At 41.1% G+C, this 144,179-nt stretch overlaps 3 protein-coding genes across 5 annotated transcripts; 2 read left to right on the top strand and 1 right to left on the bottom strand.

Moving 5' to 3' along the window:
• Positions 1–25,998: 25,998 nt before the first annotated feature.
• On the bottom strand, positions 25,999–76,454 carry NAA16 (N-alpha-acetyltransferase 16, NatA auxiliary subunit). Its single transcript, XM_063425964.1, has 20 exons — positions 76,305–76,454; positions 73,651–73,735; positions 71,687–71,791; positions 70,250–70,407; positions 54,758–54,892; positions 53,561–53,714; positions 51,912–52,031; positions 51,586–51,681; positions 46,926–47,032; positions 45,451–45,523; positions 44,442–44,611; positions 44,104–44,256; positions 43,112–43,240; positions 37,314–37,527; positions 36,757–36,950; positions 33,989–34,097; positions 33,620–33,718; positions 33,249–33,392; positions 31,269–31,366; positions 25,999–27,418 (listed from the first exon to the last, which is right to left on the bottom strand). The coding sequence occupies exons 1-20, from the start codon at positions 76,356–76,358 to the stop codon at positions 27,218–27,220; spliced, it is 2,598 nt and encodes an 865-aa protein (XP_063282034.1). The 5' UTR covers positions 76,359–76,454; the 3' UTR covers positions 25,999–27,217.
• A 103-nt stretch (positions 76,455–76,557) lies between these two features.
• MTRF1 (mitochondrial translation release factor 1) lies at positions 76,558–100,535 on the top strand. Of its 3 annotated transcripts, XM_063425965.1 has the most exons (10): positions 76,558–76,769; positions 77,575–78,006; positions 78,877–78,968; positions 87,395–87,476; positions 91,251–91,358; positions 91,909–92,081; positions 94,581–94,698; positions 95,966–96,102; positions 96,634–96,732; positions 98,749–100,535. In XM_063425965.1, the coding sequence occupies exons 2-10, from the start codon at positions 77,595–77,597 to the stop codon at positions 98,863–98,865; spliced, it is 1,338 nt and encodes a 445-aa protein (XP_063282035.1). In that variant the 5' UTR covers positions 76,558–76,769; positions 77,575–77,594; the 3' UTR covers positions 98,866–100,535. The 3 variants fall into 3 exon arrangements, with proteins under 3 accessions (XP_063282035.1, XP_063282037.1, XP_063282036.1); XM_063425967.1 differs by lacking the exon at positions 91,251–91,358; XM_063425966.1 differs by lacking the exon at positions 76,558–76,769 and having other exon boundaries at positions 77,004–78,006.
• Positions 100,536–128,485: 27,950 nt separating this feature from the next.
• KBTBD7 (kelch repeat and BTB domain containing 7) lies at positions 128,486–131,158 on the top strand. Its single transcript, XM_063425963.1, has one exon. The coding sequence runs from the start codon at positions 128,611–128,613 to the stop codon at positions 130,543–130,545; it is 1,935 nt and encodes a 644-aa protein (XP_063282033.1). The 5' UTR covers positions 128,486–128,610; the 3' UTR covers positions 130,546–131,158.
• The last annotated feature ends 13,021 nt before the right edge of the window (positions 131,159–144,179 follow it).

Genomic DNA, 144,179 nt, shown 5'->3' with positions numbered 1-144,179 from the left:
ACGCAGAATAATGAGATGCACAGATGGGTGGCATTTCTTTATTAAATTTAATGAATGAGCGAATACAGTTGTCCGTCTTTTGATGTTTTTACTTTGCATTTCATGGTGTCATTTGAGAACTCCCCTGCTTTAAGGATATGGTTACAGCAGCGAACGGCTTTTCTAATCATACACGTCTTGCACGCTATTTGTACATAAACTTCTATATAATGTATGCTGGTGTGTTTTGGGTTGGGTTTATTTTTTCTGGTTTTGTGGACTATGTCTTAGGAAAAATCATCCTAGTCTGGAAACGCATTGCCAGTTCTATTGTTTATAAAAATGTAAAATATAACTTTACAGGAAAATGGTTATTAATTGCCTGTCCATTGAGACCTATATAACATATTCAGCTTCTGTCTGTGAAAACAGAAGTAACCTAGCTAAAAGCTATCTATGGCGTACAAATGCTAGATCAAATCCCAGTGCGTTTCAGAGTGTCAGCACACCTTCGTCAGTATACTGCTCCTGACGACGGCGAGCTGACACACCGAAACGCGCATCAAGCTATTTGTTGTTTTTATCACCTTTTCACCTGGTAGCACTAATATGCACTAGTTAGTTTAAGATTTATGTATTTATTTATTTTTTTTATTTAGGCAGGGAGACTGGTTCAGGTAGGCACTAGTGGTTAGTCCACGGTGCCGAGGTAATTATAGGGACAGACTCAATTAAGTAACCGTGCTTTGTGTGGTTTCTTGAGGGGCATTGCCCCCTCTACATTTCTCCTGGTACTTTTTACCTCTTGATATACCTGCTATGTGTATATATGCCGGGGTAGCACCTGGCTAAGGCTTGGATTATTCTAACTATTTAGTCGGTTTCCTTGCTTTGGGGAGTTGTTTATATATACCCAGACCACCCCAGCAATATATGTCTTTTGGTCTCTCCCTGCCATTCCCCCTCCCCCCCCCCCCCCCCCCACACCTTATGTTACCTATAATCCCTAGAATCATTAAAGGAAGGGCTTCCTTTCCTTATTACTGTCACTCTCCCATTTAGGACTTCCTAGTGTCTATTTCCAGATTTTTGTATTAGTTTACTATTTCTGAGGGGGGTTCTTATTATGTATATTTTTTTTTAGCTGAGGCAGAACTTGAATGTACATTCCAATACATTATATGACATATTCCTATATTCAAATGCTTTATGATTTTACTAGGCATCAAGCAAATGAATCTGTGCTGATATCTAATAATACATTGCTATGATCTGCTCCATATTTAAGCCCAATATAAATCCGGCTTAGATTATTACCTTTTTTACTTTGTTTGCATGGAATTTCTAAATATGACTATGCCCGATCAAGCATGCTTTCAGAAAATAACTGATAAAATATCTTGCATATTTGAAATTTCAGCGCTTAGTAGATAATCCCCCTATTCATAAAGAGGGTCTTAAAATAAGAAACAGTGAAAGAAAAATATATGTAACACTGTGAACCGTATAAAACTAGGAATAAAACATAGATAACAAATAAACTGAAAAAAATAAAAAAATAAAATAAAAAGAGTATGAACTAAAGTGGAAAAAATCCAACAAATAAAAATCCAGAATCAAAAGTGGAAAGATACCACTGAAAAATCCAAAGTACGGTAAAAAGGGAGATGTAAGTCCTGCACCAAAATCCTAATGTAGAATGGAAAGTAGGGGTCCAGATATACGAAAATACCTTAGATAAAAGGGAAACAGAAACGGTATATGGTGTAAAACCGTAACACAATTTATTTCAGTATAAAATCCCCCCCTACATAAATACTCTTACACGAGAAAAAGAGATACTCATCATGTAGCAGACTGCTTCCCTGCCCAATAGTTCGTTCGAATGAAGCTGTGATTCCTCCAAGAAGACAGGAACTGCCCGGTGCACTCGGGAAAAAAAATGTGTGTCTAGGATGTTGGTCGGGGAAAAACAGCGAACTAGCGGCAAATGCGGCTCGAGTTGGAAGCCGGTGGAGCAGAAAATGCTGCAGATGAAGTCTCAGTAGACACCTGATCAACGCGTTTCGCCCCTACTACGGGGGCTTTTTCAAGATAGGTGTCTCATGCCTAGCTTGGCAGTTATATACCTTTGCCGGGCAAAATTTCATTTAAAACTTTAAAGGTGTAGCTACAAGCAAATAAAAACTTTATCAACCAACCAAAAATTTCGTATTCATTAAAAGACTGTAACTTGGATTATGTGAATCTCTGAAATGGGAGTGCATGTGCATCTAAACCCATAAAATCTAAAGTGTATCATAACAAAATTTGAAAAAAATATGAAAAAAATACATACACATATGACTTTTGTGTGCCATACTCTCTATGTAACAACATCTTAGTGCATTTTTCTATATAGTAGCAACTAATGTATATTTCTTGTTTCTGAAGAGCCACAATTTTGATATAGCGCTCCAATAATACCAACACTATAGAGTGTCCTATCTAACATTGGAACAAATGAAAATATAATACATACATAAAGTAGGAATAAAAATAAATAAAAATAAAAATAAAAATAATAATAATAAAAAGATAGATATAAATGTAAATGTTGATTAAGACCTGAGGGTAAGTACATAGCAAGGACAGTGGCGACAGTATCTGTTAGGCCATATTTAGGTCTCGACATAAGTAGGGGTATATCTCCTAAACCCTTTAAGGACCAAAATCATAGAAAACATTCTAATAGTAATATACAGATTACTATAGTATATTCATTAGTTCCAGCTCTGCATTCAGACCCCAGGGGACAAGGGTCTTCAAATTATAGATCCAGAACATTTCTCGATAAGTTAGTATCCTACTGAGCTCTCCTCCCCTCCATGGCACCTCTAGTTTTTCAATGCCACAATATGATAGGAGTGTGGGATCACGATTGTGATGTGTATTGAAGTGGTTAGAGAGTGTGTGTTTGTCAAACCCTCTTTTTATATTATACACATGTTCCCTGAGCCTAGTTTTTAATGTTCTTTTGGTTTGACCTATATACTGGAGGCCACATGGGCACTCCAACTTATATATGACTTGTTTTGTGTTGCACGTGATACAGTTCTTAATCTGGAATATTTGTTTGGTTGTTGAAGACTGAAAGGTAGTACAGTTTTTTCCTATTGTGCTTAATTTGCATATGTGGCAACTGCCACATTTATAGTATCCCTTTTGGCCATTTAAAAAATGGTGGGGTCTAGATGGTTTACTGTAACTGTGAACCAATCTATTACGTAACGTGGGAGCCCCCCTAAAAATGACTCTAGGTTTCGCTGGTAAAAGCGTAGCCAAAGCTGCGTCTTGGCGAAGTAGGTGCCAATGTTTCTGTATGCTGTTTTTGATCTTATACGCCTGGGCACTATAATTAAAGACCAGGGGGCATAGATCTTCTTTGTTCTTGTTTGACTCTGCACTTATTGGTTTCTTATGCAGGATATTTCCACGTTTTATATTTGTCACTTTTTCCAGAGCTGTATCCAGTGTTTTCTCGTCATATCTTTTTTCTATGAACTGATGTTTCACTTTTTGGAGTTGTTGGGTACATACCTCAGGGTCCGAACAATTTTTCTTGACCCTTAAAAATTGTCCAAAAGGGACACCTGAGAGCCAAGTTGGATAATGGCAACTGGACGTTAGAATGTAACTGTTGACGTCTACACTCTTGAAGAAGGTTTTCGACTTGAGGGTACTATGTTGATCCATATATAGGACCAAGTCCAGGAAATCAATGCTGCTGGAACTGTACTTATACGTAAAGGATAAGTTGTATTCGTTCCTGTTGATATATGCCAAAAACTCCAATAGTTCTGTTTCTCCCCCTCTCCAGACGAAAAAACAGTCATCAATGTACCGTCTATAGAAAACCAGGTTCGCCCCCCACTGGTGTCCTTGCCAGATAGACAAGTTTTCCCAGTATGCCATAAAGATGTTCGCATAGCTTGGGGCGAACCTGGTCCCCATAGCGGTACCATTGATCTGCAAATAGATGTCATCACCGTGCCAAAAGAAATTGTTGTTGAGTATAAAATCAATACATTCTATCAAGAATTCTACTTGTTCAACCAACATGGTGGGGTCCTCATATAGAGTTTTTCTCACTGCTTTTAATCCCTGATCGTGTCTGATAACAGTATATAGTGACGTAACGTCGCATGTAACCATTATGTAATTCTGCTCCCATTGCAAGCTTTCAATATTTGTAAGCAGATCCCCACTATCTTTTAGATATGATTTGGCCTTTTTCACAAAAGGTTGCAATATGACATCTATATACTGGGATAGGTTACATGTTAAAGACCCTATCCCAGAAATAATAGGTCTCCCTGGGGGCTTTTCGAGGCTCTTATGGATTTTTGGTAGTTGGTAAAACACTGTTTTTTTGGGATGAACCACCATAACAAATTCCAGTTCTTTTTTATCCAATATATTCAGATAGCTACCTCTCTCCAATATACTGAACAGATGTTTTTTGGTGTCTAACGTGGGGTCTCCTCTTATCTGCTTATACGTGAGGGAATCATCCAAAATTCTCTTACATTCTCTATTGTAGTCCTCAGTGTTCAGGACCACAATTCCCCCCCCCCTTGTCCGCTGGCTTTATAGTGATATCTTTATTGGCACTAAGCTCTTTAAGTGCTTTGTTTTCCCATACACTTAAATTATGTTGGTGTTGGGCTACATATGGAAAGAGGGGACCATAGACAGAGATATCATACACCTCAGTCTCAGAGAGTACACAACAAGGAGTGGACTAGGGTCACTCACAAAAGAAGGAACCCCAACACACCTCAGAACAACGGACAGTTAGAATCACCAAGGGTAAATCAACTAACCCGGAATTGGCGTTCTCATAACAGGTTCGATGTACTCAACCGAGAGGAGACCAACCACGAGGCTGAACCTAAGAATCAAACATATCACAAAGACAGTGAGGATTTTTTAGGACCAAGAGGGAAATACCTCAGTCGGTACCGAACAGAGCCCCAACAATCAAACATCAAAAAAAGACCCCTGCTAGAGGATGCAGGGGGGGGGAAAGATACCGTAGGAGAAAAGAAAATGAGAAGGTAGACCTAATGGGAATTTTCAATCTATCTAATGTTAATTTATCCAAGCATCAAATTAAAGTTCTCAACAGAGGCTTAAAATATGCCCCTACAACCACATCAGACCCTTTTCTAGCATATCTAGATGTACAAAAATATATCAGAAAACTAACTTTAAAGAAATTTTTTCTAAACAATCCGATCCCGGCGATAGAAAAACCGGAGAAAACTATCTTCCAACACACAACCCTGAGAAACAGGTCTTCCTTCTGTCCAACCAATCAAATAAGTTGACCTATGACAGCTTTTAACCTGGCAGTAGCGGCAGATATAGAGAAGCTCCCCAAAAAAGTAGCCCAACACCAACATAATTTAAGTGTATGGGAAAACAAAGCACTTAAAGAGCTTAGTGCCAATAAAGATATCACTATAAAGCCAGCGGACAAGGGGGGGGGAATTGTGGTCCTGAACACTGAGGACTACAATAGAGAATGTAAGAGAATTTTGGATGATTCCCTCACGTATAAGCAGATAAGAGGAGACCCCACGTTAGACACCAAAAAACATCTGTTCAGTATATTGGAGAGAGGTAGCTATCTGAATATATTGGATAAAAAAGAACTGGAATTTGTTATGGTGGTTCATCCCAAAAAAACAGTGTTTTACCAACTACCAAAAATCCATAAGAGCCTCGAAAAGCCCCCAGGGAGACCTATTATTTCTGGGATAGGGTCTTTAACATGTAACCTATCCCAGTATATAGATGTCATATTGCAACCTTTTGTGAAAAAGGCCAAATCATATCTAAAAGATAGTGGGGATCTGCTTACAAATATTGAAAGCTTGCAATGGGAGCAGAATTACATAATGGTTACATGCGACGTTACGTCACTATATACTGTTATCAGACACGATCAGGGATTAAAAGCAGTGAGAAAAACTCTATATGAGGACCCCACCATGTTGGTTGAACAAGTAGAATTCTTGATAGAATGTATTGATTTTATACTCAACAACAATTTCTTTTGGCACGGTGATGACATCTATTTGCAGATCAATGGTACCGCTATGGGGACCAGGTTCGCCCCAAGCTATGCGAACATCTTTATGGCATACTGGGAAAACTTGTCTATCTGGCAAGGACACCAGTGGGGGGCGAACCTGGTTTTCTATAGACGGTACTGGAGAGGGGGAGAAACAGAACTATTGGAGTTTTTGGCATATATCAACAGGAACGAATACAACTTATCCTTTACGTATAAGTACAGTTCCAGCAGCATTGATTTCCTGGACTTGGTCCTATATATGGATCAACATAGTACCCTCAAGTCGAAAACCTTCTTCAAGAGTGTAGACGTCAACAGTTACATTCTAACGTCCAGTTGCCATTATCCAACTTGGCTCTCAGGTGTCCCTTTTGGACAATTTTTAAGGGTCAAGAAAAATTGTTCGGACCCTGAGGTATGTACCCAACAACTCCAAAAAGTGAAACATCAGTTCATAGAAAAAAGATATGACGAGAAAACACTGGATACAGCTCTGGAAAAAGTGACAAATATAGAACGTGGAAATATCCTGCATAAGAAACCAATAAGTGCAGAGTCAAACAAGAACAAAGAAGATCTATGCCCCCTGGTCTTTAATTATAGTGCCCAGGCGTATAAGATCAAAAACAGCATACAGAAACATTGGCACCTACTTCGCCAAGACGCAGCTTTGGCTACGCTTTTACCAGCGAAACCTAGAGTCATTTTTAGGGGGGCTCCCACGTTACGTAATAGATTGGTTCACAGTTACAGTAAACCATCTAGACCCCACCATTTTTTAAATGGCCAAAAGGGATACTATAAATGTGGCAGTTGCCACATATGCAAATTAAGCACAATAGGAAAAAACTGTACTACCTTTCAGTCTTCAACAACCAAACAAATATTCCAGATTAAGAACTGTATCACGTGCAACACAAAACAAGTCATATATAAGTTGGAGTGCCCATGTGGCCTCCAGTATATAGGTCAAACCAAAAGAACATTAAAAACTAGGCTCAGGGAACATGTGTATAATATAAAAAGAGGGTTTGACAAACACACACTCTCTAACCACTTCAATACACATCACAATCGTGATCCCACACTCCTATCATATTGTGGCATTGAAAAACTAGAGGTGCCATGGAGGGGAGGAGAGCTCAGTAGGATACTAACTTATCGAGAAATGTTCTGGATCTATAATTTGAAGACCCTTGTCCCCTGGGGTCTGAATGCAGAGCTGGAACTAATGAATATACTATAGTAATCTGTATATTACTATTAGAATGTTTTCTATGATTTTGGTCCTTAAAGGGTTTAGGAGATATACCCCTACTTATGTCGAGACCTAAATATGGCCTAACAGATACTGTCGCCACTGTCCTTGCTATGTACTTACCCTCAGGTCTTAATCAACATTTACATTTATATCTATCTTTTTATTATTATTATTTTTATTTTTATTTTTATTTTTATTTATTTTTATTCCTACTTTATGTATGTATTATATTTTCATTTGTTCCAATGTTAGATAGGACACTCTATAGTGTTGGTATTATTGGAGCGCTATATCAAAATTGTGGCTCTTCAGAAACAAGAAATATACATTAGTTGCTACTATATAGAAAAATGCACTAAGATGTTGTTACATAGAGAGTATGGCACACAAAAGTCATATGTGTATGTATTTTTTTCATATTTTTTTCAAATTTTGTTATGATACACTTTAGATTTTATGGGTTTAGATGCACATGCACTCCCATTTCAGAGATTCACATAATCCAAGTTACAGTCTTTTAATGAATACGAAATGTTTTGGTTGGTTGATAAAGTTTTTATTTGCTTGTAGCTACACCTTTAAAGTTTTAAATGAAATTTTGCCCGGCAAAGGTATATAACTGCCAAGCTAGGCATGAGACACCTATCTTGAAAAAGCCCCCGTAGTAGGGGCGAAACGCTCAACGCGTCTCAGGTGTCTACTGAGACTTCATCTGCAGCATTTTCTGCTCCACCGGCTTCCAACTCGAGCCGCATTTGCTGCTAGTTCGCTGTTTTTCCCCGACCAACATCCTAGACACACATTTTTTTTCCCGAGTGCACCGGGCAGTTCCTGTCTTCTTGGAGGAATCACAGCTTCATTCGAACGAACTATTGGGCAGGGAAGCAGTCTGCTACATGATGAGTATCTCTTTTTCTCGTGTAAGAGTATTTATGTAGGGGGGGATTTTATACTGAAATAAATTGTGTTACGGTTTTACACCATATACCGTTTCTGTTTCCCTTTTATCTAAGGTATTTTCGTATATCTGGACCCCTACTTTCCATTCTACATTAGGATTTTGGTGCAGGACTTACATCTCCCTTTTTACCGTACTTTGGATTTTTCAGTGGTATCTTTCCACTTTTGATTCTGGATTTTTATTTGTTGGATTTTTTCCACTTTAGTTCATACTCTTTTTATTTTATTTTTTTATTTTTTTCAGTTTATTTGTTATCTATGTTTTATTCCTAGTTTTATACGGTTCACAGTGTTACATATATTTTTCTTTCACTGTTTCTTATTTTAAGACCCTCTTTATGAATAGGGGGATTATCTACTAAGCGCTGAAATTTCAAATATGCATGTCTTTTAGAAATTGGGATTTTCTTTTATTTTGGCAGCTTACTTATATTTGGTATTTATTTATATACTGTCTAGACATCTTTTTGGCTGTTATAGCCATTTATCCAGTACTAGCACTCTCTGTTTCTTGTTTTTTGATAAAATATCTTGTTTATGAACCTGAATATTGTGTAAAAAATAAATAAATTAATTTAAAAAAATAAAAAAAATAAAACGGTCACAAATTGCTCCTTAAATAATGAATACGATGCGGGAAAGCAGGGACCGGATTTCACAATACATAATGCCTGGGGTGTGCCTTTTATGTACTTCTGCTGCTAGAGTTACCTCTCAGATGCCATTTACATTGTATCAGTACTATTCTAAATGTCCCAGTGTATTATACTGAGAAAGAGGTGACTAATATGGAAAGTACCTGAACCAGTGCATCCCATCCCTCTTATATATTTATTATAGAACGCAATTTAAAGCGGCACTGTCATGGCCAAATCCCGTTTTTTTTTTAACCCCCCTCCCGACCTCCACTACATCCAATTGACCCCCTAGTCACCCCCAAATGCCCCTAAGCCCCCCATATTACCTCTTTTTTAATCTTTATTTTCTGCCCCGATCTTTATTCAGGGCGCCGCCATCTTTGTGTGGGTAGGTGAAGTCCCTGTGGGACACGTCATCTGCCCACACTAGATATCCTGTGAGATTCCCGCACATACCCAGTGAAACACTTGGACATGCGAACGGGAATTTCATCTATTCATTCATTCATCAGACAGACGAATGAATGAATAGAAAAAATCAGATGAACAAACAAACACTGAGTATCAGTGTTCGTTTGTTCGTTCAGTTTATTACAAGGAGGGAGCTACCGGCACGCAGCTCCCTCCTTGTAATATGTAAAGATAGAGGCGGCAGGGAGCAGTGCTCCCCGCCACTTCCTAAGCCCCCCAGGTCCCCCCTCACTCTATGGGGGTCAATATGACCCCCATAATAGCATAAGGGAGATTAAAATCTCCCCAATGCCCCTACTTGCTATACCGAGAGTAGGGGCATGTCCACTAAACAGTGAGTAGCCTGTGGCTGCTCACTGTAAAAAAACAAAACCTATTATCCGGCCCCCACCCCTGCGCGGTGGGTGGGGGCCATAAATCACAATGGGGGGGACCTACTGTCCTCCCCCCCCCCACCCCCACCCGTGAGCGTTGGGTGGGGGCCATAAAAATAATGAGGAAGGGGACCTACTGTCCTCCCCCCCGGCCCCCACCCGTGAGCGTTGGGTGGGGGCCATAAAAAAATGACGGGGGAGGACCTAATGACCTCCCCCCCTGGCCCCCACCCCTGCGCTGTGGGTGGGGGCCATAAATCACAATGGGGGGGACCTACTGTCCTCCCCCCCCCACCCCCACCCGTGAGCGTTGGGTGGGGGCCATAAAAATAATGAGGGGGTGACCTACTGTCCTCCCCCTCCCTAACCACCACAACCACTTACACATATAGATTTAGGGGTAGGGTTAGATTCCTGTCATCATTCCCGTAGTCACCTCTAAAGTATCAAAGTTGTTCTATTTCATGTTTAAAATATTTATTTCTTAATTTGGGGTTTAAAAATTAGGGGTCGTCTTATACATGGAAAAATATGGTATTATGTAAAAAATAGTAGATAAATATACACATAGAATTTCGCAGCATCCTTATAATGTATGCATGTTCAGATGAGTGCAGCTCTCTTTGCTCTAGGTTTCATATATATATATTCAGGGTCGGCCTTGGGCGGTTAGGCGCTCTGTACGAAAAGTCTTCACAGCACCCCTCCCCGGTCATACCCCTTTATCCATATGTGTGGTGTTTGTATAGGGGATTTATGAAATTAATAATTATTCAGAAGCAAATACTCATTCCTCCTTTTTGTTACTTTGCAGGGAACTGCGTTACTGTCTCACAAGCTCAGGCACTTGCAATGTCAGATAATTTAACACAGGCTTTGATGTTGCATCCAAGCAGGGGTTACTGCCATAATGAATAAAGTTTAATTTATTGACAGCTAGTTCTCGAGTAGTTATTTCCTGTTTGCCATTACATACCACCTTCTAAGTGGGAAAACTACACCAGAGCACATTGGATGTGTCTCAGCTATGATAAGTTATTTTATGCTCAAACCCTACTGTGGCGGTACCATCCTTTCCCATTCACCATTCTATTTTTATTTTTGTTTTGTTTTAATATTTTTTTTTTCAGTTGCATTTTCCTACATATCTTAATGAACTTTCATGGTGAAGATGATTTTTTTTCACCGGTTAATGTTACTACATGATTTGAGCAGTTTGTTGCTGCCTTACGACTTGGCACCCCATATACAACATCATTTTCTCACAGCTAATAGGGTTTCTATCTTCCAATTTACATGGTCGATATGGATAAGCTGAAACTTGGTTTTATTTCTCTTTATTGTATGTTAATTATGTTTTAGAAAATTGGACAGGATGTACTTCTATGTATAAGCAATGCAATCCGCATTGTATAGTGTTCTTCATTTCCAGTATCATTAATAAAGAATTTATAAAAAATTGTTAAAAATTTTTTTGGGAGAGAGAGAGAATAGTTTGGCATTTACATTTTAAGCTGGACCTCTCATCAATGAATGTGTACTTTGTGCAAAATAAAGACTGTAGACGGCTGTCCACATTTTCCTAATTACAGCCTGAGGATATGTTTTTTCGAAATGTGCTAACCTTGTGTACATTAAAAAGCACAGACAATGTAGGGACACCTTTCATTCACTGAAAAGGTTTAGAGGGCAGGGATTAACCATTCTACTTACTTAACCCTTGGCAGGGTAAAACTTGGACTCAAATCTGTGGAAAGTCATTTCATTTCATTTGTGTCTGGTACAGTTCATCTTCATGCATTATTCGAAAGAATTAAAATTATTAAATTAAATTTATGCTCATCACCATGATGGTAGTTATAGAGTCCTCTGAGGGAGTAGGGGTCCATAGGCTTCACCATACTGCTCCATAGACCAAGGGTTCCTGACCTGTAATTGTGATAACCTCTCCAGGAGCAGTAGTGACTGTTTAATTTAGGCCTCCCGTGAACACATTGTCCACTGGCCAATCAGATGTTAATTGAAAAAAATGATGGACCCCCAAGCTCACTTAGTGCGGTGCCACTCTGATTGACAACAATACCAGATCTGTTATGATGGCTGACACCATTGTTAGGAAATTGCCATCGGTACCCAGTGATAACAGGAGCTGAGTGATTAGTTAAAGAAACACTCCAAACATCATAACTGAAGCTTGCTATAGTGGTTATGTACCAGGAGTGCCCTTGGTTTGATTTCTCACCTGGGGTCACACCCCACTGCTACTACTGATGATGGAGAGCCTGTGCTCCTAAGCGAGAACTTTGGTTAGCTGTCCTAAGCAGTGCAGGCACTATTTCATTGGCTGAGAACATCAGCTAATTGCGCTTAGCCAATTACCTAAGTTCTACAAAGCAGGGCTTAGCTCAGACAGAAAGCTTGCAGCTCTCTGTGGTTGGTAGTGAAGGTACGGAGTGGCATCGGGCAGACTCAAGGTAAGCTGCCAAAGCATTCTCTACAAATTTGGGGGCAGGAGATTCCTTGCACTATAAGCACTACAGCAAGCGGCAGGAGTTATGGTGCTTGGAGTGTTCTTTAAATTTTATGTCACGGTGGAAAATGGCAAAATGAAATGGGAACTGGTCATTTTTTTTGCTTTTATTTATTTAAGACCAGTTTTCTTAGCTGTATTTATTCCCATTTATATTGAGATGATCTTAACATGGATTAAATGTCTATTGATCTATTAATATGTTAACGAATATTGTCTTGTATCCTTGTCTTCTCATTTGTTAATGTATGTAGATAAGCAGGACTGGGCACATCTAGTTTGCCTCCACCCTGTCTGTAAAGCCTGTTTGTGATTATTTGGAATCAGACAAAGAGTTTTAAATAATAATGTCATAGGCAGGAAGAACACTAATGTGGCTACTGATTGAAGTAATGCTGTTTTAACCCACTGAGATTGAGCTGCAGAGTCAATTAGCAAAATGATTTGCATTTTACATTTGTAGCCTTCAGGGTTTGTAAAAAGTGTGCCTTCAGGGCACTTCAGGAGAGGGTGCTGGGTGCCAGCATGTCTGCTATAGTCCAGGTCACAATGAAAATAGTCAATTTAAACCACAGTCTTTTGGTGTGATTTCCACTGGAACCTATACAGATCTGACGTTTGCATTTTTAAGATTCCCAGAATGAACAGATTTGACCACTTTAATTCTGCTTTACAATAATGCCTGTACTCTCACACTGATACATACCATTAGTATGACAATTAAGGAGCTAATCTGGGGCAGAAGTGGATGTCAATGCATTATCAGTTCAAGATTGTTAATTGGGAGATTAACCAATTATGGCAGAGGACTGGAACTGATGAATATAGAAGTGGCGCGCAAAAGTGGCAATATTCTCTAAAATAATTGAAAAGAAATATATGCATCTACTTATGTGGGTGTCTTTACTCCAAGCTGAAGTACTCCATACATATAAAAACGGGAGAAAAAAACAGCAATGGTGTAATCCTGGTAAATCTACTGATTATGCAATATATATGTGAGGAGTATCACTCCTATCACTCTCATGCAACTTCACACTTGGGTGATTATAAGCCAATCAAAAGGTATGCATTTAATACAATTTATTATTAACAAAACAATTAAAATCAGTGGCATAAAATGTCCATAAATATGTTCTGTATGGAAGGCTGGGGAATAAGAACGACTGCCCCTTACTTGAAAGAAGTTAGTGAGTATATGCAGCACATCCGCTGCTACTCACGAAAGCTTAGACAGTTGGGTTTACAGATGATCTGCAGTCTCTAATCCAACAGCTTCCCCAAAACTCTATGCTTTCAAATTAGTGTTTCGGGGAGGCTGTTGTATTAAAGACTGCAGATCATCATCTGTAAACCCAACTGACCAGGGCAGGCCCAAGACATTGTGCTGCCTGGGTCCAACGATGAAATGCTACCTCTCCCCCCCGCCTTGCACCAAAAGCTCGCCAAAATCCAATATGTTATGCAGTGTGTGTACTAAATGCAATGTCTGTTTGTGTAGTGGATGTAGTGTTTATAGCATATTCAGTATGTAGTGAATGCAGTGTGTGTTCATTCGATGCAATGTCTGTGTGTCGTGGATGCAGCATCTGTGTGTCGTGGATGCTGCGTCTGTGTCGTGGATGCTGCGTCTGTTATTGTGTCATGGATGTAGTGTATATTGTATGCAGTGTGTGTATTCAATATATTGTCTGTGTGTGTATGCTGGAGGCAGTGTGTGTTTGTTAAGTGGATGCAGTGTCTGTGTGTCAGATGCTGCGTCTGTAATTGTGTCATGGATGTAGTGTGTATTGTATGCAGTTTGTGTATTGAATATATGGTCTGTGTGTGTAGTGTGTGTGGTGGATGCAGTGTCTGTGTGGTGGATGCAGTGTCTGTGTATGTAGTAGTTTCTGTGTAGTGCATGTAGTGTTTGTGTGTAGAGTTGGATAAAAGCTAGTGGGGGTGAGCAGTTTAAATTAAATTGGGGTTATCACCCCTTCTGGCCTCTTACCTGTGGGCTGGAATGGCGGAAGAGTGTGTAGGAAGGTGACAGTAGAGGTGTTATGGTGACAGTGGGGGGCAGAGTATGAAGGTGACAGTGGAGGGGCAGGGTGTAAGGGTGACAGTGGGGGGGCAGAGTATAAGGGTGACAGTGAGGGGGACAGTGGAGGGGCAGGGTATGAGGGTGACAGTGGGGGGGGGAGGCAGGGTATGAGGGTGACATATATATATAAAATGCCGCCCGTGTTAAAGTGCCGCCTGGGACCGTTGCCCCAGTCCATTCTATGGATGGGCCGGCCATGCAACTGACTAAGCTTTCGTGAGTAGCGGCGGATGTGCTGCATTTACTCACTAACTTCTTTCCAGAAGGGGCAGCCATTCTTATTCCCCAGCCTTCCATACAGAACATATTTATGCACATTTTGTGCCACTGATTTTAATTGTTTTGTTAATAATAAATTGCATGAAATGCATACCTTTTGATTGGCTTAAGTGTGAAGTTGCATGAGAGTGATAGGAGTGATATTCCTCCTATATATATTGCATGATCAGTAGATTTAACAGAATTACACTTTTGCTGTTTTTTTCTCCCTTTTTATATGTATGGAGTATCAGGATCATCATCCTGATGACAGTCCTTAGAGAAGATTGAAATGTTGATCCTGTTTTTAAGATGCTTCAATAAAAGCAAAATTTTATTTAAAAGACCGTGAGTGCAGCCATCTACTTTTGCAAGTATATATATATATATATATATATATATATATAGGTACTAAGGCTCTCTCTCTCGGGCCTCAAATTTCCCGGTATCTTGGGTTAGTCCGGCCCTGTCTGTCTGTTTTTCATGCCATGAAACCCATTCCCCATTACCTGCAACTTTTTAATTTTTTTAAACCCCTCAACAGCCTCACACATGTTGAAAATAAAATTATGTGACATGTATAGATAGCCCTTTTAGCCAATATGACGTTTATCGCAACCCCGGTTCAATCCCCGCTTGGGCACATAGACAACACTTTAAAAAAACAAACAAAAAAACTGTACGGGGGGAAGGCTCCCGCGACATCAGCGTCCTCCTGCAGCCGCGGCCTAGGTGCAAAATGGCGGGGCAGCTGGGCCCACACTATTTCTCCTCCAAGGAAGAAACCCTTGATGCCCCTGGCGATATACCCCACACGGAGGGCCTCACAAAAGGATTAAGATCTGACAGCCCCAGCCACCAAGGGAGACATCAAGGCACTTACGAACATAATCCGTGCCTTTTTTCAATGCTGACTGAGACATAATACGGAAAGATATCACTGTGGTCACTGCCAGAGTGCAGGTTACAGAGGACAATATCTCTTCCATCACACAACAGCAGACAAGTACTAAAGAGCTGATACAACAACTCCTGGCATCAAACAAAGCCATGCAGGTCAGAATCGACACCTTAGATGATGCACGGAGGCTCAAAAACCTAAAAATTTGAGGTATAGCTGAAATAATTGATGAGCATGAACTGCCACATCTCATTAGGCGAGTCCTGTCTACTCTGCTGCCCTAACGTTCCGCAAAGGGAATCTAAATAGATGGCTGCTTCCGCCTCGCAAAGTCTAGTAGGGCTCCGGTTGGGGCTCCACGAGACGTCCTGGTACGCTACCTCGCACTTCGGGACAAGCTAGCAATCCAAGAAGTTGTGAAAAACAGAACACCACTTCAATTCGAAACAATACCTTTCCAGTTTCTGCAAGATCTATGCCGATCCACCTTAGACCTTAGATCCTTTTAACCAGTCACAAGGGCCCTACGAACGGCGAACATCTACTATAAATGGAGTCAGTTTCGCACCCTCATGGCTATCAGAAAGGGCCGCTCTTACCAGCTTCCTTCCGTGGAGACGTCCACGACCTTCCTAAGGGACTTAGGCCTTGCCTCACCGCCAGACGGCACTGTCGGGCTGAACCGCACCTGGGACGTGAACAGGATGGTACCCTTTACTCCTCGCCCCGCTGCAGATACCGGCTGAAGAAGGGATGGACTCACGGTGACTCCTACTGTATACAGAAGAATCCCCTGTGGCCATGCAGGGACGGTCTGACACCTTAACCAGTCGCATTTGCTTGATACTTATGTTTTTATTATTTTAGAGTATCGCTTAGCACTGTTTAAGTTTCAGTTTTTAGTTTACTCTGTTGTCTCCAGATGCCTGCTCACGTCTTTGGATCTGTCTTCATAAGAGGACATTGTAACAGCCGACATCCCCTCACCCCTCTCAACGAGGGGTTACTGAGTGTAATAATTTAATAGTTAGCACCCCCGACTGACCAGAGTCACTATTACTATTTATGTCTAGGACACGACCACTGTTTCTTCACCTAAGACCCATAGGGCTATGTCTCCCTCCTATTTTCGTGGTCTCAGCAAAATTAATAAGCCCCACATTTTTTCGTTCACTATGTAGATATAGTATGTCTCACTACATCTACCTTTTTCTTCGTCCCACACTGCATACCAGGAACCATCTTCTGTCTGATAGTAAGAACGGAAAGAGAGAAGTGGACAAAAGAGTTCTAGGAGACAGTCGCCAGTCGCATCATTAGACATGTTTGCACCAAGCTCAGGGTACTGAAACAATGCTGTCTGCCCTTAGTTAGCTGGCCTGAATGATTGGCAGACAGCCATGCATGCATTCACACCATGCTGACCTTCCAATTCTTTGGGCAGACCAACCCCCTTTCTGGACAGGTCCATACTATTGGGCGGGGCCACTGACATGATTGCATCACCAGACCAACTTCTTTTACCCTGTTGATATGATTCTGTAATTAAGCCCATAATAACTGTCAGTACCAGGCCCAGTAGACTCATAATCATGCAGTCGGCACGGGTAGGATTAAAATATATGGGAAAGGGGGAGTGGTGGACTAGCATATTTCAAAGTTCTATGTGCACAGCCTCATTTCTGCTCATAACCGTAAATGCATAGCTGGACTGAAAGTCATAGAAACCACTCATTGTAAAAGGGAGAATAATGCAAGTACAAGAACCAGCAAGAAAGAAACACCTTTGGTTTACGGGAAAAGACTATAAGATCAGTTGAAGACTAATTTTAAAGGGCTGCTCCATACTAACAGTTTGGATTGAACACTCTAAAGTCATTTGGATTGACACACATTCAGAAAGAGCTCAAATTGATCACTAAAATATTTAAACTCTAATAGCAACTGTCTATATTTTTACTTACTGTCTCATATTGAGATTTTTCTACATAAATTAATCCGCTCAGTTATTTTGCAAACAGGCTATGCAACAATAAAACATAAAATGTATTCAAGGACAGCATATGTAAATAGAACATGACTGGGACAGAATGTACCTTAGACATCCCGGAAACATTCTATCTAACCCAACAAAAATAGCCGTGTGCAGGCAGAGCTTGATCGAGGACCTGAGCAGAAGTCATAGTTCACTGCTCTCATACGTTTCGTGTTAATAATCAAACTAACAGAGAAATATTCAGTTACCACCTACAACATATTGGGCATCAATTGCTGGAGTGGCCAACTCTACCCTGATACCCTTCTTTCATTGCTTGGCTCTTAATTCAATGAACTGTAGATCTGGGGCCTATACACCACTTCAACCGTGACAAAAACGGGCGAACATGTGAGCCTTTGAGTTTGAGGATTTGCTTGGCCAGTCATTTGAAGGCAAATAAAGAGTGCATGTATCCAATATGTCATACAACAGTACTCCAAAAGAAATTTGAATTGAACACTAGAGAACCGAATGCCCAGTAATCTTTGGCTAGTAAAAAGCCCAGGATTATGAGCATTCAGCGAGTATTCACATATTGTAATATCCTCTACATCAGTGGTTCCCAAACCAGTCCAGGATTTATGTATTTCCTAATTTTATTCCAATGGGGATACTAACAAAACCTGGACTGTTGGTGGATCTTGAGGACTAGTTTGGGAAACGCTGCTTTAGATACCTTGTTTTCTGGAATAATGGCTGCTCCAAGCCAAGACCCCACAACAGTGGAGGGCTGCAGGATGTATAAAAACAATGTATATAATTTAATGGACTTCTAAAACAAAAAAAACCTTGTTGCCCTGGAGCCTTTTCCACTAAAGAATAGCTGATGTGTATTTTGTGTGGTTGTAAATAAACCTTTATCAGGATCTGTGAAGGCATATGCAAAAGGATTACAGTGGTACTGTGTTATGGCTAAATACAGTATGGCTTCCCTTCCTGTCTGTAGATAAGGATAGCCAGTCTTGGGCCACCCTGTAGCTGCTAGATGATGTTTCTCCAAAGTCCAGAAATGGTTTCTTTAGAATCTAGGATCTCAGTCCAGGTCTGGGCCACCAGGATTAGTATTTGGTTTTCTTTCCTTCTAGGTTTAAGCCTTATTAAAGGATTCCTTCTCTGGTCTTGTTAGTTGAGTATATTTGTTCATATTTTTGGGGGATTTATATGCACAAACCCTGGGGATTTTCAGCAAGTGTTTTTATTTCGAGGTGTTATTTTGAAAGGTTTTTTAACACAGATATGGAAGCAGAATATATTATTTGCTTGCCCTGTTTCACAGAATATTATCTGTCGTTAAATTGTTTATTATCGCATGTTAATATATATGTGTAGTGTACCGCTAGCAGATTTAAGAACACCTCTGAACTAAAATCAAATTCTACTTTGTCAAAAGAAGTTGTTTAAATTGTGATTAATAAAGCAACTTCTTTTAATTGAAGAATTTCTGAGTAAATTTGGGGAGAACAGCAAAATCTACATCGTGACTACCAATATTCTAAGAATAGAATTCAAAATGAAACCACAAGAAAACTGATCTGAACATAAGAAAGAGGAAACTGTAACTGTGTAAAGCATGCATTGTTGATGACAGTCCTTTCATCACAGTCATATTGCTTAGCTACAAAATATTATGTTAAAGATGCGCTATCATGGTTTTTTTCTTCTCTCTGTTTTGTTCTTTGTATTAGTTCTTCCCTAGATCTTACTTTGATCTGTGACAAGATGTAATAAAATCATTGTATAGTCCCTTTTTTTTTTTTAAGAAGACAGAAAATAAATGTGTCTTATGACAACCTTCTCATATTATTGAAATGATTCAACCTACTGGAATTATAGGTTAGAAAAATTAAAACCTTACACAATGAAAAGAAGGGATTATACGGATCAGGGGTGCGCAGGTAAATGCCCAGGCATAGAGCATTACCCATGATACCTTCTCAGACTTTAAAATGGCAAGGCATCATGGAAGGTGCAGTTCAAACACATTTTGGGGGTTAGCTTTTGGGCACTGCTGGCATGACTATTTTAGCCTGCAAGAAGTGGGGGAAATAAAACTTTTTATTTGGCTTTGAATGATGAGATTTGGAAGTTAACACTTGAAAGCCAGAGGTTTTATAGTGTTTCTTCACACTGGCTTGAGATCATTTGTAGATCATATTACCTCCGATGTAGAAGTGAGGAAAGTAGAATCCTTCAGACTGAGATCTGTAATTCTTAAAAGAACTAATGTACAGATAGTTAAATAAAACAAGCATTCTTAGTTGTCTTGGCTTCTACTTGTAAGAAAGGAATAGAATGAAACAAAAGCCCCTTGCATAAGGAGATTTAGCATTTAAATCCGCATCACATGAATGAATTGGATCCACTGTGATGTAACACAAGAATTCAGCTTTATTCTTATGCAATAGTTTTCCAGAGTAATCACATAGGCCTATCAGAAATCGCAACGCTGGCAATATTGCATTATTTAGATTGTTCTTTGTGAAATACTTTACAGGATTTGCGACCCTTAATTTTAGATTAGCAAAATGTTCAAATCCTATAATGGAGGAGATGGAAGCTTTCCTGTTTTATGATGCTGTGAAATATTTATCAACGCACAAATATTGATATTACAAGATGCAAAATAGTATATTTAGGTTTCAACACTTTTTACCAACAAAGTCTATTTATACAGCGCAGTCCATAATTACTTGCACTGGAACACCTAAAGCACTTTTTTTTTTAGTTTGCTGAAGTGCTTTATGTGTGAAGAGTGTCCCTTCTTTTTTCATTTTACAAAAAGTGCAGATTTCAATAGAAATTGGCACTTTTTAAAATTCCCCTGGTTACACCCCCTGCCTGTCAACCAGACAGCCTGTGCTGTAACTTCCTGGTTTGGTTAGCTCAGTGGAGCTACACTCATGGGACAGACAACCAATCAAAGCACCTGCCTTGCAAAGACTTCACATTGAGCTGCATTGGGAAGTCTGTGTTTGGACAGACACAGAAAAACGGGTCTAGAGAAGGAGGGAGGGATATTACAGAAAAGAGACCTGCAAGATATACCCTCACTCAAAGAAAATAAAATTAAATGCATGCATTTTTCATGAGGTTTATTTACCTAATAATGACCCAAAAAAAAAAAAAAAAAAAAAAAGGCATTGGAGTATCATTTTGTTAGGACTTGTTTATATATTTTTATTTGTTGCAATTTCTATTTTTCTCATTTATTGCAACAACATATTGTATTCAGTTTGAAAGGACTAAAATGACTTTAATTTGCAATGACATATACATATATAAGTTCTTATATATTTAAAAAAAATAATGCAACATCCACAAAAAAAAATTCAGTTTTGGCAACCATAATGTGTGCATAATTAATGAAACTAAAGAAAGGTATTTCTCTTCTAGAGACATTATTCTCAGACTCAATCCTATGATAAGAAACAGCTGCTGAATGTCTAAAGAGATAATGCACCCCTGTTCTTTGAATCACATCGCCTGACCTATCAAGACCTTACCCACTCCCCTCTACGATGGCAACAATTTATGCAGTCCGCCTGCTGTCCCCACTGGTTAAGGGTACTTTTGCATGTTGGCAGCTCTACAGCTAGTAAATATTAGTAATGAACAGGATAATTTTCTGTACCTTTACATCATTTAGTTGCTAGCCTATAGATTATGCACTTAACCCCTTAAGGACACATGAAATGTGTGACATGTCATAATTCCCTTTTATTCCAGAAGTTTGATCCTTAATCAAAAGGGTATCCGGCGCGGCCTTAGCCTTGGGTAGTGTTCCCTTGAAGCCCTCAGACTGCTGCCAGTTGATAATATCACCGAACTGCACTTTGATAGACAGGATTAGTCTTATCTGTCTAGGAGTGTTTCCAATATTTACTATGCGTGTTACCACTAACTAGGGATTGTACCTTTAGATCTGATTCAGTGCATCACTATCCGTGTTTAGTTTAAGTTTGTTCTCGATTTTAAAATAGTGTGACCCTGCAGTTTATATCTTACATTATGTGTAACACTACGATCACCTGCTATGTCGTTATTCATTGATATGATTGTCATGTGTATTTTTCGACAACTGCAGTGCTCAAAAATTTACACACACACACACACACAAAAAAAAATTGTCTAGGATTTTATTTATCCTAGGTCACAAAACACATGGAGTAAAATACAATTTCAATGTGGAACTACTATTTTATTAAATGGTATGATTGTCATCCAACTTTAATAGCCACCACAAAAAAGAAATAAAAAGCCAGACAAGTATATATGCATTTCAAGTAACAACACTTTCTTTAAAAGGTATTTTGACATTTTTTAAATAGGCATTTGATCAACACATTTTTTTACGTTTATTTAGTAAACCTGATGTGACACTTCTGTACAAACCCTCAGTGTTTATCTACATCTGAGTATAACACTACCACAAATAAATGCCTTTATCACTATCCTGAAGCTAGATAGGCCAATCAAATTAATCTATGTGTCATTTTGGGACATTATAGCCGTTTGACTTTTCAAATTACCCCACAAAGGTCCACCACTTGTGAAAATAGACACCACCTGGTATATTATAAATCTTGTTGAATGACTACTTTGTGTATCTTTTCGTAAAGTTATCTTGTTTTTTTTTTTTAATTCAGGGTTGAATAATCTCTCCACTGCAGTTTGTGGTTTTTTTTTTTTTTTTTTTTTTTTTTTTTTAAATTCTTTATTTTTGTTCGTGTATGAGAAAAAGAACATTTAGGTCTACTATGCCACAACAGCTGCAGAGGACCAGTTAACAACAATTAGTAACATGACATATAGAGTACAGTACACAATTTTTTAAGTATAATACAGGATTTGACCCTGCTTGTCCAATAATGAGTACACATATGTAGGGCTGATATCTTGCTCGAGCTCAAAAATCGGTCTATTGTATCGTGATAAGTTACATGCAGTGAGTATGCGAGTAGCGATCTGTTGGAAAAACAACGTATAAAAAATATAAAAATGTAGATATTATGCCTATTAAGTTAAGTGATGCGTTGTGCTTGGTTCTATAGATTCAGGCAGAGGCATCGTATAAGTTGAGGGATCAATGTATTGTGCACGGGTTTGAACTAGGCTAGACACGGATATGTGTAGCTAATGGGCGTGTGATCTCGAGTGATACTATGCTATAGGGGGGCTGTGAGCTCCTATAGGAGCCGGCAGAAGGGGCTTGTAAGGTCACTTGCATGCAAACATTTGGTGGGCAAAACGAATTATGTGAAAGTAACATGAAATAAGGGAAAGAACAGAAATACAGTTAACATCAAAAGTAATGTAGTACCACTAGAGGGGCAGTGGTTACTTCGTGTCTTAACGTCAGGCAGGATGGTATTGGAGCGTGTGTGGTATGTTCCGATAGTCCTGCCTCAGAATGCCTGTCAGTGGGGTCTGCGCTGCACACAACATTATATCTCATCATATAACAAGTTTAGAGTTCAAAGTATAATAAAGTATAACCATAACATAGGGTATGTAGTGCCCGTGGCAATTGGCACTAGGAGCGATGAGGTCTAGACGGATCGCCGTCTCTTTAAGGGTATTATCGGGTAGGTACAGTTCAGTCATTATATCTGTGGTTGTGCAGTAACTGTCCTGAGCGTGTCTTCATGAAAGATGGGTTGCGTTCTGTTTTGAGCAGCCGGTAACTGGTGTCTCACCGTCCTTATGTTGTGGCCGTGGCATAGGCTGTCTCCTGGTTTCTCCGGGGTACAAAGGCTGTGACATTCACCGGGTCCCAATTGTGCTGTGTGTTCGTCGGTTGCTGCACGGCTTTGAGGATGGAGTCAGGTGGGAGGCCCAGGTTTCCTAGGATTGCTGCCGCATCCTCCAGTGTGTGAACCGGGTAAGAGTTCCCCTCGTGGGTTATCACCAAAGTTTGAGCTGCTCGCCACCGGTAGCTGATGGTGCGTGAGCGAAGCAGCGTTGTAAGGGGCTGCAAAGACCTACGCCACTTCAGCGTTTCCCCGGTTAGGTCAGCATAGAAAGTGAGGGAAGAGGTTTCAAATATGTAAGGTGAGTGTCCTCGTAAGGCAGTCATTACCGCCGCTTTGTCCTGTTTGGTCTGGAAGCAGACTATCAGATCCCTGGGAGCTTCTTTAGGAGCTTTCTGGGGTTTGGGTATTCTGAACATGCTTTCCAAAGTTATTAGTTTTGCCTGTTTCAGGGGCAATATTGAGCACAGGAGGCGTCTCACGAAGTGCGGTAACTCCGCGTCCGGCACCGTCTCTACCACTCCTCTGATCTTGAGGTTCATGGATCGCCTTGCGTCCTCCATGGACGTGACTTTCCGTTCCAGGGCGGTATGTTGTTCTTGCATGGACCTCAACTCAGACTGTAAGTGAGTTGTCTGTTGTTTGATGTTGTGGGAGTCTGTTTCCAGAACTCCCATGCGGCCTGTCAGGCCTTGAAGGTCGGCGCGGAGTGCGGCCACGTCCGCCTGTATGTCTCGCCGAAGGCCCGCCAGCAGCTCTTGCATGTCGGCCTTGGTTACCGGCGATGAGTCGTTTGTTATCGGGGGTGGCGCTTGGGTCACCTTAGTTCGTGGAGGGGCTTGTAGGAGGTGGACTCCAGACTCCAGAGTGTGATCATCCGAGAAGTCGGAGCTGTCATCGGGGTAAAGACGCCATCTTGGCTTGTGCGTCTCCATGTGCCTGCCGCCATAAGTCCCCAATGTTCATGCCGAAGTTAGGGTTTGTCAGCTTTTTGCTTTTTAGTTTTGCGCCCCATGATGTCGTGTGTGTGATCGGGGGTCCCGTAGGGTTGCTGTCGCAAGTTTCTGCCGGGTTTATTGCTTATTTCTGGCCGAGTTTGTCGGAGCTCCGAGGAGATGCGACCGTTCAGGTTGGATGCTAGGCTCCGCCCTCAGTTTGTGGTTTTTAATTGCTTTTTTATAATTAATTGAAGATTTTATTTATAATGTGCGTATTTGGAAAGCTGATAAGATTCCCTTTGGTTTGAACACCCCGCCACTCCACTCCTGCTGCTCCTTCAGTAGTAACAATTTGTGGGTGTTACTTTTGCGTAACATCCATCTCTCCTTTAGTGATTTGCCCTGCTTGGGGACACATGCCTGTCACTCACTCTATTCCTATACTCCCTAGTAGCATTGGCTTTTAGGGATTTTCCATAACAACCGCAGCGCATGCTATGCTTGGGAGAGCAGGAGGACCGCCTGTAAGGTATTTTCTGCACTCCCTTGTCACTCAAATTGTCAGACCCTTAGAAAGCATTTGGCCAGGCTTTCCAAGTCACTCTCCAAGACACATGCACGAATACAACAATATGCATCCTGCATGACATCTAGCGTCAGTCAAACCTCATAGGAAAGCATTACAGCAATTAGCCCCATCCCCAAACCCATTTCAATACCAGGGAGATGAGGGAACTATAGTGTAGTAAAGGTATATAACATAGTGTAGTAAAGGTATACAACAATCATCTGACCTCATCTTATTGTGCAATTTTCCATAAAAGTCATCAATATAAAAACAGATTACTAACCTTTGAAGTACCGGTAGTTTTATCTGCCATTACACAGAAGTACATAAACAGCTGCCCTCTCTTGATACAGACTGCCAAAAAACAGATAGCAAGATGTCTGTAACCTGTAGACCTCTGACAAGGCCATTTTCCCCCAGATAAAGTTCTGTATCAGATGAAAAATTACGGACCTTCTAAAGACATCCTTTCAGCAGAATAAATTTTATAAAACGACAATTTACGATAAGATAAAGGAACGAGTCAGTTTAACAAACATTTTATCTATTCTCTTATATCATTAGAAAACAACTTTAAAATTAAATGAATAAAAAAACAAAAACAAAAAAAACACGTGTTCGGCTTACTTAGGTGGGAACAGTTTTATGTCGTCACGTTGAAAAAGCAAGTGTTACAGATATTGTGGTTAGCTCTCCAGTGGTTGGAGGATTCTTTGTACAGCTCAGTAGAGGCTTATACAGCAAGACTGAAGGAAACACAAATGAGCCATTGCTTTTAGAGAGAATTTATTTATAAATCCAGATCACATTGCAAGCCATTACAAAGGATGTTGCACAAAACGTAAAGCTGTAACAATTATACAAGAGCTTTACTGTCCGATAAACACTGTATTTTTCCTTATTCGTGAATGGGAAAGTATGCAAAATGACAGAACTGGATAACATTAAGAACTTGTTAACCAGATTGAAAAATCTTAAGAGCTAGAAATGAGATCTGTATTAAATACCTGTAAAGATTCAGGGCCAGCAGTAAAAAGTGGAGCCATGGGATGACGACCAATTAAAGAATATTGTAAATTTTCACTTGACTGCATTATGGAAATGGCAAGAACAAAAAAAAAATAAAAAAAAATAACAAACAAAACCCAAAACTATTTTTTGACCGCATCTGCTTGGGCCTGTCATGGCTACACAGCAATCTATAGAGGTTCATAGTACCAAGTAGAATCTTTCTACCAGGGCAAAACATGCTGAATCGCTCTCAGAAATGTACATAAGCATCTGTTTGCACAGGAAGGTGAAATCTTTGTCTGTAGATGGCTATGTCATATTAACAATTTGTAACCAATTGATCAGCATGACATACTTTGGGTAGTTATTTCAGCCATGATTTGTTTGCCAAAGTGTAAAAAAAGGGAAAAGAAAAATGAGGTACAGTAATATCGCTGTGCCCATTCAAGTGACTGAGGATAGGTAAATAAAATGTCATGGTTAAAAGGCATGTGGTGCTAATTAATGCTACGTGAATGTAACCTGCAGAACGGGGGGGGGGGGGGGGGGGGGGGGGTTATTTATTGTTTGCACTTAATAAAATTAAAACCATTCTGTCCAAACAGGATTGCCAGACACAAGACAGACACAGAACGTTAAATACAAGAGCCACCAATACTCCTATTTGGTGGAACAATTCCAAACTCACCCTCACCTGTGTAAGATGATGGTTCTACTACAAGACAAGACACTAGCTTTACCATATTGCTTCCTTGAGATCTAGATTCCTTGTAAAGAGTTGAAATGTGCTTGGTTCTTGCACTGCCATTCAAGAACATGTAAAACCAGCAGGTAATGCAGTAATGTGTTCCCTGTGTGGGTAACCGCCATTCATGTACATCAACAAATATTACATTTTAAACCCTGAATACTTTTAAAATCAAACCCCTGCCAAAAGCAAAACTAAACAAAAACCCTGTCAACTAAGCAAAGAGTGCTCTTTTTGTTTCTACTAGATTTGCTACATTAGATATTATCGACATGTCTTCAGTTGCAACTTTCTAGGAAAGCATATGCCTCATTTAAATGAGTTCATATTGAAAAAATTAAAAATAAAATAATTGTTTGTTTAATAGCTCCTTCAGTAAAGAGGATAAAAGACCTAGACTGTACAGGTACAACATGACAGATGCTGATTTTTAATGTGATCAGCTGGCCTTTCTCTGGGAGGCTCAGAAAGAAAGGATGGAAGGCCAAAGGGCTCTGGCCAGCGTGCAAGCCACCTTCTGTTCTGCATTATATCAATGCGTGGGAACCCTGATCATTTAAGTCTTTCAACGTTTTCACTGTGCTATATTTCATTGCACAACACATCGTGGTTAAGAACAGAATGGTTTATCGGTGTGGTGCGACAGTCCTCCTCGTTTGCTGACAACATAAACGCAGGTGTAAATGGGAACAGTTTGTGGCAGGCTGTCCTGTACTCCTCGTGCTGCGTGTTGCAGCTGCCAAAGCTCCCATCCAAGAGCGCTTCCAAGACTTTAGTCAGACTCTAAATGGGTAAGAAGAGAACAGTCATTGTCCAACAGACAACAATCAATCAACTACTATTGTTTGGTTATAAAGCAATGACAGTTTTAAATAAAATGATCTCCCCTCCTCCGCTATTATCCATAAAGAGGTCTCAAGGGGGGGGGGAGGGATTTCAAACCGTGTTTTTTTTATTTTAATCTTACCTCGAACAAACACTTTCTGATTTTGTATGTGTATTATTTTAAGTAATAAAAAATAAATAAATGTACAAACAAAAACATTAAACTCCTATTTACACGACTAGATATAAAGAAACAGAGTGATCCAAGGAGATGTGTCAGACTGTATTTTCCAGAATTTTCAGACAATTGATTCCTAATTGGCAGTGTTAAATCACTAAAGTATGAACTGTTAGGAATTCAAAATAAGATTAAAATCTTGGGCCTATATAGCTACATGGAATACACAGAGAATTTTCACCCACACTTCCAAATTTACCATTTCACTTTGAACTTTCACCAAGTCATGGTTTAGTGAATAATCGTGTAAATATAGGAACACAAACACAAGAGCAGAGACTGAAGTAAATGAAATTAAAGTGTATTCTCTTGAAGTGTGATATGAAAAGAATCCTACATTCTGCATGAAGGTTAAACAAGTAAATCAACTTCAACTAAGCGGATAAAAAGATGTTACAAACCCAGTTTGGTATCCAAATTCATTAAAAGCAGCCAGATAATAGAATAGCCCGAGAATAGGATAAAGAATTTATGCACCCTGTTAAATGTTACAATTCAAACAAATTACCCATGTATACATATAGGAAAATGATTCCAGATAAGACATATACCTTTCTAGCAATTGTCACCACACATAGAATAGCGTGTCCATGTGGATCTAGTTATAAGGGGGAGACATTTCTCTCTGCCTGATGGTATTTGAGTTACTAAAGGGCAATTGATCCTGCATAGCAGGAATGTGCAGAATACACTCTACATGGAAAAGAAAACTCCCAACACGATATTCTTGGTGTTTAACCATAATCATGCTCAAAAATATACTGATTAATGTTTTAGCAGGTTGGGTGTATGAATTAATATTGTTTTGCACATAGCTCCTAAAATAGCATTCATCTACCAAACTGAGGATTCTGGTCTGTTATATAGGACAAATACGAAAATAACAAATACTTTAATCTATTGTGACGGATACAATACCATCACTGCAGGGAGAGCAGAGTCCCACACCAACTACCCCTGTAAAGCATTCAGGATTCACACTGCAGACATATTGTCTCCAAATAGACCATGTTTTTTTTTTCAGTAAGCTCCAAATTGTTGCAATTTGACAAAAACAAAAACAACAACTTTAAAGCTGTGTTAAGTGCTACTTGTAAACTAGATAAATAAAAACATTGTATTATTAAGATGCAATCTTAATCTTATTTAATGGATAATAACCCAAAGAACAATAAAATATGTTAGGGGGATTCTGGATCTATAACAAACCTATTCACAAGAAATTGTGATTTCATGGTTTTTTTTCCCCCTCTTGCAAATTTGTCATCTAGAGAAAGCTCAAATGATTTAGATTATTGGTACGTTGCCTGTAGTGTATAGCTACTGGATTTAGAAAACAAAGATACAAGGTACACTTTAACTCTGAAATAATGTTTAAAGGACCACTCTAGGCACCCAGACCACTTCAGCTTAATGAAGTGGTCTGGATGCCAGGTCCAGCAAGGGTTAACCCATTATTTTTTATAAACATAGCAGTTTCAGAGAAACTGCTATGTTTATAAATGTGTTAATCCAGCCCTCAAATCCTCTATTGGCTGTCTCACTGACAGCCGCTAGCGTGATTCTCACTGTGAAAATCACAGTGAGCGCACGCAAGCGTCCATAGGAAAGCATTGATAATGCTTTCCCATGAGACCGGCTGAATGCGCGCGCAGCTCTTGCCGCGCGTGCGCATTCAGCCGAATGGGAGGAGAGGAGGATGATCGGAGGAGGAGAGCTCCCCGCCCGGCGCTGGAGAAAGGTAAGTTTTAACCCCTTTCCTCTCCCCAGAGCCAGGCGGGAGGGGGACCCTGAGGGTGGGGGCACCCTCAGGGCACTATAGTGCCAGGAAAACAAGTATGTTTCCTGGCACGATAGTGGTCCTTTAACCCCTTAAGGACACATGACGTGTGTGACATGTCATGATTCCCTTTTATTCCAGAAGTTTGGTCCTTAAGGGGTTAATGATTTAGATCAGAGTTTAAAATGTCAAGTCCTATACCACTGCAAGACACACACTCCAAGATGAATTTCTACTTTCCAGTGAAAAGTTTTAGCCATGCCTTTAAATATAGACCTTTTAAAATAAAGATTTTACACCTTTTTTATCCAGTGCCAGGCTGCTCCTCCTCTTCTGAGCACATCCTTCTGGATGTTCTCTGGTCCAAACCAATGTTTCTCAGAGAGATGCATTGGATTGCTCAGCCAATCAGAAGCTTCTCTGAAATGACAATGTTTTACATTGCCAAACAAAATGGGAAAGGCACTACTGGTATACAACATTTGGAAAAAAGTCTAATAGAGGTGTGTTGTAGAACTGATTTTAGCACACATCAGGGTTCAGAATTTCCATTTGACCTCTCACTAGTGGTCAGTGAAAAATAAGCGCTGGCAAGCAGTCAAAAAAAATATATAAAATAAACAACCTTGCATTAAAAAAACCACCAAAAAACAACACTACACAAAAATGCATGCTTGCATTCAAAACACCAATACTACATACAAAAACATACCCCTACATTCAGACACACTTCATATAGAAACATGCTAAATACAACTCAGCTGGGGTTCTACCATTTACATACTTGCAGTCAAAGCATTGTGGGAGATGTATGACAGATGGGGATCTACCTTTTGGCCACCGTTGTGATAGGGTGTGCTGCCCAAATAATTCTTGCACCAGGGCCCCCTCTACATTAGTTCTGACATTGACTTCAAGATTAATAAGAAAACTTTTTCTTCAGTTAATTGAAGAGCCTGTTGACACCTAAGCTCATTCTGGAAAGAATTTAATCAAATTCAGCGTATACTTAATGTACAGAGCTACGGAATTTGATGACGCTATATAAATAATAACTTAAAAAAATAAAATAAACACACACACACACACCAAAAAACTAAAAGAGCGAACTCAAAGTTTTTGTTAATGTGAAGAGTGACCCCTAGTGTCGGTAATTAAAACTGAACAACTGCTTTAGATGTAAAATATTTTTTTTAATTAAAAATTTAATTTTTTTTTTTTTAAACTAGAAAAACTATTTAGAATAAGCATGATATACATACATGTTACTTTTATGGTAAATTTATGGTAAATGACCATAAAGTGCAAGGTCTGGTTATCTTTAGGACTATTTCTTTTCACCTACAGTACAGTTGGCGCTTCACAATTAAAGCTTTAAACTACATTTATCGTAGTACTGCAGAGAGGTAGTAGGGGCCGCCATTGCTTTTATTTTTTGAAAACTGCAAATATTTACAATCAATGATCTTCTTCTATGTGTAGGCAGCGTACAGCTGTTAGAAGAACATTTTGGCAAGACATCACAAGTTGGATAATTTGGCCTATAACATGTCATATATTTGTGGATTCTCTGATTTTCTGTTAAGCAAGTCAACTACAGTGTTCCACTATTTTTAAATGGAAGATAGAGCTGAATGAAAAAACTCCTGAAATTATAAGAGAACAAAGACATAAAAACAGCAACGTTAACTTTGTCCGAAATAAGAAAATATCCCTGGTGTAAAGCAGGTAAACCCCAGTATCAGTCTGTGGCACTCACCCCGTGGAAATGTTACTTAGTCTTGGCTTACCTGAACATTTCTATCAGTTAATGAATCATCCAACCTTGTTGCAATGGCAATTGCTTTCTCTTGTCTGGACTTGTCCAAATAATACATCATTTTTGCACCTATGAAAAAATTAGATGTAAAGGCAATCAATTCAATGCATGTTATAAATATATATTTTTTTTATATTGATTTATAGCCAGATGTAAAACCACGAAATAATGATACAGATAAGCAACACATGGATGTCAGAGTATTCAGTCAGTGCATAACTCCTTTGTTAGGACAAAACTTACAATTCTGACAGCCACGGCCAGCGCAAGGATTTTGGCCCCTCACCCGCGCATCACCTCACTCATTGGCCAACAGCACTCAGCGGACGCTCTTAACCACTGAGCTAAGTATGGCCGCGCATCACCTCACTCATTGGCCAACAGCACTCAACTGATGCTCTTAACCACTGAGCAAGGTCTTACATGGCTAGGCTTGGCTGAGTGTCAGGAGTTTCTGGTAAAAACCTAAAATATAAGCTAATCAATATAGGTACTCACAACAGTCTACAATTATCCCATTGCCTCGCAAAAATAGGTAGCCCTCATTTCTTTGCAATTAAACCCTCCCAAACTAGAATCCCTTATTTTTCTGCAACATACCCTTCACTCCCCAATTCACATCTTGACATATCTTCCCATAGCAATCATCAACTAACTTCTTTCAAGTTCCCAATGTTTTTACTGCTACTTCTGCCCTACACACCTTCAGATGGAAAGTCACAAAACTCTCTCACAGATAGGGCAAACAGTCATACATACACTGACTTTATGTCCCTGTGTGACTGTATGTTATTGTTATGTATAGGTCTGCCCTAAAAAAAATCAGTTGTATATTCTTAGTCAAACACAAATCACAAATCAGAAATACTCTTATACACATTCACAATGATACTTACACTCACAGTTACACACTTAGATGCACGCACGCACACACACACTGTTATGCATTCAGGACACACTCAGTTACACATTTACACTCTGACACACAGAGAACAAACTCACACACACAGTCACAACATAGGTGGTCCACCCTCAGTCCTTGTAGCTCCTCAGCAGATAATGTACATTGAGCTACTGATGCAGAGTGCTACCAATTCCATGTTGCCCCATACCATTCCTCGTTATTACCTAGATATGTGTGTGTTGTGGCAGCTAGAGCCTCCTGCCTTCATAGTGGAAGCTCCTTTCCCACTCCCTCACAAGTCTGATAGCACGTGGTACAGTGTCTATGTAATGTGAGGACTGATTGAAGGCAACTAGTGGGACTTTGCAGACGGCAGACGATTAAACTGCTGCAGGGTGGTACAAAGCTTCAGTGAGGTCCTGCAGCATCCAGGCTTCAGTAGAGTGCTGCAGAACCAGCACTGCTATTCAAAACCACCAGGGTAGGAGTTGTCAGGAGCGGCTTCTGTGGGCATGGGGCAGCAGCCCCGTTAGCCTATTCGTGCCCATAGGAACCCTCTAACCGTGTTCTACCAGAGAAATTTAAATATCCAAGTCTCTGGCCAGGGATTTTGATTTTTTGCACACCCCCTAGGCAACTGCCTGTGCTTCCTTAAGGTAGCACCAGTCCTGCTGACAGTGAGGAGGACCACATATGAATATTTTAGTTTTCCCTGACATTTTTTGTTTGCACTTTTGCAAATAAAATAACAAAAAACACAGGTGTTCATTTTATGAGCTATTCAGAAATGAGCTTTACAGCAACTAAGCCTGTCCACTGCTAAAGTCAAAGTTTGCAAAGGCAGAAGTTGGTGGGACATGGCAAACTTATTACACACATCATTGCATATATTAGTTATAGTTCAACATTTCTCTTTTGCAGACAGGTCTACAGCCATATACAAGAACAAAGAATGAGACATACACGAAAATTACAACTGCATATAGTCTACATAATTTTTAGAGCAATAACTGAGGCTCACTATGAAATATAGAGAGAAGAACATACCTGAAAGGAAATGTTGAATGGAGGTAGAATTGTTCTTGAGGAACTCTTCGTTAAAACTTTTCATATTCTTGTTAACAAAGATGCTTTTCATTTCTTGTTCCAGTACTTTATTAACTATTTCTGGGAGATTACTATGATCTGAAACTGAAAACATAAACAAACAAATAAAAAAACAAAACCAAAAAAAACCCTCTAAGAAATGCAAATAGTAATTACGTACACTGAAGTGATCCAGTAAAAGCACCAATCTCCTCCCCAGAACATGTGGGTGACCAGTTTACTTTAAATACTAGTTTTACTCATGCATCCACCCTAGCATGTATTATACGCTCACTCAATACACATTCAGTAATCACTTGAGATGCACTTACCTGATTTTGAAAACCGTATTAAACACTCGTGCAGCCATGGGTTATTGCAATCAATCAAGAAAGCTCTTTTAATGGACTGTAACATCAAGAGAAATTTCCCTGCATTAAAGTAGAAGGAAAACGGTCCAAGTTATTATACTGTAGTTATATTCACTTAATGAGTGGAATAAGCTGCCTCTAAAAGACAAAAAAAAAGAAAAAAAACTGAAAATTTAAAACAAAAAAAGTTTCTTTTTTTTCTCTTTAAGACTGTTCAATCTACTTTAACATGCAATGTGTGGTGAAAGGCATTACAGACTGGTACACTAAATCTTCAACCTGTGAGTCAAAAGATTAAAACCTGCGAAAATTAATAAAAGCAGATTTTACCTTTTCTAAAATAGATCTCGAATGCCAGTAAATGTGTTTGTATGTTGTTAGCTGCAAGGCTCTTCAGGGGGGTGAGGAATTTGATAGCTTCTTCCAGGGGGCTTTCCACCTGTATGGTAAAATCACACATGCTTAAAAATAAGAAAGAAAAACTAGAATTACACAGAGAAAGTCATAGTCTTAAATTTAAAAGGGAAAACACATCAATCATCTCTACAATAAAATCTCATGAATCTTGGTCACTGATCGGTACTAGTGGGTTAGCACTAGCTGCACTTGGCATGCACGTGGTGGATATTCACAGATCATGTGTACCACCTACTCTGGAGCAGTTAAGATAAGGCAATATTAAAAGTGATAGAACTCCTCATCACTTATAACTTTGCTAAAGGTCTCAAATTATTTATGTATATTTCTTCAATGGTCATTACAATAAATCCAACCATTCCGATTAGAACACCCTTATTAAAACCATGTGATATTTGCTGTAGGTCTGTCTTTGTAATTGTTTTATATTATATTGAACAGGTGCAGACAACAACACTATGTAAAGTATAGTAATGGGTAAAGATAACCTGTCTATAAAGAGACTTCAACATGGTTTGAGTTTCGTGCTTGTTAGCGCACTTATACAAATTCATATACAGGTCAGAGAATAATTACCTTAACAGGCACAAAACGAACAACTGGCTTACTGATTTCCTATCAGTACTGTGCACTACTCCGCTTTGCTGTGCCTTGTTTTAACGTAATAAAGCAGCTAGGTTTGGAACACTAACTGCATCCCACTTGAATGGTGTTAATTTGAACACCATTCCACTCAGTGAGACCTAAAGGATCCTTTTTTTGCGCTCATCCTTTCCTTGTCCAACCTTTGAGAAACTGCAATATTTACATTGCAAGGTTAACTCCACATCTAGTGGCTGCCATATTGAAAGAGTAGAGGCACTTCCGCAGCACAGACTGCGTAAAACTGTCACATGATGCGGAAGCCCCACAGGAAAGCATTGGCTCAAGAAGTTATAGGATTGAAACCTGCTGGACTAATCAGAACCTCCTATGTGAAGTCAGGGTGGCGGAGGTAAATAGCACAGAGGGAGTCTATGTGCTGGAATAAGGCAAGTAAATCTTCATTTATCCATTTATTTTTTGCTCAGGTAGGGACACTATAGCGTTACAGATTGTTTTCCGAATGCTATAGTGTTTCTTTAAAGTCATCTGCATTTTAACCTAAAGCATTCTATGTATTGAGATACGTATAAAAGAAAGAAATGAAGCACATAAAAAATTAATTAAAAACAGATAATTAAAGGGACACTATAGTCACCTGAACAACTTTAGCTTAATGAAGCAGTTTTGGTGTATAGAACATGCCCCTGCATCCTCACTGCTCATTCCTCTGCCATTTAGGAGTTAAATCCCTTTGTTTATGAACCCTAGTCACACCTCCCTGCATGTGACTCCTGCATGTGACTTGCACAGCCTTCCATAAACACTTCCTGTAAAGAGAGCCCTATTTAGGCTTTCTTTATTGCAAGTTCTGTTTAAGTAAGATTTTCTTGTCCCCTGCTATGTTAATAGCTTGCTAGACCCCGTAAGAGCCTCCTGTATGTTCAATTTAGAGATTGAGATACAATTATTTAAGGCAAATTACATCTGTTTAAAAGTGAAACCAGTTTTTTTTTTTCATGCAGGCTCTGTCAATCATAGCCAGGGGAGGTGTGGCTAAGGCTTCATAAACAGAAACAAAGTGATTTAACTCCTAAATGGCAGTGAATTGAGCAGTGAAATTGCAGGGGAATGATCTATACACTAAAACTGCTTTATTTAGCTAAAGTAATTTAGGTGACTATAGTGTTCCTTTAACAACTGCTAAAGTACACTAGATTTACACAAATGACTTTTCATAACATATACGACTTATAACTTCAGTGCATAATTTATTATAGGGATAATTGAAACATTTTCAATAGATCATTAATGTCAGGCAACAATTCAGCTTAAACATAACAAAATCAGTTGTTTCATGGTTATATTCCCACCATAACAAAGACCTGCCCAATAAAGTGATAAGTATGCTGCATGGTGGTGTGATGGAGTAGAGGAAATGGAGAGAATACTTACCTCAAGTTTTACCTCCTCAGTGAAGCCATTTTCCACTCATCGTCACTCAACGTCTGCCACATAAAGCTACTTTAAGCTGCACTTTTATGCATAAGCAGGAATACCACGTTGAAGCTATGGAAGATCCAGTATGCATGCAGGATCATCTAACTTCTCTTGCGTGCAAAGGCATGAACCACTGATTGAAGTACACAACTTATGTTGTCATTTCAGTAAATATACTGGCAGTTTTTTATAAAAATGGTATCTCAATACAAAAAAGTGAGAAGTAACAGTGCCCCAAGATTAATTCCTTTGTAGGCTGAAACTATAAAGGCTGGCATAGAATCTATGCCATTTGTCAAAGTGACAGGAAGGGTGTAATTTTAATAGCAATTTATCTAATAATCTATACATTGCTAGCATTTTCATATGCACGATGTATAGGTAGTTTACATTGAGGAACTGACTGATAAAAAGAGTAGAAAGTACCATGACAGGTACCCTATAAGGGAGAGGGATGGAGGAATTATCCCCCACAACCATTTTTAAACTTAATTCATGACATTTGACGCAAAACCTGGAATGTGACTAATGCCCATGATAGGAAACCTCAAACAGGAAATAAATCAGGCAGTAACCACTCTGCTTATACGTCTGCTTACCCTTTCCAGTTTGTCAGGAATCAGTTCTTCCTTCGGTCCACTTGTTTCCTCTTCCTCCTCATCTCTTTTCTTCTTTTGGTTTTTCTGCTGACGCTCTCTCTCTGCATGTTTCCTTTCCTCCTCTAGCTTTGCCTTTTTCTGAGCCCTCCTTTGTTTGCTTAACATCTTCTTTAATTCTTTCGCCGAGAGGTTTTCTAAACATCCAAATACAAAGTTTACCCTGCAACTATCTGGATGGACTTGGTTTTCCCAAAGGATACACATATTCATTCACATGATTTCAGGTACATGGGGCAACCTTATTCAGGTACAGGTATTTCTCCTCTATAGGACTAAAAGGATATTAGCACACACGTTTGTAACATCATGGGAAATGTAGTTTATAAACATGTGATGCCAGGGTTGATATCACTGCCCTCAAGAAAATTTACAATAAATCTCTTACTTACATTTTTTACTTCCACCAAAAGCAATATCACCACAAGTGGATTTTGGGGATTCCATTTCCAAGAATGTTTTAATTCCCCTCAATAAGACACTTATTTGATGGTTTTTACCTGAATTAACCTCTTGCTCCTTGCTTTCACTGGTCAACGGATTTTCATGCAGTTTCAAGTAGATTCCAATGGCAGACTGAGCAGCTTTAAAATAAAAGGCATGTTGGCGGAGAATGTCCTCCAGTCGCAGAAGATCTACGTAGGCACGCAGTGTCATTTTCCTCATACAATAGGTGTGAAAATCAAATTGGTCATCTGTGATTTCAAAAAAATGCTGACAAAGAGATGGAAATGTTAGTTGTGTGGCCAAACATATATATCCAATTTACAATAGCAGTTTGGGAATCTAAAGCTCAACATTTTAAACTTAAAAATAAACTAGCAAAATGATCAGTAAAACAGTCATTGGTGTATGACTAGTGTTGCCAAATACAATATGTTTCTCTAGACATAGATCACAATAACATGCTGAATGGTAATGCATGTACAGACCTATCCTGTAGTAGAGGTATCAAAATGTCTAGGTTTTGACATTTTAATCCCTGCTGTATTTTATAGATTTTACATGCTGCAAGAACTGAATAAATCATTCAAGAAAGCAAGGATTTACTTTAATTAGTAAATTGTTTACTATTGATGCAGCCAGGACCGGTGCTAGGATTTTTAGTTACACAGGCGAAGATGCATTTTGGTGCCCCCCACCCTCGTTTAAAATAAGGTTCATACAAACACAGAAATAATCATACAGAGACATACAGACACAGACAGAGACATACATGCATACAGAGACATGCAGGCATATAAAGACATACATACAGAGGCATACCGTCATACAGACACATACATACATACATACAGAAACATACATACAGAGACATCCAGGCATACAGACACATACATACAGGCATACAAAGACATACACGCATACAGAGACATACCGTCATACAGACACATACATATATACAGGTATACAGACATACAGACACATACGTACAAAGACATACAGGCATACAGACACATACATTTGTACATACAGAGACATACAGGCATACGGACACATACATTTGTACATACAGAGACATACAGGCATACAGAAACATACAGACACATACATTTTGTACAGACATACAGGCATACAGAGACCTACATACATACATACATACATACATACAGAGACATACACAATTACATACTTACATCAGTTCAATCTTGTCCCCTGGATGCATGCTGTCTGGCTCCTTGGAGTCCTGTCCTGCAGCCCAGCCCCATCACAGGGCGCCAGCCACGCTGTGTGGTACACAGGGAGCAGGGATATGATGTCATTCATATCCTCGCCCCCTCCACACAGCCTGCGGCAGACACCAGGGTAGGTGCAGTGGCGTACACATGACCCATGGGGCCCCAGTGCGCAAATTGATCCGTGCCCCCCCCCCTCTCGCGCTTACTCTGCGCGGGCCGGGGCCGCAACACATGGCGGCGGGCACCTGGTCGCAGGGGTTGCAGGGCTGTGACCCCTGCGACCGCGGTATGTACGCCAGTGCATGCAGATGCACACACACTTAAAGGACCACTACAGACACCCAGATCACATCAGCTCAATGAAGTGGTCTGGGTGTCAGGTCCCTCTAGTTTTAACCCTGCAGCTGAAAACATAGCAGTTTCAGAGAAACTGCTATGTTTCACCGAGGGTTAATTCAGCCTCTAGTGGATGTCTCACTGACAGCCTCTAGAGGAGCTTCCGCTATTCTAAAACACTGAACGTCCATAGGAAAGCATTGAGTAATGCTTTCCTATGAGCGGTTTGAATGCGTGCGCGGCAAGAGCATTCGGAGCCGAGAGGCGGAGGAATCCCCAGCGCCAAGGGAGAAAGGTAAGTGCTGAAGACACACACACACTCTCACGAACAGATGCATACACACCAGCTAACGGACACACATTTACTGACAGACACACATTTACTGACAGACACACTCAGCGACAGACATACATACACACTCACAAAACATACACTCTCACTGACAAACACACACTCACTAACAGACAAACAGACTCACTAATACACACACAAACACACTCAGTAAGAGACTCACTAGCAGACACACTCACTGACACACACTGACACTCACTAGCAGACACACACACTGACACTCACTAGCAGACACACACACTGACACTAGCAGACACACTCACTGACACTAGCAGACACACTCACTGACACTAGCAGACACACTCACTGACACTCACTAGCAGATACTCACTAGCAGACACACTCACTGACACTCACTAGCAGACACACTCACTGACACTCACTAGCAGACACACTCACTGACACTCACTAGCAGACACACTCACTGACTCTCACTAGCAGACACACTCACTGACGCTCACTAGCAGACACACTCACTGACGCTCACTAGCAGACACACTCACTGACGCTCACTAGCAGACACACTCAATGACGCTCACTAGCAGACACACACACTGACGCTCACTAGCAGACACACACACTGACGCTCACTAGCAGACACACACAATGACACTCACTAGCAGACACACACAATGACACTCACTAGCAGACACACTCACTGACGCTCACTAGCAGACACACTCACTGACGCTCACTAGCAGACACACTCACTGACGCTGACTAGCAGACACACACAATGACGCTCACTAGCAGACACACTCACTGACGCTCACTAGCAGACACACTCACTGACGCTCACTAGCAGACACAAACAATGACGCTCACTAGCAGACACACACACTGACGCTCACTAGCAGACACACACACTGACGCTCACTAGCAGACACACACAATGACGCTCACTAGCAGACACACACAATGACGCTCACTAGCAGACACACTCACTGACGCTCACTAGCAGACACACTCACTGACGCTCACTAGCAGACACACTCACTGACGCTCACTAGCAGACACACTCACTGACGCTCACTAGCAGACACACACAATGACGCTCACTAGCAGACACACACAATGACGCTCACTAGCAGACACACACTGACGCTCACTAGCAGACACACACACTGACACTCACTAGCAGACACACTCACTGACGCTCACTAGCAGACACACTCAATGACGCTCACTAGCAGACACACACACTGACGCTCACTAGCAGACACACACACTGACGCTCACTAGCAGACACACACAATGACGCTCACTAGCAGACACACACACTGACACTCACTAGCAGACACACTCACTGACGCTCACTAGCAGACACACACAATGACGCTCACTAGCAGACACACACAATGACGCTCACTAGCAGACACACACACTGACACTCACTAGCAGACACTCACTGACGCTCACTAGCAGACACACTCACTGACGCTCACTAGCAGACACACTCAATGACGCTCACTAGCAGACACACACACTGACGCTCACTAGCAGACACACACAATGACGCTCACTAGCAGACACACACACTGACACTCACTAGCAGACACACTCACTGACGCTCACTAGCAGACACACACAATGACGCTCACTAGCAGACACACACACTGACGCTCACTAGCAGACACACACACTGACGCTCACTAGCAGACACACACAATGACGCTCACTAGCAGACACACACAATGACACTCACTAGCAGACACACTCGCTGACGCTCACTAGCAGACACACTCGCTGACGCTCACTAGCAGACACACTCACTGACGCTCACTAGCAGACACACTCACTGACGCTCACTAGCAGACACACTCACTGACGCTCACTAGCAGACACACTCACTGACGCTCACTAGCAGACACACACAATGACGCTCACTAGCAGACACACACAATGACGCTGACTAGCAGACACACACAATGACGCTCACTAGCAGACACACTCACTGACGCTCACTAGCAGACACACTCACTGACGCTCACTAGCAGACACAGACAATGACGCTCACTAGCAGACACACACACTGACGCTCACTAGCAGACACACACACTGACACTCACTAGCAGACACACACAATGACGCTCACTAGCAGACACACTCACTGACGCTCACTAGCAGACACACTCACTGACGCTCACTAGCAGACACACACAATGACGCTCACTAGCAGACACACACAATGACGCTCACTAGCAGACACACTCATTGACGCTCACTAGCAGACACACTCACTGACGCTCACTAGCAGACACACTCACTGACGCTCACTAGCAGTCACACTCACTGACGCTCACTAGCAGACACACTCACTGACGCTCACTAGCAGACACACACAATGACGCTCACTAGCAGACACACACAATGACGCTCACTAGCAGACACACACACTGACACTCACTAGCAGACACACTCACTGACGCTCACTAGCAGACACACTCACTGACGCTCACTAGCAGACACACTCACTGACGCTCACTAGCAGACACACACAATGACGCTCACTAGCAGACACACACACTGACACTCACTAGCAGACACACACACTGACACTCACTAGCAGACACACACACACACTAACACATGTTTTTTTTTTTAATTTAATCCCCCAGCCTCCTTACCTTTTGGAGTGCTGAAGGGATTCCCTGGGGTCCAGTGGTGCTGCTGGGCTCCTGGGCGGGTAGGCAGGCTGGCGGGCGGGTAGGCAAGCTGGCTGGCTGGCGGACAGGCGGGCGGGCGCGAGGGAGCACTCTCCCATGTGTGCTTCCTCTTCAGCTCCCTCGCGCACCGCGTAGGGATGCCGGAGCCGGAAGATGACGTCATTTTCCGGCTCCGGTATCAGTATGCGGCGCGCGAGGGAGCTGAAGAGGAAGCACACATGGGAGAGTGCTCCCTCGCGCGCCCGCAGAACCGGGCGCTCGGCCACGCTACAATAGGTCGTCGGTTGGAGGGGAGCGCAGTGCGCTTCCCTCCTTCCGGTCACCCTGATTTTGCGCCCCCAGGGCCGGTGCGCCCTAAGGCGGCCGCCTTGGCCGCCTTATGGTAGCGCCGGCCCTGGATGCAGCACATTCTATATGGAATCTCTTTCATAACCTGTCCATCAGCATGAAGAAACAAGTGTTCAGGAAATTCCAGAAGAAGCTAACAACCCTAGCACATTTATTGCCATCCAGGAAGTAGCCAAAACACTGGCCAAAAGGGAAAGTATTAATTCAACCATCATAACCACTACAGAAGGCTGTAGTTGTTATGTTGACAGGAGTAACCGGGCACCGTTCCCCGGTAATGGGGTAAGCAGTTTTGCCCATTACCTGCATTGTGCCAGGCTCAAAGGCTGCCAGAATGGCAGCTTAACCACATCCAATTGGCAGGATGCTAATCGTGCCACTACTTAAATGGCCAAAAGTGTCAGCTGAGGGAGCTCAGTCAATAAGTGTGGAAAGAAATATTCACAGAAATGTACATTGGCCGTGGCGGTACGCTCATTCTGTGCGGTCTAATGACCCTGCCTCCGTCAGGTTAGAAAAAAGAGTCTCTGTGTATGTTCAGGGTTTCAGACTACAAACCATGCACATATAGACTAGAAGCACCTCAACCACTCCAAACACTGAAGTGGTCATGGTGCTTGGAGTAAACCTTTCAAGATATTTTTTGATACCAGTGGATTTAGAACAGTACATGGCAAGTTGAAAAATGGACATCAACGGTGAAAACGGATGAAGGGCCTTTGAAAGAAATGTACTTGTTAAGAGGGGTTGAGAATGTTGATATCTAATGTTTCTGTTCGGCATAGGAGAAGCAAACAAGGTGCAAACGCAACAACATTAATAGTAGATATTTGCCATAAGATAGTTACATTTACAAAGGTAAAATTATGGAGACACCCTAACAACAAGAGAGCCTGTTCGGTTATGTGAACTAGTACCCTTTCAATCTCATGGCACTTTTTCAGAGCTTCTCCATATTTTCCTTGTCTCTGGAAAGCTGCTGCACATTCTGTCTGGAACCACATGCACTGCATCTCATTTAGATTTTCCATGGCAGGTGTTCCTTCCTGAAACAGAAAATGTGGGATGGAATATTGAAGACTTTAATATTGATGCACCGCACAAACCATCAATATTTCTCACACTGAATTTATTTATACAGATGCACAGCACAATCGTTTCACATCAGTAGATTCTGAATGTCACATTAAAGCCACCAGAACAACTACATATGTAGTTGCTCTGGCGTCTACAGCCTGTCCCTGAAGGCTTTTTAATGTAAAACACAAAAATTTCAGAGAAAAGGCAGTGTTTACATTAGTGCCTAGTAACACCTATAGTGGCAGACACCCAGATGGTCACTAGAGGTGCTCCTGGGTCAGTGCTGCACAGTGATGCTGAACGCTCCCCATAGAGATGCATTTATTCAATGCATCTCTATGCAGAGATGCTGATTGACAAAGGAAGGCGTTTTACTGAGCATGTCAAATAGCCTCCCAATGTTTTCCTATGAGAAAACATTGGTTTGGCAGAGATCAGAGTTGATGATCTCAGTCACGGAATCAGACCAGTGACATCAGCAGTGAGACTGGTGCAGTGCTGTAAAAATGATAAGTAAAATATTTTTAAGGGGAGCCCAATCACCTAAATAGTGATTTTAACACTTTAGTGCCAGATATACATGTGTTCCTTTATTCCTTTAAGTCTTTTTTTAGAATGTTATGCAAGAATTGTAGGGAATGCAAAGTGAATTTCAATTTTAAGGCCAAAATAGCTGAAGTGGAAAAAGTCAACTTTGATTCCAGTTCAGCTACGTTGCACTTACATTTGAAATTTGCTTGAAATTCCAACAAAGCCCACTTTAGTGAATTACCAATTTTTAAAGGACCCATAGTATTTGAGAAGCACTTTTCCCACTATCATTGCATACCCGTGTAAATTTGGAGCACATCTCCTCTGCTTCTTTAATCATATTGGCTCTCAGCATGTACTTGGCACATTTGGAATTGATGAACCGATCTGCAGTGTCCAAAGATTGGGCCTCGTCCATCCACTTGGCAGCTTCTTTCAGATTACCTATATGCTGTGTGAAGGAAATATTTAAGGGTCAAGGATTACGCGTGTCACTAAAACCTTGAAGCAGGCACTCTAAGGACCATAACCACCACAGCTTATTATAATGGTTAATGTACATGGAGAGTTTGGGTGAAATCCCTCCAGTCAAACTGTACAAACAGCTCTTAAACTACGCCCAGGGGTTTCTCTCACCTTGTAAATCTTGGCTTTCATGTAGAAGAGTTCTATTAGTGTTGGCGTGCTGGCAATAGCAGAGTTGATATAGTCCAAGGCAACAGACCACTGACCCAGTTTATCAAAGTGCTGCGCTAAAAAGTACCGAACCCAGAGCAAGGTTGTTGGTGGTTCCTTTTCTCCATTATCTGCAAGTACAAAGAGTAAATGGAAAGCAAGTGTAAAACTTGAAGCAAACAGCAAGCACCCATTACACTACGTTATACCATACAATTAGAAATAAAATATACAAGCTGTATAACTCGACACAATGTAAAGCACCAAAGCCAATAAGTATTATTCACTAAAGTACAATTGTTTGCAAACTACATCTGAATGGAAAAAAAATGGGCAAAAATTCACCAACTCATAGTAACTGCTTAGCTGTTTTTGCCATTCGGATTTAATTCATGAAAGTGTGGAGTTGAGTGAATGATCCCAATTAGAGATCATCTATATGCAAAGGTGAAAAATTGAAAGGTAAAGATAAATACATGTAATAAAAAGCAAAACAAAAAAACACATTGTTGCTCCTAAAAGAGAGAGAGCAACCATCACCATCATATCTCCCATGAACCTTTTCCAGCTACTTGCCATGTTAACTGCTAGAAATCTGGTATTATGCAATCAAACAGGTCTATACAATGTTTAGCCTAAATAAAGGTTTGTATAATGCAGGTCACAACTCTGAAAACACAAGGTTGTAATGCAGACAAAGTGTTCAGTTTAAATGACACAGATGAAAGGACGGAGCATGTCACATGGGTAACACAAGTGGTGTGCGGGGCGGATTCTGTAGCCTGCTTGGGAGTTTTACTACATTGTGTGCCTGTTGGTAGCAACGGATTTTATTATGAATCTGTACTGTTGCAGTATTACAATAATGGCATGAATTACTACTTCCTCGTTTACAGTGCTCTTAGAGTGAACCTCAAACAATTAGGCACAAACATTAAAACAGATTATAAAAAGAAAGAAAAAGCCTTACCATCCATACTATACAATTCACAGGCTTTCAATGAAGTTTCAAAGCCAGTAACTATATCCTGTATTATTAAGACCTGAAAGATTAAATAAAACAAAACAAAAAAAGTATGTAACTGATGTATTTCTTAAAGACCATATAAATAGGAATTAGTCAATAAATTCTCTGTATAGGAGAATGTAAAGTGATAAAACTCAAACTAAACAGGATTATTGATATATGATCTCCTTACAAGTGTTTTGATTTTATATTCTTTCCTTGATTGTATTGGATATATATATACACACACACACACATTTGGGTTGCGTTTACTTTTTCAGAGAGGTAGCCCCATATATATCTGTGTGGAATACCATTTCCAGGGCAGACACTAGTATGTGTTTGAGGAACCAATACAATCAAGGAAAGAATATAAAATCTAAACACTTGTCAGAAGGAATATATGATCTCCTTACAAGTTTCCGGTTTCACTTCTCCTCACACAGAGTGATAAAGTGGTGGCTACACATGCATTGCATTTCAACTTACATGTAAGATAGAACTATTTCTGCTGCTTGTATGAAGTCTTTAATGGTGATCCCTAGTTGCATGCCACTGCTAAACATTGCTCATTCTACTTCTAAAATCTATATAATGTTTGTACCGATCACTGATAAGGCAAAACCTTTTTCCTATTCAAGAGGAAAGCTTTTTACCAAGCTTATCTTCAGTCAAGTGAGGTCTCTGATCCAAACACACATCATCTTCACATACATTGAGTTCACCTTGAGAAATGCAGTCAATGCCATAGACCATCTCTATACATGTTTGGTGTGAGGTTAACTGTATAACAATGGCTATTAAAGGGACACTATAGGCACTCAGACCACTTCATCTCAATGAAGTAGTGTGGGTACAGTGTCTGCCCTCTTAACAAGGCAATTGTAATTATTGCTCATCTTGCGAAACCGCAATAATTAATTACCTTGCAGGGTTAATTCCACCTCTAGTGGTTGTCTACCAGACAGCCACTAGAAGAGCTTCTGGGTCCTTCGAAGATTTTTGGTCCGCTAACTGATGCTGGATGTCCTCACGTTATAAATGTGGACATCCAGTGTCAGTGAAAACCCCATAAGAAACCAGTGATTCGATGCTTTGCTATGGGGAAGACCTAATGCGATTGCGGCAGAAGAGCGGAGGTGGAACCTGACCCAGCACTGAGGGACATCAGTGGTGGAATCAGATAAGTGACAGGGGTTTTTAACCCTTTCAGTGCTGGGGGGGGGGAGGAAGGAAGGAACAGAGCACTATGTTGTCAGGAATACAACTTTGTATTCCTAGCACTATAGTTTTCCTTTAACCGTTCTATAAAATATACACACACAGTGTTAGAAAGATATGCATAGTGTGTATTTTTTTTAGGATTCTACAATCATGTGTGCATCCTAATCCATACAAAAATAGAAAAGAAATCACAGTAGTTGCTAGTTATTTCTTACCTTATCTGCAACGCTATACAAGGATTTCAAGGCAGTAAATAAAGGAGGGCAGCCCTTGCTAAAATAGGCCCTCAGGAACTTTACAGCAAGCTCTCTGAACTTGCCACCTAGAAAAAAAAAAAAAAATACATGCACATCAACATAACCGTTTAACATTACAATAAATAAAGTCAATTGCATACACACATCGTACATAATACAGTGAGAATATTTTGTAATACAACATTTTCTCTTTTTAGCCCCTTAAGGACACATGACGGAAATATACCGTCATGATTCCCTTTTATTCCAAACGTTGTGTCCTTAAGGGGCTAATAGTCTCTTTTCAGTACATCAACTGTACATTTACTCATCTTTGTACTTCAGTAAAAGCTGGGTAACGTATATCAGAGGCAAAAAAGATAAAATAAAAATAAAAATAAAAAAATTCCTCTAAAAATTGGACAACCTTTTCACAATTATTTTTATAGTAAACAGATCACTAAAACGGTTCCTATTCAATTTACAACAGACACGCTGTTTTGTTGCACAGCTGAGCAACGTAAAAATAAAAATGAGTGATATCGCTTCAACATTTGCATAGGACACAAATCCTAATGCCACAAATATGGGTGTTAACCCCTTAAGGACGCAGCTTCAAAAACTGGACTTACCCTTAAGGACACAAGCATTTTTTGCATTTTTTGCTGTTTGTGTTCAACCTCTGTTTGCATTTTTCTTATTTATTACACCAACACATGTTATATCGTTTTTTAAAGGACAAAAAGGGCTTTAATCTGATGTGACATATACATATATAAATTCTTATTTATTATTAAAAAAATCCAAAAAAATGAAAAAAAAATGAAATAAATTGTTTTTTTTCACAGTTTAGGCAATAATAACGTGTGTATAAGTGCAGCTTAAGGAAAGTAATTTAAAAAATATTCAATTAGTTGTTCTGATTTTCAGAGTACATAATATGTCTAGGATTTCAGCTTATTTTGAAAGTTACAGGTCACAAAATACAAGGAGTAAAAACTTTTTTTAATGTTGAGCAATTTTAGAATTTGGCATGTTTGTCTTGTAAGCTTAATAGCCATCACAGAAAGCAAAATTGCTGCACAAAAGTATATATTTATATAAAGCACACATCACAGGCTATTTACCAAAGGGTATTCTGACACTTTTTACGTAGCCATTTCGCTGCCAATCTCTGCTAAATCGTGTAGTAAAATTGTGTTTTTTTCAGATTTCTAACATACACACACAATTTTTCAAGTCTGGTATGTGCCACTGTGATCAAAACCCCATAAGTATGCTCAGCAAACTCTTCTGAATAAAACAATACCCCCAATGTATGTCTTTGACACTATCCTGTGAAGCTACAGTGCCTTAAACGAGTCCTGACCATTACAGTTTTTACAATTAGAATTTTGATAAATGGATTTGGTGTGTCTATATCACATTTTAGGGCATTGTAGCAGTTTGACAGTTAAAATTACTCCATAAATGCATACCATTTGTGAAAGTAGACACCACGGGCTATGTCATATGGTATATTTTGAGCTTTATTATACAGTTATGTTAGCACCAATTACTTTCAAATGTTATCATATTGTTTTATTTTTGCATTTTTATACACACATGTTGTATTTTAGTAGTTAATTTTGAAAACTTGATATATGTTACTGTAAATTAAATCACAAAATTATTCTCAGCTATATTTCCTGAGTACAAAATTACCCCCTTTGTACACCTTAGCCAGGTTTTTGTGAAAAAATACAGGGCTAAAATCATACCCGGCCCATTACAGTTTTTTTTTTAAATGACAAATTGACGAATGGTCATGGTTTCATTTTGGGGCATTTTAGTCGCTCATATATTTAAATAACGCCACCAATGCATACCATTTACAAAAGTGGACAACATGGGGACCCTCATATAAAATATTATAAGCTTTATTGAAGTGACATTTTGTTACCATTTTGTTTCAAAGTTTGTGGTATTCATTTTTATTTTAACATTTTTACATACACATAGTATTTCTGATGATTATTTTTTAAATATCCTGTTTCCCACTGTCATAAAATTAACTTAGCTGTACTCAGCAACATCTTCTCAGTACAAATATACCCCATATGCATACCCCATATCTTTGGAAAGTAGCGATCTTAATATTAATCTAAATCTCTAATCCCAAACCAAGCCCTAATTCTAAACCAAATCCTAATCCTAAATCTAACCCTCAATCTAATAATAAACCATTACCACAATCCTAACCCATAACGTAATCCCATGTGTAACCCTAATTATAACCTTAATCCAAATCTCAATCCTACCTTTAGCAATAGTGTTAAAATGATTCCCCCTGCTGGTGTCAGCCGAGGAATTCCCTTGCTATATTCAGCAAGGGATGCCCGTGCTGACCCTAATCCTAATCTGAACCATAATCTGAATCCTAATCTGAAACATAATCCCAATACTACAATTAATTATAAACCTAATCTCAAACATAAACTTAATAATAAACCCAGTAATAAACCTGATAATAAATCTAGTACTTATGCTAAACCGAATAATAATCCTTAATTGTAATCCTTAATTTAATCTTAATCCCAAAGGTTTCCCTCTACTTATATCAGTGCTGATATTAGTAAAGGGATTTTAAACTAAAACACAGTGGTATGTTGCTGCCATCTACTGGCTATTTTCAGTATTGCAGTCTCCCATCTCTTACATTGAAGACATTATTCCCAATGCAATGCGATCTGTGCTGGGCAACTAAAAATGCCCAGCACTGATCAGAATGGCATTTGGGCATAGAGGGTGATCCTCCAGGGTTTGTTCAGACCCTGGGGGTCTCCCAAGCACCAGATCACTTGAGAGAATGACTGTAGCTGAGCTTGATGGCTCAGCTGCAGTGTTCTTTTTGGATTTAAATGGCTACATGCAGTGCTAACTTTCAGCACTGCATGCAGCTCATCAAAAAGTCTGGGGCCACTAAAAATGGCCCCAACTGACAGAGGGGATCCCCAGGTTTCTAATGATACCTGGGTTTCCTAGTGTGAGCAGGGATTTAACCCTGCTCACACTACATTGCTGTCTATGGGGATTTAAATCCCCATTTAAAGAGCTGCTTGCCGACCTCACTTTGAGCTCTGCATGCAGCTCATCAAAAAACCTGGGGCCACTAAAAATGGCCCCAGCTGACAGAGGGGACACCCAGGTTTCTAATGATACCTGGGTTTCCTAGTGTGAGCAGGGATTTAACCCTGCTCACACTACATTGCTGTCTATGGGGATTTAAATCCCCATTTAAAGAGCTGCTTGCCGACCTCACTTTGAGCTCTGCATGCAGCTCATCAAAAAACCTGGGGCCACTAAAAATGGCCCCAGCTGACAGAGGGGACACCCAGGTTTCTAATGATACCTGGGTTTCCTAGTGTGAGCAGGGATTTAACCCTGCTCACACTGCATTGTGCTCTATGGGGATTTAAATCCCCATTTAAACAGCTGCATGCCGATCTCACTTTGAGCTCTGCATGCAGCTCAGTAGTCAGTCTGTGGACATTAAAAATGACCCCAACTGACAGAGGGGAGACCCAGGTTTCTAATGATACCTGGGTTTCCTGGTGTGAGCAGGGATTTAACCCTGCTTACACCACAATCTAGATATAGGCATTTAAATGCCTATTTAAGCAGATACATGCCGCGCTGACTTCCAGCACTGCATGTAACTCATCAAAAAGGCTGGGGTCACAAAAAATGTCCCCAGCTGATAGAGGGGAGCCCCAGGTTTCCATTGATACCTGGAACTCCCTTGTGTTAGCAGGGATTTAAGCCTGATCACACCAAATTGTAATAGTGGGGATTTAAATCCCCATTTAAATGCTTGTTTGCAGCGCTCACTTTGAGCTCTGCAAACAGAGCATCAGTCAGTCTGGGGACACTAATTCTGGCCCCAGGTGAAAGAGGGGAGCCCCAGGAATCAAATGATACCTGGGGCTCATAGTTACCAGCAAGGTAATAGACCCTGCTGGAAAAATACTGCATGACGGAAATGTTCCGTCATGCGTCCTTAAGGGTAGGACCAGCATGACGGAAAATTTCCGTCATGCGTCCTTAAGGGGTTAATAAACATGGCCCCACGTTTGCTGCAATAATATGCTCCACTTGTCTGGGAATGCTTTGGGCTAACAGGGCTATCCAACAAAAAGTGTGAACTTTCAACGTCAATTCACATTGAATGTCATGTTTTAGGCCATAATAGCAGAACTGAAAACATGCCCGGTACTGGGAGTTTTTTCCGAGTTCAGACATTTAGGCCTAAAGCATGACATTCAGTATAAACCCCCCTCCTCCCTCCCTCAAAACAATAAGAAAAACAAAAACACAACTTACATTTGATTGGTTGTGGAAGTTGAGTCAGGTCATTGGCTGAACATGTACTCAGAATACATCTAAATAAGGAATTTGCTGTACTGCACACAGCAGCAATACCTCTTTATTTAAGCAAAACTAATGAAATTCAAAGGTGAATCAAAACACAGCATGAATATGATACAAAAAGCACTGAAGTTATGTGTTATGTACCCAGAGTGCACCTTTCCGAGTGTTGAGTGATCAGTGTTAGAGTGAGACTTTGAAAATAACAGATTATATTGCCACTATACCCCACCTGTCACAAAGTTTAATGGTAATCTTCTCGGTGAAAAAGCTCTCGGATGCCTTTTACCAATTTCCTCATACATGCAAAGTCGTTCATCTACAGAACCTACAATGAGAACAAGATACATAAGAAGAAATTGCAATGAAAAACGGAAAGCTTTTATGCCTATTCAACGGGAGATGTTCTGTTTGGCACAGGCCTCTATTTAACTGGCTTTAAAAATGACTTGTCTACAAAAATGCCCATAGACTTTGAAGGTGACTTCTGTATACGGATTACATTATACCAGTTAAGTAACCTAAGCAATCACTGTATAGCACAATAAAGCATGTTACCAGGCTGCAGAGCCTTCTCTAAGTTTTCATAGTATTTCCAGTTCTCTGGGTTACGGTCTATGAGCTCTTTGTACACTTCAACAGCCTCTTCCAGCCTTCCCAGAGTTAAATACATCTCTCCTGCAAACACAAAAATATAACTATGAGACGAAGAGGTATGCAGCACAGTAAGAAAAGGACTATTTACAAACTCATTGGTACTTTACAAAGAATATATTCAGAAGACAATATAATATACAGTAAAGCACTTAAATCGTTTAAGATTAGGGTCCCTTTCACACTTAAACACGTAAATTGGTTTGCATTTTTCTTCACAACAAAATTCCCCACCATTATGTTCAGGAACACATTTCATACCATTTACAAGAACACTCCACATTCCTAAAGCACTCTATTAACCAGTGACTCTTCTTTCAGAATCTATAAAAGTGCTGATTTCAGGAGAAATCAGTACTTCTATTAAAGCGGCACTGTCATCAGAGGACTTTGCAAAGACCCCCCAGTCAACCCCTCCCATCTTTCCCCTCCCCCCACCATTCCCCTTCCCCCTCCCCCCCTCCCCTCCAACAGTGACATCGCTGATGGGGATTTGGTAGCCAGGCAAAGGTGAGTCCCACTTACCAGAACCTGTCCCTTGCGGGCACTGCTCTTTTTGCCTGTCAGGTCCCATGGGCGATAGTACAGCATTTAGGTCTATGGAGGATCCTCCATAGATATAGGCAATTCGCTGCAGCCATCACTGATGACAACTGGGGGACCTGACCCTTCTACATGGCGGTATCTCCGCCAAGTGTCTAGAAGGGGCAGGTGTAGAAAAATAAAATACAGAGACAAAGTAATCTCTCTCGACTCGGCTGGAGAGTGTCCTTAAACTGCATATGTACGAGCAACTATACAGCTACATAGAAGGCTGACTTGTGAACAATCTTGAAATGACACTGTTTATGTTATTGTTTATTAAAAAACTGTTGGAATGCTAGACACCCATGAAAAACAGCAAGGATGCCTACCAGCACCAATTACCAAAGCAATGGGAGTCATATTACAAATGCCAACCTGTATTTATATTGTTGTCCAACAAATGCATGTAATATTTTTATGGTTATCACATGTGCTGCAATGACAAACCAAAAATAAAGAATAAAAACAAAATTACTCAAATATAAATCTTTTGAGAAGTAATCACTATGTGATAGATCAGGGGAGCCCAAAAAGTAGATTCCCAGGTGTTTTAAAAGTACAGCTTCCCTGATGCTTTGTCATTCATGGGGCATGCAAAGCATCATGGGAGTTTTAATTCTATTACATCTGGGGATCTACCTTTTGGGCACCCCTGTTGTAGATAGTATACATCAATCCCGTCCAAAAGAACCATAACCTATATTATTGTTTGATTCTGAAAATATTCGATATGCAACCAGTTTTCAATAGTCTCATCCAATCACCACTGACTGGGTTAAATGAAACGACCAATGACAGGGGGCAGTCCCAGGATGTCAAGGAGAGATCTGTTTTTTGCCAAGCCTCTGCTGAACAATTTGATGTAAAAAAAAATAAAAAGGGGCACAGTGCCTAGAGCCACTGAGCTGCATTGGTTATGTGCCCCTTATATTCTGAATATAAAAGGAATGTTAAAACTCTGTGCATACCTTTAATCTCTTCTATGTGTAGTTTGTCACATATTTGCTTCTCATAAGTCTGAATGTGATCCAAAGCCTCCTGAAATAGATTTGCTTCTCTCATCACTTGGTTCTGGTACAGGATGAGTTCACTGTATTCATATTCTATTTTATTTGGAGGTACCTGCAATATATAAATATTGAATTGTTAAAGTAATTGCAGGAAAAATAAATAAAAAAAATGTACATTATATATATATATATATATATATATATATATACACACATACATACATACATATACACACACACACACACACACTTTAGATTTTTGCCAGTACCTACTGGCTTTATCAGGATTAGTATTTTATCATAAAGCTACTATTTGTCATCTATAAAAACACCTCTTTAATTCCTGTAAAGTTCCAAAAGCAATAGTCTAACAGTAATATCTATTGCACAGATTATTTTTAATACATTGGTTCCCAAACAGCAACAAAACTCAAGACCACTGCATTAATATTGGTATCTACTACAAACTAATAAACAGAGCTATATAACTGCTTGTGAAACAGGACTTTCTAAGTACATTAAAGGGATACTAAAGGCACGAACGGTGCAAGAATGCAGTTGATATGATACCAAAAGCATGATTTTAGCAGTGAAAATGCAAAAGATTAAATAAAAATACACCTGTACTGCTCAAACTCTTGCCTCTCTGTTCCAGCAGGGAGGATGAAACAACTCCTGAAAGGTGCCCCTAGGTTACCCTCTTCTATAGGTATTCATTGGACAGTCAGCGGTGTATAAATATGTACAGAGAGACCTGATGGCTGTTTCTTACTCATGAAAACATTTGCTTCATCTTATGATGTAAATGCTACTGCTGGCCATCTGATATGATCTGTTTGGGTCTACACATCATTATCTTCCCTTGCTGCATATTAGGAGTTGAGACATATATAATGAACCAAAAGTAAACAATGGAGTGACCAGACGTGGCCAAGATGCATCAGCTGAAAATCATTGTGATCTGCAGCAAACTAACATTCATGGGCCCTGGTGCAGCAAAAAGGCACCTGCCGGCTTTAATAGGCTATTAGAAGAACAGGAGATGAATTCTAGATTAACAGCTCTGTAATGCTTTAAAAAAAAATTGATTAGTCTGCTCTAGAATGTTCTTTTACCCTGAACACAATCCGACTCTTATATTGAGGAGCATTTTACCTGCTGAGTCTTCCTGAATTCTTCCAGCAATTTTAAGGCCATTTCATAGTCTTTTAGTAAATGATATGCAATGGCATAGCCAATCCATGAAGCCCGTTGTGTTGGGCGCAGCTGAAGAAGTTGATATCTGGTTTCCTGTAGTAAATACAATATAATTTGCATAATATCTGTATCTTTATTTGAAACATTTACATTAAACAAATATCTGCACCCAATACATGTTTTAATGCCTCGCAAACAGTACTGCATGGTCTCAGCTACTAATCTTACAGGAAAGATCATCCAGCAGGCAGCGTGGGGACAATTCACCAAACTGTAAGAGGAGTCATTCACATGATTGTGAATGCTTAGAAATTCACAGGAAAATTGGATATTTTAGGGCATTTGAGAATGTTTCCAATTATCTGCCTTTTCAATAATAAAAAAAAAAAATGAAATACAAACGTTAACAAGTATCAGTTTAATAATTAAATATTCTATACAATTTGTTGCATTTTGTAGTCCCGAATAGAAAGCAGTATTTAAGATTTTACAGAAATAATGTGATTTACACAGATATCTAAAAATTTTATTTATTAATAGTTTACATTACAAAAACAAATGGAACACATCCATCCTTGTGGCTTTCACTAGACGTACTAGGCTTAAAAAAATGTTAAGACGAAACAGTTACCAAATGCCAACATATGAGAATAGACATTCTGGAACAAGTTCTAAAATGTCGGCAGTCGATACTACGATGATGTACAAGGGCAGGATGATTTACAAAGGGCTGTAAAAGTAAAACATATAATACAGTCAATGTTAATCTGATATCAGTTTTCCTGGAACCAATTCTGAATCTGTTAGCTGCAGTCAACCTGCCTGAGTTTAAACTGTAGTTTCGAGGTCAAGGCCTAACATAACATGGGCCAGATTTAATGTTGTTGTCTGGCTAAATAACAGCTGACAATGGCATTACTAAAAGTTTGAGTATTCAAAGCTTGCCATTAAGACACCTTACCGCCATTTATAAAACACCCATCAGCCGCTAACATTTTCACCCATAGAAACCTATAGGAATAAAAAAAGAAATATTCAATGCGCTGCACTAGGTCCAGCGCGTGTTAAAAAGATGAAAAAAAAATAAACACAGTGTAAAATGTATACTAAACTTTCATGAGCATGCGCAAACCTAACACTGACTAAACCAACACTCTTAGCTGTAATGAAATAAAATAAATGGGATGTAAAATGCTGAAGCAGGATTGTATAACCCCCATATTATCAAGGTGATCCAGAATTAGTCCCCATAAAAAAAAAAAAAAAAGAAATCTTTAAATAAATAATAATGGGCTGGGGCACTCAGAGCTGATCTCTTAAGTGAGGTTACAAACAAAGCAGGCGTTAAATAATGCCCCCCCCCCTCCAATAAAAAAAACAAAAAACAAAAAAAAAACAGAACATTGAGTTCTGCTACCCACAGCAAACGTGTGGTCAGAGGACCACAGCACTAGTCCACCTAATTGTAAAACATCTCTACCTAACTCAGGGATGTCGAACATGCGGCCCTCCAGATGTTGCTGAAAACTCAATGACTCAAATAATAAAAAGGTACCTTTAATCATTATATCCCCTGTAATTACATTTAGGTTGGGTGAAGGAGATCCTACTAGATCTAGAAAAGTATCAATATCACGCTTAACATTTACCATGCGCTTACAGCTACCCCAGCTAATGTTTCAAGGTGTATAGTCAAAAAAAAAAAACACAAGAGGGGATGGTGGGAGGGAGGAACCACCCTCTCCAACCGCCCCCCACAAAAAATAAAATAAATAAATAAATAAATGCAAACCACCACAACCAGTTATCAGCACAAAATGTGTTTTTTTACAAGCACACATTAAATCTGGCCACAAGTTTCAAGCAGTCTTGTCTAGGTTTTTTTTTGTTTTTCTTTCTTTCTATAGTGGTTTGCTAGGCCTTATGTTACTAGACATGATTTAGAAATACAATTTTCTTAATATTTTATTTAGCTAGACAAAAAAATAAAAATTCTATTTTTATACAAAGACATTCATATGAAGCTTATACAATATACAAGTTTGATTAGGATAAAATATATCCACATATTCATTTTTTGTATAGTATCCCAATATAGATTAACACCGAGAGAATTTAATATCTAGAGACTGTTATAGAGATCAGAGGGGAGACATGAAAAACAACAAACACATATATAGAGTCCCAATTATCTCAAAACCCAATTCCTACCAGAGACCAAAAGGCCAATATACCAATATCCCAAAAACAAAAAAAAAACACACAACTAAATACAAAGAATACATATTTTGAGAATCAACGTGAGGCCAGATTACACATCGAGAGAATCATGGTAATTATCTCTATATACTGTCCAGGGTGACCACATTTTATCATAAGACAAAGACCTGCATTAGAAACGAAGTGGTGTTCCATTCTATATTGAAATTCTACTTGTTCCATAATCTCCTTCCATGGAATGGGAGTTGTACTTTTCCATTTAGTAAATGGAGTTATTTGGGATGCTTGTTCCATAGAATCTAACATTTTAATGGATCTAGAAATCAGTCCCTTTTTTTTTTGTAAATCGTATTTTGAGTATTTCAAGGATAAGGAAATGTAAAGAAAAATGGAGAGCACGCAGACTCCGAAATGGAAATACAGCATTACAAATGCTCCAGGATGTACATTAAGAGAATGTAATTGAATATCGCCATACCTCAGCATATTTACAAAGTGAACCCTACCACTCTTGTGGAAGCAGTTAATATTTCCCCTATTTGCTGATGCGCCTGGTTTAGGCTGCACATCATGCGTTTGGGGTCACCCCCTTCTACACAGCTTGATCCAACCCTCTGTGACATTTACGTAGTGGGATCAATGCCTGCTGCCTCATTATCTGCCCAACCAGTAGGAGTTGATGCATATGGTTACTGGTATCAGAGAGGGTGCACAAACTGTCAAATTGCACATTTCTTGTAGCCACGTTTCCCACCATGCTCCTGCACATGTTTCAGGGGCACATACGCTCATTTCCGGTTCCATGATACTTTAGTATCCCTGCCCTGTAAGGGTCAGGGAAAAACAGGTCAAAAGAAGTCCAGGTATGAGAGCAAGAGATATGAGGATGGGTGTAGAAAAGATGTATAGGAAAGGGCCCGAATGAGATTGTGTAAATGTGTGTGGCAGGTAAGTGCATAGTGGGATCTGGAGCGAAGCTACCCATTTGCGGCTTCCACCCCAGGCCCCCCAGCGCTTTGCCCTCTGGCAATCACGTAGAGGAATCATGGGCACCACCGGTCTGCATGCTTTTCGCTTGTGGCTTGCAGTGCCACCTGGATGGCCTCCGCCGCCTGTATATCTTCCACTTGTTCTAGCCACTGTTCCTTGCTGGGGAATCACATTTTGTTTCCAATAACATTTGTTTTATTTGCAGACATAATCGGATCAGTTCTTAGTTTTAAGTAGTGTGATAAAATGGTCTATATTGTGCTTATCTAATATTGGCTTGGTCATAATAACGTTTTTAATTCTCAAATATTGAAAGATCTCCTTAGATGGAAGGTTATATTTTACTTGTACCTGTGTAAATGAAATAAGGCTATTCTTATAGCATAGATCCAAAATCCTCATTATACCATATATGAACATTTATATCTTCCATTACATACTGTAGCAACTCTAACGAGGTGTTAAGGACTAATTTATTCTGTAGTCCCTACTTTGTCTTATGTTGTAAAGAAAACTAGAGCAGACAGGAAGAAATGAAGAAGATATCCTGACAGAGGGAGAGAAGAGGAATTGATTAAAGAAAGGCAAGTTCAGCATGACAGTGCCGCTTTAATCTATAAGAATATTATTAGAAAATACATCAATAACTCATTTCACCAGCCCTAGAATGCCGATCCAAAATAAGATATAGAATTTGTTTCTAGGACTGTCTTCCTGTTCTAAAATGGACCACTAGTGATTTTCATTTTGTGAAATTAGCCACATAGATAGATGTGATAACATAAAAGCTTCATGAAGTTTGAAGACATCTGGGAAGGATATACCTCCTTTTGCATAGCTTTTCCGCAGGATATATTGGGATATCTTAGGCTGCCTATCTATCCAAATAAATTTGGAGAATATGTTTTGGAACTGACAGAATTTATTTCCCTACTCTCAATGGTAAAGCCCTAAAATAATACAATAGTTTTGGTAGTAGAAATGCTTTGTTCATATTTAATCTGCCTATCCAACTGTACTTTGAATTTCTTTAATAAAATACTATAGTTAGTTCATAACAGATTGTCTATATCGAGTGAGATCTTAATACCTAGATAAATCAATACAGTGGAACCTCGGTTTACGAATTTAATGCGTTCTCCGGGATGTTTCTTATTGCGAAAAATTTGTAAACCGAAACGCAGTTTCCCATAGGAATGCATTGAAAACCAATTAATACGACGTTCTGGGGGTCAAAAAAAGTCAAAATGAGCAGGCATAGGAACCAACCCACATTGCGGAACACACAATAAAAGGCATGCAATCGACGAAGCTCAGCTCCCTACCTTTCCACCGCTTGAGAAATGCACCAAAAAATCCCAAAACAAACGCAAACAATTTCCAGAATGGCTCAAAAACTCGATGCAAAAAACGCTACAACACCTCCACACTCGACGCCACGTGCTACCCTCAGGCTCCAGCATGCAGGGGGCGGAGCTATAAACCTCCCAGGTGCAATGCATCCTGGGGAAACTTGCTTTGTATTGCGAAAAAAAATTGTAAACCGAGGCATTATTTTCAATGGATTTTCATTTGTAAACCGAAAATTATGTTAACCGAGGCGTTTGTAAACCGAGGTCCCACTGTATTGTTTCTCCTCCATGAAAAATGAAATTGTGAGGCCAAAAGCTCTTCCTTGGCCCCCTATAAAAAGGAAGAGAACAATTTGAGTGTTGTTAATATTAATCTTATAATTTTAAAATTTACTATAAAAATCTATATAGTTTCTAAGACAGATGGAATTGAAAATTAATGGATCTGTCAGGGTGGGAAGCACATAGTCTGCAAAAAGAGAGAACTTGATCTCTCCATTTTGTGTCTTAATCCCCTTTTTTATTGATGTTCTGTCCAATGGTTCAACTGTAAGAATTTACAGCAGGGGTGCCAAAGGGAAGCCCTGTCTAGTACCAATATTTACTACAAAAATGTCAGATAAAAAAAAAAAATAGATTACTGATTTTTGCTGAGGAGTTCGTATAGAGCAGCAAAGTTTTATTTCTAAATTGGCCCACGACGCCGAGCCCCCTCATAACAGAGTCAGAGAATCTCCAATTGACTCTGTCAAAGGTCTTCTCTGTGTCGAGGGCCAGAACAAATGATCCCAATTTATACTTATTAATCCTATGTATTAGACAAAATAACTTGCGTGTATTACCTGTAGCTCAATTGGTCAATATTGATTAGGTCATCAATAACCTCCTTTAAATGAAGACATAATTTGGGACAAAATTCTCATATCTAAATAAAAAAGAGATATTGGCCTATAGTTAGTGATAAGTGATGGATCTTTACCTATTTTTGGTAAAGGAATAATTGATGCCAACAGCATTTCATTGGGTAAAGGGTTCTTGGTAGAAACCTCAAAAAAACAAACAAAAAAAAAACCTTCAAAAGAAATGGGGCGATAGTTCTAGAAATTTTTTTTATTAAAAAATTTTAAAAAGTGCGGAAAAGCCATCAGGGCCAAGGGCTTTGTTTAATTTAAGATTGTCCATCGCATCCAGTTAATAGGAATGGAACGTTCAGTATGTCAAGTTTTCTTTGATTCACTTTCGGTAGTTTGAGACTATTCATAATTATTACTATTTCCTTATTACTTTTCTCTACAGCTTTAAGATTATGATGATCTATAAAAATCTACAAATGCTTGTGAAATATCTTTTGGGGAAGTTAACGGTTTATCACTTTTTTTTAAAATAGAATTATCTTTAAGGTGGTTCCTAATTTTATTTGAAAGATCCTTATTTACTTTGTTATTGTACCACCTTTGAGAAAGGCAATATTTTTATTTATTATATATTCTTTCTTTAATAGATTCTCTTAAGCTGGTTATTCCCTTCACTAGTTTGCCAGTAACCTTATTTTTATTTAACCGTTCTTTAATTGCTAATTTAATCTTCAATTCCTGGAGAGTTCCATCATATTTCTGTTTTAAATCTGATCCCAACTTTATCGCTAGGCCTCTTGCCTAGCTTTTAAAAGTACATCACAACATTGGGGTGGAAACTTCACCACTATCGTTAATATTTAGGAAATTCTCAAATTTGGAAGACACGTTATTAATCATGTGTTCGTCTTTCAAAAGGGTTTCATTCAGTCTCCATCTAGACCTTGATTTATAGTTGTATTTCAATTTAATAATAAATACCAGGGCACGATCCAATATAACTATAGAGTCGATATTTTACTTAATAATTGATCCCAAAATAAATCTATACGAGTATAAGTCTGGTGGGCATAAAAAAAAAAATAAAAAAAATGTATAATCTTTCTCAGTGGGATTCAAAATCCAACAATCGTATAGGGAATTCCTTCTTAAGAATTCCAATAACTTCCCCAGCTTCAACTTTTAGTTGTGTTTGTTCTCTAGTATACTTGTGGCTTTTATCCACTTTAGGATCTACTATACAGTTAAAATCACCCCCTAAAACAATATTGCCACATGGTAATTCATGCACCTTCTCACTGATCTCATCCAGGAAACTCACCGGGTTATAGTTCGGCGCATGTATATTAACAAATGTATACAAGACATCATTAATTTTTTTTCATTCTTTATTTTTGTGTGCAATAAAAGATAGACATACAGGCTTGTATTGCCACGACAGCTCTACAAGCTCAATGAATATAAACAATTCCATACAGTGTCATGACATGAGAAACAAATGCACATTTTTATATGGTAAAGGGATATTAGTACAGTTTAAAGTGTTATGGAAGGCAGGCTAAACATATTTCTCAACATGAGGTTAATTCTCATTTTATCAACATATTGAACATGCTTGTACCAGTCAGGGAGTTGAGACTGTTAGGCTGGGTGAATTAGGCTTGATACTCTGACTGCTGTAGTGGTTGTCTTAGTGAGGTATCATATGTTGAGATGGTGAAGCGTATCTAAGATGGGAGAGGGCCACTAAGTGTGTGGAACATTTTGTCTGGCCATAAGGTGATAGTCTGGCAAGCTAGTGGGGGAGTATATCTAAAGATTATTTATGTCTTTGATAACAGGCTCTGCATCTTAAACTAAATAAAAACTCAAACTGAATGCAATAATAACAACTAAGGAGAATGACACAGGTACAGTCTGCAAGTCTATATCAGCCAATACCACATGTGTGAGGCAAGCGGAATCTGAGTTTTCGTGTTGGCAGGCCGATTCTGTCAAGTCCTCCTTCATCCTCAGGTCTTGGTCGGGAGTCCGCAGTTGCTCTGATGTGGGTGAGAGTGTCACTCCAGCCTCGGGGTGGTGTGCAGGCCTGCGTCTCTTGGCTGCATACTTGGTCTTTTCTGGGGCCCGGGAGTTCTCCCTGTTTAGGAAGGTCGGAGGATCTGGCGGTCAGCCTTCGCTTGTGGTGCTTGTGTCTCCGTGCTTGTGGGCAGTGCTTTCGGCCTTGCAGTCGGCTGCCCGGGTGTACCAGGGGGAGTGTGAGTGGACTGGCTTGGTAGTTTTACGCCTAAGAGTTTCCCCCTCACCTCTCGCTGCCTGCGGCTCCGGTTAGTCGCTGTCTGCTTTTCAAGCCGGTCTGTTCGGGCTGCTAGTTGTTTCTTTCTCAGCGCTTCCCAGAAGCGGTTGAAAATCGCCTCCAGGCGCTGCGAGAGGTCTGGTTGTTGCTCGTGTGTCAGCAGCTTGCCCTGCTTGTTCCGCCTATCAGCCGCCATCTTGGGAGCACCATGTGGAGGGCTGTAACTCTGTTGTTTGGGTTCACGCTTGTCTTGTGCTCCAGGCTGGCTGCCCCAGACTTGCAGTGAGGACCGGGATAACCCCCTCCGGTCAATGGGGGGGCGGGGGGGAGGTAGGCAATGAGTGTGCTGAGGGGTTCACTCGAGGCTTTGCCGTCGCGGAGAGCGGCCGCCTCTCTCTGGCTTGGTCCCGAGTAGGCCCCATTCGCTGTTGCGGGTTCCCTGGGAGGAAATGTCTCGTTCTTGGTAGCAGTCGATTCCCCAGGGATTCCCTGTTGTCCCTCATGCTGTCCTGCTGGTGATTGCTCCAGTTTGCGAGGTATTTACCCCTGGTTAGGTTGCTGTTTGTTAGGAGCTGATGCTCGGTGCATCTTTCCAGCCCGGTGGTTAGGGGCCGCCCCCCCGACATCATTATTTTTTTAAATAAGTATTAAATATCTACCAAACATATCTTTGGCCAAATGAACAAGTTCAAATTTAACTTTATTGAAGATAATGATGGCCACACCTCTTTTTCCCCGATTCCCTTCCATGTTTGCATTATAAACAATGGGGTATTTCTTTTAACTTCCACAATCTGTTTGGGAGATCAATCCAATGAGTTTCCTGAATGAAAGTAATGTCTACTATTTTCATTAAAAAAATTATATATTGCTCCCTTTTTTTGAGGCGAATGCATGCCCTGGACATTCCAAGAAATCAATCTAAATAAAACCATATTTATTGCCCCCAACAGTTGGCCGCACGTCGAATCTCAAACTAAAAACAAAAATAACATCTAAAAATACACATAAAAACCAGATAACAAAAATGAAAAAGTCTAAAGAAGGAATCCAGTGAGGGAACATATCTAAATGTTTCCCACTGGAGGAGTCCTCCCAAAAATTGCAGGAATGAGGATTATGGGGAGGAGGAGGTGGTATCCCCCATCTTAAAAATCCCTTCAGAGAAGAGAGGGGGAAAAGCAACTTTCCATGGGACCGCAATACTTAATAGGATAACTTAATATAAAATATATTAAATAAAATTAGTGTTAACTAAAATGGCTCCTTATTATATAAATCAAACCCTTGTTGCAATATTGGATAAATTCTTTCCTTTAATTTGTCTGTTTTATTGACTAAGTTTCCCATCATTTGTGTATCCTTATGTAAAGTAAAAGAAACAAATTAAAATAACATAAAATAAATGTTAATAGTGAACCCATATCGTGGGGTTTACTACTCGCAATATTCTAAAAGGTGCTATGTGACACCCTACTAGACAATTTAGGTCCTCACTACATCGCTAATTCAATTCTTCTTATATTACTAATTCTATTCTTCCCGTGCTTGTCTATCAATAAACGTGATAAGAAAACATACGTATGAGTGCAATACCTAAAAGGTAAGAACCAACTTCCTTCTTCCACCTAACACACAAAATCTGCTAATAGTGAATGCAATCAATAAAATATACATGGCCATATTTATAGCAAAAAAAATAATATATATATGTATACATATCTATCTCCAGTAAATATACATTTTAAGTTCCAGTAAACAAGGATGTTAATCCCATCAAGTATATTATATCCTTCATAGAATCACAAACGATTGACAGTTAACAATTTCCATCCTTCTCTCTCCACCGGAAGCTATAGAGTTTAATTCATTCAGTAAACATTAGGTTTACGGTAGATTCCAGGACTGGATTGCTTCTTGCGCTGCAACTGCATCTTTAAAGAAGTGGTACTGATTTAAAAAAAAAAAAAAAAAACAACTGTCAGTGCCGTGGGAAAGAAATCATTTTTTTTTAGTGAGTTAGATTGCAATTTAGAAGATAATTGGGAAAGCTCAACCATCTTGTTTTAGTCTAAGATAGAGAACGTCCAGTGCTTCATGGAGTATTTGCTGAGTAATATAGAGTTGAAGGGTTGCTGGGTGATCATCTTGAGTCAAGTTTAATGCAACAGATTCTCTATGTTCGCCTATAGTTGACCTTTTAACTAAGGTGCCGTCCTGAGATTTAGGCGAGTAATAAGAGTTGATATTTTTATTCTTCGCCATATTTGTAGCAATGGCTTTCTCTTTCTCTCTTTTTGGAGACATTTTATCAGTAATGCTGAGACCTTTCTTAACCATGCAATGTTACTGGATTTTATACTAACTAAATCCGAAGAATTCAAATTGCTTACTTCAAAATAGATTCCAGCTTAATTCAATGCAAAACGTTGAGAAAACAACTTAATTCAATATAGCCGATCAATGTTACAGCTTGTTGTAGCTTGATTTACTGTACTTCAAAATACTCTTTAACTCAGTCTTTAAAATACAATCAATCTTCTTATTAATCTCCTTGAACTATATTGGGAACCTTTAGTGACTTTATCAGCGGAAACGGATTCAATACACCGATTCGCTAATACACATTGCCTTAGTTCAAATTACATTGGATGCCTTTGCCAGCAGCTTATTTCTACACAGCAATTTAATATTTCAGCTTAATTCAGTGCAATAGAGAAGAAAAATAAATAAACACGGTGAGCTGAAGAAAAAAACAACTTCGTTCAATATACCAGGTTGGTACTATGGCTTATTGTAGCTTGATTTACTTGACTCCACATAAAACTTATAATAGACTAGGAGATATAATCAGTCTCCTTATACTTAGGAATACTAGGAGCCCCAAATTACTTTTTAGCCAGTAATAAGTTAGTACCGAATACCAATTCTTGCTACAATTCCCTTAGATCTTAAAAAAAGTAGCATAAACCGTCGCCAACGGGATACTTCTGCTCACACTTCAACACTTTGATATTACCTCTTCATTCATAGGCAGCAAGTTAGAAAAACTGCTTAATTCAAAATAACTGGTCGAAATTATGGTTTAGTAAAGCTTATTTCCACTTGATTTAGTACAGCAAGTTGGTGTTACCGCATATCTGCAGTCCTGGGAATTGCTCAAGTGTTCCCAGCTCCACTCCCCCATCCATGCTGTCACCATTCACCGCCAGGGACAGTCACAAACCAAGGGCACCCCTTAAGATAGCGGGTACGCGGCAAACAGGCGGGTTTCCGACCGGTACCACCTTCTCTCTGCTCGTTGCCCTCAGGAATCCACAATCATAGATAAGGGTTGAGAAAATAGATATGTAGCAGGTCTACCCTTTTATGAAAGGATATAAGATGAAAGGCAATTTTGATATTGGCTTCTTAGATGTTCTCACATTGTTGTCTGTCACCCAGCGTGTACTCCTCCACGTGGTATCGAGAGATCCTCTCCTCCAGCCTATAACCTCGTATGAACGGTAGCGTGTGTGCACACGTGTCATGTCATCCCCACCCCCCAGCGTCTCTATAGAAATACATTTTTAGTAATTTGACGAACTGTAAGATCTTGGCATAAACTATAAATATGAAAAACTATTTAAAAACAGTAAGAATTATTATTTATTTATTTTAAAAGCTGGTGCCTAAAATGAAAAACCAAAATAGCAATTTTACACTACGATTTGTTTGATATCAATCTGGTATCTTTGTATAGTTATAATGAATACAGTATTTTAATTTACCAAGGGGGGGAGGGGGGGAGGTGTGGGGAGGGATTCTCCTTTAAGAAAATGCTTCTAGTAAAGCTTACAGTTCTGGTACAAGGAGGATATTAAAAACTGGCTGACAAAATCAAGGAATCCCATGTACTAAAAATCCAACTCCCCCTGCTTGAAGATGTGAAGATTGTGTTTCGCTTCCTCGTCATTCATCCAAAATATTTATATAGCTATAACTAGGATTTGGCCATGCCAATTTGCCTTCAAAGGACTCTAGTCACCAAAACAACTCTAGCTTAATGAAGCAGTTATGGTGAATAGTTAATGCCTCTGAAGTTTCACTGCTCAGTTCTCTGCCATTTAGAAGTTAAATCACTTTGGTTTTGGTTTATGCAGCCCCAGCCACCCCTCTCCTGCCTGTGACTGTCACAGCCTGCATGAAGACAAAATGGCTTAAATTTCAATCAGATATGACTTACCGTATATACTCGAGTATAAGCCGACCCGAATATAAGCCGAGGCCCCTAATTTTATCCCAAAAAACTGGGAAAACTTATTGACTCGAGTATAAGACTAGGGTGGGAAATGCAGCAGCTACTGGTAAATTTCTAAATAAAATTAGATCCTAAAAAAAATATATTAATTGAATATTTATTTACAGTGTGTGTATAATGAATGTAGTGTGTGCGTATGTGTGTGTGTATGAGTGCAGCGTGTGTGTATGAGTGCAGCGTGTGTGTATGAGTGCAGCGTGTGTGTATGAGTGCAGTGTGTGTGCATGAATGCAGTGTGTGTGTGCATGAATGCAGTGTGTGTGTGCATGAATGCAGTGTGTGAATGCAGTGTGTGCAGGGCCGGTGCAAGGATATTTGCCGCCGTAGGCAAAACATTTTTTGCCGCCCCCTCCCCCCCCCCATATGTCCTGACTTCCCCTCCTCCTCCCTCAGTGGTCCTTACCTCCCCACCCCCGTGTTCCTTCACTCCCCCCCCAGTGGTCCTGACTCACCCCTCCCCTAGTGGTCCTTACCCTCCCCTCCCCTAGTGGTCCTTACTTCCCCCTCCCCTCCCATAGTGGTCCTTATCCCACCCCCTCCCTCTCATAGTGGTCCTTATCCCCCTTCTCCCTCCCATAGTGTTCCTTATCCCCCTTCTCCCTCCCATAGTGTTCCTTATCCCCCTTCTCCCTCCCATAGTGTTCCTTATCCCCCCCCATCCCTCCCATAGTGGTCCATATACCCCCCCTCCCTCCCATAATGGTCCTTATACCCCCCCTCCCTCCCATAGTGGTCCTTATCCCACCCCCTCCCATAGTGGTCCTTATACCCCCCCTCCCTCCCATAGTGGTCCTTATACCCCCCCTCCCTCCCATAGTGGTCCTTATACCCCCCTCCCTCCAATAGTGGTCCTTATCCCCCTCCCTCCCATAGTGGTCCTTATCCCCCCCCTCCCTCCCATAGTGGTCCTTATACCCCCCTCCCTCCCATAGTGGTCCTTATACCCCCCCTCCCTCCCATAGTGGTCCTTATACTCCCCTCCCTCCCATAGTGGTCCTTATACCCCCCCTCCCTCCCATAGTGGTCCTTATCCCCCCCTCCCTCCCATAGTGGTCCTTATACCCCCCTCCCTCCCATAGTGGTCCTTATACCCCCCCTCCCTCCCATAGTGGTCCTTATCCCCCCCTCCCTCCCATAGTGGTCCTTACCCCCCCCTCCCTCCCATAGTGGTCCTTACCCCCCCCCTCCCTCCCATAGTGGTCCTTATACCCCCCTCCCTCCCATAGCGGTCCTTATACCCCCCTCCCTCCCATAGTGGTCCTTAACCCACCCCCTCCCTCCCATAGTGGTCCTTAACCCACCCCCTCCCTCCCATAGTGGTCCTTATACCCCCCCCCCCCCTCCCATAGTGGTCCTTATACCCCTTTTTTATTATTATTATTTTTTTTTATTATTTTATTTATATTTTTTTTTTCGTCCCCCCTCCCTGCTTGATATATGGCAGGGAGGGGGGCTCTCCTTCCCTGGTGGTCCAGCATTGGTAGTTCAGTGGGGGGGAGAGGGGGGCTGGCAGAGCTGTACTTACCTTTCCTGCAGCTCCTGTCAGCTCTCTCCTCCTCCGCGCGGTCTGTGCAGCTCCCTCTGTCAGCTCCCAGTGTAAGTCTCGCGAGAGCCGCGGCTCTCGCGAGACTTACACTGGGAGCTGACCGAGGTGCTGAACGGACGGCGCGGAGGAGGAGAGAGCTGACAGGAGCTGCAGGAAAGGTAAGTTACAGCTCTGCCAGCCCCCCTCTCCCCCCAGTCTGTATTATGGCAATGCAAATTGCCACAATACAGACTCTGACTCGAGTATAAGCCGAGTTGGGGTTTTTCAGCCCAAAAAATGGGCTGAAAAACTCGGCTTATACTCGAGTATATACGGTACTTTAAAAGTTTTTATCTCCTGCTATGTAAACTGAACTATAATCACACAGGAGGCTCCTGTAATGTTTATCAAGCTATTAACAGAGCAGGAGATAATACACTAAGCAGAATTTGCAATAAAGGAAGTGTAAACATTAGATTTCTCTTTACATAAAGTGTTTAAGAAAGCTGTGCAAGTCACATGCAGGAAGGTATGGCAATGTCTACATTAACAAAGTGATTTAACTCCAAAATGGTAGAGAATTAAACAGTGCAACTGCAGGGGTATAATCCATACATCAAAATTGCTTCATTAAAAGGGACACTGTAGTCACCTGAACAACTTCAGCTTAATAAGGTTGTTCAGGTGAGAACTATAGCTCCCTGCAGCCTCTCTCGTAAACACTGTATTTTCAGAGAAAATACAGTGTTTACATTGAAAGCTAGGAACACCTCCAGTTGCAGTCACTCAGAGTGAACCAGAGGCACTTCTGAGTTGATGGAGGCATAATATGCCTCCATCCACTCAGATCTGCTGTGCACGAGCATCCTGTGATTCAGTATCTCCTCCCACTGCATGCAGACACTGAACTTTCCTCATAGAGATTCATTGATTGAATTAATCTCTATGAGGAGATGCTGATTGGCCAGGGCATGCGGATTTACAGCTTCTGGCTTGAATACAGTAAGATTTTTACTATATTTATGGAGGCATGAGGGGGCCAGGGGGGCTAGATGGTCGTGTTAACACTATAGGGTCAGGAATACATGTAGTTGCACTGGTGACTATAGTGTCCCTTTAAGCTATAGTGCTTTTGACACTAAGGGACTAGTGCCCTTTTAAGAGTACATCACTGCTTATGCAGCCCTAGTCACCCCTCCCTACATGTGAACTACACAGCCTTCCTAAACATTTCATGTAATGTGAGATCCAATGTTTGAACTTTCTATATTGCAAGCTGGGTCAGTCACAGCCAGGTGAGGGGTGACTAGGGCTGCATAAACAGAAACAACCTCCTAAATGGCAGAGACAGGAGCAGTGAGACTGCAGAGACATGATCTATACATAAGCCTCAATAAATTAAAGTGGTTTTGACAATCAGTGTATGAAGTATATTGCACCAGAACCAATACCATCACTCTGCAATGGTTAGGGTGCTTAGAGTGTCAAGGCACGACAAACATTATTGGAGCTCTTAGAAATAGCCTCATTACTTGTCTGACATCTGTTGGTGAGTTTGTAAATTAAAGTATCACTATAGGGTCAGGAACACAAACATGTATTGCTGTCCCAATAATGTTGAATTTAAAAAAAAAAAAATTAGAGTTGAATAAGTCAGTTTAACCCCTTAAGAACCAAACTTCTGGAATAAAAGGGAATCATAACATGCCACACATGTCATGTGTCCTTAAGGGGTTAAACTAAAATAATACAAATTACAATTCATGAGTATTTGTTATAGTATATATCAAATATTCACATTACTAGGTCTTACAATTTCTATAAAGAAAAAACAAAAACATGTAAATGATATACATCTCCAATTTGTAGTGTTTTTTTCTCCCAGATGAGTGTGCAAATAAGATTAAACTTACCCGATATCCTTCCAAATCTCTCATCTGTATCTGTAACAATGACAGATCTTTGAGAATCTGCAAGTTGTCCTTGTCCAGTTTCAGGGCGTTACGGTAACATTTGATGGCTTCATCATACTTCTTGTCAGAGCGCTGCAGGAGGCCATAAACATGCCAGCCTATCTAGAATTAAGGAAAACGTACAGAGCCCCATGCAGTTCAAGCAATTAAACATTACGACATTCCAATGCATGGGCTAGTGGGTGTGTAGCAATGAAGGTGGCTAACAGGGCAAGCCAGTATGTAACACAAACATGGCATAAACAATGACACTGTACTCCAAACTATACTAGCAAATACATGTTCTTTTAAATAATAAAGCTTGCATTTTTCCATGAATCTCAATTCAATTCACTATTTTTTCAATACTCTGATGCTAGATATAGAAAACAGAAGATGTTGTAGATTACTGTATATGCATGTTCCTGATCTCCTTGCACACTCACCAAAGTAAGAGAGTAAGAATAAGTCAGTTGACGTGTGCCCTTATGTGTGGGGCTGATTTAAATGCGCATATGAGTAGCAGTATGACTGTATTTAAAGGGACACTACAGACACCCGGACCACATGTCAATGAAGTGGTCTGGGTGCAGTGTCCATGTCCCCTTAGCCCTGCAATGTAAAACACTGCAGTTTTAGAGATCCTAAAATTATTACATTGCAGGGTTACGTCTTCCTCTAGTGGCTGACAGTATGACAGCCACCTGAGGCACTTCTGCTGCACTGACTGAGTAAAACGGTCACGTAACGTAGAATCCTCGAGTCAATGCATGCGTTTAGCTTACAACGCATGCACATTAGGTCCCCAATGATCCTCTATCAGAAGCATTGGATTGGATCACGCCATAAGAATCCCTGCCTCCTTCGTGACGCCGCTGGGGGAGGGCGTCACGAAGCGCCGAGGCAGCTTTGGTTCTGGAAAAAAGGTACGTAAAACGTTTTAAAATAAAAATAAAAAATTGTATGCCAAAGGAAGGGGGAAAGGGAGAGAGGAGGAGTTCATCAAAAAATATGCAAACACCTCACAAGTGACAGTGCTGCTATAATGTTCACTAATCATCGTTTCATTTTATTTCACACCTAAAGAAAAAGGTAATGTTGCAGATTTTCTCTCTTGAGCCTCTGATTCTTAATAAGATAACAGACTTAAATCCCATACACACATATGTTTAGCTGATATCCAATTCAAATTACAAACCGAGAAAGGTTTCAAGAATTCGATAAATCAAATAAAATTATATGGCTGTTGCCTTCACTTTTAACTTTACCGCAAGGAAGAGTTGGCACACTCAAACAAGGCAGGTTTATGATCTATTACTTCGACAATTTCAACTGAATCACTTTGACCCAGAGCATGGTGTATGAACGTTTAGCCCAAGAATCAAATTACAAGGATACAAACATGACTCTTAACATCATTTCGAAGTCCTTTTCGTACAAATTCATATGCTTCTTCCTTCTTTCCCAAACAATTCAGGGTCAGTCCTTTCATAGCTAGTGTTTCTGTATATAAAGAGATTAAAAATAAATAAAACAATAATAAATCTAATCTAAAAAAGGAACACATCCAACACAAAAAATCCCCAAACATTTATCGATTTCAGTAAGCATCAACAAGGAGATATACAAGATACAAAATTAAAAACAAACATGGAAACCACTCTCCAAAACAATAAAACACAACTCATGTGAGAGAATGATACAAGAATATGAAAATTACTAAACAAATTTGTAGCATTTGCATTTTTTTTCTTGCAAGCCTAATGTCATTTGTTTTACCACTGTAGAAGAGGTTATTTGTTTTACAAAATTTGCAAGAATAATAAAAAACATACTATAAATCTACTGCATCTGGGTTCCTATAGGCACTATTAAGTTGCACTCGGTTTGCAATATTTATTCTATATGGTTAGCACTATTTAATTTTAAATGGGCACTCTAAATACAATAACCACTGCAAATCATTGTAGAGCAGGGCTCCAAGAAGTTAGGAGCCAGGTTTATTTTTTTTAATCTAACAAATCATTATTTTCAATGACAAACTACCGGTACTTTATTTTTTATTTATTTCAAAATTGGACACTATAGATTAATGTAATGGTGCCATTCCTGCAAGTTTGGGTGGAGGCAGTGAATGTTCCCCTTGAGATGCATTGATTTAATGTATCTCTACGAGAAGATGCTGATTGGTGCAGCACGGCATTGTGTAATAACCTCTCAACTCTTCTCAGCCATGGATGTGGAGCCAGCCACGGCGAGACTGGCACAGTGTGGGAAAAAAAGGTGAGGGAAACTAAAATAAAATAAAAAAAACAAATTTTCCATGTAATCAGAGCGGAGCCAGTAACATAAACAAACATACTAACTGGCAGACACACACACTCACAAATTATTAATTTAAGTCCTCATAGCCTCCCTACTTTTGGGAGAGCTGGAGAGGATCCTTTCCCAGGGGTTCTTCTTTAGTTTTAGTTTAGTGATGCGGGGACCGGAGTGATGCCATATCCCAGCACAACAGCAGGATGCATGAGGGAGCAGAGCAAGAAAAGACGGAAGACTTCAGCTCCCTCACCGTCCGGCTCAGCTCTCATTCAGCAGGCTGCCTCAGATTGATTGAGCCGTGTTGTATAGGTTTTTCTACAACAATTATTGGCAAAGAGCCCTCTTGTCCCATGCAGTTTGTGTCCAACCCTTTTCTGGGTGGTGTCACAAAATTGGGCTCTGTTAGCACCTACAGCCAGGTTGCCCTACTGTTAAACGCACGTAAAATGAAAAGCACGTATTATTCTTTAAAGGACTGCTCCAAGAACCAGAATCACTACAGTGCACTGTGGGGTTTATGGTACTAATGATACTCTACCCCCCACCTCTGTTTGTCAGTAGTCAAACGGCTTTAGAATGGTTTGATTCCTTACTTCGGGCCCGCCGAGTGCCACGTTCCATCTCCACTACAAAAACTGGAAGCTTTCTATCCGAGTTAAGACAAGAAGTGAGGGCTTTACTCAGGATAGGTAACAGAAGCTCCTGCTTAGGAGCTTCCAGCTCTCCATGGAAGTAGTGGTAGTGGAGGCAGACAGCAGCGGCGGCAGCCAGACACCAAGTAAGAAGTCATAACTTTCTATATATTTAATAAATAAAAAATATTATATATAAAAAAAGTATATGTCATTTTTAAAAAAAAAGTTAGATTACTTACAAAAATCTGCACTCCTGGCACCATAATCACTAAAGTGAGCAGCAGTGGTTATGGTGCTTGAAGTGTTCCTTTAAGGAGTTTAAAGAAAAAGAGGAAGCTAGACGTAACAAAATAAAATAAAATAATAAATCATTCCATGAGTAATTTGCATGCAGCGTCAACTCACCTCCATGTTCTGCAAATTTGGGGTTGGAGAGGATCATTTTACAAAACTTGAGTCCATTTTTGTACTGTTTTTGTTCATAACTTTTCTGATAAAGACATAAAAACAATTTAAATGAAATAACTACTTAAGTCCCTTTCTTGGCAGCTTACTTAATATGCAAATAGTTCTAGTACTTTGAGTTTGATTTTGAAGAAAGAAAAAGAAATGGCTTACAGAATGTTGAAAACAGCAATTACCATATTTTTTTTTTTAATAAAACAAATTGCAAATTATCAGAAACTAGATATAATGAAATATTTTTAAAATTCAAAGAATTAAAAAAAAAAGTGCTGTTTAATCTGCATATTGATATGATAGACTAGAGTCAGGGCTTTAAACTCATAAATCTAGAATGTAAGCTCATTGAGCAGGGCCCTCCACCTCTGTTCCTGTACGTCCATTTGTCTGGTTACAATTACATGTCTGTTAGTCCGCCCATTGTACAGCGATACGGAATCTGATGGTGCTATATAAATAATAATAAATAGATGATAAATTCAGAGTTTTAAAAATACTCTCTGGTGCTCTTGGAGAACATAACTGGCTAATTTCAAAGTGAATAGATACTATCACAATCATAAATGTGCAAAGCAGTACTCTGAGGCCAATACCATGATGAACTACCTTGACTTTTCTCAAAGCGCTGCTCAAATACTTCTTAGTTGAATAGAGATGGTATTCTAACTTTGTTAAGGTTATTGTGCAAATAATCTTTGGGGTCATATCACCTGGTTTCATTTTGGCAAACTGTTTTTGAGGTTTGACAAAAATCAAGACTCATCTGCAACCTAAACAGCTTGGCCTTTCACTTGCTTCTCAGATAGATAAAGAAGTGAGATTTCTGTTTATCTGTACAACTGTGGACAGCAATGATTCACTACAAAGCACTTACAATCATTTCCATCCAAGACTTGACGGTGAGGAGAAAGTGAAAATATAGTCCTCTTCTCTTACTACCCTTTTCTAGAGGCCATATACAAGCAAAACTATATTATTCTTTAGAGAGTCTCCATTGCTCACAGTCAAGCATTTTAGTTTTAGAAGACTCATTCTTATCATTGTTTACATCATATAGACTGGGTGATAAGAGCTACACTGATCTATTGATATTAAAACATGGATGGTGTAAAGCTGATACAACTGTAAATCATACTGCTAGAAGTTACCATCTGTTGGTAATAGAGTCAAATTTATTTAAAGGGACACTATAGGGTCAGAAACACAAACATTTATTCCTGACCCTATAGTGTTAAAAACACCATCTAGCATTCCTGGTGTCCACTTGCCTCCCTAAATATAGTAAGATCTTACTTGTATTCAAGTCTTCAGTGGCTAGCTCTGCCCGGAGCTGCCTCTGACATCATCAGAAGTAGTGGTCTGAGCCAGTCAATCATAGGATTGGCTGAGACTGTCAAGGAGGCAAAGCAACACAAGTCAAACACAGCACTGGCCAATCAGCATCCGCTCATAGAGATGCATTGAATCAATGCATCTCTATAAGGAAAGTTCAGTGTTTCCATGCAGATGGTAGAGGCACTGAATGGCAGTTCTGCACACTGTGCAGCACTGCCCCAGGAAGCACATATAGCAACCATCTGATGAGTGGCCAGTGGAGGTATCCCTAGGCGTTAATGTAAATACTGCATTTTCTCTGAAAAGACTATTTACTGCAAAAAAGAAACATTTTTAAAAAATGATTCTACTCACCAGAACAAATGCAATAAGCTGTAGATTTCTGGTGACTATAGTGTCCCTTTAACATTATACTATTTTTCAGATTGTAAACTTGTTTGAGCAGTACCATAAGAACCTTGTGTCTATGCAAGTCAAGCTTGTTCTACTGATTTTACATAGTTCTATTCCACAGTGCTGTGGAGCATGTTGAAGCTTCATAAATAATATTACAACTAATAACATCATATACATTGTGAGGGAATTGTCAGCATCATGAAGCAGCCATAAAATAATAACATAAAACCTGAAACCATTGGTCAATACCAAAGCAACTTTAACATTATTTTTAATAAATATTAACACTACCATACAGTAGTGCAAAGAAAAAAAAAAGATACAAGAAGCAACCAAAGATCAGGGAGTCAAACACACCTTAGAAAGGGATGTCAACCTGGTCTCTCCAGTGACCCTATGGAGGGGAGATCTGATATGCTCACACTGTGCACTAGGGTAGGGTGAGGACATTAGCATCCTAAAAAGGCAGATACACCAAGGGAAATAAGTACAAACCCAAGGGCTGGGGCAAAGGTCTAGAGTAATTATGAAGCAAGATGTAGATATATTCCAACGGTTTCCATGGTGATTGATCAACCCTTAACACCATGACCCAGGATGGTTTAACCCCTCAAGGACCAAACTTCTGCAATAAAAGGGAATGATGACATGTCATGTGTCGTTAAGGGGTTAATGTGCATGTATTATGTGACCCATCCTCACATGCCCCTCATTGTTATTATAAAAATAAAGAGGCACTGGAAACCAGGTATTACACAGTATACTGATTATTTTGGCTCTAATGATAATCCCAGCCGTGGAGACTCCGCTCTGCACATTCCTGGCTGGCGCAGGGCATTAGAGTGCAAGCTCTTGGGCCCACTTACCAGTATTCTTTTGAACAGGTTGTTCTCCTTGGCGGGCAGGCTGGCACACGGCATGGTGCCGCTCCGCTGGCTCTCCGCCGGCCCCGCGCAGGGGGGGGGTGGGGGTGGTCTCGCAAAAAACAAGCCTCCTCACTCCGCGGCCGCACTTGCCAGCTGGGAGCTGCGCGCATGCGCAGCCGGCGGGCCCTGATGACAAGGGGCAGCGCGTGGCGATGACGTCATTTCAGCCGCTTTCCAGCGAGTCTTCCTGCTTCACAGCGAGACAGCCGTGAGAGTGTCTGCGAACGGGTATACCCGCAGGGAAGAGTTACCAGCGCCTTGTAAAGTAGAGCGCGTTTCAATGTGTCTTTTCTCACCCGGATGTGTTTTGGTAGTTCTCGGCTGCCGTATATAGTGCTCAGCATTGCATGCCGGGAGCTGTAGTTTGGTAGCCAGGTCACCCACGGGTCTAGTTAGGAAGCTGGGGTGAGTAGCAACTGGGGTCACATACACTACACTGTGACACCTGATAGTCTCATATCACCCATTGAATGCCACATTGAAGCAGCACTAGCTACTAACAGCAAGCCTCATGGAAAAGAAACCCATTTTATTTGCATTTATGAACAATATGTGTACCAATTTTTTTAAATGGTGCATTAAAATGATATGTTGTAATCTATACAATTCAAATTTTATCCCTTTTTATATGCTGCAAATAGAGCAGATGATTAAAATAGGTGGTTGGTATGTGAAGCTTTATATTCCCTTTTCAATTTAAGATCACAAAATGATCTAATTGGATACAGATTAACTCTAGTCTTATTACATTTTGGTTAATCAATGAGGGAAATATTATTTTAAAACTTGTGGAGTTATTTTAATTGCAGTAAATGGCAATATTCAATCAGTGTGACATATGAGCAAGGATTAATTGAAGGACAAGCCCCTGAGTGTTTTTTCTTATTCTTATGAATTCTGTTTTTAGTGTATTAGCACACTAATAGCGTCTCAAGAAGTCAAAATGGTAAACTAAACGTACACCCCTACAGCCACATCTCACAGACATGGTCCAATCATGGCCAAACTGATATTTTCAGGGCTGCAATATCTCTCTTGCAGAGGGAACTTGTTGGCATTTAAGATGTGGACTTCCCTCTGACTTGTTCAGGAACTAACAGAACGGCAAAAGGGTTGAGGTTTTGCGCATTCTAAGTCATTTTTTTTTCCTAGTTTGGAAACGAGTCAAAATAACTACATCATAAGTGTTTTTCTTTTACATTTATTTTAGGAGGGGAATGACTTGTCACAATGAATCGTTCTTGTAGCTTTGGGCTACTGAAGTGCTGTTTTGGGAATTTGCATTCTTGGACTCCCATAGTTGCTCTGCAAAGAGCAGAATTTAGATATATGAAACAAATTGCTTATGGGTTACATTTGCAGAGTAGATGTACAATTTTTCCACAACATGCTCATTTCACAAGAAGATGTTACAGTAAGGATTCCCACGCTATATGGCAAAGTGAAACATTGCAAGATTACTTAAATTCATTATGCAAAGAACATGAACGTCTAAGTGAAATGTTGAACCACACTTCTGTTCGAGAGGAAGATAGAAGGAGTCTGGGAAAGAGGCATTCTGAGCTTTCCCCAGTCACTGCTCTTCTTCACGATATACAGGCAGCGGAACTAGAAGCCAGAGAGTTGGAGTCCATGTGTGCTGGTAAGGATGAGTGTGTGTGTGTAAATATATAAAACTTGTATCATACTTACCAATATATTATTTTCCCGGGAAGAGGCCATGGCAGCACTATACGCCCGCCCTTAATTTTTTTTTTTCTTGTTTGTGTCATTGGACTAAGACCGCGGATGGAGTTTCTTTTATTGTTTTATTAGGAGGTGTTCCTGTCCAATTAATGAGTGGGAGGAGCTACCCATCTGTAGTTCTGCCATGGATAAATCCGGGAAATATATTTAAACATACCTGATGATGTCAGATGAACATGTCTATAAAAAGTTAGTGTGTAAGTTTATGAAGGCAAGTATTCTCTAGTTAGAACTCACAACAATAGGGTTAGTCACTAAACCCTGAGTTGTTGTAAATTGAGCTTAAAATACCCAAGCTATACTGTATGAGATTTTTTTTTCAGATAGTCTGTTTTAGCCTGTGTTTTAACATTCAGATTTAAAAGGACACTGTAGCTCTAAGTCTGCCCTCTGTGGCTGTCTAAAAGACTTTTGGTCCGTTATCTGATGTTAGACGTCCTCACGGACATCAAGCATCAGATTTTCCCCAATATGAAAGCATTGAATAATGCTTTCCTATGGGGAGGTCTAATGCGCACGTGGCCTTTGCCACGCATGCGCATTAAGTTTCCGTGTCGGCGGTGGGGGAGGAGAGTGGGCAGGCCTGACCGAGCGCTGAGGGACATTGCAGGAGAGGGGGGACCTAAAAACCCTTTAGTGCCAGGGAACAGCTTTGTTTTCCTGGCACCATAGGATCCCTTTAAGTGTGCTACAATTCAGAGTGAAAATCCATTAGTCTTGTACTTGAAATCACTGCCTAACTGTTCCCGTATTTGTTTTCTTTAAGATATAGACAGCAAAGAAAAGGAGGAGCTGCTAGAGCTGGCCATAGAAGAAAAATATACAATGAACCAAAAGATTGATATATTATGCAGAAAGGTAAGTCTTCATTAGAATGGCAATGCCAGCCCTCAGTTCAATGTCAGCCTTTTCATTCACCTGCCTTCATCCACTTTACTTGTGCTCTTTTGTCCACAGTTATGTTAGCTTTCCTGTGCACTGCAGGGCTAGATTACACCTCTCCAGTCCCACTGCTCAATTCTCTGCCATGTAGGACTTAAATCACGTTTGTTTTTGTCCATGCAGCCCTAGCAACACACCCTTGGCTGTGACTGACAGCCTACATGGAAAAACATGGTTTCATTTGCAATCAGATGTTAAATTACTTTATAAGTTGTATCTCCTTCTCTGTAAATTGAACTTTAATCACACACAAGAGGCTCCTGCAGCATCTAGCAAGCTATTAACAGTATAGGAGATAAGAAATTATAAATTAAGCAGGCCGTGCAATAAAGGAAGTGTAAACATTAGCTCTCCCTTTACATGAAGTGTTTAGGAAGGCTGTGTAAGTCGCATGCAGGGAGGTGTGACTAAGGCTGCATAAACAGTGATTTAACTCCTAAATGACAATAAGCTAAAGTTGTTTTTATGACTATAGTGTCCCTAAAAAGGAACACTTCAAGCACTATAATCACTACAGAGCACTATAACAACTACCAGTTTAAGAAGTCAAACCGTTTTAGAAAGATCCCTACTTGGGATCTGCTAGGTGCCTCTCCCTGCCTCCACTACTTCCTATAGAGAACCGGAAGCTCCTAAGCAACAGCTTCTGTTGGCTTTCCTGTGCACTGCAGGGCTAGCTCATTGGTTGAGAGCAGCTGCTGACTACTCTCAGCCAGAGAACTGAGCCCTAGTTTTTGATGGAAGTAGTAAAGGTAGGAAGCAGACACCGGAAGGACTGCAGGTAAGAAGATACACTGTTCTACAGTGCATTGTGGTTATTATGGTGCTTGGAGTGTTTAAAGGGACACTGTAGGCACTATAACCATTTAATCTCATTGAATTGGTTATAGTGTCTGGAGTGACCTGGAACTGTCCCTCCATTCAGTGTTAAAGCATTTTTTTTTAGGAATTTAATACTGATTGTCCCTGCCTTCCCATAGCTCCATCCCCAGAGGAGATATCGATAAGGCAGACATTGCATATTTCTTGTAGCAATACCGATTCATATCTGGGACAAACTGAAAGCAGTCAGCTGACCCTCCCAGCCAATCCCAGCCGCCCATTGTTGCACAGGCTAATGCTCTCTCAATAGCCCAATCAGCACAGAAGGGATGAGTTGCCGGGGACTCTTGTTTAGCATTAAAGTGGCACGGTCACCAGCCCCTGAAAAATTACTTTTTCAAAAAGATAAAATCTTTATGAAATACTCATATTGACTGTGTTAGAATTTCACTAAAATTACAACCCAGTCAAGAGATATACAGAGACAAAGTAGGGACTACTTTGTCCCTGTATATTTCCTTCACCTGACGCTTCTAGACACTGGGTGGAGCTACCTCCGTCTACCTCTGAAGTGTCAATCCCGCAGACGTCATCTGTGATGGCTGCAGGGAAGTGGCTTTATCTATGGACGATCCCACGGTCTTGCAGATGGTGACGCAGTTTTAAAACATTGACTTTTTCATGTGGAGCGTAAAGACAGCGCTGGGGACTCCGGGCACTATAACCACTTCAATGAGATTAAGATGTTACAGTGCTACAATGTCCCTTAAAGTCCAAGCCAGTCTGGTGCTGCACTCGTGCATAGTATATGGCCACAGAAACATGGGAACATATGGCTGCTTAGGACTAGCTCCCAGGTGCATACTGTTGCATCATGAAATTTTGAAAACAAAAAAAAATACCATCCCCTGTTCTCTAGCAGTCGAATTATATTTGTACATTGCTATTGCGAATTAATCCTCAAACAGGTTAGATTGTCTCCACATTTTTCTCACAAATTATGTGTTGCTCATTTAATTGAAATAAAGATAAAGAAATTTTTATGTTTAAAGCTGCATGTCACTTTCGAGCTTTTCATAAAGAGAAAATAATTACGAAAAGCTGAAGCTCATGCCAACAATCAGAAGTCATACAATGATACAAGGTAAGGACACTGGGAGATATTTACCAAAGTGTTCTGAAAAGTGACTGTTAATTTCTGTCACTATTTTGATCTTTACAATAAATTTTGCCAGTTTTCACACACATTTCCATTTCTGAAGACTGACAAATTTATAGTGGCAGGAACAGTTCTTCTATTTTTCTGTTACAAAAAGTGTCATAAAAGTATATTGCGTCAGTGACAAAGCTGTGCATATTAAAACATGACAGCTAGGGTGCAAAAAAGTTACACGAAAATCTGACAGATTTAATAAACTGCACCAAGAAATAGCAAAAACAATGACATGAAAAAAGTGTCAGCGGCACTTTGATAAATCTCCCCCTGTGTGTGTGTAAACATGAAGTGATAAGTCTTGACGAAGATCGTGAGGGGTTGAAAGGTTGGTATGACACATCTTGGCAGTGGCTGTAATAAAGTATTCTTAATAAATATTTTTGTATGTATGAATGTGTGCACCAGGGGCATATGGAGAGTGAAGTGGAGTGAAGTTCTCAAAATTATTACTATAGATTACAAAGGATCAGTAAAGATCTGCGAATATGGTTAGGGTGTTATCTATTAATGCCCAGGGTCTGAACACCCCCCAAAAGAGAGGATATTTATATGATACAATTAGGAAAAATAAAATAGACCTATGTTTCGTTCAGGAGACACATTGGCAGAAGCAGAAAAATAATTACTGGAAATTTTCTACATTCCCAATAATTTTTACATCAGACTATATTAAAAAGAAGAGAGGAGTCGCAATAATAATTTCAGCACATATTAAATTCGAACTTATCATGGAAAAAAAAGATAACCAAGGTAGAAGTCTGATTCTAATCTGTAAGTTAAATGAAGAAATATATACACTAGTAAATCTATACGCACCAAATATCTACTCTAGTAAATTTTTTAAATCACTTTTTAAGGAAATCGAAAAAATCAAAAAAGGAACTTTATTAATAGCTGGGGATATGAATGTTACACCAGATGTAAAAATGGATAGAACACTAACTAATAAGAGTAATCATTATACAAGAAAAATAATTAATAATGCCAGATCATTTACTAATGCCATGATAGAACACGATCTATATGATATCTGGAGGGTTCATCACCCTAACACCAGGGATTATTCGTATTTCTCTCATGTACATAAAACCTATTCTAGAATAGACATTTTTCTAACAAATTCGTACAGATTACATAAGTTTGAGAATTCTAACATTGATAATATATCCTGGTCAGATCATGCACCGATAATAACTAATATTAAACAAAAAAATGACACCAAGGTAACTACACCTTGGAGGATGAAAGATGAAATTCTAGACTCACTATCTGGCCTAAAATACTTGAAAGACCAAGCAGAAGAATTTATAAGATTTAATGATAATAAAGAAGTATCCAATACTACTCTTTGGTGTACATATAAATGTTTCATGAGGGGAAATTTTATAAAAATTGGAGCAAAATTGAAAAAAGAACAGGGGAAAAATTTAACGGATCTCTATATAGAACTAGCCATATTAGAAAATACTAATAAAAAAGATTTCAATATATTAAAATTAAACAAAATTAAACAAATACAAACTCAAATTAAAACTAGTTTATCAAACAAAGTGAACAATGCAATTATAAGGTTAAAACAGCTGTGGTATCATGGAGAAAATAGAACGAGTAAAGTTTTTTCTGATAAACTAAAATTCAAAAAAAGACAACAAAGAATTACAAAGATCAAATATAACAACAAAGATCATTTATCCCCAATTGACATAGGGGAAGTATTTGGTCAATATTATAAGTCACTATATAACCTCCCAAAGATTACCTCAACGCCTGAAGAGATAGATACTTTCCTATCTACCTGTAAATTACCAAAAATTAATATAGAACAGATTAAAGATTTGGAATCTCCGATATCTATGACAGAGATTACCCATGCTATAAAAACACTCCGCAAAGGGAAAGCTCCGGGACCAGATGGTCTAACAGATTCCTTTTATAAAACATTTTCTACCCCTATTGCTTCTCTTCTCTTTAAAGTTTATAATGAAGTAAGAGACCAGAAAAAATTCCCCAACGAAATGTTACAAACAATGATTACTCCCATTTTAAAACCAGAGAAAGACCCACATTTTGTATCGAATTATAGACCTATTTCGTTATTAAACATTGATATAAAGATCTTTTCAAGGATAATAGCTGATAGAATAAAAAAAATTGTCCCGACTTTAATCCATCCGGATCAAGCCGGATTTATCATGGGTAGGAAAGGAGCTCATAATGTACGCAGACTTTTAAATTTAATACAGGTAATAGATGATAATAGGATCCCATCGTTGTTTGTGGCCGTGGATGCAGAGAAGGCCTTCGACAGGGTAAACTGGTTGTTCCTGTCGAGGGTCCTCAAAGCATTTGGGTTTCAAGATTTCATATATGATTTGATCTGGTCTCTTTATACTAACCCAACGGCGAGGGTTATGGGAAGGGGTATTGCATCGGAATGGTTTGATGTAAATAATGGTACACGCCAGGGATGTCCACTTGCCCCATTGCTATATGCTTTGACTATAGAACCACTCGCCTCAGCCATTAGATTAGACCAAAAAATTCAAGGAATTCATCTTGCCGGCAAACAAGTCAAGGTTCTATTATATGCAGATGATATAATTCTAACATTAACTGAATGCGAGGATTCATTATGTCATTTTATGGAATTAATTGAGAAATACAGATCTATCTCTAATTATAAAATCAATGTAAATAAAACACAGGTGATATACACCAACTTACCAGAACAACAACTTCTAACTCTAAAATCTAAATTTTCATTTATTTGGTCGAGTGAGAGCATAAAATATTTGGGAGTTAAAATAAGCTTTGACTGGAACCAAATAATTAAAATTAATTACTACCCATTGCTCAAAGATATGAAAGATACGTTACTTAAATGGAATAATCTATACGTATCATGGATAGGGAAATCTAACGCGGTTAGACATTATTTACTACCCAAACTTGAATATATAATGAGAACCATTCCTATGAAAGTCCCAAAAGACATATTAAAAGAATATCAAAAAATATTTTCACAATACCTATGGGGGAAAAAAAAATCAAGAATAGCCCTCAAATACATAACTACAAAATTTAAGGACGGTGGAATATCATTCCCAGATGTGTATCAAATACATGACGCAATTATGTTCTCCCATATCCTAGAATGGAATAACGATAATATGGACAACTTGTGGATAGACCAAGAGCAAATCTCGAGTAATATATTTGATATTAAAATGTTATATTGGATTGATTCTTCAACATTCGCTAAATTAAAAATACAAAATAAGATAATACTGGATATTTTTTCTAATATACAAACTTTGAAGAAGAAATTACAGATTACAGAACATCTAACTATAAATTCACCAATTGAAATAATACAAATATATATAGAGGACATTAACATTAAAAAATGGAAAGACAATGGTCTTGTAAAATTAGCTGATATTCTAAAACCAGATCTTAAAATAAAATCGTTTCAACAAATTCTTACTGACACAAAAGGACTTGATAACGAACATTTTACATATATTAGAATCAAACACTTTATACAATCTAAACCAGTACATAATATTTCACTTATAGATAATGTTCTTGGTATAGAACATAAGAATAATATGGTCTCAAAAATAAACAAGGTTCTATATAGTAGATACAATAAGGGAAAAATGAAATCTATGTTGAAATGGGAAAATGATATTGGAACTGAGTTTTCATTGGATCAATGGAGGGAGTCATTCGATTTGCTTGGAAAAGCGATTCATAGTATAAGTTTGTATGAATTACAGACTAAATTGGTCCATAGGTGGTATATGGTTCCAGCGAGAGTTGCAAGATTTCACTCTCCCACAGAACCTCTCTGTTGGAGATGCTTAAGATGTGACGGAACGTTTAGACACATATGGTGGGATTGCAATGCTTTGGATTCTTTAAAGCAAGTGACATCCACAAAAATCAATACCATTCTCAAAATAACAATGGACCTTTCTCCACAACTATTCTTGCTACATATGAATATTCCTACTAAAATTAAAACTATAAAATATCTAATAATTCATATTCTAATGGCGGTTAAAATTTGTATCGCCAGATATTGGAAAACTGTAAATACTCCCTCATGGAGAGAGGTGGAATCCCAAATAGGATATCAACGTTTAATGGAGAAACAGGTATATAGAAACCTTAATATGACAAACAAACACATTAAGATATGGGAACCCTGGACAACTGAGATATCCACTAACCAATAACATAGAATATACTAAAAGAAACTGGTCCTTAAACTTATAAATTTCCGCGATATGCTCCCTAATGCCCCTGGTGCACTGTGTGAATGAACAATTTTCCACGTATGTTTTGTCTGTTTAGTCTGATAAGATATGACCAGGGGAGCTAGGCATCATTCACTAGCTAACATAGATTACGAGAAGGCAATTGACATGATGCTGAGGCTCCATGGCCGGTCTTACGTTAAATTAAAATAATATAATAAAAAAAAAATAAAAAAAAAAAAAAAAATATTTTTGCTCTACACTGTGTGCAGAATTATTAGGCAATTGAGTATTTTGACCACATCATCCTCTTTATGCATGTTGTCTTACTCCAAGCTGTATAGGCTTGAAAGCCTACTACCAATTAAGCATATTAGGTGATGTGCATCTCTGTAATGAGAAGGGGTGTGGTCTAATGACATCAACACCCTATATCAGGTGTGCATAATTATTAGGCAACTTCCTTTCCTTTGGCAAAATGGGTCAAAAGAAGGACTTGAAAGGCTCAGAAAAGTCAAAAATAGTGAGATATCTTGCAGAGGGATGCAGCACTCTTAAAATTGCAAAGCTTCTGAAGCGTGATCATCGAACAATCAAGCGTTTCATTCAAAGTAGTCAACAGGGTCGCAAGAAGCGTGTGGAGAAACCAAGGCGCAAAATAACTGCCCATGAACTGAGAAAAGTCAAGCGTGCAGCTGCCAAGATGCCACTTGCCACCAGTTAGGCCATATTTCAGAGCTGTAACATCACTGGAGTGCCCAAAAGCACAAGGTGTGCAATACTCAGAGACATGGCCAAGGTAAGAAAGGCTGAAAGACGACCACCACTGAACAAGTCACACAAGCTGAAACGTCAAGACTGGGCCAAGAAATATCTCAAGACTGATTTTTCTAAGGTTTTATGGACTGATGAAATGAGAGTGAGTCTTGATGGGCCAGATGGATGGATTGGTAAAGGGCAGAGAGCTCCAGTCCGACTCAGACGCCAGCAAGGTGGAGGTGGAGTACTGGTTTGGGCTGGTATCATCAAAGATGAGCTTGTGGGGCCTTTTCGGGTTGAGGATGGAGTCAAGCTCAACTCCCAGTCCTACTGCCAGTTTCTGGAAGACACCTTCTTCAAGCAGTGGTACAGGAAGAAGTCTGCCTCCTTCAAGAAAAACATGATTTTCATGCAGGACAATGCTCCATCACACACGTCCAAGTACTCCACAGCGTGGCTGGCAAGAAAGGGTATAAAAGAAGAAAATCTAATGACATGGCCTCCTTGTTCACCTGATCTGAACCCCATTGAGAACCTGTGGTCCATCATCAAATGTAAGATTTACAAGGAGGGAAAACAGTACACCTCTCTGAACAGTGTCTGGGAGGCTGTGGTTGCTGCTGCACGCAATGTTGATGGTGAACAGATCAAAACACTGACAGAATCCATGGATGGCAGGCTTTTGAGTGTCCTTGCAAAGAAAGGTGGCTATATTGGTCACTGATTTGTTTTTGTTATGTTTTTGAATGTCAGAAATGTATATTTGTGAATGTTGAGATGTTATATTGGTTTCACTGGTAAAAATAAATAATTGAAATGGGTATATATTTGTTTTTTGTTAAGTTGCCTAATAATTATGCACAGTAATAGTCACCTGCACACACAGATATCCCCCTAAAATAGCTATAACTAAAAACAAACTAAAAACTACTTCCAAAAATATTCAGCTTTGATATTAAAGAGTTTTTTGGGTTCATTGAGAACATGGTTGTTGTTCAATAATAAAATTAATCCTCAAAAATACAACTTGCCTAATAATTCTGCACTCCCTGTACTTTAGAGACTGAGGGATGAAGGCCTCACAGCAACACCCTGGCAGTAAGTTGCTCTCTGCAAAATTCCTTCAAATAATTTGGATCCAGTTGTGCTTTAAGAGTGAAATGATGTTTACCATGAGTTTAGATGTTTTGTTGTTAGATTTAAGCCTGGATATGTGCCAGCTATTGTATGAGTATTTTAAACAGATGGTGTGGACATTTACTTCCTTTGCTTGCTTCCAGCTCTTGGAGATCTTGGTTCCGAATGAAAAATATGATATGAGTGATGCTGTATTAGAAGTGACGTCTGGCAGAACTACTGGAGGTCAGAATGTCGTATTATTTATTGCCCTAGCATAAGTATTTTTTTTCTGTGCTGTATTATAAATAATGAAACTCTCAGAGGGGTGGTACAACCTCTTACAGATTTGCAGTTTGATTCAGTGTGGAAGTTTAAACATTCACCACTGGTGCTAAGGAAGGTTAGCAGGGGTAAAAATGTGTGCCCATTCATACACACAGTGATTGCAACAGCCCAAATCCTTGTAATGTCACGTTTTCTGACCACCAGATAAGTATACAATGTATTTAAAGGTAGCAAAAGATCTATGGGAAGTGCAAGAGGTTGTGACAATTTGTATAAGGTGCAATAATCACAGGTTTAAAGGACCACTCTAGTGCCAGGAAAACATACTCGTTTTCCTGGCACTAGAGTACCCTGAGGGTGCCCCCACCCTCAGGGACCCCCTCCCGCCGGGCTCTGGAGAGAGGAAGGGGTTAAACTTACCTCTTTTTCCAGCGCCGGGCGGGGAGCTTTCCTCCTCCTCTCCATCTTGATCGCGACGTCATCGGCTGAATGCGCATGCGCGGCAGGAGCCGCGCTCACATTCAGCCGGTCGCATAGGAAAGCATTTACAATGCTTTCCTATGGACGCTTGCGTGCTCTCACTGTGATTTTCACAGTGAGAAGCACGCAAGCGCCTCTAGCGGCTGTCAATGAGACAGCCACTAGAGGATTTGGAGGCTGGATTAACCCTCATTATAAACATAGCAGTTTCTCTGAAACTGCTATGTTTATAAAAAAAAGGGTTAATCCTAGAGGTACCTGGCACCCAGACCACTTCATTAAGCTGAAGTCGTCTGGGTGCCTAGAGTGGTCCTTTAAGGTGACAAATGCATAGATCCCTGCATACATGCTCCTCTACTCTCGCTGTTGCTGGGAAAGGGGAGAATGTCCCTAGCTGCCTGACAACTGCTACTGTGGTGGAATCTCGGTAAAAATAAATTTAGTAGGCCGAGATTACCACGTGGCATGTGTACGTGCATATGCTGACGTATCGATCAGTTAGTTGCACGTGGCAAGATGCGATCAGTAGTGTACAGAGCATGTGCGAGAATACAGGATGTAGTATTCCCCCCCTCCATTGTGCTGGACAGGCCATGCGGTCAAGCAGGAAGTTAATTCTTATTTGTATTGATTGGTCAAGAGAATGTGTGGGTGGAGCTTAATATGGGAGGAGTTATATGCCTATATAAGGAGCCTGCACTATTGTCCGGGGCTCAGAACTTGCTGTATTTTGGTGACATTAGTCCCTCTGAGTCCCGATCGGTGAACCAATAAAGAATCTCTTCCTTCCTGAAGAAACCTGTGTCCATCTCTCTGTGCTTGGCTTCCGTCAGTTTCTCCGGTATCACTACAGCCCCAGCAGGGTCTGTTATTTAACCACTTAATTAAAAGCATTTTTGTTCATAGAATTTGGGTTTGTGTGTTTTTCTGCTTTTGCTTTTTTTTTTTATATATATTTTTATGGGGGGGCAGACAGAGAGTCATCTCTACCTTTTCCAATTACACCTAAAAAAAATATTTCTTTGTGTCCAAGCATCTGTGATCACATATGGATGGGCAGTTGCCCTACCTCTCACTCACAAGACCTGTAGTACCCAAAAAGTTAATAAATATAAAATGCAACTCCTCCCGTAGACTACCTCTCTCCTAGCACTATAAAGGGCAACTCCACCCTGAGCTGCCCACTCAGTGACAAACTTGCAGAAGGATAAATCATTTTTACTTATGATATAGTACAAAGGGAGGAAAATAGGAAAAGCTGCTTGGACTAAGAAAAAGAGATTAATAGTAAGAAATTTCTGATTTTCATTGCGTCAAAGTGGAAGTGAGAGTAGGGGAAAAAACGTAATTAAAAAAAAAAAAACTTCAAAAAAGGAATATTGTTCTCATATTGTGAAAAAAAAATGTGGGATTACTAACTGATTAACCTCTGAAACAAAACGTGCATTAAACCATGTATTCATTTCTTAGTCTTTACTTTGTGAAATAGACAACATTAATAACAGTCTCTGCATAATCCGAATGTGAAATAAATCATATCTCTATAGACATGCTCATAAAACATGAGAATGTATGAACTAGAAAAATGAGGTAACGGAAATCCCAATTACACACTAAAACCAAACACATGGTTTAAGATAAATCCAATATATGTGTGTGAAAATAACATGCAGAAACAATTGCAAGAACCCTGAAAATGGGATCCTACTTAAACTAAATTTCTGACATATATCCATAAGGCACTGTATATAAGAAGATTATATTCACTGAAAGCTGAAATTATTGTTAAGAATATAGATAGGACGTTTTAAAGTGGCAATGTCACCTTTGGGGGGGGGGGGGGATACGTATCCACTTGTGTTGCCTGGGCGGTTGGCAGAAGCTTAAGGTAGATAAATATACCTGAAAATCTCAATTGTGGGCACTACCATCTTTTTTTGTTAAAGATCTATAGATTCTGGAGCTGCCCATAGTTGTGTCAATGTTGCACTCGAGTGTCTCTAAAGGATCCCACAAAACTGCAGGAGCCCCCATAGACCAACTCTCAGGATGTGTTGGGGTTCTTTCTGAATGCTAGTCTATGAGTCTTTATTATTAGTCTGTTGGTCTATTCGCATTCCATTAACCCCTTAAGGACACATGACATGTGTGGCATGTCATGTTTCCTTTTTATTCCGGAAGTTTGGTCCTTAAGGGGTTAAAGCAGATATGTCACCAAAATATGTTTTTGCACTGCATGCATACATGCATAGTAGTCAAGTTTACAAGTCTTGACAATGGGCTTAAAGGAACACTAAAGTCGCACAGGCAATGTAATCTGTTATCTGGTTGCAGTGATTATGCAGGTTTAACCCTGCAGTGTAAAACATTGTAGTTTTGTTTAGATTGCAGGGTTAAATCCTCCTCTAGTGGCTGTCATACTGACAGCCTCTAGAGGTGCTTTCTGCTGCAGCAACCGAGTAAACCTCTGTCATGTGACTGCAGACGCCATAGGAAAGCTTTGATTCAATTCATTCCTAAGGGGAAATTTGATGCAATTAACCATTAAAGAGGAAGCCATGCCTCCTCCATGACATCGCAGGAGACGATAAACAACGCTGATACGTTTGTATTCCTAATGAAACATAGAATGTGACGTCAGATAAGAACCATTCGGCCCATCTAGTCTGCCCAATTTTTTTTAATTATGCCCAAATACTTTCTGGCCAAAGTCTGCCCAAATACTTTCATTAGTCCCTGGCCTTATCTTGTAGTTAGGATAGCCTTATGCCTATCCCACGCATGCTTAAACTCCTTTACTGTGTTAACCTCTACCACTTCAGCTGGAAGGCTATTCCATGCATCCACTACCCTCTCAGTAAAGTAATACTTCCTGATATTATTTTTAATGCATTAAATAACGCTGATACAAGTTTGTTTTCCTAATGCATTGGTGTTCCTTTAAAGCAAGGTTCTGTTAAAGTTACCATTACCAATCACATTTTGCCACAGAAGGGCAAACTTCTGACATCATGGGGAGAGGAAAACAAAATGGTTGTGCACATATATTGAGATCCAGCACAAGGAAGAAATTATTTCAAATAAAAGTTGCATTAACAAGAATATAGTTGTTAAGATAAAAATGACAGGTCCACTTTAATAGAGGATGACATACATGATTCAAATAGTTATAATTTACATTTAATATATGGAAAGGCATATGATTGCCATGTTCGGGGAAAATCATTACTCATTGCATTGCTTCTTTTTCAGGTGACATTTGCCAACAATTTACCAAAGAAGTTTTTGAGATGTATCAGAATTATGCTGATTTTAAATCTTGGTGCTTTGAAATTCTGAATTATACTCCCTCCGAATATGGTAGAGTATCGTGTCCCTACCTTTCCAAAATCTTCTTTTATTGTGGATGAAATGATCATAATGTAAAATAACTTGAAAACAGAGACTCAGAATTAAATTTCTTCCCCAAACCGAGGACATTTTCAAATCGATTTTTGTAGTTTGTTTTTCAGGTGTGGTGGGGGGGGAGGGATTATTTAGGTTAATCTCTTACAACACTTTATAATGTCCTTCCGTTATGAAAGAATGCAGCAGACCCCCCAGTAGTATTGGCAGTACTTGTCATTTTGTGACCAATAGAAATCACAGATATTTTCATATCATGTTCCAGTTGTTGCAGGTACATTGAAATACTAAATATTTGTAGTGGTTATTCAAGATCAGATGTAATTTTATTTTTCATCCAAGTTCACAGACCTCTTAAAATATACCCAGAGACCCCTTGTTTTAGAGCTTTTTTGAGTATTCCTTTAAAGTATGGCACTCTTTTTAAAGAAGGCATGTTTCTAATGATGTGATTGTGGTACACTTGGAAGCCATTTTTATCTGAGCCCATGAATTGTGTTTGCAGGTGGGTTGCATCATGCAGCCGCACGGATTTCAGGACAAGGAGTGTATAAGCTATTGAAATATGAAGGAGGAACTCACAGGGTACAGAGGATCCCTGAGGTTGGCCTTTCATCCAGGATGCAGAGGATCCACACAGGGACCATGACTGTTATTGTGCTTCCCCAACCAGCCGAGGTAAAACGTATAATGTGAACGTGTTTGTATAATTGTTACTGTAAGCATTCTGGTGTTGATAGATATGTCAGCTCTCTATGTAAGAGGAATAATTACTGACCATGTATTTTGTACAGCGCTTATATTAGAGGAAAGACACAGTGTGTGTGCAAACAATGCAGACATTCTAACGGAGTAACAGGAGGGGTGTAATCTCTGTGCATTGGATTGAGAGGCCCTTGCCCTGCATAAATAACTTTTTGTGTGGCTGCCACAAATTTGATTAATTACAAACATTCTGACCCAGGGCTTGGTTCTGGTTAGAGTTTTGTCTCTCTTCTGGCCAAGGAGGAGCAGGAAAGCGATTACTTGTCTCTCACCATCTAAACTTGTCAAGTTTGATCACTGGTGATTAGAAGCTGCTGCTGTTTGCAACTTTCATAACTGCTGCTGGTTTAGGCGAAACAGAATCACAGCTTCTTTTTAACCCCTTAAGTACGGAGGTAATTACCTAACTTCTGAACCAACACAAAACCTAGAATTTGTGGTATATGTTTGTCCAACCATACTTTAATGGTTTCTCTTTAAGTGCACACATACATATTATATATTATTGCTTTAAATGAGAGAAAGGGCTCTTTTAATATCTTATATGTCTACCTAAAATTTAAGTATGAATAAAATGTTGAAGATAGGGGAAAAAATGTAAACAAAAAGTCTCATTTTTGGTTATAATAGTTTTTACACATAAAGTGCAAATAAAGAAAAAAATAGACTCAAAATATATCCATGTATCAGTCCTAATTGTTGCATGCCTCATATGTTTAGGATCTAAATACATTTTTAGTAGCTTACATTAACTCTATACCAACCCCTCCACACACGTTAACCACAAAAGTACCCTACACCTATGCTTATGCTTTAACCTAACTTTAACACGACACTAAACCTAGGCCTACATTAACCTGTACCATACCCTAACCCTAAGGGATTCCCTCTGCTAATGTCAGTGCTGATATCAGCAAAGGGATTTCCAAACTAAAACAGTACAGAGTGGTCTCTGAATGCCATCTACTGACTGTTTGCAGTATAAGAGGGAGATCTCCCTCTCATGCTGCAGTAGAGGCATGTTGTCTCTGACCAGCGCTGGGCAGCTGGCAAAGCACAGCACTGATCACAACCAGCAGGGAGACCCTCTCGGACAGCATGCAGTTTGAGAATCAACGAGGCTGAGTATAATTGCTCAGCCAAGAGTATTTAAATCGAATTTAAAGAGCTGTATGCAGCACTCATTTTTAAGTGCCGCTTACAGCTCATCGGTCAGTCTGGGGCCACTATGTATGGAATAAATAAGGGATTAAAACCTCACAATGTTGACAACGCTCTCTAATCCTTTCACTGCTCCAATCCAGGTCTGCCTCTTCACACATCCAGCTACGCACTGTAAGCATTTCCCATCTGACAATGTGACATTACTTCCAGGGAAGTGAAACAGTAGACTAGAGAGAGTGCGATAAAGAAGTTGTAACTGCAACACTATTTTAGTAAGATTTATATGTAAAGCCCAGACACAACATATTATATTATTCATGTTTAGGCATTTCCTAGAGGCACTAGTCCCTAGACTTGTTTGTGAAAGAAAGAAGGTATTGAATATTTTCTACCTACCAGTTTTTGTGATGCCTGATATATATATGTATATTTAGGAGACACTCCAAGTACCATAAAAACATATGCTCATTGCTTAAGTTCTAGTAAATGGAAGGCCTTTTGTCTCCCCTCACACCTTTTGGTAATATAAAACAATATGCCTGTCCTATTCCTCACAGGAGAAAGCTCTTCTTGTGCTCGTACATCATTCAAGTTACCACTTCCCCTCGCTAACTCTGATCAAGAGCCTAAGCTGCAGTAGCTTGCATGCACAGTTGCTAGTTTGTAGTGCACTCTGTGCATAGCTCCGTTCGCAAAATATTTAATGGGGGCACCATTAGAATGTTTTCGCAGCTACAATAATCCTCTTTGATGAGTGGAACACCTGCGGTCAAGGATTAAACGATATGTGTGATAACCCCCTGCTTTACCCCATAGATCAGAATGAGAGTCTCTAAACTGGTGGAGCCCATTTCTGTTCTGAGAATTGACTGCTCTTGCTTCTCTTTCTCCCTCTGTGCCTTTCTAACTCTCCGTCCCCCCAAATGTAAAATGACTAAATTATGTATACTGGTGAGCACGGTATTGTTAATTTTTTTTTTCTATATTTAGGTTGTTATTTTATCTACACAGTGATTTTAAAAAAGACCCTGAGTGGGTTGAAATGTTAATCTGATATTGTGAAATGATTTAAAGTATACAACATTTATTCACATTAAATTGGGTTGTTCCACCGTAAAGCCCTATGAGTGCACTTTGATTATTCATAATTTTTTTAAAAATTTACATTGATGCACACAGACAACTTTATTACAAATGTAGGACGTGGTAGCTTATCATCAGCATTTAATGTTTTTACTTTGATTGCAGGTAGATATCAAAATTAATCCGAAGGACCTGCGCATCGATACATTCAGAGCCAAAGGAGCTGGGGGACAGCATGTCAATACAACTGACAGCGCTGTGAGAGTTGTGCACATACCTACAGGTTAAAACCATAGGGCAAAAATGAACATGCTTCTTTATAAAAGCTTTAATGTTGTGTTAATGTAAGTGTTTAAAAATAAAACTGTCTGTAAATTATCAAAAATCAGTCATTGCGTGATGGGTGATAAGTCATATGTACTTGATGTCAAGTTAGTGGTGGCAACTACAAACATCCCTTTAGATACTGGTGTAAATAAGTAAACCTAAAGTGGAGCACACAAATTCCTTTTTCTTCTCTTATCTACTTCAATAGTGAGATAAAACATAACAGAAAAGCAATAGTTTATAGGCAATGAACAGCATGCCATATAAGATATGTTGGTTTGTACTGACAAAAGTAGAGCCAGTAGATAGACCTGTCTCTAATGGAGAACATGTGCAGATATAGAAGGGTAGTCCCAATCCCTTTACTTCATATTTCATCACTCTGCATTGATACGCTTTGTTATAAAATGAAAGAGTTCCTACAAAACTGCAGAATTCATAGATGATCTCAGGTGCGCAATGGTGTGCATAATACAAGAAGTTACCTGTTCCCCTGAGAAATGACAAGATGTGATGGCAGAAGCTGATGATTTCACTAGTAGTAAATATAGTAATTAACAAACTAAATATTCATTAAGTTTTTAATAAATCTCTCTCTTTTGTTTTTTTATATATAATTACCATGCTCTATCGGGCATTACTTGTTCATTTATTGTCATCCTTGCCTTAGCACAGAGGTAGGGAACCTTCGGCTTTCCAGAGGTTGTGGACTACATCCCCCCATAATGGTCTTACTACACTTAATGCTGGCAATGCATCATGGGAGGTGTAATCCAAAACATCTGGAGTGCCGAAGGTTGCCTACGCCTGCCAATGTTTCTACTTTGTTTGCAGATAGATATAAAAATTAATCCGAAGGACCTACGCATTGATACATTCAGAGCCAAAGGAGCTGGGGGACAGCATGCCAATACAACTGACAGCGCCCTAGTGTGTCCAATCAATTGCTTCTTAAAGACTCCTACTACCATGAACACTTGAAATCACTGAAGTGAAGTGGTCATGGTGGTTGGAGTAACCCTTTAGGGGTTTTCTCATCTTCAGTTGAATAATCTGTATTTCTGTTAGTGTGAATGTTCTGCTAAATCATTGTATGTTTGTGGATGTTAAATTATATGAAGAAAATGGATTTTCACTGTTTGAGTGGGAGGAATGAATTACTTGACTTTAGACTGCTATAGAACGTATAAATAATTACAGTTGTACCCTCTGGATTTATGTAGGTATTGCAGTGGAGTGCCAACAAGAACGCTCCCAGATTTCAAATAAGGACAAGGCAATGAAAATGCTGAAAGCTAAACTGCATCAACAAACCGTAGAAAATGAACTATCTCAGAGGCAAAGTGCTAGAAAATTGCAGGTTCATAACATATTTTGTAATGAGTTGTCAAAGTGGTTGAGAGAACATGGAGTAATATCTAGTGGTATAAGTGCAGTTTTATGATTTTATTTTAATGTTGTTCATGGGAGAAGTAGTTAACACTTGTTTGAAGTTATTCAGCTTTTGTCTGTTCTCAGCGTGTGAAGGCTAGACCATTAGTCTGGCCTGTATAAGGGCATTTGGGGAATAAAGCAAGAAATAGAGAGATGGGGAACCAGCCAGGACATTAATACCTGCCCTTCTTCCACCTATTACACGCTTGAGGTTGTTGTGGAAGCTTTGTGTCACTAACTTTAAAAAATATGCAACTAATGATGATGCAGTTATTTCCAATAGCCCCAAAAAACAGAACAAACAATGTGGGAAACACCAGCAAACTCATTTTATGCTAAAAAAGAGCCATTAATTTGCTCAGATTCCTGATAAACATAAAATAGCAGAGTATTTAAGAAGAGAATCATATTGATTGAAGGTATGTTTGGTTTACAGCATATGATGTTTTGTTTACAGGTAGGAACCAGAGCTCAGTCTGATAGAATTCGTACGTACAATTTCACTCAGGACAGAGTGACTGATCACAGGATATCCTATGAAGTGCGCAATATAAAGGTATATACTCTTCTTTAACACCAGGAAAATGTATAGTCTGTTATGCGTTTTCCTTGCATAACAAGCAAATCATATAATATACTAACAGATCCAGGGGTAATTCTGCCACTTTGCTAATAGTTACTCATTTAAAGTTCTGTTTAACAGACTTAAATTTTGCACGGAATGTCCCACCCACTTCATCTCTTCTACCTGTCTCTGTCTCCCATTGTGTGGCGTTTTTATACACTGACCTTCTCTGTGTGGGTCCTTTGTCATTTATAATATGAATCTCTTACAGGGTATTCACTAAACTCAAGATTTGAATTTTCAAGATTTAAATTCAATTTGGTAGTACAAAGATAAAAATAACTGATCTGGAAAAATTATCCAACTCCACAGAGTGGCTATTTTTGCCTCCTTTTTATCATTCGTATGTAATTCATGAAAACAAGGAGTTTAGTGCATAATGCTGTTAGTATAAATTATACTGCCCCTACTGTACATACCTGCAGCCACTAGTACAAATTACATATTTATTATTATTAGCATCTATACAGCAATAACCTATTCTGCAGCACATATGGTCTACTGCGTATACCAACAGCAGTCCTTTAACCCCTTGAGGACCAAACTTCTGGAATAAAAGGGAATCATGACATGTCACACATGTCATGTGTCCTTAAGGGGTTAAACTACACAATTCCCGTCTGTCATATCCACCTCATATACGAACATACACTCTCATACATTATGCATACATACGGTCATATACATATTCTCCTATAGTTAATGGTGATATAAAAATTCTGATACATGCAGACTTACTGTATAGGAGAGCGCTTGCTTGCTTGTATGTATGTGTGTGTATTCACATACTGTAATTACCAAAGGATACATTTCTATAATCCAACTTCTACATCCTATATGAATCTGAACTATGAAATATGAAAAACATACTGTTTTATCCTCATGAATCTGTACGAATGGAGGTTTAATAAAAATGTTAACCATGCTCACACAATGTTGCTGCTATGGGCATTTATATGCTCATCTAATTAAAGACATGTATGCCATGCTCACTCTTAGTGCTGAATACAGCTCATCCATCAGTCTGTGTCTCCAAGTTGTAGCAGTGGGTGATTTTTAAATTCCCATTGAAAGGGCTGCATACAGCTGATCAGTCAGCACAGGACCCCTAATATTGGCTCCAGCGGAGAAAGAGGAGCCCCAATTGTAAAATGACTGTTACCCTGCTGGTAAAATAGCACATGACAGAATTATCCTGTCATGGGTCCTTCAGTGAATGACATCCATCCATGATGGAATAATTCAGTAATGCATCCTTAAAGGGACAGTCCAGACCCTTAAAGCATTTCTTCAGCTTGCTGAAGTGAATTATGGGTGAAGAGTGTGTCATATTTTTGTTTCCTTTTATAAAAATTGGAGGTTTCAATTATAAACAAACCATCTTGTTGCTTCCTGGTTTGGCTAGCTCAGTGGAGCTAAACTCAAGAGGCAGGCAATTGCTAGGAGTACCTGCTTTGCAAAATCCTCTTATTGTGCAGCATTAGGTTGTCTGTAATTGAACAGCTGCAGAAAGTCTGGGGGCGGGTTAGGAGAGGGCTTTCAAATGCTTCAGACAAGATCTGCAGCTTTTGCAAGATGTTAAATTTACCTCCAATGACAAAATGAATAGTTAAATGCATGCAGGTTTTTTGGGGGGTTATATCTTCTAAACTGTGATTTATTTTTGTGTTTTGACAGTGAAATACCCTCCTTAAGGGGGTTAAAGGTATAATGAGATTCTTAAACTAAATGATTTCCATGGAAGAGGTGAGAAAAATGTAGTTGCCTTTCTTGAGGTCTGCTACAAACCCGTGTTGGACATGGCAAACTACCTTGTCTATAGGAGATTTAATTATAGAAGTCTGGTTCATCCTGCGTGATCTCAATAGTATGATACTCGGTATGGCATTAAAAGCTTGTCTCATAGTTTATATGATCACCGCAATATTGTTTGATTTACTCTTGCAGGAATTTCTCAGTGGGGAGAGCCTTTTACATGATTTAATATACAAGTTACAAGAATCTGCTGACATCGAGGCCCTTCTTGAAGTTATAGAAAAGGATTCCTCGAAGTTTAATAGATGATATACACAAGCTGCTCTCAAGCTTGAAGCAATACATCTGTTCATCCTACTGTCCCTAAGGAACTTACAGCCTTGTTGAACCCAACAGAGTGAATTGCATGATAAACAACATCTGGCAGAGTGGCCTTGATCATTTTTAAGTTTAGCCAATGAGCGACAAGGTGACTTTGTTTTGCTCAATAACCATTTGTGTGGAACGGTTACTAGACTGGTTACAATGAGCAGACTGTGCTGTAGTAAAATTTTACAATAATTACCAAATTCCTATCCAACACACCACCAGATCAGAAAAAGGAGGGGGAGGAGGGCAAGGAAATGTACAAATCATACAAATGCTTAAAGCTTTCTTAATAAAATGTGTGAACAAAATGAAAACATATAAACCTGTGTATATTAAGATTCCCTCTGCTGATCTTGACAGTTTTACTCTAAGATAAAAATAGGAAAGATATTTGTTGTTTTAAGGGTTGGTATTAGTGTAAAACAGAAAACACATGGACAAAGAGAAGAAGGTAAGAGGTAACTAAGTTGCAGGACAGAGATATATTAGCTGATGACCCACCTAAACCATGCATTACCCCTACTAATAGATACACAAAGTTGCACTTAAATTAGGACTGATCAAGATGATTGGCGCTTTTGATGCAGGATGGCTTTCTGCCAAGCAGGTACTGAATAGGGATAGGTATTAGCCATTGCTGACAGAAGATTCACAACTGTCATAAGTCATTACCCCTACACTATCTAACGCCCAGACACAAGTGTTTTAGACAAATATGTTGGAACCTAGTCATCTTAAGCCTATACCACATATGAGAACATGGCTGCTTAATCCTCCTGTTAACATTTGAATGCATTCATTGTATGACCTGCAAATATATTCAAAGAACAACTAAAACCTAGGCTGATTCTAATTCATGTACATTCCAATCAAAGTCATTTATGAATTGTAACACCACAGTGGTAGTCTATCTGCTAACAAGCTTCTGTAGTATTAAGTATGTCAGTAAGACCTTCTGTGAACTTAAAGTCTGAATAATGGAACATGTACATTCTGTTAGGAGTAACAGAGACATACATGACCTAAAACGCCATCATTTCCTATGAAAGGAGACTGGGATTTATGACTTCGCCAATGGGAAAGTTTCTGCATCTACAACTCTTAAATGGTCTGAATGAAGGGTTCTCTTTTGCGTCTTTGATTAGGTTATTGTAAATAGTGTATATAATTATGTGGTTAGTGTGTTTTATGATAATTCATTTTTAAATTAGATTAATTGTACACCACAACATGATCTCCTGGCTTGATTGAAAATTAGTGGACCTCTACTAGCATGATTGCTAGAGAATAGCAGGAGGATGATACTGTACACCAACGCTAATAACCATTAACCATGAAAAATATGTATTGGTTGGTTTTGAATATCCAATTCACAGCAGTATACCATCTCTAATATTTCAAATATATTCACCATAGGATCTTGAACATCCTGGATACCACACCTGGTGAATTGACTAAGAATACATTTACAGCATATACTATGTGGTTCTGGGAGTCATAAAGGACACTGATTTGTATAAATAAGGGAACGTCAATGATTCCATATTTGGTAAAATGTGTTAGTGTTGCATTTTACTGTATGTTTTGTTTTTTAGTTTATTGTGCATTAGAATAAAACAAATATATTTATTAAAGACACTCTGCACCCTCCTGCTTTCATTCCATTACCTTTTGGATATCACTCTCCTTCATGGGGAGTATACCACCTTTGTTGTTTGAATTGAGCAAAACCTATTTTTGTTACTCTAAGATATTTGCACTAATTAATATCACAATGTACATTCATTTTTCCATTTCGGTTTTATGTCATACTACAAAATGGAGAGGATCGTTTGTTCGTATGGTTCATATGAACAAACTTACCAAACGGCACTCTCCTGACGTGTGGGAAGAAAGCAGGCGTTTGTCAAAGTTCAGCGGTGTTTGGGAGTTTCCGTGTCCGATTTTAGTTCCATGCGATCGACACCCAAACACTGCTGCCTGCATTCCCGTGAACAAGATGGCTGCCAACCCAGTTCCCATGTGTTCATGCATACAAACGGCAGCCACCCAGCCGCACAATTAGAACACACAATAATTGAAGTGTCAGGAGAGGTTACCAGGGGTTAACAAGCCCCAGAGGTGGTCCGCAGTTCATGAGTTTGTTCGGTTCCTGAACCGTACAAATAAATCCCATGAACCAAGTCTTTTTACCAGCCTTTTCTATGACCCATAGTCAGTGGGCAGGAGGCTAGCTTCCACACTACTCCAGGAGCCCGTGGCGAACGTCCAGGCAAGGTTGTGTTCGTAACAGGTAAATATCAGGAAGATTTTAAGATTTACTAATAAAGTATTAAAAGACTGGCGATCATACGCAATCTCTTGATGGGGAAGGATAAATACTATCAAATCATATACAGTCCCTAGGTGGGCATACTTTTTTCGCATGTTACCTCTTAACTATTCATAAAAGCTGGCTGCACTTGCTGCAGGCAAGCTTTCCAAATTTCCTTTTGGCACAGAGAAGATATTAGGGTGGGTTATGATACCTTTAATAAAATAAGTTTATTTGGCTAATATGCTGGATCATATTTATAAATTGAACATTTTTAACTTAACCCCTTAAGGACCAGCCTGTTTGGCCATGTTGTATGTTTAGGACTAGGGCTGTTTTAACACTTTTGTGGTGTTTGTGTTTAGCTGTAATTTTCCGCTCTCTCATTTACAGTTCCCATACAAATTATATATTGTTTTTTTCAAGACAAGAAGGGCTTTCTTTACATACCATTATTTGTATCATGTCATATATTTTATTTAAAAAAAATAAAATATAGTGAAAAATTGAAAAAAATAAACTTTTTGGACTTTTACTTGAAAAATCTTTTACTTATCTACAAAAGCTAATGAAAACTGCTAAAGAGATTAAAAATTTTGTCCAGAGTTTAAAAACACCCAGTGTTTACATGCTTTATTGCTTTTTTTTGCAAGTTATAGGCCTATAAATACAAGTAGGAAATTGCTGTTTCAATATATATATATATATTTTAAATGTATCAATAGTGACATTGTAACACCGTTATCTGTCATAAATCCCCGAATCACACCTCACATGTACATATTTTTTTAAAGTTGACAACTAGAGATGTCCCGAACAGTTCGCCGGGAACTGTTCGCCGGCGAACATAGCTTGTTCGCGGTCGCTGCGGCGGGCGAACATATGCGATGTTCGGTCCGCCCCCTATTCGTCATGGAGGTGGGAGGGTCTGCTGCTGATTGGCTGGAATGTGTCTGCTGACTGTGAGGTACAGGGTCAAACTTTACTCAATGATGACGAATAGGGGGCGGACCGAACATCGCACATGTTTGCCCTCCGCGGCGACCGCGAACAAGCTATGTTCGCCGGCGAACAGTTCCTGGCGAACTGTTCAGGACATCTCTATTGACAACCCAGGGTATTCAAAATGGGGCATGTCCAGTCTTTTTTAGTAGCCACCTAGTCACAAACACTGGCCAAAATTAGCATTTATATTTGTGTGTTAAAAATGCAAAAAACGCTAACTTTGGCCAGTGTTTGTGACTAAGTGGCTACTAAAAAAGGCTGAACATACCCCATTTGCAATACCTTGGGTTGTCTTCTTTTGCAAATGGTATGCCATCATGGGGCTAGTTCTCATTCCTGGGCTACCATACGCTCTCAAAGGCAACCTAACCAATCTGACAATAAAAACGAAAAAAGGTTAAATCAAGCCTTCTATTTGACCCTGTAACTTTCACAAACACTATAAAACCTCTACATGTGGGGTACTGTTATACTCAGGAGACTTCGCTGAACACAAATATTAGTGCATCAGAACAGTAAAATGTATCATAGCAATAATATCATCAGTGAAAGTGCTGTTTGTGTGTGAAAAATGCAAAAAACTTCACTTTCACTGACAATATCATCGCTGTGATATGTTTTACTGTTTTGGAACACTAATATTTGTGTTCAGCAAAGTCTCCCGAGTAAAACAGTACCCCCCATGTTCAGGTTTTAGGGTGTCATAGAAAGTTACAGGGTTAAACACAGTGCTAGCAAATTAAATTCTCTGGACTTTTGGCCTGGGTTGGCAGGCAGGTCCCTCAAATTGCAATCAATAAAATTACTTAATTAGGTAAAAAAAAATTACATAAATATGCACGTAGAATTTTAATATATATACATATTTATATATTTGACGTCTACGTGTATATTTATGAAATTATGTATATGTATATTTTGTTTTATTTATTTATACATAGATATATATATCATAACATTCTAAGTGTATTTTGATATAAATATATATATATATATATTAATATCAAAATACTGTTAGAATAAAATTACATATATATATATTTTTTAAATTATTAAAAATTATTTTTACTTTTTGTTTATTTTATTAACATACTTAGAATTTATAATATATATAGTTATTATATATATTGTGTATATATATGTGTGTAATTTAAATATAAGTGTATTTTATATTAATATACGTATATATAAATATAAAAATACACTTAGTATGACATTATATATATGATATATTTACATATTACATATAGATATAATACATGTATATATATCATATATATATATATATACATGTTATTATTATTATTATTTTTTTTTAATTCTTTATTTTTGGTATGCAGGTAGTTACAACAGTGCCTGTGTCGCCACAACAGCATTAACAGGCTCGATTTTCGTAGACATATGATAGCATTATTGTGGCAAGTTGGGTATGCATACATTTTTTTTAGGTGAAAGTGGTTAAACAATAGCACTGATGTGGGATTATTAAAAAATCCTTATTGTACTTGTATTGAATTATTGCACTAACTCCATTTTAACTTTATACTGTGACAATCCTCCATTTTGTCCTCCTAACCTGACTTCTTCAATCCTCCATTTTGTCCTCATAACCTAACTTGTTCATTTTAAAACTACCTTACATGACAGAATTTCCCAACACATCTAATACAATAGACAAAGACTGTATTTTCTATAAAGACATGATTAACACCGGAATTGCTGACTTTTCCTTAGATTTGCAACATAGTATAATTTGAAGGCCATGAGAACACAGTAGTAATGAAATGTTCTATTCATAAGAGACCTTGCACCTGGCCACGAGGCCTGAGATCACCGACCGTGTAAAATGACGCTCGAGACCCCCTTGTCCCCCACCCGTGTCCAGAACAATCCCACCTCTTGGTGGGTGGACACGGGACTAACCACTTAGTTTTTGAGCCAATTAATAATATTGATAGGTGGACACTAATCCCGACACTTAACAATTAATCCAATTAATGATGTTTATTTGCTGATATTCTAATAATCAATGATGACGTAAAATGTCTCTTAAAAGGGCCTGCGCGTCCGCTTTTTAATCACTTGCCAATAAATTTTCTCGAAGTTACTTTAACCTGAACCTTGTGTGTCAGACTTAATTACTTCAGCGTATATACGCAATTCAATTTTATTGATTTGGACAGGAACAGATAGACATTTAAACATTTTGGTTTACTGCTAAAAAGTACCATAACAACTTGGCGCCCAACGTGGGGCATCGGGCTATGTCCGGCCGGTGAGCCGTCCTAAGGAAGACAAGGGTGGACGGAGGAATCCAGGGGGAAGGAAAGGAGATTGATCACCTCCAGGTACACGGTAGAGACTTCTGCAGAGCCACCGGTATGTTCCGGCCCCTTTGATTGACCCGTCCACGTGTCTGTGACTGCTTCCCGGGAGGACATCAAAGACAGGTAATATCTTGCCCGGTGCCTCGTTACTCACTTGTTTACCTGCATTTTAGTCTATCTGTTGCCTGGGTGTGTTTGAATTGTTTGCCTGTTTCCCCATTTTGAGATAAAGGGGGGGTGGACCTGCAGGGGATTTGCCTGGGGTTCTGTCTTGCTTGTTTTCCCCTTTTTGGGATAAAGGGGGGTGGACCTGAGGGGACTTGCCTGGGTCTTCAGTATATCTGTCTATCTGTTTGTATTTTACCCCTTTTGGGATAAAGGGGGGTGGACCTGAGGGGATTTGCCTAGGTCTTCTGTTGCCTGTTTTACCCCTTTTAGGAACCACGGTGCGGTGGTTGTAGGGAAAAAGGGGGGTTGACCTGTGGATGTGTTCCTGGGGGTCATCTATTCCTGTTTAACTCTTTTAGGAGCCTCGTGGCTGGGGCTGTAGGGAAAAAGAGGTGTGTCGGATCTGTGGAGATTGTGTAGAATCATAGTTTCCTGGGGATCCTTCTTGTGTCACTTTGATAGCCTAGCTAGCTTCTCTGTGCACGTTACTCTGCTTGCAGAGTGGTGGTACCCTCCAGCTTTGAGCGCTGAGCTGGAGCCATTCCAATTTTTCTTTATTTGTGGTGGATGAATTCGGGCAGGCATTGCTGTTTTCATCGCCACGGAGTAGTGAGACTTATAGAGTGGGTTTTTATAGGGGCACTACAAGGGTGAGGGTAGCGCAGACACCATTAGTGGGCTGCTGTGTCGAGGGAGGCTGGCGGAATTCGGACCGGTGTCAGTTGTTTTCCGCGGCTGCAGGTAGTGGAGACACTACGGGGTTGAGGGAGGTGACTTTGGAGTAAGCACACGAGTAAAGGAAAGGAATTACTGTTGATTTCATTTGAACTGTGATGCATGCACTGTATTTCAACTGTATTGTTGTCTTGTATGTTTAATGAGGAGTCTCATGAACTCCTGTGTCTGTCTCTAAGGATTTTTTCCTTGCCTTTCATCTTTTCTACACTTTCTATATTATTATACTATCCACTCCCATTCCTCTTAAAAGAGAAGTGATTGGTCACACACTTCTCACTTCGCTCCAATCCGTGTCTACCACCCCGGGTAGGCGGATTCAGTGACTGGTCTACGTTTTGGGAAGACGCACCTGAGAAAGTCCCACGGTTCTCGGGTGGCAGTCGAGCATTGTAGACGTTCTTGTTCAATTTTCCTTCTCTCTCTCTATATCTAGGACGCTGGTATAGGGGTAAAGGGACTATGGGACAGGATTTAGATAAGCCCAGCAAGGGCTGGTTAGCATGTGATTTAGTAGAGAACAGAGAGGGTGAAGAGATGGTTAAAGGTGTTGAAAAGATTGCAAAAGTATGTAAAATTGCTGTACCGACATGTGGAAGATTGCAACCAGAAAGTTGGCGCAAGTTACTGGCAGAAATGAAAGGCAAGCTTACAGATAATGGTTTATTAAAGACTGCTGAAGCATGGTACAGAGTAGCGAAGGCTATTCAGTTAGAAGGTTGGGTTGAGGAAGAGATAAATCACAAAGGTATGAAATTGTTTGTGTATCATAAGAATTGTGTTGCTGGGGTTTTCCCTCAGCCAGCGCCCCAAAATGGCGCCCAGGGGATGTCTATCCCCAAGGTTCAGTCAGCAGTAGGTGATAGCCAGCTGACTATGTTCCCTACTCCCAATCCTCCCGAATCCCATCCCACCACCTCCCCTGTCTGCCCGGTCCTGAATTCTGACGGATCTTTCTTTACCCCTTCCCCGTCTCTAACTGTCCCATCATCCTCATCCATCCCCACACTCCCTTCCATGCCTAATCCTAACATCTCATCTGCCATTTCCTCCCTACAAACCCTCTCCATGGTTAATCCCCTCCCGTCAGCACCCGCCCAACTAACTACCCCTCCCTCCCTTGCTAGTCCTCCATCTGCACCCATCCCTACCAATCCCGTCCTGTCTCCTCCCATAACCAGCTCCGCCCCAGTCCAATATCCTACCTCCTTAAATGTACCTACCCACCCTACTCTTCTGCCCTCCCCTGCCTGGCCCTACCCCTTCCCATATCCCATGGCCCTGCCCTACCCCGGTTACCCTCCCTTTCCCCAAGCCACTCCCCAGGTTCCGGTCATGCCCAGTCCGGCTCAGTCTGCCCCGGAAGTGCCCATATCAAACATGGCCGCCACTTCTTCCCTTAATCCTAATGCAACTCCTTTCCCCGCCTCCAATATGGCGGCCCCCAGTTCAGCCCTGATGCCGGTAATCCCCGGTGACTACCTGTCCCCAGGTTATGACTCACTAGCCACCCCTGCATCTGGGGCTCTTTCCCAACCCCCGATCCTTTCACCTCACGCGGGCCCTGCACCGCGCAAGAGAGCCAATATCATAGAATTCGATGACGACGAGCAGGACAGGGTGTCCCATGTCTCATCGGAGGTTGCTGCGGGAGCCTCCGTTCATCGTTCTATCGATGACCCCTTTGGCCACAAGGGTCGGGGAGAACGGGCCCCTCCTAAATATGTTGCTTTCAACCCCACTCAAGCTAGTGCTCTAATGAAATCACTCCCTGACCCAGAAAAGCAGCCTATGCCCTTCTACCGAGGGATAGTTCAAATTCAAAAGACTTATTCCGCCGCATGGCGTGATCTACTGAGCATTTGTGCTATTAAAGCAGGGGATGCATATTGGCCAAGCATGGCCCGACACCTCAGTACAGATTTGCTCAGCAGTGACGTTGATTACCCCTCTGGAGTAACTTTTTGTAGCCAATTAAGAGACTGGGCTAAGGACAAACTTGCAGATCAGGCTGCTGGCCTTACTGATGTTATGCAAGATAAAGGAGAATCAGTGGAAAGGTTTCATGCAAGACTGTATCAAATGTTTACAGATTTGGGGTTTGATCTTACTGACAAGATTCATTCACAAATGTTGTCTGGTGCGTTTGTCCAAGGTGTTAAAGACTCTATACGCAAGGGAATTATTGCTGCCCGCCCAGAATATAAGGTTGTTCCCCTGGATACCCTGCTCTTAGTTGCCAGAGGGTTAGAATCTGCTCAGACCCCAAGAAGACCCACTTCAGCTCCTCTCATGGTCTCCCGCTCTACCCCTGTTCCCAAGGGCGTCCGACCAGAGGATGGCCATTGCTTTAATTGTAAGGCTAACGGACATTTTAAAAGTGATTGCCCAGAACCCAAGAGAGAGCCAAGAAAGCCATCCAGGCCTGTCCCGGCCCCCAAGGCCGAGAAAGAGGTTCCGATAATTGAGGAACCCGATGACTAGGAAATTGGCAAGCCTGTGTCTGTAACCCCTGTAATGGCAGTGTCTACAGGGGATAAGGGGGGGCCACTTGCCACAGTGACTCTGCCCATTGAAGGCCACCCTACCACATTTCTAGTTGACACAGGTGCAGCCCGTAGTGTTCTGCGAGAACAAGATCTGCCAGACCCATCCTTCCTGTCCAATATTGATGTTTCTTGTGTTGGAGTGGATGGCCAGCCAAGGCATAGCCCTCTAACAACTCCACTACGAGTTGGCTCTAGCCTGCTTGCTCGTTTTGTGGTATCCTCCACATGCCCAATTAACCTGTTAGGTGCTGATGTCCTTTCACGCCTGCAAGCCTCTATCACCTTTACCCCAGACGGTCAGGTGGAAATGTCTACACCCCTATCTGAATCAGACACCTCAGCCTTGTGCTCATTGCCTCTGATGCTGCATTTAGAAAAGCCCAGTGAGAAAGCAGCAGAATTAAGGTCCAATTTCCCAGAGGTATTAAAAACACAGGTGCCCGCCAAGTTATGGTCCTCAGGCCCAGAGGACATAGGTCACCTAAATGTTCCCCCTGTGGTGGTAAAGCTTATCCCAGGAGCTAAGTTACCAAGAAAACCACAATATCCTTTAAAACCAGCACAGGCTGCAGCCATTTCTACCCAGATCAAGGCACTCTTGGAGAAGGGTGCCTTGGTAAAATGTAAATCTGAATGCAATACCCCACTATTTCCTGTGAAAAAGAAAACTCCAAAAGGTGAGCCAGAGAAGTACAGGATGGTTCAGGATCTCCGTGCTGTCAATGAAGCCACTGTCCTGGACACCCCTCTTGTACCAAATCCCCATACTCTGCTCTCTGGAGTCCCACCATCTGCAAAATTTTTCACAGTCATTGACCTAGCAAATGCCTTTTTCAGCGTCCCACTGGACCCATCCTGCCAATACCTGTTTGCTTTCACCCATGAGATGCAACAGTATACCTGGACTGTCATGCCCCAAGGGGCACAAAATTCTCCAAGTCAATTTGCAAAGGCCATGGCCACCATCCTTGACCCATGGCAAGCTGAGCACCCAGAAGTTGTTCTGCTCCAGTATGTGGATGATTTGCTGCTCTGTGGAGATGATATACCCACTACTGAAAAGTGCTCAATTAGTCTTCTTTGTTATTTGGCAGAACAAGGATGCAAAGCTTCGCTAATCAAGCTACAATTCTGCCAACCCTCAGTAATTTTCCTTGGACATTGCTTATCTCAAGGTACCAGACATCTTACTCGGGACCGGGTAAGAGCTGTACTGGATATTCCAACTCCAAGGACTTCAAAATCTCTCCATGCCTTCCTAGGCCTCATTTCTTACTGCAGAGCATGGATCCCAGAAGCCTCCCTGCTCATGCAACCTCTCTATGACGCACTCAAGTCTGACCCTTTCTGTTTGACTAATGAAGCTCTGGACAATTTCAATGCTCTCAAACGTGCCATTGCTTCTGCTCCTGCCTTGGGCCTGCCTGACTACTCCAAACCTTTCAAATTATTTGTCTCTGAAAGACAAGGCCACGCAACAGGAGTTCTCACCCAAACTAATGACTTAAGAGGCCGCCAGAGGCCTATTGGATATTTCTCATGTCAACTGGACATTGTGGCCAGAGGGACTCCTTCCTGTCTCAGGGCTGTTTTTGCTGCAAGAGAGCTCATAGAAAGAACCTCAGACCTGGTCCTTGGCCACCCTCTGGTTGTTTTGGCCCCTCATGACATTTCTGCCATCATCAACCAAGTCCAGCTCAAGCACGTGTCTCCAGCCAGACACCTACGCCTCCAGTGCCATCTTCTTCTACCTGACAACATTTCCATCCAAAGATGTCAAGTTCTTAACCCATCCACTCTTCTTCCACTCCCTGAGGGGGGTATCTATTATGGATTTATCACGGATGAAACCTACATTTACCTGCTTTGTGGATGTATCAAGAAAGTCATGCATCCACATTTGACATTCTATGAAGATGAGAAGCCTCTCTGTGAAGGCCCAGATTACGCCTTCTGTACCATGTGGTACAAAGCAAACATTACTCCCGAACCTTGCTATGAAGATGAGCTTTACCACTGGACTGATGTGAAGCTCACTGCTCAAGATTTCTATTGTGACTCTGAAGGCAATAGCATGGTCTTGGTCCAACTACCTCAACAACTTAACTACCTCTACCGCCATTGGGATACTGCTATCCCACATATTCCTGTTACCAAATTGAAGACAAGGTCATGGAATGATCTTGGGCCCATGGCAAAGTTATGGGCCACCATGGATGAAGAACAGCTACAGGAAAATGGTATTGTCAAATACCCAACAACTGACCTTCTGGAAGCATGGCCACGCCACTTCCTAGAAAGAGAATTTCAAGATCTGGTCATAGTGAATGATTATGACCCCGAAACACCTCATGACTGTTTTGAACAGATGAAGATGGAGACAGTGCACCTACCAACTGTGCATGAGAATCCATTACAAGATCCAGATTTTACCCTGTTTGTGGACGGCTCAAGATATGCTGATGAAGAAGGAAGATATCATACAGGATACGCCGTAACCACAACAGATGAAGTTATCAAATCATCATCCTTACCGCCAGCAATGTCTGCGCAAGAAGCTGAATTACAGGCTCTGACTTCAGCATGCAAAATTTCCGAAGGAAAACGTGCCAACATCTATACAGATTCAAGATATGCCCTGGGCGTGGCACATGACTTCGGCCTAATCTGGAAGACAAGAGGATTTCTTACCACCGCCGGTACACCAGTCAAGCATAGTACTGCAATCAAGGAGCTAATGGATGCCCTCCTACTCCCTAAAGAAGTGGCCGTTTTGAAGGTGAAGGCCCATGGGAAATTGGATACAGATGAAGCAAAGGGCAACCATTTGGCTGATCAGGCTGCTAAGCTAGCAGCCAGGGATCTGCAGGAAGTGGATGAAGAAGTGTCCGGACAAGAAGAAGAAGAAGTCCCTATTTTTGCTCTGCAAACTCTTCCTACTGATTTGCGAATTTTGCGAGAACAGCAAGCTGCAGTCACTCCTGAAGAAATCCAGAAATGGAAAAAGAAAGGAGCTGTCCAAAAGGACGGAGTATATTACAACAACTTCAAATTTTGTCTTCCAAAAAATTTATATCCAGCAGTTGTCCAATGGGCACATGGGCCTGCACACCTGTCAAAGGAATTGATGGCCGCCCTCATACAGAAGTATTATGAAGCACCCGGAATCACAACATTGATCAGCAGCTTCTGTAAGGCCTGTGTCATTTGTGCAAAATGCAATCCAGGAAGACCAATCAAGGTACCTGCAAAACACCTGGCAAAGCCCATGTACCCCTTCCAGCGAATTCAAATTGACCACATCCAAATGCCCAAGAGTGGGCCCCATGAATATGCACTAGTCATAGTGGACATGTTCTCAGGATGGCCAGAGGCCTACCCAGTGGCCAATATCACTGCAAAAACAACCGCAAGACGCCTACTTACAGAAATAGTATGTAGGTTCGGACTCCCAGAAGTCATTGAAAGTGATCAAGGCCCAGCCTTTACAGCAACAGTGACTAAAGAAATTTGGACTGCTCTAGGGGTGACCCTAGCCTTCCACACCCCTTACCACCCACAAAGTAGTGGTAAAGTAGAGCGCATGAATGGCACTCTAAAAGCCAGAATGTTAAAAATGTCACAAGAAACGAAAATGCCCTGGCCAGAAAGCCTGTCAATAGCTTTATTTAGTGTTAGGCACACACCTAGAGGGAAGCATTCACTGTCCCCATATGAGATTCTATTTGGGACAGCTCCCAGACTAGGTTGTTATTATCCGCAGCAGTTACAGCTCCAATCAGATGTGTTAGTAGATTATGTAACTGAACTTGCAAGTGCCTTGAACAAAATACATGCCCAAGTTTTCTCTTCAATTCCAGATCCCGAATTGGATACAGGTACCCATAACCTGCTTCCCGGAGATTGGGTTCTGGTCAAGAAGTTTGTGCGGAAAAATACCCTGGAACCAAGATTTGACGGTCCATTCCAAGTTCTCCTGATTACCGCAACTTCCGTCAAACTGGCCGGTAGGCCAAATTGGATCCACGCTTCCCACTGCAAGAAATCTCCAGCCCCCGAGGAAGCAGATACCGCACAAGCATGTACCTCTGGTACACCTTCTCCTTAATTAGCCTCATAAAGGCCCAACAAGTAGCCATCACCAAAGATATTAGTGGGTATACCTTCTGGTACAATTCATCGTGCACCCATGTGGCTACTTACACCTTTGATTATTGTGATATTGTAGAATGCCCGTTCCCCACATCACAAATCCAGAGTATCTACAGAGATATCCCTCATTCAAAGGACCCATATGTTTGTGTAGTTGACAATTGTAATCATTGGGGGGCGGCGGGATGGAATGCCGGGCCTGCCTGGGGTTACAAACCAAAAAGTGCCTTATCCAAAGTAGATGATCAAGGTAGATCCCTTCTCCAGAGAATGACTTTGAGAAAGCCTGGGGGGGGTACACCAATGAAATTAATCCTTAACATTGAGCATCCAAGCCCAACGGATGCAGACCAGTATGTGATGGGAATGTATTGGAAAAAGGGTTCCTACCGTAAATTAGGGCATTTCTTCCTAAAAGATATGTGCAACTCTTCTGAGTGGCAAGGGGCCACCCATATGGTCCCTAACCCATTAAAACCTCATATCCAGACCTTTCAAGACATGATGGCCATTGCTAACCCCACCTTTGAAGATACCATGGCCGCTGAAACAGGTTTTAATGATGTAAATTTATGGTTAGAATGGATGAAATATAATGCTAATAAGCATAATAAGACTGCATGCTATGTGTGTGGCGGTGCCCGGCCTCACCTGGGTACTGTACCTCTAATCCTGCCAGTAGATGTAGAGGAATGTGTTTTAAGCCTTTTTGCCTATCACTATGATTTTAACAGGTCCATATGTATTGCATGGACAAAGGAGTATCCTCTCCTAACCAAGGATGTCAAACCCCCAGATGGTATTACCGTGTATAAAGGTAATTACACTTGTTATGCTAATTATGATGGAATTGGTAAATTCTTGGGTAACTTCTCTAAGGGGTATTGTGCTACCTACAGGAGTGTCTCTATGAACTTGTTGCAGTTTCACACCAGGTCATTAGGGGATATCTACTGGTTGTGTGGGGATTTACAGCTAAGATCCAGAATGGACAAGGAGTGGTGGGGGGAGTGTACTTTGGCTAAAGCCATTATGCCTATACATATCATCTCTGATACACACCTCGTCACCCATGAGTCCAGGCACACTAAGGTTAAGCGGGAAGCCCCAGTAAAAGGAAGTTTTGATCCTCATGTTTATATTGATGCCATTGGGGTGCCTAGGGGGGTGCCCAATGAATTTAAAGCAAGAGATGAAGTTGCTGCAGGATTTGAATCACTTTTTGCCATAGTTACCACAAACAAGAATTTAAATTGGATAAATTACATTTATTATAATCAACAGCGTTTTGTTAATTATACCAGAGACGCCCTCCAGGGATTGGCCGAACAGTTGCAGGCCACATCCCAAATGGCTTTTCAGAATAGAATGGCCCTAGATATGATCTTAGCCGAAAAAGGAGGGGTTTGTAAAATTTTGCCCGACACCTTGACATGTTGTACCTATATCCCAGAAAACACAGGCCCTAATGGTAAAGTTACATTAGCCATAGAGAAATTAAATGACCTGTCTATAGAGTTAAAAAGAAATTCTGGGATACAAGATCCCTGGGTGTCAGGGTACCTGAAGCCTCTACCTCTGAGAGAGGTAGAGACTTAGAAGTTTATCCGTCCGGACGGCATGTCTCCTCGGCCCCTCGCGGTTCACTCGGTCTTGCTAACGCCGTCCGCGAGGGAGTTACTTCCTTTTATAGCAGGAGGACCGGAGGTCGACGTCATGACGCCAATCCGGAACGTCCTGTCACTCAAATCTCGGGAGACGAATCAGGACTCGCCGGAGGCGTGTCTTCTCTCCCTAACCAGGATACTTAACAGTGGCTCTCTCATTTACTCATTGCCCTGTCGTGGTTCTAGTCTGCCTAGTCACACAGTGCTTTGTTATTCTCTTGCCTTTTGGTTCTGATCCGGCTTTGGTATTTACTCTCCTGTCTTTCTGTTATCCTTGACCCGGCTTGTCTCTCGCTTACCTGTCTTCTCGTTCCCTCGACCTCGGCTTGTCTCTGACCATTCTATCGTAGTTATACGTTAAGTCCGGCCATTCTAAGGACCGGTATACGTATCTGCTACTCTTTGTACTCTGCGTGTTGGATCCCTGACCCGATCCTGACATTACGACAGGGCCATGGATCCTGCAGGTACAAATTGTCAGCTTGGTTCTCCTGATCCTAGGTTTGACGCCATGGATCATAGGATGGATCAGATGGCTCTAGCACTACAGGTGCTGCTATCTCGTCCTATTAATCCACCTGAGGAGATGCGTAATATGTCTGCTTCTTCTGTGGGTTCAGGCCTAGAGGTAGCTACTGTAGGTGCTTCTTCCCGAGTTACCCCACCTGTACGTTATGCTGGTTCTCCTGAGAGGTGTCGTGGCTTTTTGAACCAGATCAGTATCCATTTCGAGCTACAGCCCCGTTCATACCCTACTGATAGGGCAAAAGTGGGATTTATTATTACCTTACTCATTGAGAAAGCTCTGAGATGGGCTAATCCGTTGTGGGAGAATAATAATCCATTAGTCTATAACTATAATGCCTTTGTAGCTGCTTTTAAAAGAACTTTTGATCCACCTGGCAGGAGGGTCAATGCAGCCAGATTACTGTTGCGCCTTAGACAAGACAACCAAACACTTGTGGATTACGCACTAGAGTTCAGGTCTTTGGCGGCAGAGGTAGAATGGAATGAACAGGCCTATATAGACGTATTTTTAAATGGATTATCCGATGTAATACTTGATGAGGTAGCGACAAGAGAGCTTCCCGAGAACCTGGAAGACTTCATTTCCTTTATCTCTCGTATTGACGAACGTCTAAGGGAGAGGCAGAATACTCGAGATAGAGCCGGTAAATCTTCCTTTAGACTAGCACCATCATTTCAAATTTCTGAAACCAAAACTCCACAGGTTTCAGAACCTATGCAGTTAGGCCTTACTCGTCTGTCAGAGGAGGAGAGACAGTACAGGAGAAGGGAGGGACTGTGTATGTATTGTGGGGCCAGAGGTCATGTACGTTTGAGCTGTCCCAGTCGTCCGGGAAACGCTCGCACCTAAGTTTCTCTAGAGGACAGACCTTGGGTGTTTCGATTTTGTCCTCTACTCATAACTACAAAGAACATAGACTCCTATTACCGGTCTCTTTAACTTGGGAAAAGGGAACTTTAGAGACTATGGCATTGACAGACTCCGGCGCTGCTGAGAGTTTTATCGACCAAAAGTTTCTCACCAAACACACTATCCCATCCCAGTTAAGGAAGACACCCTTGGCTGTTGAGGCCATTGATGGTAGACCTTTAGTTGAGCCTGTGATTTTCCGGGAGACCACACCTCTTTACTTAACTACTGGTATTCTACACAAGGAGGAAATATCCCTACTACTCATTTCATCTCCTTCTGTTCCCATAGTCCTGGGATACTCCTGGCTTAAGAGACATAACCCCGTTATAGATTGGAGATCAGGGGAAATAGTTTCGTGGGGTCAGGATTGTCAAGAGAATTGTTTAAAGAAAGTGTCACATCTTTGTAGTGTCAACGCACTTAATAACACTACCGACTCTACCAAAGTACAGATACCGTCCTTGTATCAAGATTTAAAGGCAGTATTTGACAAAGGAAAGGCTGATACCTTACCACCACATAGGCCTTTTGATTGCAAAATTAATTTACTTTCTGGTACTATGCCCCCCAGGGGTCATGTATACCCTTTGTCTACGAATGAAAACTTAGTTCTAGAGGAGTATATTCGTGAAAACCTAGACAAGGGGTTCATTAGAAGATCCTCCTCTCCTGCTGGGGCTAGATTTTTTTTTGTTAAAAAGAAGGATGGTTCTTTAAGACCCTGCATTGACTACCGAGGTCTTAACAAGATAACCATTAGAAATGTATATCCGATTCCCTTGATCACCGAGCTTTTTGATCGATTAAAAAGTTCTAAGATTTTCACTAAGTTAGACCTTAGAGGTGCTTATAATTTGGTGAGAATTCACGACGGAGACGAGTGGAAAACTGCATTCAATACTCGATATGGGCACTATGAGTATACTGTAATGCCTTTTGGTCTCTGCAATGCCCCGGCGGTATTTCAGGACCTTATTAATGAGGTTCTTAGGGAGTTTCAAGATGACTGTGTGATTGTATACCTTGATGATATACTTATACATTCCAGGGATATTGAAACTCACCACGGACAAGTCAGAAGGGTTTTACACAAACTTCTTCAGCATGGCTTATACTGCAAACTAGAGAAATGCAGCTTTGACCAATCCCAAACTACCTTTCTTGGTTATGTGATTTCTGGGGAGGGGTTTGAAATGGATCCGGAGAAGCTCCAATCCATATTAGATTGGCCTTTACCTAAGGGTCTCAAGGCTATCCAGAGATTTATTGGTTTCTCCAATTACTACAGACGTTTCATTAAGGGATACTCCTCTATCATTGCTCCCATCACCAATATGACCAAACAAGGGGCTGATACTAAGAATTGGTCTACTGAAGCACTTCTGGCTTTTAAGACACTCAAGGAGCTGTTTGCTTCCGCACCAATTTTAGTTCACCCTGATACTACACTACCTTTCCTACTCGAAGTTGACGCTTCTGAGACAGGTATAGGTGCTGTTCTGTCCCAAAGGTTGGGTGTAGATAAACCATTACATCCTTGTGGATACTTTTCCAAAAAATTGTCAGGTACTGAAAGCAGATATGACATTGGTGACAGGGAACTACTAGCGGTTATAATGGCCTTAAAGGAGTGGAGACATTTATTGGAGGGTACTTTGCATCCTGTTACTATTTTGACAGATCATAAAAACTTATCCTATATTGGAGAGGCTAAACGACTATCATCTAGACAGGCTCGTTGGTCCATATTTCTCACTCACTTCAACTACGTACTCACATATAGGCCAGGTTCTAAGAATTCTAAAGCCGATGCCTTATCTCGCCAATATGAACCTGCTGCCGTATCTGAGCCGGTTTTGTCCTCTATAGTACCCAAGTGTAACATTATCGCTAACACTACTCTCAAAGTCCATTCTCCGCTACTTGATCAGATAAGGAGCTTGCAGCATCTGGCACCTAGACTGACTCCGGCTTCCAGACATTTCGTTCCTCCTGAACTCCAATTGGAGCTCTTACAGTGTCTTCACGAGAGTAAGGTGGCTGGTCATCCGGGTGTTCGCAAGACGTATTCTTTGATCTCCAAGGATTTCTGGTGGCCTTCGTTACGGAAGGATATTAAGGATTTTATCGGAGTTTGTGAGGTCTGTACTAAAACTAAACTACCGCATTCGCTTCCTTGTGGCCTTCTACAACCTCTGGAAATTCCTGACAAACCTTGGTCCTGTGTGGCAATGGACTTTATTGTGGATTTGCCTGTTTATAAAAGGCACACTGTTATCCTCACCGTAGTCGATAGGTTTACCAAGATGGCACATTTCGTACCTTTGCCTAAACTCCCGACTTCTCCTGAATTGGCGGAGATCTTTGCTAAAGAGATTTTTCGCTTGCATGGGATTCCTTCGGAGATCACTTCTGATAGAGGCTCCCAATTTGTTTCACGTTTTTGGAGATCGTTCTGTTCTCAATTAGGCATCAAATTGAATTTTTCGTCCGCCTATCATCCTCAGTCTAACGGAGCTGCCGAACGAACCAACCAGAAGATTGAGCAATACTTACGTTGTTTTGTTTCCGAACACCAGGACGATTGGGTCGGTTTGATTCCTTGGGCGGAGTTTGCGCACAACAATCTCGTTTGTGACTCTACGCATTCAAGCCCCTTCTTCATGAACTATGGCTTTCATCCATCTATTCTTCCCTCGGTTTCTCCTTCCCAAGGAGTGCCGTCGGTTGATGTCCATGTGGCCAATTTGAGGAAGTTGTGGGATCAGACTCGACAGATTCTTCTACACAATTCTATGCTGGTTAAGAAACATGCTGACAAACGTAGAAGGGCGGCTCCGAATTTTGTTCCAGGCGATAGAGTTTGGTTGAGTACTAGGAATATTCGCCTTAAAGTTCCTTCCATGAAATTCGCTCCTCGTTATATTGGTCCCTACAGGATCTTGACTCGAATTAACCCAGTGGCGTATCGTCTAGCTCTCCCAGCTACTTTACGCATCCCGAACTCCTTTCACGTGTCATTGCTGAAACCTCTAATCTGTAACAGATTCTCCTCCACAATCGCCCCTCCGCGCCCTGTTCAGGTGGAGGGTCAGGAGGAGTATGAAGTTAACTCCATTATTGATTCTCGTGTCTCCCGGGGGAGAGTACAATATTTGGTTGACTGGAAGGGTTATGGTCCTGAGGAGAGGAGTTGGGTACCACAAGAGGATGTTCATGCTCCTCGCCTTCGCAGGGCATTTCACTCCCGCTTTCCATCTCGCCCCGGCTCCTTCCGCCCGGTGGGCGTATCTGAGAGGGGGGGGTACTGTCAGGGTACCTGAAGCCTCTACCTCTGAGAGAGGTAGAGACTTAGAAGTTTATCCGTCCGGACGGCATGTCTCCTCGGCCCCTCGCGGTTCACTCGGTCTTGCTAACGCCGGCCGCGAGGGAGTTACTTCCTTTTATAGCAGGAGGACCGGAGGTCGACGTCATGACGCCAATCCGGAACGTCCTGTCACTCAAATCTCGGGAGACGAATCAGGACTCGCCGGAGGCGTGTCTTCTCTCCCTAACCAGGATACTTAACAGTGGCTCTCTCATTTACTCATTGCCCTGTCGTGGTTCTAGTCTGCCTAGTCACACAGTGCTTTGTTATTCTCTTGCCTTTTGGTTCTGATCCGGCTTTGGTATTTACTCTCCTGTCTTTCTGTTATCCTTGACCCGGCTTGTCTCTCGCTTACCTGTCTTCTCGTTCCCTCGACCTCGGCTTGTCTCTGACCATTCTATCGTAGTTATACGTTAAGTCCGGCCATTCTAAGGACCGGTATACGTATCTGCTACTCTTTGTACTCTGCGTGTTGGATCCCTGACCCGATCCTGACACTGGGAAAGATGGTTTGGTTGGATGACAGGATGGCAAAAGGCTTTAATGCATATTGGTATGGCTATACTAATTTTTCTTTTTATCTTTGCTCTTCTCTTTTGTTGTATCCTCCCATGTCTGAGAAAATCCCTCATGAAGACTGTTGACCAAGCGGCACCCACTTTCACCCATCTCGAAGTTGATGACCAAGATTTCCAAGACATCAACTCACCCTGTCTGCCGCTGCAAACAATCCCTTTTGTTGATAAAGTGCAGGAATTCTAGGAAGGGACTAGCTTAGGGACAGCATCTGTCAGTGAATGGTAAAGGCCCCGTGTGGAGAAGTGGTGGGTTAGCCGCCATGGGACACCCATGGGTGTGAAGTGTTCGAGAGCCATACTGACGGATGAGTTAGCCTATCAGGGTCAGATCTAGGGACAGTCTTGCACTTTGCATTAACACCTAGCTAGCGGCCACGGGGTTTCTGTGCCTTTGGGTTAACACGTCTTCCTGGTACTAACTTAATAAAGTTTTATCTCTTAGAATCTAACATTTCATAGGGGGGACTGATGTGGGATTATTAAAAAAATCCTTATTGTACTTGTATTGAATTATTGCACTAACTCCATTTTAACTTTATACTGTGACAATCCTCCATTTTGTCCTCCTAACCTGACTTCTTCAATCCTCCATTTTGTCCTCATAACCTAACTTGTTCATTTTAAAACTACCTTACATGACAGAATTTCCCAACACATCTAATACAATAGACAAAGACTGTATTTTCTATAAAGACATGATTAACACCGGAATTGCTGACTTTTCCTTAGATTTGCATCATAGTATAATTTGAAGGCCATGAGAACACAGTAGTAATGAAATGTTCTATTCATAAGAGACCTTGCACCTGGCCACGAGGCCTGAGATCACCGACCGTGTAAAATGATGCTCGAGACCCCCTTGTCCCCCACCCGTGTCCAGAACAATCCCACCTCTTGGTGGGTGGACACGGGACTAACCACTTAGTTTTTGAGCCAATTAATAATATTGATAGGTGGACACTAATCCCGACACTTAACAATTAATCCAATTAATGATGTTTATTTGCTGATATTCTAATAATCAATGATGACGTAAAATGTCTCTTAAAAGGGCCTGCGCGTCCGCTTTTTAATCACTTGCCAATAAATTTTCTCGAAGTTACTTTAACCTGAACCTTGTGTGTCAGACTTAATTACTTCAGCGTATATACGCAATTCAATTTTATTGATTTGGACAGGAACAGATAGACATTTAAACATTTTGGTTTACTGCTAAAAAGTACCATAACAGCGTCATTCAAAGTTATGGCAGAGTAAACAGCTCATTTAGATTTTAGATATAACAGGTTTGGTACACGTTGATAAGACTTTATATCTGAGCTATACATGCTTATTTGAGTAGGTATGATACGGGTAGTGAGTTACAGGCTTATGTAAATTTGTGACAGGTGTAAATTTCTTCACACTGCTTAAGATTGACCATCAGGGGGCAGCGAGTCACTGAGCTAGCCAGATTTAGCGTACATGCAGGTTTAGGCAATTTTAGATGGTATCTATGCTGGTTAGCAGTAATACATTCTATTGTATTAAAATCACTGAGAATAATAAGAGGGGTATGCTAGACTAAATAATAAACAGTGCTCTGCTAGAATTTTAGTTACATGCATAGTGATATATATATATACAGCCGCTGAGCCCCTCCTGCCGCTGTGCTGGTTCGGCAGGCATCCTGGCCTCCATCAAGTCCCTTATATTTCCCGCTGGTTGCTTGATTGCTTCGGGACTTGCTAGCCAGGGTTGTGTTTGTGTTTCTTCCAGCATCAGCCTTGGGTGCAAAATACTGCCTGCGTGCTGTGTCTGCTGCTTTGTGTGGGCAGAGTGAGAGTCCGGCTAGAGTCCCCTTGCGTGGAGTTGTAGCTTCCGATTGTGTGGATGGATGTTTATTCACTTGTGTGCCAGCATCGTTGCCTGATGGGGAATGCCCAGGGAGGTTGTCAGCACGGATGTCACCAGGTGGGCTTGGTGAGGAAGCCGCAGCAGCTCTCCGCCACGAGGTAACAGACTCGTTTGTGCGCTGCTTGTGGTTAGCTGGTGGTCGGCCATCTTGGTGCGCGCCGTCCGTTCCACAGTGCCCGACCAGAGTGGAGATGTAGCTGTGTGCAGTGGTGGTCGCCCGTGGGGACCGGGATGCCCCCCCCCCGGCCCAGAGGGGGGGGGTGGCAGACCGCCGGCCAGAGAACTGGGTGAGCGGCCGTCCCACCCGAGCTCAAGCTCGTAGCGCTCTGGCCTCGATCGGGTGACTTTGGAGCCTTTGGGGGTCCTATCGGGTACCCCTTGAATCGCCATCGCCTGGGTGATGATGTGCACGCAATTTCAGGCTGGTGTGTGCCCTTGGCCCGCGGTTAGCACCGATTTTCCAGCTCCGAGGCAGGAGCTCAGACAAAGCGTGTCTGATCCGGCCGGTGGCCAGGCCCCGCCCCCATGTTATAATTTTTTTACACTGATTGCTTTATTTTTTAACTTTATTTTTGATTTTTCACTTGCAGGGAGACTGCCTGTCAGCACAGACAGTCCCCCTGCAGGCAGATACACAGGCACCTATTGCAGCCACGTGATCGAGTTATCATGTGGCCGCAGGGTCCTGATCTGCCGAGGGGAGACTACCTGGGCAGACAGGCAGTGGGGGACCGACGGCGATCAGGTAAGCAGCCCCAGACCGTTATGACGGTTCAGGACCGTCATCGGTCCCCATGGGGATTTTTCCAATGATGGTCCTGAACCGTCAAGGGGTTAATCTTAAAGTCCTAATTTGGCAGGATATCCAGGATTACACCTTTAGCCTTCCTAAAGGGTTTCTTAATTCTACTACAAGCCTTAAATGGAACACCAAAAGTCACCAAAACGGAGCCTGACCAGCGAGCAGAGCAGACGTGCTCTGCATCAGCTCCTGCAATACAGGCACAAAATCGGAGGTTTAAACGGCCTAAAGTGCTCTCACCCTCCTGCAGGTGGGCCCATTGGACTGGGGAGACCGGCCTGAACCCTGAGACACCGAAACTGGCACCCATGATAACCGGACTCCGCATCGGCAGAATGGGGCCTACCACGGGAGACGGCGGAGTAAAGCGGCAGTTTTCCCGCCAATCGCACGCAGCCACTGGTACGCCTGGAACACTCTCTCCCCCCCCCCTGATGGACCGGTGGGGGTTATCCCGGTCCCCGCCAGATGGGGAACCCCACGCCCGGTACCCTCCGACTAAGCCTGCGACCTCTTCAAGCAGAGCGGGGGTGGGGGCCTCCAAAATGGCGGAAGCTTGTAAATCAGCACGGCAAACGAAGCACAAGTCTACCGGGTCGGAAACTTCATCCCGGTCCCTGCTGGGAGAAGAGACCCAAACGCAACCAAGAGGGCAAGCCGTAAGAACAGTCCTGCAGACACGCGACCAAGTCAAAAGGGCAGAGAAGGCATGGCTCCCACATTCCGGAGACATACTCGCCAGGCTGAACAAACACTTTCTAGAATTCTGGCGGCAACTGAGAAGCAAACTATGCCCACTCGCACCACCGCAGAGCAGGGGAGCCCTGAAACACAGCCGCATGATCAAAGCAGCACGACCACTGGGGGCGGACCGGAGAGGTGAGAGCCGGATGGCACAGAGGTCCCCCTCAGGCCCAGAGATCTCACAAAAGCCTGTCCCCTCCACTCTTGGCCCACCCAGGTTGAAGGCAAAGCTGGGCGCAGCCCTGAGACATCGCCCACACTGGTGGAGGGCCCGCCGCCGCACTCAGCGCACTACCCGCACCCCCAGCCACTCCCAACGGGAGAGAGATCTGGCCACTCGAGGACCTAAGATGTCGACCCTGCTACTGGCCCGGGGCGGGGGAATGGACTTACCTCGCTCCGCTCTCGGCCAGTCTTCCTGCGACAACCACCGCGCACAGAGGAATGTCACACTACTGTCTCGCAACTGGGCAAAGCCTAAGCAACATACCTGGAGAACAAAGCCCAAGCATAATGGACTATGCACATATGTACTACAGAAGCCCACTCAGGGAATCGGCTGACACTGAGAGAGATAGCTGCTGGCCAAGACAGGCCCCGACCAGGGACTTTGACTACAGAATGCTTACCAGCGCTTCAACGGCAAATAATATAAATAATATACGTTTTTTTTTTGTTTGTTTTTTTTAGTTTAAACTCGTTGCCCACCTACGCTACACACCTTTTTAAAGTAATAACTTGCAGTTGACTAGCAACCTAATGCAGAGTACTAACCTGTATCACACATTTGAATGCTAATATGTGCATAATCTGAGACGCCCAGCAGATATGCACAGGTATCAGTAATCTCCTTTGGTAACTCTATTACTTGTGGTATTTGATGCATTTACGCTATCAGTTTAAACTATAATATTGGTTGATATGTCTATACATAGCTGCAGGCTTGAAACAGTCTATTTCTTGTAAATCCTGTTTAACCTTGCAGTTATTTCTTTAGGATAGCTAGTTAATGCTTGCAGAGGGTTCTAAACGGTCAGATCTACTCTTAAAAAGCATACAGCCTGTACTACTATCGCCTACCTTGGTAGGAATGTAAGCCCCCTGGGACATATCATAATGCTAAAATGTGTAACCATAGGCTGCCACTATAAGGACACCAAGCCCTGCATGTTACACTTTTATTATTTTTTTTTTGTTATAAACTAATGACTTCTCATAGCTGATACCTGCCCTCACGCTGCCTAATGCTACTGCAATGCGGCTTATTACCAACGACCTAAACTTGCACGTTAACCTTCCATATACCTACTATAACTTGTCTTAATGTACCCAACATACCCCGTTTCAGGTATGAAGCGTTCCAAATGAGCAAAATTAATGGCATGTAAGTAGGAATAACAATCTTGTCTGCTTCTCTTAGTTACTAGCATCCATCTGTTTACTTATAGAATAAGCAACTACTGTCGAACTGATTTACGCTAACTACATGACCAAACAAAATGTTATTTTATGTTTTATTTCTTAACAAAAATGTGCACAGTAATGCCAATATGCCCACTCTGTTAACCTCATTGTTCACTCCTAATTTGCTTTTGCTGTTGTGGCATAACAAGAATGCATGTTACTCTTACGCACATCAAAAATAAAGAATTAAAAAAAATATATATAAAAAAAGTCACCAAAACATCAGTTTATGAAGCAGGTTTACTGTTCAAATCACTGCCATTTAGGAGATAAATCACTTTGTCTATGCAGCCCCAGGCACACCTCCATTAATGTGACTTGTACAGCCTTCCTGTAAAAAGCCATTGAATGTTTACACGTCTGCTTCATTAAGAATTTCTCATCTCTTGCTCTGTTAATAGCTTGCTAGACCCCATAGGAGCCTTCTATATGTAATTAAAGTTCAATTAAAAGAGCAGGAGATAAAAACTATTAAAATAAGTTACAACCATTTTGGTTTCATGCAGACTGTCAGTCACAGCTAGGGTAGTTGTGACAAGGGATACATAAGCAAAAACACACACACCTGGGATGTAGAAAATTTGACTCCTTTTACTCTTAGAATTGGACAGGCCCCTGAAATGTAGGTTTGGTTTTCTTTTTTATAAAAAAAAAAGAAAAGAAAAAGTTGGAGGTAGGGGGAAGGAAGCATTATTATGTTTTACAATGTTATTCCACTTCCAGTTTTTACCTCCTAGGTAATAGGATATAGTTCGGTCAACTCCATAGTGTTCCTTATGAGTTATAACACTCTTGTTCGATTCCCCCCTGTCCTCTTGGTTAGGGGTACTCATTTGCCTTGAAGTTCAGAAGATATAGCTATAAATTACTTTTATGATTGTTCACCTTTTAGTGATTTAGCTCCAAAATTTGATATCCCCAACCAAGGGATTTCTTTTTTTTTTTTTTAATTCTTTATTTTTGTTGTGCGGGTGGTTACAGAGCATTGTCATGCGCCACAATAGCGTTCATTTACATAAAGATACATATAGGTTAAACAGTGGCATGATTGCACAATTCTTTTTTTTTGTAAAACATGCTAAACTAGGCAGTTTTGTTTAAAGATAGCAATCTATTTGATAAACGAATGTGTTTGCGTTAACCTGACAGCGTTGGGTCTCAGCGTTGCACATAAAAAAGAGAACAGTGATCTAGTACAAGCATTTGTGTCATTCTGCGGTGTTGTGTTATGATGATTATTGTATTAGATAATGACGTATGCGTTTCAAAAGGCTGTCTAGTTTTAATATTTGCATTAGCAGTGTGTGTTTGAGTGAGACGTGTAGGGCATGGTAGGCAAATGCAAGATTGGCGGTGCTTTATGTACTGGTTTAGGTAAGATTAGACATTGACTGCGTTTCTAAAGTATTGTGTGTCAGGGTAAGGCTTTTCGAGCTAGCAGGTTGAAGCTTAAGCTAGTCTGGCTAGTCCTGGGAAGGCAGGAGCTGAACTACTATGCATAATATGTTAAGCGTTAAATGGTAGGAACACAGCTCTATCATTTTTTTCCTTTTACAATATGCATTTATTTTTTAAAAAGCGCAATAAACATACTCATTTGTTTTAATGCATATATCTTGTTTGCATGGCGTTTGCTCTCATTTTTTGGTTACTGCATACTGGTACAAATTCAATAAGTCGGGTCAATCAATAGAACCAGACTACAGTGAAGCACATGTAGATTGAAGTATGCCTGTGACTGTATGCTGACATTCGTGTCCAACTTTAAGACAACTGTAACTATGTAAGGTCACATTGGAGGCGCGACTAGTCTATGATAGTGAGTAAAGAAGGTACAATATAGTAAGCAGTATCTAGCAAGAAATGATTGCGTTTGCAAACGAGTTGTGCCTATTGTGAGTGCCTTCCAGTGCTGAAGGCAGCTGGGCCAGCTTGTTAAGTAATAGGAGCCCTGTGGCCCGTGCATGGCAGTTAAGGGAAGCAGATATGTTGGGTGTGTTGAACGAGTAAGCTAACTTTTATGGTGCTTTGAGTCCTACATGTTAAGAGTGTTGAAATTAGGCTAAAATAAAACGTAGATATAAGCATAAACATAAACAGAGGGACGTATCGCAAATTTTAACATGTAGTCCGCTGCTTTGCGACCTGTGGGTAGCTGTGGTGCCCTCTGTGGACGGGGGGGGGGGGGCATCGGAGGCAGTTTGTCAAGTCCTCTAGAGTCCCGCAATACCTTTGCCTCTGCCCGTGCCACTCCTGTTCAACCCTCCGGCTTGCAATTTGCAGATCCGAGGGGCTTCAGTGGTCGGCCTGGATACAGTCAGCCAATTCCTGAGCCTGGAAAACGGCACCCCTGGAAGTGTGGGTTCGCGGGGGTCCGCCAGGTGAGCCCGGGGTGAAGGTAGGGCTGGTGTCTCACTGAGATTCTTTCTCAGTCTGTTCGCGGGGGGGCCCTCCGCCTGTTTCGCTTGCTGGCATTTAATCCTGCCATGGCCCGGTCAGAAGCACAGCGGGCCTCGCTAATTCCGCCTTGTGGGGTTGCGCTCTGCTGGTTGGTGGTTGGCGGGGCCCCCGTGCGGTGAGCAGGCCGTGCTTGCTGGCGGGTCCCGCTCTGGGGTGTGGGAGCGCGGGTGCTGTTGCTCGCGGTGTCCCGCCATTGCTGGCGTCGGTGCTTGCGGGGTCGGTTGGCCTTCTTCGAAGGCCTGCAGTGGAAGTCCATAATGGCGTCGACGGGTCACGGGACGGATCCACGAGGCCACCATTCTAGCTGCTTGAGGGCAGGGTACTCCCCTGTCACACAGTGCTGTGTAGAAGCTCGTGTTGAGCCGGTCTAGGACTGTCAGGGGGTTGGAGTGCAAGTGGCTGCCAGTGTTCTCCCTCCCTGACCCCTGCTGGGCGGCCATCTTGGATGTGCTCCGGTGAGTCTGTGCTTCTTCAGGAGACATCGCCGTAATCTCTCGCTTTTGGTTTAGGCTGCTTGTCTAGTGTAGACCGGGATAATCCCCACCGGTCCAGAGGGGGTGGGAGATCAGGAACGGTTCTAGAGGGATCCAGTGTCGGAGAGAGCGGCCGCCTCTCCCCGGCTCCAGCTCCTGTAGGCCGCAGGTTGTGTTTCGGGCTTCGGTCTCTGGCAGGCTGCGGCAAGGTAGCTATCGATTCAGTGGTGCACCCCCAACATGGGTAGTGCACCCTGGTGTGTCTATGGGCTGTGTAGTTGCCGATTAAATCTTGCCCGCCCGACAGGAGCTCTTTCCCCGCACGTCTGTTCAGCTTGGCGGTCAGACTCCGCCCCCCCCCAACCAAGGGATTTTTAACTATCTATGAGTTTCTTGAAAGACCATATTTTAAGGTTATATAATGACATTGAAAGTCCCACTAGAAATATATTTTGCGGTAAGAATGTGAAAAGGATATATTGTTGTGCTAAGGTGATATTGAGCACTAGTTTTAAATTAGGTCTTCCTCCAGCCTTAAAGCAATGGGAGATGGAATTGGATATAACTATATCTGATACAGATTTGCATACCAGTTTGTTTAACATAAAGAAGGGTATTCACTGCTTAAACATATTAGAAACTCATGTAAAGATAATGCAAACATGGTACTTGGTGCTGAAAAGACTTTTAAAAATCTGCCTGCTGCCCTATATCAGTGGGGGTGATCCTGGTCCACATCTGTGGAAGCCCCATTCCTCCCGAGACGCGGTGGTGCCACTCTCGAGCTCACTAAAACATACGCTGCGCTAAGATCGTGGGTGCCGCATGCTCACCAGTGTGAAGAGGAGGTCCGGAAGGGGCAAGGAAGTGTCGTTGAATGGCATTTTTGAAATGTGGTCAACCTAGCTGCTGCTCATGGGTGGGGGCCGAGGGCGGCCCCAAAATCCCCTGTTTAGTTTAGTGACCCTCACAAGTGGGGGTTCGGGGGGGTGGGGACACTATGTCCCCCCAGTTCGTTAATTTTATAGGCACCACATTAAGGGGTACTTTATTAGAGGCGTGGGGTGGGGTCTTTTTTTACACCTGTGAGCGGCCACTTTCTGCTGATTGTTTCTGCTGAGTGGTTTCTACAGCTAGGTGGAAATGAAACATGATTATCCCTCCTGTCAGCATTACACACTGAGCGTAGCACAGGCCATCGACCTGCAGTGGTTATGGTAATGTTGGTGGATGCTATATATGACACTAGTATAGGAGATATATATCTGCCACCTACTGCCAGATTAATATTCACTAAGTTAAACGGATCGAGGTGGGTAGAGCTCCCTCTCTGGTGTCAGTGCCCAACACCCGCCCCCCCCAGCTGGATCACTAAGAGGCCGCCGGGCGTCTAGGCGTCGAAGCGCGCGCCAGGGACGTTACGTTTGCGCGTTGGCGTCATTCCGCCTTGCTCGCCGGAAGGAAGCAGGGGATTGTGGGATCGCCGCTGACAGAAAGCCTTCCGTTACCATCCCCGCTCTCTCGCTGTCAGCCAGTCCCCGCCATGTCCGGCTACGCCGTCTCAGGCTTCTTCTCCGGCCCGGAGCTCCTGGAGGACCCGGCCCACGCCGCGGCCCTGCTGGCCCAGCTCAAAGCCTTCTACGACGCCCGGCTGCTGTGCGATGTCACCATCCGGGTGCTGGGAGGAGGGGGCAGCCCGGCGGAGCCCGGGGGCGGGGGGCCCGACAGCGGCCGCAGCTTCAACTGTAACCGCAACGTGCTGTCCGCCGCCTGCCCCTACTTCAAGAGCATGTTCACGGGCGGCCTGTACGAGAGCAAGCAGCAGCAGGTCACCCTGCACGACATGGACCCCGAGGCCATGGCCCTCATCATCGACTACTGCTACACCGGCCGCGTCACCGTCACCGAGAGCAACGTGCAGCGCCTGTACGCCGCCGCCGACATGCTGCAGCTGGAGTACATGCGGCAGGCCTGCGCCGGCTACCTGGCCCGCCGCCTCGACCTGCACAACTGCGCCAGCATCCTGCGCTTTGCCGATGCCTTCGACCACCCGGAGCTGCGCTCCCGCTCCCTGGCCTTCATGGCCCGCCACTTCGAGCAGCTGGCGGTGGGGGATGAGCTGTGCGAGCTGAGCCTGGCCCAATTCAAGGAGGTGCTGACCATGGACAACCTGGACGTGTGCAGTGAGAGGGTGGTGTGCAGTGCTGCTCTGCGCTGGATGGAGGCCAACCCCAAGGAGAGGGCTGGTGGCTTCCTGGAGATCCTACGCTGTGTGCGCTGGCAACACTTCACCGACAAAGACCAAGTCTTTCTGGAAGGACTAAGGTCCAAGCCGTGCCTGCGCAAAAACTGCCTGCAGTACCTGGATGCCGTGCTGCAGGAGAAAGATGGCAAGTTTGCCATATCCGCCTTGTCTTGTCAGGAGGGAAGCCCGCTGCGTAGGATTGGCATGCTCGCTAAGGAGATGGTAATTTTCTTTGGCCATCGAAAGGAGCCGTTCTTGTGTTACGATCCTTACTCGGGTGACATATATACAATGCCCTCTCCTCTCACTACTTTTGCACATGGTAAAGCTGTGACGACTTCTGCCGTGTGCGTGTCACCTGAGAATGACTTGTACCTTGCCACACAACCGATGAAGCAGCTTTGGGTATATAGTCCTGTTCAGAACAGCTGGCAGCTGTTAGCGGAAAGACTGTTGTGTAGAGAAGGAATGGACGTTGCTTACCTCAATGGCTATGTCTATATTGTTGGTGGTCGTGACCCATCTACAGGTGCCAAGATCAGAGAGGTGGAATGCTACAGCGTGCAAAGAAACCAGTGGACATTGGTAGCCCCACTACCTCACTCATTCTACTCATTTGGGCTGGTCACGGTCAATGACCATTTGTACGCTGTCAGCAACAAAAGGATGCTATGCTATGATCCTGCTCGCAACCAGTGGCTTAACTGTGCCTCTCTAAAACGGTGCGACTTTCAAGAAGCCTGTGTTTTTAATGATGAAATTTACTGCATATGTGACATCCCTGTGGTGAAAGTCTACAATCCTTCTCGAGGAGAATGGCGACGCATCTGCCAAATACCGACTGAAGGGAACACAAATAACTACCAGATTGTACGTCATGGTTCAAAACTGTTGCTTATCACCTGTACTACTGTTCAGTGGAAGAAGAACAGAGTTACTGTCCATGAGTATGATGTGACAAATGACCGCTGGCTTAATATTGGCACCATGCTTGGCCTTTTGCATTATGACTGTGGTTCCACCTGCCTCTCTGCTCGTGTGTATCCATCCTGCCTGGAGCCAGGGCAGCGTTTCATTACAGAGGAGGATGATGTTCGCAGTGAGTCGAGCACTGACTGGATGGATGGCTTCAGTGAGCTGGACTCAGAGTCTGACAGCCTCAGCTCCTTCTCAGAAGATGAGTGGCCAAGGGTTTCAGCAAGGCATCGGATATACGTAGAGGGCTCTTTTTAATGGCTATGCCGTAATTTTGCTTGGCACACAAACCGTATTTTGTAGAGGATTTTTTTTTCTGCCGCTTTGTATAGGTTCCTTTGACAAACTGAAAGTGAACATGCTTCACTTGTTAATGCATCCCATCATACAAACAGCCTACACTGCTCTCCCTTTTAAATTAAACTGTAATATTTTGTTTAAGAGATGGAAATGTGTTCTGTATTGGGAAAAGCTTGTTTAATATATTTTTCAATGGTGCTATTGTCTCTTTATGATTTAATATACAGATTAGTTGTGTGGTTTGTAGAATAGGTTTTTCTGAGCACAAGGTACAGTATTCGTTTCAAACATGCTGACCTTTAGGTTGCTTAGCAAAAGAGATTAAGCACCAATTTATGTGTAACAAAACAAAATCTAGAATTCTTACAAAAAATGTGAATGGACATAAACATATTTGCCATATATAAATGTTAAACTCATTGTACATATTTGTCACTGCCTTTTGGTGTCTAACCAAATCTAGAAGAATTACATTAAAATATTGTAGTAATGCAGATATGGGCAGGAGTCTACTTAGGATGTCATCCCAAAACCCCAAGGACTTTAAAGCTAGCTGCAGATTAGTGAAATTGCATAATGCTGTAATCACAAAAGGACACCTGTTTTCATTTTAGAAAATAAGAGTATTGGGGTTTCTTTGTTAATTTACAAAATTTCTCTATTTACCCATGGGCATGTTAAACTAATTCTTTAGAAATGTTTTGTGATCTATCTACAAAATTTTCATATGCTTGATTTAAATCAAGTGTAACTTTTTTATTTGTGTGTGGCATAGTGTGCATATCAACACATGCGGAAGTGTAAATTTGCAAAGTAGATGTGTAGTAAATACCTTATTTAATTTTTATTCCTTTCTTTCATGCTAAAATACTAAGACACTGTGAGTGTTTTTTAGGCAACCCATATCCTAATTAGGTTTCTTTATTAAACCAAATGTTCTGTAAATATTATTTTTTTTTCTTCAGTTAAGTGCTTTTTCTTTCTCTTTATAGCACCTGTTTATACTTCTGATAATCTAAGTGCACAGTGTTGTATATAGGCTGTGATTTGTAACATTAGCAGATAAAAGGTGAGCTCCTGTTAAGTGGCCAGAGAACCCTTGGATTTTAGTTTCAGTAGCATCCAAATGTGCCTGTTTTATTTTAAACAGGACTGCTACTAAGCTGGGTTTTTTTTTGTTTTTTTTTTCTCCTTGAAATAAAATTGGATTCACAATAAGATCAACAGTGTTTTGTATTGGCAAAAAATATGAAAAGGGATTGTAGGAACATGACATACAAAACGGTCATATTTCTTTAAACCTGACAGCTGATCAAACTGAATTTTTTTTTGGTTTCCAAAAAACTTTATTGCAAGGTAAATGTGATACAGTAAAATTGTAGAGCGTAATGCAGACATTGTAAAGTAACACAAAAAGTTACATGTTGGTACACAGCAATGAGGTGTAAACAAGGCAGTTCTTCTCAAGATGACTGTAACGGACCGTTTCAGCATAAAAGGGGAAAAATCCGTTTAGGCGATAATCCCCTTTTCCATAGACCAGCAGCTACCATAAGCACCAACTTCCCGAACTCCCAAACTGCACGAATTCACCAACTCTCGAACAGTAGACACACTAACCCTGGAAGCAGCCGAACAGGAAAAGCAATATGGACAGCTTACACTCCTGGCAGTCGGCATACAGTCCCCTTTCCCCCCAAGAAAGAGACACACTCCAGCTTCAGGGTTAAACAGCAACAACACTGATTTATTCACACACAGGCTTATATGAGATTCTCCCATGCAAGGGAGGGGTTTACAGTACACCAATCCAGTTTAAGGTACAACCCACACATCTCCTCCCTCCAACATATCTGTTAACACAATTAACAGGGACATATTTTTACCCAAGTTTTGGATGTACCCTAAATACTTGGGGTACATCCACAAATCCAATATCTCCAGATAGCCCTAGTCTGGAGGAACAACATACGTTAAAATCAGCCCATTCGGATAAACGGTTCGGGAGTTATGGGACTTTAAAGTATTGACCGACCGCATGGGTAAAGTATCCGAAATCAGTTCCATGCATTTTGGCCCTGCGGTCGGTCACAAACAAGGGAATGAAAACAGACTAATTGCCTGTGTTATAGAGTCTGGAGAGGGTTTGAATGAATTCCCTTGTTTGTGGGGTTCTTTCTACCGAACGGGGGGTCATTCGGTAGTTTCCATACGAATTTCTGGAAGTATGGAGGTCTCAGCGGTGTTTGCCTAGTCAAGTGTCCGATTTTAGTTCCAGACACTCGACGGCAAAACACCGCTGTTCGGTAGTTAAAGATGGCCGCCGCCACGTGGTTGTTTCCTGAATGGCGGCCACCCAGAGGACACAGAACACATTACATGATTGCCAATTACCCGTTTGCAACATTGTTGCAAACGGTAATTGGAGGCACACTTAATCCTGGGTGGTCTGGTTGTTCGGTAGTTTCCTCAATACAATGAATGGAGTGATTCTACCGAACAATCAGATGAAGGCTGCATATATATATATAACCCAGGTTAACTGCATACATAAATACATATACAATATACAGGCAGTACAATAGAATATGCTTCACAGTCTTAAAGGGACAGTAGTCCCAAAATGTCCACCGCTGATTTTAAAGGGCCAGTAGCAGCAATATAAATTATACATGCCCAAATATAGTCTTTAAAGTGCAATATGTCCAGGGGCCATAGTCGCAGGGCAGGAGGCTAGCAGCCAGGCTTCTCCAGCCCACAGTGGCGAAGTTGGTTTCGCCACAATTCTCCCCTTTACCAATTAGACTAACAGGGTATCTGACCTCCTGCCGGTCAGTGCCCTGGTTAGTCCAGCAACCCACCCACAGAACCGAAGTAGTAGAGCAGCCCACCCATAATAAACAGTTACCACACCTGGGTGAGGGAGAATTTTGTCCAAGTTCAGGTGCCCCCCCACGGCTGTGCGAGAGACTGATAGGCTGCCTTGGTGGGTTGCTGAGGGGGCAGAGACCAGCGGTACTCTGTCCTGTTGCCAGCACTACCACGGGAGTAGTCTGGTGGGAGCCTGGCTGCTGGAGACCGACTGTCTCCCCTTTAGATATATCGCTCTGTGGCTGGGGGACAGGACCGACCGTCCCTACCCCTGGGGCTGTAAGTGCAGAGACTACGGTCCCATCTGCACAGATGTGGGGCTTAACATCTCCCCTTGGTGGGTTAGGCTGCCGCTGGAGAGAGGGTGTAACAAGCTCCTCTCTCTGGACGGTAAACGGCCGCTGGGGAGGGGGGTTAGCAGGCTCCTCTCCCTGCCACTCTCTCTGCTGGTGGAAAGGGGGACCAGCTGTCTCCCCTTTCATTCTCTTGTCCGGCTGCTGGGGTGCGAGACTGACTGTCTCTGCTCCCTGCAGGACACACTGCCGCTGGGGAGGATGGACGACACCATCAGCTCCCTGGGGCACACACTGCCGCTGGGGAGGGAGGACGCTGCTCTCCTCCCCCTTCGCTTCACACTGCCTTCTTGGCATCTCACTTTGCTGCTGGGGGGCAGGAACAACAACCTCTGCCCCCTGTAACTCAGCCTGCCGCTGGGGAGGAAGGACTGCACCTTCGGCTCCCTTGGACACACACGGCTGCTGGGGAGGATGGACGACACCATCAGCTCCCTGGGGCACACACTGCCGCTGGGGAGGGAGGACGCTGCTCTCCTCTCCCTTCGCTTCACACTGCCTTCTTGGCATATCACTTTGCTGCTGGGGGGCAGGAACAACAACCTCTGCCCCCTGTAACTCAGCCTGCCGCTGGGGAGGAAGGACTGCACCTTCGGCTCCCTTGGACACACACGGCTGCTGGGGAGGATGGACGACACCATCAGCTCCCTGGGGCACACATTGCCGCTGGGGAGGGAGGACGCTGCTCTCCTCTCCCTTCCCTTCGCACTGCCTTCTTGGCATATCACTTTGCTGCTGGGGGGCAGGAACAACAACCTCTGCCCCCTGTAACTCAGCCTGCCGCTGGGGAGGAAGGACTGCACCTTCGGCTCCCTTGGACACACACGGCTGCTGGGGAGGATGGACGACACCATCAGCTCCCTGGGGCACACATTGCCGCTGGGGAGGGAGGACGCTGCTCTCCTCTCCCTTCACTTCACACTGCCTTCTTGGCATATCACTTTGCTGCTGGGGGGCAGGAACAACAACCTCTGCCCCCTGTAACTCAGCCTGCCGCTGGGGAGGAAGGACTGCACCTTCGGCTCCCTTGGACACACACGGCTGCTGGGGAGGATGGACGACACCATCAGCTCCCTGGGCCACACATTGCCGCTGGGGAGGGAGGTCTGCAAACCCCCTGGCCCGCTCTGATTCCCGCGGCAAGTACTCTCGCACTGCTTTCTTCACCTGCTGTATTAGATCCTCTGAGAGGTTGGGTCCGCATATAGCCAGCACCGCGGTGACCTCTCTGTCATACGCCTCTTGAGTGTAGCTGGGTGCCATGCTTGCTCTGCTGCAGTTGGTTCCTTGTAGATAGGGGCGCTGTACGGGTACTGGCGTTGCCCTCACTATGTAATCCAGGAATGGTGTTGTCTGCAGCTGTCCCTCTGGTTGTAGGAACGATCCCACCGCTTGCCACCAATTGTAACGGACCGTTTCAGCATAAAAGGGGAAAAATCCGTTTAGGCGATAATCCCCTTTTCCATAGACCAGCAGCTACCATAAGCACCAACTTCCCGAACTCCCAAACTGCACGAATTCACCAACTCTCGAACAGTAGACACACTAACCCTGGAAGCAGCCGAACAGGAAAAGCAATATGGACAGCTTACACTCCTGGCAGTCGGCATACAGTCCCCTTTCCCCCCAAGAAAGAGACACACTCCAGCTTCAGGGTTAAACAGCAACAACACTGATTTATTCACACACAGGCTTATATGAGATTCTCCCATGCAAGGGAGGGGTTTACAGTACACCAATCCAGTTTAAGGTACAACCCACACATCTCCTCCCTCCAACATATCTGTTAACACAATTAACAGGGACATATTTTTACCCAAGTTTTGGATGTACCCTAAATACTTGGGGTACATCCACAAATCCAATATCTCCAGATAGCCCTAGTCTGGAGGAACAACATACGTTAAAATCAGCCCATTCGGATAAACGGTTCGGGAGTTATGGGACTTTAAAGTATTGACCGACCGCATGGGTAAAGTATCCGAAATCAGTTCCATGCATTTTGGCCCTGCGGTCGGTCACAAACAAGGGAATGAAAACAGACGAATTGCCTGTGTTATAGAGTCTGGAGAGGGTTTGAATGAATTCCCTTGTTTGTGGGGTTCTTTCTACCGAACGGGGGGTCATTCGGTAGTTTCCATACGAATTTCTGGAAGTATGGAGGTCTCAGCGGTGTTTGCCTAGTCAAGTGTCCGATTTTAGTTCCAGACACTCGACGGCAAAACACCGCTGTTCGGTAGTTAAAGATGGCCGCCGCCACGTGGTTGTTTCCTGAATGGCGGCCACCCAGAGGACACAGAACACATTACATGATTGCCAATTACCCGTTTGCAACATTGTTGCAAACGGTAATTGGAGGCACACTTAATCCTGGGTGGTCTGGTTGTTCGGTAGTTTCCTCAATACAATGAATGGAGTGATTCTACCGAACAATCAGATGAAGGCTGCATATATATATATAACCCAGGTTAACTGCATACATAAATACATATACAATATACAGGCAGTACAATAGAATATGCTTCACAGTCTTAAAGGGACAGTAGTCCCAAAATGTCCACCGCTGATTTTAAAGGGCCAGTAGCAGCAATATAAATTATACATGCCCAAATATAGTCTTTAAAGTGCAATATGTCCAGGGGCCATAGTCGCAGGGCAGGAGGCTAGCAGCCAGGTTTCTCCAGCCCACAGTGGCGAAGTTGGTTTCGCCACAATGACCAAAATACAAGTCCAAGGTATAAAGGAACGCATACACAAGCAATATTTAGTGAACACAAAAGTATATATAAATAACCATGGGAATGGACCAAGTACTAATAATTTTGTGACCTGGATGTGCATTCGCTATATATTTTGAGCTTATGGTGTTGTAAACACTATATGTGTACTGTATTATGATCTCAATGTCAGATGTTTAGAGCAGTCTTCAGTCCACCAGTGGGTTACCACCCTAATCGTTTCTACTCCCCTCCAGTCACCTATAGTCTACTCAGGATTGCCATACATTAGTATATGGAGTATATTTATTTAGTTAACATGTCAACTGCTCCATACTCTTAATATCCTCCACTCTAGCTATCCATTCAGAGATATCTTCCAGTGAAGTGGTATCAAGATTTGTCGCTAATAGTAAAAACCGGTAGGCATGTCTTACGAATTTTAAGTGTTATGGGAATATTAAACAGATTTCCTTAGGGTTCAAAGATTATTGGTTGTCCATTTAAGGTGGGTATTACTGGGAGCACCATATCCCAGAAAGTTTGAATTGGGAGACAGTGCCACCAGATGTGGAGGAGGGGGCCTCTGTCATCTCCACATCTCCAGCACGCATCCGGTATCCTGGGATCTTAATGGAACATATCATTACTAATGTTAGATTAAAGATTATTTTTTTTTGGGCCATTGTTGGTTAGTAAGATGTAGGCCAAGATATTTCTCCCACCTCTCCATGTACATCAGTAAGCTAAACAATCTAGAATTATCTAGTTCTTTATAAATTAGGGCAAAATCTTACTTTAGAAATGTAAGTGTGAGGCAGGAGCTCTGAAACTCAAAGGCCGAGATCCCTCCTCAATTCAACATATGGATTGTAGGTAGTGTCAGCCTATGATGGTGAAATTTGTCAAAAGTCAGAATCCGTAAGGTCAAGTAGTCGCCTATGGAGGGCAATTGAGAGCCCTTAAGTACGTCTCCAAGTGTCACGCACTCTTTGTGTAGGCAGCTTAGAGACAGCCATTCAGATAGATCAATAAGCAACATTGGGTTGTCAGTGTGTGCCGGTCATCGAGAGTTTACCACTTGTCATTATTTTACTCAAGATCATCAGAGTGGGGTATTTGAGTCTTTTATATTTACCATAAGTTGGTTGCAATGATTTGTATTGGCACAGACCTTAAAGATGGCTTAAACTGAGAATTTAATTTGATTTAGGGTTATTAAACTTGCATCATTAGCCCTATATTTTGTGTTCATTTTAAGGTAATGAAAGTTGTTCACAACAAAGATAGATGGATATATATATATATTATTATTGCCATTTATATAGCGCAAACAGATTCTGTAGCGCTTTACAATATGAGAGGGGGGATGTAACACTAAATAGGACAATTACAAGAAAACTTACAGGAACAATAGGTTGAAGAGGACCCTGCTCAAACGCGCTTAGTCTTTTTATATATATAGATATATAGATATATTGATGGCTTGGCACTCACCCTTTCGCCCAATGTAAAAATAGAAAATATTGCCCTGGTGCAATCACACATGGAAGATATATATAAAAGAAAGAAGAGATGCACTCTGTGGTCTTCAATAAGTAAAATGGTGTTTAATCCATATAAGGAATTACATATGTATCAGACCTGAATGGATCGAAAAGTCTGCATAGACGGAAACTTCGACTATTGTGTTAATCACTGTTTGCTTAATAAAGCAGCAGTTTGTATTTACTTTACCAAGACTACAGAGTGCTCTCTACTGGGTATATATATATTTTGGTTGGAGATTGTGCACCGGAGCACAAAAAGATCGGGAAGATCGAGTGCTGGGACCTGGAAATAAATAAATATATATATTTTTATTTTCTTCCCAATATGTTAAAGGTCCTGGAAAAAGTGTAATACTGTTTTCTTGCACAAAGCAATATATGGGCAAATGTGAATTTTGTAAACTACATCTATTCCAATATTTGCTGTGCCTATCACAACTCCAGTATATAGGCATACAATTTAAATCTGTGCTACATATAAAACTGCAAGTATAGTTATCACTGCTGTCATGGGACAGTTTTGCTGTCTCCTCGCATCAATAAAATGCCATAAAAGCAAAAAAGGCTCAAACTTACCATAGGGGAAATACAGGTTGACTTGTAAGAACCATTTTTGATTGAAAGTAAACCCAATTTAATTTTTTTTTGCAAAATTTGTCTGTGTGATATATTTGTGTATGAATGCTTTGTATGTTTGGAGAGCGTCTGGAGGATGTTAGTGTGCATGCATGAAAATTTATTTGCGCAGACACCATGAGGTGATTGCCATGCAGATGTCGTGGATTTGTGAAAGGGTATCTTCAATTTTATTTACTTACGGAATAAAGTTCCGACAAGTAAAAAATTTAGGTTGGATTAGTGGCATTTAATCAATATTTAAGGCCCCAAATAAATTCAACACTCTCTAGCTTTAGAAATGTATATATTTCTAACACAAAAACATTCCTTTTTGTAATTTATATAAGGAATTAATCAAAACCAATGTGCCAAATTCAGCTTTTTAATTAACCATAAATGATGCAGGCAGAAATCAGATATTTTTTCCAGTTAGTGAATATTTCCAATACTAGAAACTCTGCATACTGTACCCAAGTTTTTCATTTCTGAGCCTTTATCGCCTTGACTTTGAATACTTCTAAATTAGTCAGTATGTTTTATTGAACTTTCGGGTCTCTTTTCAGAGAAAATGCATTGTTTACCTTCACTGTATTGATAACTTCCCTGACTACTCCTCAGATGGCTACTAGAGGTGCTTTCTTGGGAAGTGCTGCACACTGTGTAGTACTGCCATTCAGGATCTGCACCCTCTCAGTATCTCCACCCTCTGCATGGAGAAACTGAACTTTCCTCATGGGGATGCATTGATTCAATGGATCTCTATGAGGAAATGCTTATTGATCAGGGGTGTTTTTGACTTGTGCTGGCTCTGCCTCCTTGACAGTCTCAGCCAATCCTATGGGAAAGCATTGTGATTGCCTCACAGAATCACTTCTGATTTCAGGCAGGTCAGAGGCAGCAGCTGCAGACCTGAATACAAGAAAGATTATAGTATATTTAGGGAGGCCAGGGTTTGTGTTCCTGATTCTATAGTGTTCCTTTAAAAACATAGTATTCATAATTCCTAGGGTAACAGTAGTATCATTACAAAAATATGGATGCTTGCATAACTTTGAAACACTTCTCCAAGTCCAACTTACACAATTCGTACATGTTTCTGATCTTATTTGTAGACTTATGGTGTGAGCTGTGAGCATTCATAGTAGGTTTCTAATCCAAGTTTTGTGGTTATGCATGTTTTAAATATTTTATAATAAAAGTTTTATTTGTTGTCGCCCCATGGACTTTATTGGCCGCAGTGTTTAAAGCATACAAGGTAGATACAAGGTAAATTGCAGATGAGCATGCCAGTTATCTTCTTTTCAGTCTACTTCTATATTTATATATTATATTTTTGCTAACCTTTTCCTAGATAGAACAGATTGTGCCTGCTTGGGTTACTAAAATTGTATGCCAAATGTTAGGTGCAAACATGCTGATTGGGAAATGTTTTTTCTCTTTTTCATTTGCAGTCAAATTTGCTGTATTATTTTGTGTATTTAATGGCATTTAAACACCACACGTTGTGATCACCTGCACATTCTTATGCTTTTTGTACCCTGTAGGGGGAGATCAGATTCCCATTTCTGTGGACAAGTCCGATCTAGTATTTATGTTACTGCAGTTATCTTTGAGATACTCCTTGCCCTTGATTAATTATCTTAGCTGCCCAGCCTTGGCTGCACCCTTCACAGCAACATGCTTCTGACCTAGTTCCATTTTTTTTATGCAGTTTCAATTTCAATCCGAATAAAGTGAAGAAGAAACTGTGTACCTTTTACCCAACAAAAAAAACTACATGGATGTAGTTGACAAAAGGGGTTTATGGAAGAGGATAGTGAATGAAGGATGATTACAGCAAGTTTAACCCCTTAATGATGGAGGGCGTTCTGTGTCGTTCTTAAGGGGCCGGTGGGCAGCTTAGAATATCCCTGCCGTCCTGGTGCCTTACCTTTTTTGTGATTTTTTTTTTTTTTATTGCAGGAAAAGCTAACAGTATTACAACACTCACTGTTAAAATTACATGCAGAACTTAAAAAATAACTGTCTTAATTTCTCACTTTTTTTTTCATAATAAATTGTGCTTAATACATAAATATTTGTTTTTGAGCTGGAAGCCATGTTTCTCCTGAATAAAATATTTCAGAAGTGTGGGTACACTTATATATGAAAGAGGTAAAGTATTGTTGAACAGACACCTAGCACAAATTTCAGGTTTTGATTTTGTTTTGAACGTGTATGATTGCCTCTGTCTTTAAGGAGTTAAAGTTGCGTGATCATTATAAGCTGACCTGAGTGGGGAACCACCTTTCTCTCATTGTCATTCTTGGGTTGTTATACACCGGTGATGATTTCGAATTGGTGTATGTATACAAGTGAAACCTTATAGATGTTGCTCTGCGTCACGTTTGAGAAATTCTCACAGTTTACAGACCTTAGCATGTATTATTTTAAAAGTTCTTTGTGCTGTTCTCTATTTCTGGATTCTAATTTTTGCAGAACTTGGCAACAGACACTGTTACCTGTATGTGTATATTTCTCTTTTAGAAAAAGGGGGAGTATAATATGCTGGTAGCCATGTTAAAATAAATAAGTACTTTGATTCTATAAAAGACTAGAATTGGCAGGCTGTAGAATGTAATGTTAAAAGTAAAGGTCTAAATGTATTGCGTTTTTTTTTTGCATAATCTACATCCTCTTTCGTAGATTTAATACTACAAATCTTAATATGATCTAGGATATTTTTCCTTTTTCACATGGTCAAACTTTAATATTGTGCAAAAAAGCATAAAAAATAAACACATCTTATTTGCTTGATTGTATAGGTGCATCGATCTTAAATTAAATGGGGGCAGGCTAAAGGCATTTAACCTAATAGTTTACACATTTGCTGGCAAGTTCACAAAGCACTATATGCTGCATTAGATCTTTATATTTCACAGCAGATGACAGTGAATCTCTGTGGGGTTAGCTGGAAATAGAAAAGAGATTTTGCAGATTTGCTCATTTACATCAAATGGCTCTCATTGTGCCTTTTCATAGGGTAGTTTTTGTATTTGATCAATTTGTATGGATATATAGTTTTATAAGTTGCTTCTTTTAGGTTGTGTGCATTTTCCCAGCCTCCATGGGAGAAATACAAAGTGATTTATTGCGTATAGTGATACCCTGTAACACAGTTGAAATTAATTATGATCTTTGTGTAAGAACACTATACTCCCACATGGAGTTCCTAATGAATGATCAAGAGGTCACACATTCAACAGGAGATCAGCTTGGGAAAAGTTTTGCAGAAGTATGTAAAAGTTTAACTATTCACTAGTTTCACTTCACTAGCTGTAGTTGCTGTTTGTTTAATTATCTAAATTGCACTAAAGCATACATGTCCCATTTCTCCCCGTTTTAAGGGGTAGAATGTAATATCCAATCAAAGTAGCAATGCTTGAAGCACAGTGACCAACTACCTATTTATATAGTAACAATATTGGGCAAGCTATAAGTACGGAACAGTCGTGACAGTAAAAAGTAGAATACTATTACTATTATTATGGACATTTTACTGATAATTATATTCTGTGTTCACCTGAATTGTCCCGTATAATATGTGTGCTTTCTAAACATGGCTAAAAAATATACACTGAACAGGCACAATATAAAAACCAGCAGGGAAATTGGGCAAACCAAATGATCTGAGTGACTGACAAGGGCCAAATAGTGATGGTTACATGTCTGGGTCAGGGCATCTCCAAAATGGCAATTCTTGTGGTGTGTTCCTAGTATGCAGTGGTTAGTGCCTGCTAAAAGTGGTGCAAGGAAGGACAACCGGTGCCCCAGATAAAATACACTTTAGTTAATTTAGCACTATTTACTTTGTTTGCCACATTGGAATTCATGTAGGACCAATCACTATTGGGCTGGGCTTAGAATGATATGGCTATATTTTGGTCTATTTGACAATTTCCATGGCTGAGAAATGCATGTTCCAGGTGTATTACTTTAGCTTATATTGCTGAAAAATCCAATGGTGGCCCGTGATAGGCATCAGAATACACCGTACATCAGTTTGTTGCATATGGGGCTGCGTAGCCACAGACCAGTCAGAGTGCCCATGATGCACCCCTGTCCCCCACTGAAAGTGCCTGCAATGGGGACATGAGCGGCATAACTGGACCATGGAACACTGGCTGGTCTGCACATCATTTACTTTGGGAAGAGATGGCAGCTGGGTGCACTATGGGAAGAAGGAAGGCCGGTGAAGGTAGTGTTATGCTCTATCAATGTTCTGCTGTGGAACCTTTAGACACATACCACCTACCTTATTGTTACTTTGACACATAACACCTACTTTATTGTTGCAGATCAGATAGACCCCTTCATGGCAATGGTGTTACCTGATGGCAGTGTCCACTTTCAGCAGGATAATGCACCCTGTCACACTGCAATTATTGTTCAGGAATTGTTTGAGAAACATGACAGAGTTCAAGGTGCTGCCGTGACATCTGTGGGATGTGCTGGAACAGCAAATCCTATCCATGGTGGCTCCAGCTTTCAACTTGCAGGACCTAAATTATCTGCTGTTAATGTCTTGGGGCCAGATGTCACAGGGCATGTTCTGAGGTCTTGTGAAGCCCATGCCTCTTTGCATCAGAGCTGTTTTGTCAACATGAGGGGGACCTACATGATATTGGGCAGGTGGTTTTAATATTGTGGCTGATGAGTGTATATTAACAGGTTAAGAAAAACAAAAAAATGTTTTATTAAACATTTTCTGGTCACAAACCTTACTGGCATGGTTTTACCAAAACACTGGGCAACAAAAAAAAATCATCTTGTGGTGCTAATGACAAGAAGGATGGGCTGAGGAGATGAATTCGGCAGTGTTTGAGGAGTGGGGGGCACACCATTTTTGCTATCACCAGTATGCCGTGCGTGCAGACGTCCGCTATGCACGTAACGTTAGCCAGCCTTGTTCAATGCTTGCTAGTAGTGACTGCTGCAGATGTAGGTATATCCCGCTCCCCTTGTGTAAATGTGTTTGAGCAGGACCCTCACCAACTTGCGTTCCTGTACATCCAATATCTGTTATTTCAAATACTTGTTTGTTAGTCCACCTATTGTACAGCTCAGCGGAATATGAATAGCAACCAGATGGGGAAGGGTAAAATGTTTATGTAAGTTTAGTGTATTATTTAGTTATTTCTATCTGGATAATCCCAAAAGAGCTATCTCCAAAATGTAGTTTAATTGGTTTCATTTGATCACAGATACATTTTCAGCTCTTTTTGGCTTGTTTGTATTCTTCCCTCTTTTATATTTGATTTTACTATTTTTAGCAATAAAGGGTTTTTCCCCATTTTTTCCCCGAGAGACCTTGTTTTGTCTGATATCCCTTATGGTATATTTGACTAATATGTAATTGGAAGAGTAAATACATCATTGCAAGTGATTCTGGGACTGGGTTTGGATGAAGGCAGCTAGTGAGCAAACCTTGCACCTCTGGGCTT

The sequence above is a fragment of the Pelobates fuscus genome, chromosome 1 (assembly GCF_036172605.1).
Source record: "Pelobates fuscus isolate aPelFus1 chromosome 1, aPelFus1.pri, whole genome shotgun sequence".
In the NCBI taxonomy this organism is placed as follows: domain Eukaryota; kingdom Metazoa; phylum Chordata; class Amphibia; order Anura; family Pelobatidae; genus Pelobates; species Pelobates fuscus.
Note: the sequence above shows the minus strand (reverse complement) of the source record. Positions and strands in the feature narration are given on the sequence as shown.

What these genes read in the sequence shown, in the direction of transcription:
- KBTBD7 (XM_063425963.1), top strand. Translation starts at nt 128,611, where the DNA reads ATGTCCGGCTACGCCGTCTCAGGCTTCTTCTCCGGCCCGGAGCTCCTG.
- NAA16 (XM_063425964.1), bottom strand. Translation starts at nt 76,358, where the DNA reads ATGCCGTGTGCCAGCCTGCCCGCCAAGGAGAACAACCTGTTCAAAAGA. An exon ending in CAAATTTGCAGAACATGGAG is followed by an intron (nt 71,792 to 73,650) that starts GTGAGTTGACGC and finishes CTTTATATACAG; the next exon opens with AAACACTAGCTATGAAAGGA. An exon ending in GGAGCAAGAGGTTAATTCAG is followed by an intron (nt 36,951 to 37,313) that starts GTAAAAACCATC and finishes TTGGATGTTTAG; the next exon opens with AAAACCTCTCGGCGAAAGAA.
- MTRF1 (XM_063425965.1), top strand. Translation starts at nt 77,595, where the DNA reads ATGAATCGTTCTTGTAGCTTTGGGCTACTGAAGTGCTGTTTTGGGAAT. An exon ending in TGCTTCCCCAACCAGCCGAG is followed by an intron (nt 92,082 to 94,580) that starts GTAAAACGTATA and finishes CTTTGATTGCAG; the next exon opens with GTAGATATCAAAATTAATCC. An exon ending in AAAGTGCTAGAAAATTGCAG is followed by an intron (nt 96,103 to 96,633) that starts GTTCATAACATA and finishes TTTTGTTTACAG; the next exon opens with GTAGGAACCAGAGCTCAGTC.